The sequence below is a fragment of the Lucilia cuprina genome, chromosome 2, assembly GCF_022045245.1.
Source record: "Lucilia cuprina isolate Lc7/37 chromosome 2, ASM2204524v1, whole genome shotgun sequence".
Taxonomy (NCBI): domain Eukaryota; kingdom Metazoa; phylum Arthropoda; class Insecta; order Diptera; family Calliphoridae; genus Lucilia; species Lucilia cuprina.
The window spans coordinates 52834959-52979137 of NC_060950.1; the positions used below are offsets into that span (position 1 = coordinate 52834959).

At 31.8% G+C, this 144179-nt stretch overlaps 11 protein-coding genes across 17 annotated transcripts in view; 8 read left to right on the forward strand and 3 right to left on the reverse strand.

Annotated features, from left to right (window-relative positions):
- The first annotated feature begins 1783 nt into the window (after positions 1–1783).
- On the forward strand, positions 1784–2714 carry LOC111682265. The gene has a single exon (XM_023444171.2). The coding sequence runs from the start codon at positions 2131–2133 to the stop codon at positions 2545–2547; it is 417 nt and encodes a 138-aa protein (XP_023299939.2). The 5' UTR covers positions 1784–2130; the 3' UTR covers positions 2548–2714.
- Positions 2715–14071: 11357 nt separating this feature from the next.
- LOC111682263 (mitochondrial basic amino acids transporter) lies at positions 14072–25374 on the forward strand. Of its 2 annotated transcripts, none has more exons than XM_046956475.1 (4): positions 14072–14207; positions 23899–24010; positions 24085–24546; positions 24603–25374. In XM_046956475.1, the coding sequence occupies exons 1-4, from the start codon at positions 14163–14165 to the stop codon at positions 25229–25231; spliced, it is 1248 nt and encodes a 415-aa protein (XP_046812431.1). In that variant the 5' UTR covers positions 14072–14162; the 3' UTR covers positions 25232–25374. The 2 variants fall into 2 exon arrangements, with proteins under 2 accessions (XP_046812431.1, XP_023299936.2); XM_023444168.2 differs by lacking the exon at positions 14072–14207 and adding an exon at positions 19080–19513.
- Positions 25375–28319: 2945 nt separating this feature from the next.
- On the forward strand, positions 28320–34281 carry LOC111682258 (coiled-coil domain-containing protein 40). Its single transcript, XM_023444162.2, has 6 exons — positions 28320–29328; positions 32081–32223; positions 32314–32873; positions 32933–33077; positions 33142–33350; positions 33416–34281. The coding sequence occupies exons 1-6, from the start codon at positions 28433–28435 to the stop codon at positions 34220–34222; spliced, it is 2760 nt and encodes a 919-aa protein (XP_023299930.2). The 5' UTR covers positions 28320–28432; the 3' UTR covers positions 34223–34281.
- Positions 34282–40361: 6080 nt separating this feature from the next.
- LOC111680906 (protein daughterless) lies at positions 40362–47620 on the reverse strand. Its single transcript, XM_023444163.2, has 2 exons — positions 46644–47620; positions 40362–44003 (listed from the first exon to the last, which is right to left on the reverse strand). Exon 2 carries the CDS (start codon positions 43880–43882, stop codon positions 41696–41698), a length of 2187 nt encoding a protein of 728 aa, XP_023299931.2. The 5' UTR covers positions 43883–44003; positions 46644–47620; the 3' UTR covers positions 40362–41695.
- Positions 47621–48024: 404 nt separating this feature from the next.
- On the forward strand, positions 48025–48716 carry LOC111682264 (active regulator of SIRT1-like). Its single transcript, XM_023444170.2, has 3 exons — positions 48025–48184; positions 48243–48445; positions 48507–48716. Exons 1-3 carry the CDS (start codon positions 48112–48114, stop codon positions 48624–48626), a joined length of 396 nt encoding a protein of 131 aa, XP_023299938.2. The 5' UTR covers positions 48025–48111; the 3' UTR covers positions 48627–48716.
- A 3279-nt stretch (positions 48717–51995) lies between these two features.
- On the forward strand, positions 51996–79260 carry LOC111680903 (schwannomin-interacting protein 1 homolog). 6 transcript variants are annotated; one of them, XM_046952751.1, is made up of 11 exons: positions 51996–52172; positions 59771–59836; positions 63626–64171; positions 64254–64587; positions 65451–66331; positions 66398–67034; positions 67110–67198; positions 76974–77112; positions 77183–77568; positions 77640–77914; positions 79047–79260. In XM_046952751.1, the coding sequence occupies exons 3-11, from the start codon at positions 63638–63640 to the stop codon at positions 79111–79113; spliced, it is 3342 nt and encodes a 1113-aa protein (XP_046808707.1). In that variant the 5' UTR covers positions 51996–52172; positions 59771–59836; positions 63626–63637; the 3' UTR covers positions 79114–79260. The 6 variants fall into 6 exon arrangements, with proteins under 6 accessions (XP_046808707.1, XP_046808722.1, XP_023298380.2 ...); XM_046952766.1 differs by lacking the exon at positions 59771–59836 and having other exon boundaries at positions 65451–65525; positions 65580–66331; XM_023442612.2 differs by lacking the exon at positions 59771–59836.
- A 9073-nt stretch (positions 79261–88333) lies between these two features.
- LOC111680911 (tetraspanin-6-like) lies at positions 88334–93058 on the forward strand. Its single transcript, XM_023442621.2, has 5 exons — positions 88334–88563; positions 88624–88812; positions 89051–89227; positions 92680–92805; positions 92877–93058. The coding sequence occupies exons 1-5, from the start codon at positions 88483–88485 to the stop codon at positions 93030–93032; spliced, it is 729 nt and encodes a 242-aa protein (XP_023298389.2). The 5' UTR covers positions 88334–88482; the 3' UTR covers positions 93033–93058.
- A 1515-nt stretch (positions 93059–94573) lies between these two features.
- Positions 94574–118934, reverse strand: LOC111680912 (G-protein coupled receptor Mth2). Its single transcript, XM_046956626.1, has 9 exons — positions 118858–118934; positions 118236–118386; positions 114398–115364; positions 105605–105789; positions 105265–105520; positions 105124–105202; positions 96733–96911; positions 96284–96670; positions 94574–96217 (listed from the first exon to the last, which is right to left on the reverse strand). The coding sequence occupies exons 3-9, from the start codon at positions 115347–115349 to the stop codon at positions 96057–96059; spliced, it is 2199 nt and encodes a 732-aa protein (XP_046812582.1). The 5' UTR covers positions 115350–115364; positions 118236–118386; positions 118858–118934; the 3' UTR covers positions 94574–96056.
- A 2551-nt stretch (positions 118935–121485) lies between these two features.
- Positions 121486–124612, forward strand: LOC111680905 (ATP-dependent RNA helicase DHX33). The gene is made up of 4 exons (XM_023442613.2): positions 121486–122499; positions 122566–122641; positions 122966–123751; positions 123813–124612. The coding sequence occupies exons 1-4, from the start codon at positions 121601–121603 to the stop codon at positions 124209–124211; spliced, it is 2160 nt and encodes a 719-aa protein (XP_023298381.2). The 5' UTR covers positions 121486–121600; the 3' UTR covers positions 124212–124612.
- Positions 124613–131420: 6808 nt separating this feature from the next.
- On the reverse strand, positions 131421–132644 carry LOC111680914. Its single transcript, XM_023442624.2, has 4 exons — positions 132491–132644; positions 132311–132436; positions 132116–132244; positions 131421–132054 (listed from the first exon to the last, which is right to left on the reverse strand). The coding sequence occupies exons 1-4, from the start codon at positions 132583–132585 to the stop codon at positions 131496–131498; spliced, it is 909 nt and encodes a 302-aa protein (XP_023298392.2). The 5' UTR covers positions 132586–132644; the 3' UTR covers positions 131421–131495.
- A 10316-nt stretch (positions 132645–142960) lies between these two features.
- Positions 142961–144179, forward strand: part of LOC111680909 — a 2417-nt gene continuing 1198 nt past the window's right edge. The window contains exons 1-2 of the mRNA XM_023442620.2: positions 142961–142980; positions 143046–144179. The exon at positions 143046–144179 is cut by the window's right edge and continues 104 nt beyond it. Coding sequence (XP_023298388.2) covers positions 143792–144179 — 388 coding nt within the window. The 5' untranslated portion in view covers positions 142961–142980; positions 143046–143791. The remainder of the gene's footprint in view (positions 142981–143045) is intronic.

Genomic DNA, 144179 nt, shown 5'->3' on the forward strand with positions numbered 1-144179 from the left:
CTACTGTTTATAGAACCACAAACTCTTGCAGTCTTAAAAAATTGTTTTAATTCTTAGTTCCTTTTGACACTTAGTTAAAAAATGGGATCAAAAAGGCGCATCGATGGTACTAGGATATATCGGCTTTACACTGTTATTAGACCAAGTCTTGTTTATTCTTTAATGGTCGGGTGATCGGCAGGATGTATACAAGGAGTTCTTTATTAATACTGCTAGGGTATAGATGGTGCTATGAGCATTTAGTCAACCAAGGCTGTATGAAAACATACCTGCTAAACCGATTTTAACTTTAAACAAACTGACCAAAGGAAACGTATGTACGTATCACTGATTTCATATAGAATGTCGTGGTCATTGGATTGGATTTACACGCTGACTCTCCCTGAGGTGAGCTTTGCATCATATGAGTATCAGGCCATTAAGGAGTAGTTGACAACGAAAGAACTAATATTCTTGCTTTAAAGGAAAGGTAGCTCGAGGTAGCATAAAACCGTACGACGTGACTTCGGCTAAATTAAAAACAAGGACATGAGAATCTCGAAGTAAAATGGAAGGTTATTATGACGCACAAATGTACAAAATTGGACTCGCGGCTTCAGACAAATGTGTAGCATGTGGAAAGGAGTGTGAAACTATGGAGCACTTTCTTTGTCATTGTCAAGTTTTCGTCGAAATAAGATCCAAATGCATTCATTGGAAACGATAGTACCCTTACGAAAATTCTCAAAAAACTGAGTTATTACCGCGGCGCTTAACATACTCGATAGTGTTCTAAGTGTACTTCCACGTCTTTCTTTCAACATAATTTAATTGTATGTGACTAGTTCTTACTTCCAGACTCATTATCACCAGAAAAAGTAAAATTATACTTGAAAAATACTAAAAGTAAGTATTCAGACGTACACTTCAGTCCTGTTGCTCCCTTTGTGATACCTACAACGACATGAAAACAAAGAAAGAAAGGGGTATATATTTAGGGTTACGTCGGAAAAGTGAATAGTAAAATCTAGAGTGATCTATGATCCTTTAGATTGTTCGTCACATATAGCAGTTTTGGAGAACTTAAAAATAAATCATTTGCCAAAAAAATAAGCAATGCGCCTAAATCTATACACTCCTTATAAAGGAGTACATGATAATTTCGCACAATTAACAGTTAATCCATTTAACAGGTCTAATCCTAGCTTAGTTCTTTACAAATATTTTACTACCAGATATGATGTACTAATTCGAATAGGTCTTGATCTTAAAGAAACTAATAGATTGCAAGCTTCAATACTCTGCGACATGTGGATTTGAAAATGAGTCATTTGTTTTATTACCGTTTTCTTAAAAGAGTTATTATGAATCAGTTTTGGAAACTTTTGTAATAATAGTTTGCTTAATTTTTATTGAAAATTAAGAGTTGACATATTGACATATTTAATGTCACCAAAATATATTGAAAACAATAAACAAACCTACTAAAGTGGCGGTTTAACTTAAAAAAAAACTTTTATTATGCAAAATAAAATTCCTTGTATGCACACAACTATTAATATCAACAAAACTATGCTAGGTACTTTAGTTTGAGTAAAGAAAGTACATTTTTTATTTTTTTGTTTACTAAAAAAGTACTCAAAACAAAATACATATATCTTATGAAAACGCACGCACTCACGTACAACAAGTAGTGTGAACTGATCGCAGAGAGAAGAAGCCACAGTTGCGTTAAACAGCAAATGCCGTTACGAGTATAGACCGACCGCAACCAACAGCATGATCACCACCATGCCATGCACTGCAAATGTAGCGGCATTGGTCAGTTGAGTTGGAAACATAGTTGAGAGAGCATTAAAGAAATTCAAGTTAAGTTTAAGCGCAAAAGATTCCAAAATTAAGAAAAAAAAAATAATAAACTAAAAACAAAACTTTAAATAAAAACAATTAAGAAAGTGTTTTGCATTTACTGCTCATACGTTCGTGTGTTCATTAGTTTAATAGATCGGGATTATTCATACATTTGTTCATTGATCAATCAAACTGTCGATCAATCAACTATAATTACAACATACATACAGATATAATTATCAAATACATAATTAAAGATTTGTGTGCAAAAAAAAATAAACAAAAGATAAACTCAAAATAATGTTGCACAGCATAACGGTGATCACCAAATCATTCATCTGCAGCATGTTGTTGCTCGTGTTGCTAATGACCTCTATGACTTTGGTAGAAAGCAAAGCTTTGATGAAGACCAACAGTTTGCAAACACAAAACACAAACGATCAAAATATCGATAACATTAGCAGACAATTTCTGTTCTTAAAAGGTGTTGGACGTGAAACAAGTACCCCCGATTTTATACGACTGGTAGTGATGCGTTTCATTTATGGTTTGGCCTCCACCATGGGTGTGGAAGAACGTTTAGAGGGTATATTCAATGGCGCCTTTGTGCCACCCAATGCAGATGGTGATATATTTGGTTTCGGTGGAGATGGTGGCGATGGTGAAGACTTTGATGAAGCTGCCCTAGAAAGTATATTCGCTGATGATGCATTCTAATTGTAAAAAGCAGAGTTTGTTATTATGTACATATAAAAAAATCTTTAGTTTATTTAGTTAATTATTTATTTATTTAATAGTTTTAATATTTATTTAAATAAAAAAAACAACAACGATCTAATGTTAAGTAATGTTTTGAAAAATGAAATTTTTAAAATGTGTTTTGTTTATTATTTAAATTATGTTTTGTTTTCATAGTTTTGTTATGAAATTTCTTTCCTCTGAAGCTTAAGTGATTCGCAGACACTATTAACGTACTTAAGTAGGTTGAGACGTCACACAATTTCTATTTAAAACCAATACGGAAATCTCATAGGTTGGGTGTATTATCATCAGTCATATTGTTATTAACTAAAACTCATACTAACTAACGACTAAAGTAATTTACTACGAATTATTTTTTTAGGTCTTGCTATTAAAAAAAGACAACACTCATTCACACTAGCCTTTATCATAATCCATTGTGCACAAATATTTAATTTGTTTGTTATTTTATTTTTTTTATTTCTTCAGTTCAATGTGTCGAATGAATGTTCAACTGAATATATATTTCGTCAGAGCACTTTCTTTTTTTTCACAGGTCTAAATGTTTAAATAAATAAATTTGTATTCGTAATTAGTATTCATAACTGCATTATTTCTTTGATAATAATTAAAATTAACGAAAAAATAAAACTAGCCGATCGACAAAATGTGGGCATATTTGTTTATGTGCCATAATATTTTTATTACGTATTTTTGATCAGTTACCAGTTTTGCTTGCAATAAATAATACTCGTAACAATATATTTTTTATTGTTGGTTTGCGGGCCAAAACACATTTCCCCTTTGTAGGTCACGAGTCGCACTTAATAGGGTTTGGTTAATTTGAATTGAACACTTTATCGCACAGTGGGATGAAATGGATATTTGAATGGGCGTATAATTTCACTTTTAACTCTTATAAAGAACGGCTTTACACGATCACACAAGTAATATGATCTGCAATATGTAATGAAACCAGCACACATTGAGAGAGAATACAAATGGAAAATTTGACAGTCGTATGGCTCTCTTCATTTTCTGAAATGATTCAAAATTCAGTGGATTTCGAGAAAAACCCATTTTTATGTAATATTTTGCAAAATTAGCAAAATTGCAAGAAACTTTTGATTGTTATTTAGAAATATGTTGACTAATAAATTTTTCAAAAGGTTCCATTTAAAATACACAACAATATAATAAAAAGGCTAGTTTTGTAAAATATTAAATATAAATGGGGTTTTCTCGAAATCCGCTGAATTCAAATTGAAGGTACAGGCAAACTATAAGAGGTATTGACCTAATTTTTTTACTATTTTATTCCCTAATCCATTGTCCATAAATCCCTATGAGTTCTCCCAAAAATATTAAAATTTGTTTAACAAAGTATCAAAAAAACTAAAATTTGAATTTTGAAACGACCGTTAAAAATATCAAAATTTTTCGACCATAGCTGAGAACAGGTTTACGTTATTCTATATGGACAAAAACTCATATTCAAGTTACTACAGATGTATTTTAAGTAATACAATTGTTTTATTAGAATATTTTCAAAATTCGAAACTTAGTTTTTTTGGAGCACTCTAATGTACACATATAAAAAAGTAAACAGCTGTTTCCATATGATTTTTTTTTATTGTTTTATACCAATCGTGTAAACTAATTTTATTCTCTTTTTTGTTATACGGATGAAATTTCAATTTACTTATTCATTTGACTTGTCGTACGTAAAGTGTGATCGTCTGAAGGTCCCTTAACTGAGGTAAGACTTCATAGAATGGCTTTAAAAATGCTCCCAAGTTAATATTGAAATATATTAACCAGGTGTTAGTTAGTTTGAAAGGAGGATGTACATATCAAATCCGAAGAAATACGTTTAGGCCTATTTCGGACCTGTTGTGCACTCCTTAACCACTACCTTCGGTGAGAAACGAACCCACCACTTCCGGTCTGCCAGACTAGAACACTAAGCACTACTCTACCGGAGGCCACAAACAGACAAAACAAACAAAACAAATAAAACATATAAACGAACAAACAAACAAGTATGAATGTATTGTCGGGCATAGCCGACCATATGATACCCTACACCAGTCAGTATATTAAATTAATTATTAAAAAAAAAAGCATTTGATTTGTTTTTTTTTAACTTTATTTCGGAATACTTTTACTTTTTTTTGGCAAAAAAATATACTTTTTACAAGAGGGCTCAAAAGAGAGTATGGGAAAATATGGGCCTATCCTTATTAATGTTGGTAGCGGAATTCACATCTACTTCAAAGTTATTTATGTAAAATTTAAATGTTACAAAAATCAGTAATGTCATTAAAAGTTCTATAAAACTAAGTTTTGCCGACTTTTGTTGACATAATAGAACATTTAACTTAATTATGAACACAAAGGCCCTATTCGGGGGGTAATGTTGTATGGGGGCTAGGCAAAATAATAGACCAATTTTATCCATTTTCAGTAGGCTATGTCCTTGGGCCAAAAAAAATGTGTGCCAAATTTCATCAAATTATCTTGAAAATAACGATCTGTACTTTGCGCACAAGGTTTACATGGACAGCCAGTCAGACGGACATAGCTTAATCGACTTAGGTTGAGTTTTTCTGATAAAGATAATCTTCATTCTTTGGTTAAACCTGTTTTAATACTTATATGTTTCGTGTTGTTCAGTTATTAGTAAAGTTACTTATTATCTTAGTTTAACTGAGTGTAATTGGCCAATTAAACTCAAGTTATAAGTGAGAAAACACAATTAACAAAAACAATAAAACAATGATTTCGGAAGAACAAAAACTTAATATTTTAAGTAAATTGCAATTTTTGAATTGCTTTGTTTTATTTATTATTGTTTAAAATGTTTATTTAACATTTTTCCAAAATTTTACAAAAAACAGCTGTTCATTGTTTATGTTTTTGAGTAAAAGGTTGGCAATACTAACAAAGTTAACTGAGCTTAAATCTAAAACTGAAAAACACAATCATCGGTTAAAGTCCGCCTAAATTTATTCCGAGTTTAATCTATCAGCAAGCTAAGCCTAATTTAACTGAGGACTAAGAAACCCGCCCATAGAAAACGATTTTAAGCCGATTGGTATACTTTAAAGTCGGTATTGGGTAAATATTTTTGTATGTTACAAACATCAGCACCCAATATACTCTCCCCACTAAAATGATGTAGGGTATAACAAACTAAATAACAAATTAACTAACTAACTAAATAACTTTCTAACTAACTATCTATCTAACTAATTAACTACTGACTAGTTCAGGCAAATGGGAAGATTTACATATAATGCATGAAATCCGAAAAGTACAACCTTACCGGACCTGTTGTGCTCTCCGTTTCCAGAAAAATTTTTGTTGGTTAAAACAAAAACCTTATATGGTATTATCTGTATATATTACCTTCCGTTGTTCAAAAACTTAGTTTCCTGTAGGTAATTTTTTAAGAAATTGTCTATCAATGATCGTGAGGGATGTTATATTCGGATATATATCTCAAGATATTTAGACCTAATTTCTACAAAAGACTGGCAATTGCAATGAAAGTAACTCAGAGTAACACTGTTCTCTCTAAATAATCTACATTTATCAGTATAGGGCATATACTATAGGCACATTTAATTGTGTATAGCTATACCCTTAATCTTGTATATCCACTTAAAATATCTACCATAATACTAACCTCAGACTTGCTCATTTTGAGGAGGCTTTTTGTGTTGCTCTTTTTAGGGTCACCCTATAGAATCTTTGCTGTTTTACTCACTGTTTCATTATTCCCAAAAGGCCTTTTGAGATTCTCTCAGCCATGTTTTTAATTCAACCCTCGTTTCGTCGATTGGTTTTGCGTTCGTCATGTTAACTACTTCCAGTAACCCTTCCTTTAAAGCTAGTACATACGCTCTTTCGTTGCTGACTATTCCCGAGTGGTAGTATTTGGTTAAAGCTTTTGGTCTCAAGATTTAAAATTATTATCTGATATCGCCCTAATTGCCTTCTGACTGTCGGTAAATATGTACATAAACCCTGTTGGCGCCATATTCATTCTTATTCCGCTATTGCTCCAATTTAGATTCCTACGTTTATTTGTTCTAATGTATCGCTTGGGCATGATATTACATCTGGAATCTCTGTGTTTCAAAGTTACCGGGATCTCTGTGTTCCAGTATAACATCGGCCAAGTTCGATGCTTGTATATAGTACCGCTTTTTAGTTAGTTCACCTAAGGTTATCAGTCGTTCGACTGTAAGTGCCGTCTAATATCTTATATGTATATGTGTCAGCGGGTAGAATATCTAGCAACGGTTCCATGGCACCAATTATATCCAAGAACGCTAAACTCCCTGTAGTAGTTTGATATTACACTTTTTGTTAGAATAAGTCCACCAGATATCACACTTTTTTTTAGTAAACATTAGTAGTAAATTTTTCGCACCTAAAAACTGCGTTAAACATTTGCACTAAACTTTTGTTGGTTTATCAATTAATAACTGTAAATGTGTAACTTTTTGCAAATCCATTAACTGAAAACAGTATTGTATTAGTATATGGGGAATTTCATGTCAAGTGACCCAAGTAAAAAAATTGAATTTAACAAAATTTACACAAACTTTAGTACTATGGAATGTAAGGTCAGGCACAAATTTTTAGCTCTATCGGTCAAGAACTGCATACAGTGTTTTATTCAAAGAAGTGTAACTTTGAACCTGTTGGTCCTAGAAAAAACTGTCCGAACGAGTTCAGATAGCTATTTCTTTATTCTTTCCAATTTTTGTTTTTTTTTTTTTGCAAAATGGACCGTTTTTTTCCTTAAAGAAAGTTTATACAATTTCCTTGAAGGGCTTTATAGTCCCATATCGATCAGTACAACTCACTGATTCATAAATGGATGACCTGTTAGAATAACATAAGGAGGCTTAGTAAGGGAACTATGTATTTCCAATTTTAAACCAATAATCTTATAATTATTTATGTTACTTCAAAATACGTCCTAACTTTAAATTCTTAAAATTATCTTCATGAGATTCGACATTGAAATACGATTTTTGAATTAATTAATATTTACAAGGAAAATTAAATTTCTAATTTAATTATTTTTTTAATTAAGTTAATTATGTATATTCTACACGAGCATACTATATTTAGATTCATAACTTTCGCAAACTTTTTAGGTTGACATTTGTTAATACATGAAGATTTTAAAATATGATAATATATAAACAAATAAGATGATGTAATAATAGCATTACATTACATTTATAAATATTAAGTATTTTTTTAAGTCTTAAAATATTCGAATTCTCAAAATTTAAGTCAAATTTAATAATGTTAAAAGTTTAAATATGCATTTATAAAGGGTAAGTGGATTTTAAAATCTTGCAAAAATAAGTTATTAAATTTTGAACATTAATTTGCATCAAACACCCTTTACATTGCATCTTAATGGGGTGCGATATGTCCATCATGCTCTTATAAGCAGTTCGGATATAAATAAGGGAATTGACGATTAGGATCCAAATTCAATAGTGTCCTTAAAGACATACTATCTCACACATTGAACTAGAACTAGACTAGTGGGAACTGACAATATCAAATTCACTACACTATCTCTTATCTGTGATTAGTTAGCTCCATTACGTACTCTAAGAGAAGCTGTCAATGTGTTGTGTAGAACCATAGAGTATATAGAGCGGAAACTCCGCTGTCAAGGACCTAAGTCTGTTGTCAAAAACCTTGAATGTAGTAGTAGAAAAACTTATGATAGTATTAGTGTATTCCCCATATTTTAAATAACCCAACAAGCACATAATCAAACGTTTTAAAAATGTTATTAATTTTATTTAATATTAAACATTAACTGTTCTTTAAAAGAGAAACTGATTTAACATTTACATTCGATTTAGAGTTTTAAAATTTAAAAAAAGTTTGATTTACAACCTTTCTATACTTTACATGAACACTCTGTGTTTGCTGGGTAACGACATTTTAATTTATTATTCTGACATTTTCACCACAAAAATTTTTTATTTATTTTTTAAATTTTACATAACTTCGGCAAAATAAACAGATGTAGGTGACCCAAATTCAAGAGAAAACACTCGTCATTCTTACGAGTATTTGGGTGTAGCGAGGTCCATATACCCTTGATTCATTCAGTAACCTATTCCTTTGACACCAACTCTTCCCTGTTTGTCAGGATAATTTGATGCCACGGGGCTAAGTTTCCATCTTTGTCTTGTCCGGTTATTGAAGTATTCCATTTGGTATGTACGTGGTGGCTGCGGTTTAAAGCCGGGAAGAGAATATTGGTTAAAAGACTGGTGCACGGTAAAGTCTATAATTCGGGATAAGTTCGGTGCTATAGCTGAGATAACAGCATTGGAAATGAGTTGGTGTCAAATGTATATCATACGGGATGGACGTAGGGTTATACGGAGTGATGTTTTTGCATCTCGGTAGTTAAGCAATGGTCAGAGATTAGGTAGCTCGAGTACATTAATAAAGTTTAAGGAGCAAATTTTGAGTCGTCTCAAAAGCTTACCCAGTGGTCTTATAAGGCCAATACGACAGGTGTTCACGTAAAGCATATTCACTTATGTATCTGTTTTTTTCGGCAACAGCACCGAACTTATACAGAATAGATATAACCCGTAATTTTGTGTTTAAACCACAGCTATCCTGAAGGGACCACTGCAATAACCGGGACAAGACAAAAAATGAAAATCCAGACGAATACGGAAACATACGTTCATAATTTTGATATTTTATACAAAACTAAAAATATTTAATTTATTTACATTTAATTTGACAAATGACTGTGGGGAAATCGAACAGGTGGTATGTTGAATACACAGTACCCAGCCTACTTTATGTTTTCAAAACAATTTTGACAGGTTTCCCCTCTATGTTTCTCTATGTGTAGAACTCTGTAGCGCTTCTGAATTTTAAAATTAACTTAGAACTTTTAACTTGTTTGTTTTCAACACTTAATATTTTAGAAAAAAAGTTGAAAATTTTATTATATTTGTTCAATTCCCAATCGGTGTCGTAATTTTTTATTACTGTTTTGTTGTTCAACAATTTTTATGACATACAACGATACGACATCGATTGTGAATTGGAAATTATATTTGTATTTATTAAGTTTCCGTTTGTACAAAAATGTCAGAGTTATTTCCGAAAAAATTGATTCTGCCAAAATTAAATTACAGGGAAGAATCGCATTATTCTCTTTGGCACCATGGGAATAACAAGATCGCCAAAAATGGAATCATTTTCCCAGGAAAATAAAACGAAGTACATACTTCAAAAAGAATTGCATTTATTACCTCTTCAAAAGTAGCATTAGTTATTGAATCTAATATAATTGAATTTCTTAAAGTTGCAAGAAAATTATTATAATTAATAAAATTAACCCACGACTACAAACAGATTTCTACAGAGATACAAATTAAAATCCTACTGCCCATGGGTCCATTATTGACTGTAGCTTCCCGACCGAAAATTCTCTTCCGGAAAAGCTTTTAATATTCATTATTAACTTATAAAAATCTAGTTAAAAATCGACCAAATTCAACATAAATTCCTTCATGAAAATGAAGGTATATATAGATCCGTAAATTACCCAATCCTCATACAAATACCCTTTCAGAAAATAAAATTGTATTATTTTTTGTTGCGCATGAGTTTTGGAATATTCAAAAGATTTATCCAACCCGCGTTGAAAAACATGTATTACTTCGCTGACCGGTTTGCCTGTTATCGGGTTTTCATCAATTTATCTATATTATGACCTGCACACCGATTTGAGTGTCCTTTTGGTGTCTTTCTGATTCACGTACTAGTATATGTACTATAGAGAGAAAAGTTTTAAAAGCATTCCAAATTTCTTCGGATTTTAAAATAATATTTGTGATCTTGTCTACCTTCACATCTTCGCCAATGTGAATAAACAGCCTTGATCTGTGTATGTCAAATCGTGGACATTTGAATGTTACGTGTTTTGCGGTTTCATCTTCTTCAGGACATTGTGGAAACCTTGAAGAGTTGTCGTGTCGGAATCTATGATATATTTTTAATCTATGATAATTTAATTTACCATGTCTTCGATGTACTCATGCTTCTGTGCGTGGTAATAATCTGTATGTCCATCTGCCTTTTGGAGAATTTTCATATCTTCTTTGCCAACATGCCATAGTGTGCTTCTTTTCGATTTACCGAGTATGGTTCCTGGGTATTTGGAAGTTATTTGCAAGTTGCTTGTAAACGTTTGCAAGTTCTTTAGCTGATCTTGCAAACTATTTATCTAAAGATCTATCTATATCTCTTTTTTTTCTCTCTCTCTCTCTCTCTCTCTCTCTATCTATCTATCTATCTATCTATCTATCTATCTATCTATCTATCTATCTATCTATCTATCTATCTATCTATCTATCTATCTATCTATCTATCTATCTATCTATCTATCTATCTATTTATCTATCTATCTATCTATCTATCTATCTATCTATCTATCTATCTATTTTTTTTTTTTTTTTTTGTATAGTGGAGGTGGAAACCTTACATAAGTCCCAAACTGGGTATGTCGGATTACTACCGACTAAAACCACCTCCATCGTCAACACCACACTCCGCGGAACTGCCACCAGGTACTACTTCGCGGGGTGGTCAGCCTTTTAGCTGATATTCTTTAATTCACTGCATTTGTTATTGTATGAGATTCATCCTGCAATTTTCGAGTTATTTCTGCATCTCGCAATGCATTATTTATGGCTGTTAAATATGCGTTTACCATGAACCAATTGTGTTCTGACGCCATCATGATTCCGATTATGTTTCCTGTGTTTAGTTCTTCTCTTATGCATGACTCTAACCATGTTCGCAATTCTGAGAATTGGGGGCAAATTAAAACTACATGCTCCGCAGTTTCATCTTCCTCTGGGCATTTTGGGCACCTTGGTGAGTTATCATGCCCAAAGCGGTGCAGATAGCTCCTGTAGATTCCATGTCCTGTAAGGAATTGCGTTTTGGGATAAGTTTGAAGGTCCAACGTCCCTTAGTTGAGCTTTCCCATCTCCTTTGCCATTCTGTCATGGTTTTTTCTCTTTCTATGTTGCTTATTTCTTTCTTTGTCAAATCTGGATTTCGAAGTCTTTCTTCGTAAATTGCCGATAGTTCTCTGGCTGCTAGGTCTATATGTATTATACCTGCTACTACGTTTGCTGCTTCTGCAGAGATTGTACGAAAGACACTACACACTCTCAGACAGCTACTCCTATGTATGGAGATCATATCCTTCGATATTGTTTTAGTTAGTGCACTTTCCTATATTGGTGCACCATAAAGAAGAACTGAATTCGTTACTCTAGAAATCAGAATTTTTCTGCTCTGTCGGGGTCCGCCAATGTTTGGCATCATTCTTGTTAGGGCGTTTGCTACTGCTGTTGCTTTCTTGCAAGCGTAGTTAACGTGTTTTTTGAAGTTGAGCCTATCATCAACCATTATGCCTAAATATTTAAGAGATTCGGCTGATTTAATTACGGATGTTCCTACTGTAAATGAGAGAGTCTCTCTTTTTCTCTTTCCGCTTATGAGCACGGCCTCTGTCTTGTGGTCTGCCAGGTGTAGATTCATAACTTTCATCCAGTTTCTTATAGTTTCGACGGATTCGTCTGCATATAGTCGAACCTCGTCCAATTGTCGTGCTCTGATAAGAATTGCAATGTCGTCCGCAAATCCTACCATGGTCGCTTCTTCTGGGATTTTTAGGTTGAATATACCGTTGTACATAATATTCTATAGGAGCGGACCTAGAACCGATCCCTGGGGAACTCCTGATGAGATATTGTACGATTCCGTACCTTCGTCTGATTCAAACCACAATGTTCTGTTAGAGAAGTAGTCTTTAATTATATTTATTAAATACTCCGGGACATTAATTGATCGTAAAGATGATATAATATGTTTCCAACCAGCAGAGTTGAAAGCATTTTTTACGTCCAGTGTGATGATAGCACAGTATTTCCTGTTCTTGCCTTTTGCTGTAATTGCTTCCCTTGCAGAGTCAATTACAAAGTTCACTGCGTCGATTGTTGACTTTGCCTTTCTAAAGCCATACTGTCTCATAGAAAGACCTTCACTTTGTTCGACGGCCTCGCCTCATCCTTGGGCGAAGGATAAGTTATCTATCTATCTATCTATCTATCTATCTATCTATCTATCTATCTATCTATTTATCTATCTATCTATCTATCTATCTATCTATCTATCTATCTATCTATCTATCTATCTATCTATCTATCTATCTATCTATCTATCTATCTATCTATCTATCTATCTATCTATCTATCTATCTATCTATCTATCTATCTATCTATCTATCTATCTATCTATCTATCTATCTATCTATCTATCTATCTATCTATTTATCTATATATCTATATATCTATCTATCTATCTATCTATCTATCTATCTATCTATCTATCTATCTATCTATCTATCTATCTATCTATCTATCTATCTATCTATCTATCTATCTATCTATCTATCTATCTATCTATCCACATACTTATCAAGGGGCCCGGTACCAAATAACTATAAACGTTTTAAAAATAATACGAAATTATTTTAAACTATTAAATAATTTCTTCTGGGCGGAAATTCCAAGGATCCTGGGAGATTTTAAAGTGAATTCCATTATCTCGGGAAAAGTAAAACACTATTTAGTATTATACTCCTCTTTCCAGTTCAATTGATGATTTGTTTTTGAATTGGAATAAAAATTAAAATATTAGGTTTGACGCCCTAGTTGTTATTCATTTAATTTATTATGTTTACCAATATTTTTATTAAAAAAATGAATGTGACAAACTTTGCCCCATTTAATTTAGAATTAAGATTAGAAATTTATTATAATTGCAAAATTTGTTGACATGACAATTGACAGATATCTCCGTAAATATGTAGAACATACCTGTATGTGTCAAGTACAATTGTTTGTTCAAGATGAACATTTTTGAATACATTTTTTTTGCAGCAGTCTATTCAAATATCACAATTTTTAAAATATACATATGTATTTTCTAAGATAACATCACATACTTATTTACAAATAATAAATAATTTGGTCCAATACAGATTATCAAATTGACCTTTTAATTGGATGTGGTTATGATAAGTATACGTATGTTTATAGAATTTAATTCATACCCAAAATTGAACATTTTATTAGAAACGTAATTAAATTCCAAAACTGACTTAAGACGTTATTAACAAATATTTTTATATAGATGAATAAACCTATAAAATGTTAGGTACATTTATTGCGTCAATAAAGTATATTTCTATATAAAACAAAATCGGTTATCGAAGTAAAAATTCTGTTAAAAAATAAATGAGAAAAAACTTCCCCTTAAAATACATATAAAAAGGAAATAGAAACACTCTGCGTGGGGTAATATTTTAATAAATATTGTCAAAATAAACAATAAATTTTTTCATATAAAATATTTAAAAGCAAAACAAAATAAAGTTTTTAATTTTTATTTTAAGGGAAAAACAAAAAAGATAGAGGAAATTAAAAAAAATGGCTTCAAATCCGTCATTGTGTTTAATCTACGACATTAAACGGGTATGTATGACTTAAAGAACAACTATTATGTATTTAACAGCAACAACAAACCGTAAAATATGGAAAATATTTCATGCGACAAATTTCTGAAATACTTTACAAAATTCATATGAAATCAAAATAAATCCATTAATTATTTTGCACTGCAAATTAATGAATGAAGGTTATCAGGGAAATTTTGACACGCAAAAATATTAAAAAACAAATGAATTAATTTAAATTAAATGAAATGAAGTAAATAATATTTAGTCATCCGTTATATAGAAATTATTTCATCGATTTGTTTTTCAACAAATACATACTAATGCCTAAATTTAATTATTTGTTTGTAGATTAAACGATTTGCAGAGGACTCAAAGAATGTACCTAAAAAATGTTATATAAATAGATCTCAACGTGTTTTTAGGGGTTTCACTTTAACAAAAAAAAAATTCCAGAAAATTTAGGAAAATAACCGAAACATTAACCTATTAAGGTCCAACAATGTTTCGTTCAGCCATCTTTAGCAACATGAAGTTTATTCGAAATTGTCACTTTTTGAACTGGTTGTGTGGAATCTTTATATAGTTTAGGTTGATAATAGGATGTTATCAAATCCGATGAAACACACTTAGGCTACTAGTGGGCCTGTTGTTATTTTTCAATGTTCAGAAACATAATTTCCTGAAAAAAATTTTCAATCAGTGTTAAAGAGAAATGTTATTTCCAGAATAACTTCACTTTCAAGATACTTGGATCTAAAATCGACGAATGCCTGTGACGAAGAAAGTGCTGCAGAGTTTCACTGTCCTCTCCGCGTGCTCTACATTCGTCTGAATCCACACGTAAAATTTTGTATAGATATACTAATCCACTCAGAATACATACCATCATATTAACCGCAGACATGACCATTTTGAAAAGATTTCTCGTCTTGCTCACATCAGAGCCATCGCATAGGATCTTTATGGTTCTGTCCACCGTTTCATTATTCCAAGGGGTCTTATGGGATTCAGCTTTAGCTGCGTCGAATGATTTTGCGTTAATCAGGACAAATATACTTTTGTTGTCGACTACTACCTAATGTCCTGGTATCCATATGATGTAAACCTTAATACATCTGGGATAATATTTAGATATCCTGATATCGCCCTAATTGCCTTCTGTACGCACAATATTTATTCTAATCCAAATTACACATTCTGTTATTGTGCGTACTGCTGCCGGGAAGCTTGTATTACGACGTTGGTATATTTCTGCTTCTGGTTCTACAATATAGAACCCTAGGCCCACTTTTCCCCCAATCGGATTCCTGCTGGTATTTGTTCTAATGTTCCGTTTAACCAAAATATTCTATATGGGATCAGCGTTTCAAAGTTTCCCACATATTTTGTGTCTGGTATGCGTTCAGCCACGTCTGATGCTTGTATATAACCTTCCGACATGTTTACTGAACATTTTATAACTACTTACTGTAGGAGTTATCAAAATGGGGATGAAGAAGAAACTATGCCTCATCTTCTCAGCGACTGTCCTGCCTTGGCAGATACTCGAATTTGGACTCTTGAATTAGCCTATTTTGGCGATCTATCCGATTTGTTCTATATATATTAAATTATAACGTTTTTTGGCGTTCATTAATTTGTTAGAATGGGTGTGAACTTTGTTACGCACACTAATCAGGACGTAAAGTCTTTTTTTAACTATGGTAATTAGGCCTGGTCTTTCTCCTCAGCAGTTTCTTCACATCTTCTCTCTTCCTTATCTATCTCTCTTCTCTTCTAAAATGTATTTTTACACAGGGACCCAAGTAGAGCTGAAAATGGCTACCGATGTGTTCAGTATACATTGATGATCTGTCCTATAACCACTTTTGGTCAATTCGCCTTAAGTAAGATATAAGCCGGCTGTAAGTGCCGTCTCATATCTTAAATATTTTTTAATGGGTGGAATATCTAACAGCGTTTCCAGATTCTTGGTTCACGGCATCACTTATACCTAAGCAGTATGAACTACAACAATGAATTCATTATTGTAGTTGATATTACACTTTTTGTCCAAAGAAGTCCATCAGTTTATTGATGCATAAGCTAGAATTAAACATTTTAAAGCCAATTTTCCAAAGTAGGACTAAGACCTATAACCTCGCTACATATCGCCCAGCACCGATAAGTCTTTTTGAACCTATCCTCCATGTGATGTCCCCAGCTTTAAGTAATGGACATCATTTTTAAAAATCAGTTCTGGTTGCAGTTCTTTTATAGGTGTTTTTTGTTCAAAATGTCTTCAGATTATTTCACTTTTTAAGACTTTTTGATATAGAAATATAACCATGTAATGGGTAAAATTTAGTGCAGGTGTTAGTTTTGACCTTAGGACTATTGATTATCGGTCTCATACAACTAACTCGATCCGCATTTACTCTATCAAACTCTTTAAAGTTAGTTCCACAATTGACTGAAGACCCATTAAAGGGTTTCTTATTAAAATCAGTGTAACAAACATATACGTATATCAAATTAATATAAGTATTTAAATAGAATTCAAACAGAACATATTTGTAATAAATGTCAAAATCGTTATTCATACTAATATCCTTGTAGATCGGTTCATAATTGTCATAACTTCTTATTAGCAGATATAACGTATCATATAGTTGTCCACGCCGACAACAATTTCTCACTTCTATAATTTTATTATTATTTAACTAAACTAAAATTAACAGGCAAATATTAAGCATTTGAAACTTTGTATAAAAATAATACATAATTTTATAAGTTTTCCTTAATTACGAATTGTGTTTAAATAGTGTCACAAGGTTGAGAATCTGCTACAAAATCTAATCATTTGGTGATAATGAAATAATCTGAAATTAAATAAGTTTATTTTAGAACTATATTTTTTGTAATCAACAACAAGCTTTAAAGAAATTCCGAGCTAAAGTTCGAATCAAAATGTTCGAAGAAATATTATAAAAAATACTCCTGATCAAAAGGAAGCTTAAAGTTATTAATACTTTGATTATTTGGATTCGATTTTTAAAGTCTAAAATAAGATAATATAATACTGAATAGTTTAGGGGGTTATTATGTAAATTCCATCCCCTCATTTCACTACATTTGGATTTAAATCAGACCCATTCCGAATAGATCTTACCAATTACCAGAAGAGAAGAGTTGTACGGTGATAAGACTGCTAGTTAAAGTTTATTAAAGTGCCGGCACTTACATATATCTATGGACTAGTATTATGACTGTTCTACCGGATCTATGGGCTAATCCATCAGTCTAATGATTGTGAAAGGACTCAGTTTTAAAAGGACCATTCAACTCATCAGATACTGTATAATATTAAATTCAGCCTGTAGCTGCGAGAAATTTCCAGATTTTTTAGTTTTGCCTCAGATGTCTCACCAAAGTTTGATATATTGTGATTGCAATGAAAACTATTTCTATTAACGGCTAGATCAGGGCATTAACTGGTCTTTAAAACTGCGACAGTGTTGATTGAAGGAGATCCCAAGCCGACTTGCAGGTCTGCCTTGCACTTAGTATTGTACTTTTATTGCTGCTATTAACCTTGTACATATGCCATGAAAAATAAAAAGACTACTCCATCTATTTTTATATTTTTGAAGAGTGGATATGGGGATACTGCCTATGGAGATATCAAGATCAGATCGCTTTTAAGCAAGTTCATACTAATGTCAGAAAGGTACCCCAATCTTGGCATATCTTTCTTACATTGACTATTGACAAAAATGCCTAAGTTGCCACAAATGACAAGATCTATATAAACTTACAGGTTGATATTATCGCAAATATTTACGCCTGAAACACTTTAGAGTTGCCATATTCTTCGCAAAAGAAGTTTAGAATTATCTGTAATGATTCTGATGGTATAATTGCTCCGTAGGTTACCCCTACACACCACTCGATCCTAAAAGAAACTGTGACTTTAAAAATTCTATCAAAGTCCGTGAGTGTGGGGTTGTTTATATAGTCGAATAGGATTAAAATCTTAGAGTGTGCATATGTTCTTGATATCTTACTCCCTAATGAGTTAAGTCTCTCTATGCTGCAAGCTCATATAACATTTATATATAGATCTATAGATAAGATGTGTGTAAAGGATTAGTTCTTAGAGATCTCTGGTATGGTAAACTTCTTAGTTGAAACTTGGTAAACTTCTTAGTTGAAGTTTACCATACCAGAGATCCGTATACAAATAAGGAGAGAACATATAGCATACATCCATTTAACTATCATGGGGCAATGTTCCAATTTCATGCCAAATATTTTACGACACGAGTTGACTTTTTGACTCTGTGGGGTAGTTTTTTACTAGTATTTTTCGAGAAATTTGTTGCAGAAAATATCTGTCTTAAGTAAAACCCTACAAAAAAAGAAACTTTCGTAAAGATAATATACAGGGTATTAAAAATACATCAATAGATAATTGTTAAAGTGGGCTTGAAAGAAACGTCTAAACACTTTTTGCACAGTGTATCAAATGTTGATAACCTCAGGCAAAAGAACATCGGTTTATGAGAAACTCAATAAGAAGAAAAATTTATTTGAATCCGACTATATACATATATATATTGACTAGTGCAGTAGTATGTATATACAAACGTCACTACATACAAATGAAATATATTTATGTATACGTTTGTTAATGTTTAATCATGTATTGTATACATAGTAAGTAATAATTTTTCTATAATACAGAATCTTCCTTATCTCTCCGATTTCATTTAGAATCACACATTTTTTTATATACTATTTTACGTACAAATCGTACATACGTAAAAGTAGTTTGCATTTTGCAAAATAGAAGTGATTAAAACATACAGAGATCGGTTATTTAATTCAATTTCCAAAAATATAAAACAAATTATTTAATACTTCCCTTAAGTCTAGAATTTCAGTCTTATTTTGACCATAGAAGTGAAAGAAAGTGTCCAGTGTTTTTTGAAAAGAAAAAATATTCAAATACTTTCTAATTAGTGTGTGATAATACAAAATTAGAATTTTAAAACAAATAAATAAAATACTTTCTAGTAAAATACTGAAAGTTTATTAAAGTGTGTCTTGGAATATTTTCTTTTTTAAAAAAACAGTTTAATTTGTAAAAGGGCGTTTTTAGAACATTATGCATATTTTATATTCGGTTGAATTTCCTATAGTTTTCAGTGGTATTGGTACAACCGGGTAAAATTATTTTCAATTATTTTAAATCAACTCCCTAACCCTCCCACAAAAAAAAAATAGTTGAATTTTGAGCCCACAAATAACAAAACACCAAAGCGAAAACAAAACGAAAGTGTAAGTTGAAAATTTTATATTAAAATAAAATATTAAAAATAAAATAAAATAAAAATTACTAACATAAATCACTTTTAACGACGCGACGTAATAAATAATTGAATCCGATTATTACAAGTTCTCTATCCATTGATTCCCCCATTTGTCGTAACATTATGAACGATCCCAGGTCATATTTTCATAAATATAATTGCGATTAAAATAATTTTCTGTTTTTATGGAATTTTTTATTAACAACCATTAAATAATATTATTTTGTATTTGTTTTGATTAAATTTCTTATTTATTTGTTTGTTTGTTGTCATAAATTGACGTGTATATATAATAATCTGATATTTTTTCTAAGATGTTTTGCATATTATTGCATATATGCTGTTTATGTTTTTAAATTGTTTTTAAGTTTGGAAAAAATCGAAACCTATTTGATTGTTAATCATCAAAAAATATTTAAAATTTTTAAAAAATTTCGTACATATTAATTAAATCTCTAAATTATCAAGATATTTATAAACACAAAAATATGCAGCATATTTTAGGGAGTTTTCATATGGTCACAGCCATTTAATGTTTAAATTAGAAACAGGTATAGAAATTTTGCAATTTTATAATACTGCAACAACAAAAATTCTTTTAAAATTAAGAGTAATAAATGACTTGTCGTTGGGAGGACATTAAGCATATCAGTTATGTTTGAATAATATTCCTATTAAAATCGGCCTTCAGAGCCCAAAGAACAGAACTATTAAAAATGGTTATGGTGATAGGAAGAGGAAATACCTCTAGGCCACCATGAGGCCTGTTGTGTGCTTCTTTGATAAAAAAAAACCTTATATGTAGTAATCACTGAATGTATAATCGTTTGATGTTCAGAAACTCAATTTCTTAAGAATTCTATAATTAATGTTTGTGAAAATGATAATCGTATAATTATTTCATTAAGCCTCCTTAGTATTGGATCCAGACTACTGAATAAATCACAACTTTGTTAAATATAGTTTTATATACGCCTTAATGATATCGCCACTTTTTGTACTATTTTTTATGGCCTCATTAAATCCGAACTTTTCAACAAAACCCCTAAACTACATCAGAAGATCGACCTATATTTCATGAAATCGGTTTTGTATAAATAAATTATAACACATATTCTCATATATATGTGTAGAGTATTAAGTCATGTCCAACTATACTTTCCCAGCAAAAATAAAATTAATTACTTTCAAAAGAATAACATTTATCACTAATTCAAAAGTAGCACTAAGTGAATTTTTTTTTACCTTCTATGGAAGTGATGTTTATTGTCTTCCAAAGAAGCGAAAAGGATCCAATTTTGTTTAAAATTTATTTATTTATGTTAATATTATTTAAGTCAAATTAGTTGTATTCTATTATACTACAATTTCATTTTCTAATAACTTTCAAAAAAAAGAACATAAAAATTACTTCATAAGAATGACTCCAAATGTAGTGAATTTGGAATCATATAAGAAGAACATCCCTTCAATGACAAACCTTTGTTAAAATCATCACTTCTTCAGGTCTTTTTCAGTACTTCCATGGAGTAAATTCTAGTTCTTTTTCGCTTCTTTGGAAGTTCTTTTTTTCTGGGTTATTACTTGTTTTATCTATTGACTGGAATAGGGACTAAACTTTTACAAATAAATAGTCTATCGACTAGCATATGAACTGGGCTAATTTCCATTCTATGAACCAGTCAATTCTCTAGTCATTCTCACTAGTCTAACGGTCTATGTTATGGAATAGTCAACTAGAGTGGGCTAGACTAAAGAATACACCAGCTAAAAAGTTTTTAAAAAGGATAGTGCATAATTTTCCATCCCTGTTTTATAAACAAAATTCCATAAAACCATTTTTTTAATCATTTTCTTTCAGAGATTCTTATTAGAGACGACTTTAAAGAATATCGCTTGTGATTACAGTGACTTTTTTAGTAGAGCTTATTAAAACCTTTAATTTACAATATAAAACTATTCCTATAGGAAAATTTTAAGAATTTATTCTAAGTTTATTAGCTTTAAAATGGATGAAAATGAATGCACTTTAGATTCTTTAACAGGTCTAAGTGATTCTGTTCCAGTTATGTCTTTACTACTTTAAGAACCATTTCTTTTGTGGAATATTGTTATAAAGTTATTCTTAAAAGAAAAGAACTAGTTCTAGAGTTATGACCACAGGAACTTTCCCGATTCACTAGCATCACATGCGTTGGCTGGTACTATAGCAGGATTTTCGCAAAGTATTGTGTGCGCTCTCTCATTGAATGAAGGCTCGAAAGGGTCGAAGTTTAAAAGTCCGCTGAATTGCTTAAAGCACATTGTAAACCATAAGGGCCTGCGATGTACCATGAGAGGTTTGGCATTAACCAGGTCTAGCTCATGATATACCAGTTCCAAAGTTACTGAAATGATGCTGTTCTAGTTATGTCGTCATTACTTCAAGAACCAATTTTTTTGAATATTCATATGATTTCAAAGTATTTTTAAAGAGAAAAGAACTAGTTCTAGAAATAGCTCTAAAAGGAAGTTTATTTTCATTAAAAATCTTAAAAACTTGAGTATCGATACTCGTTATATTGATCGATACTGAAGATCAATATACAGACTATCGATCAATATAATGAATATTCCACAGAATCGGTTCCAAAAGTGAAAATTTCGTACATTAAATTCTATATTCAAAAACATATAGAAAAACATTTCAATTATAGACTATCAAAAACTATTTTTAAAATCGTCGATAAGGAACTGAAAAAAACTGAAAATTACATGGCACGTTTTCAGAGTTCAGCGAGTCACATATGTAAAACAAAATTTGTGTATATATATATATATATATATATATATATATATATAATATATATATATATAATATATATATATATATATATATAATATATATATATATATATAATATATATATATATATATATATATATATATATATATATATATTTCGTCACACGTCAAAGAAATCTGATATTTACTTTTAATTGAATTTATGAATTTTCATTCACTAAAACTTGATCTCATACAAAACATGACAATCTCGTGATTATTTGATTTTCAGAAAAAAGAACAATTTAAAATTTAATCTTATTTAGTTGTTTGAAATATACTTCCATCATTGAATTGTCACGTGATGAAATTTAAAATCGTGCAACGCCCTCAATTACTAGCAATATGCAGGCTTACAGATTCAAAATTTTCTCTCACTCTCTTTCTATGAAATTTATAGCTTCTTAAATTTCTAATAAAAGCCAAAAAGGTCACTTTTAGAAGATTAGCCAAATGTTTAGATTTTTTTTTGAGAAATAATCAAATTTTATTTTAATTATTAACACAAGACATTAGGTTCATATATGTATATATGTTTTTATAGTGTCGCCTCTTTTTTTTATACAATTATATTAAAATAAATTCGGTTTTTAGCTTAATTTTTCTTAATTATTCTTTGTTCTTAACTTAAACCCGACTTTATCAGTTACAAAAATGTATTGAATTATTTTTATAAAAATTAATTTAAAATTATTTTTTGCATATTGTTGCCAAGTAAATTTTAATATTAGAATCCAATTAAAACTAGTTTTTTTTTCAATCGAAAACTGTACTTTATATTTGCCTAATAGTTGTCTTCATATCCAGCTTGAACCAAAATTAACTGAATCGATCACGTTTACGACTTAGAACACTTTCACTGTGACCCTTTGCTTCAGTTGCATTCTAACATATCTAATAATCTAATATATTTATTTTACTATATCATATGAACGTCTTTTTTCTGAAATCGTATATTTTTTAAATTTTTAAATGATCGATTCGCATTCCGGATTAAGAGAAATTGATCTTATTTTTTTGTTTATGCTTTTTTCTTCGATTTCTCTTCTAAATTATCTTACCGCAATAATATGTTGTTTGTTGTTGTTTTGAATGAGTAATTGGATTATCCACTGGATGGGTTCCATGATAATGTTTTCCTAAAATATTACTGTACTCTTAATAAGCCCTTAAACCCATTTGATTAATTGTGTTATAAATTCGGACGATGAAGAAATGAAAAGGTTTTTTGGACATCATTCAGAAGTATTGGACCCAACAAACATATTATGTAATTTTAAATAGTTGTTTTTTAATTATGATTACTTGCAAATTTTTTTATAAACATTATGCTTACTTGCAAATCTAATAAAAAGGGACCAAGAATCTTTTTGCTGTTTATTGATAAGTGTTTGTACTTTGATACCGGAATATACATATTTTTATAAAATTACACTGCAGATAGCTTTAGTTTTCCTAAATGATACGTTGACCCTTTTCCTAATCTATAAATTATAAATTTCTTTAATATTCCATTCTTATACATTCCAGTTGAAAACCGAACAAATCGATAACACCAAAGAAGATAAAGTCAATTTAACAACAACCGATCACTTTTGGAGTCCTAAAATGGCGCTTGATTTTTTAGCTGGTTGTATTGGAGGTATAATAAACGTTAGGAAAAAGAAAATCTTCTCATAGATTTAAAAAAAATATATGTTTTTATTTGCCAAATAGGTTGTGCTGGTGTCTTGGTCGGCCATCCTTTAGATACCGTTAAAGTTCATTTACAAACTCAAGATCCGAAAAATCCTAAATATCGTGGTACTTGGCACTGTATGACATCTATTGCTAAGCAGGAGAAATTTAGAGGTCTATATCGTGGTATTACAAGTCCCATTGGCGGCATTGGATTTGTAAATGCCATTGTGTTTGGCGTGTATGGAAATGTTCAGAGAAATACCAAAAATCCCGATTCTCTGGCATCACATGCGTTGGCTGGTAGTATAGCAGGATTTTCGCAGAGTATTGTGTGTGCTCCCATGGAATTGGCAAAAACCCGTTTGCAACTGCAACATGAAGGCTCGAAAGGGCCGAAGTTTAAAGGACCCTTGGATTGCTTAAAGCACATTATAAAACATGAGGGCCTACGTGGTACCATGAGAGGTCTAGCATTTACCGCTGCTCGTGATATACCAGGTGAGTTAATTCTAAATATTTAGCTGAAAGAAATACTAATTTTCTATCTATTTTAGGTTTTGCTACTTATTTTGTCAGTTATGAATACATGATGCGTCAACCTAGCAAGAATAATATTCTATATGGTCTCTGTGCCGGTGGTCTTGCTGGTATGTGCTCTTGGGTGGCCTGCTATCCTATAGATGTAATTAAAACTTGCATACAGGCCGATGATCCGGTAAATCCCAAATACCGAGGTTATATGGATTGTATAAGACAGGGTTATAGATCGAACGGTTTAAGTTTTTTCTTTCGTGGTCTTAATTCAACTATGATACGATCATTTCCCATGAATGCTGCCTGTTTCTTTGTCGTCTCTTGGATTATGCAATGGGCCAATAAAGGGGGCGTTGATGTTGTTGTCCATACCGGCGATCCAATGGCTCTTGTTAGCTTAGCTACAAATCTACCACTCTGTCATGTCCTGCACATCGATCATGCCGAAGAGAAAATGAAACATCAACGTACCGTCCTTACGCAGAGTTTGCGTACACTTGGAACATTTAATGAAGCAGTATGCCATACCGAAGCCGCCGAATTGGCCAGTCAATTTTATCCCGATAAAGTTAATGATAAATACTATGTATTTGAAGATGAACGGCTGATGAGAGAGAATGCACTCCAAGAAAACTCACATAATTGTTAAGTAGTCATTAAATTTCCTCTATATCTCTCTTCATACTATTAGTTAATATATAGTAATTTATGATTTATTTCCTATATATTTGTATATATTGTTTTATCCAAATGTACAAATTTTTAACATTATTAAAGATTTCCATGAAATTATGAATGAATGTTTTCATAAAACTAAAAATTGAAAATAAGATGTATTTATTGATTTATTGTGAACGGATAGAATTGATGTTAATATTTACAACATTTTTCGATTACATATTTATCGCGTTTCTTACAATTGAAAAAGAAAACGCAGATAAAAGTGAGAACAAAGCTGTAGAAAAGTCACTACAAATAACATACTTGAAGTACATCAAAGTTTGGTGAAAAACCATGAAATTTACATAAGCATGACATTGAATGAATGAAGTTTATTTTTGACATCAAAAGATCGAATTTTTGTGCTTCTAAAACTATGATTATATGTAGTTCAAAGTTGTCAAAATGAACAACATCCCTCCAATGACACGCTAAAGTTAAATTCATTGTTTTTTCACCAAAATTGAAAGTACTTCAAGTATGTTAGTATGAAAAAAGAAAGTATGTAAAGAGGAAGGATAAAAGGAAACATGCTTATTCTCAAGGGGTTTCGACCCTTTAAGATTTTGCCTGCTCATGGCCTTCTACTAGACAATGCAACCATAAGTTAGAATTAGGGTTCTATAGTTGGAACGAAAAGTCGACTTTTTGCATTTTATGCAAATTCGATTTTTCGACTTTCATTTAGTTAAAAGTCGACTTTTAGTATTTTATAAATAGTCGAGTTTTCCCGACTTTTCAATTTATTCGACTTTTTTACTATTTTTGACTTTTTTCCAATTTTTCGACTTTTTATGACTTTTTGACTATTTTCTACTATTTTTTTCTAGTTTTTCCGACTGTTTTAGAGTTTTAACTTATTTTCTAAAGTATTCAATTATTCGGGTTTTTGTCTTTTAACAATAATTTTCTTCATATACACCCTGTAACAATTTTGAAAAAAGCATTCACATATGGAAAAGTTGATAAGCATGTGAAAATAGATTTCACTTAAAGAATTGCGTTCTCCGATTTTGATGTCCTTATAAAAGGATTTCAAAGTTTAAAGGACTACAAACGAATATTTAAAATATTTATATGTATTTTATAATGCTAATATTGGTATCAAATTAAAGCTGGGAATTTGTACATTCTATCTATATTATTTACCTGTCTCTCATTTTTACTTAAAAAGGTTTCATTTTCACTTCAATTCTTTGTTTAGTTTTTTATCAAATACTAGAAATTATGCTTTTCTATATAAAGACATTACTGTTTTTAAGATTTTCAACGAGTTCTAGAATTCATACGTTCCATTGAACACTAGTTCAATTATAACTGTTGCTGAATACTTATTAGAAATACTTAAGAACACAACAATGTTCCCAAAAAAACTGGTTGTACAAATAAAAATAATTATTTCCATGATTTTTTTTAAAAAATCATCAAATAAATTTTCTTTATTATAGAAAATTGATTAACAAATTAAGAAGAAAATTTATTATAAAAATATTATTATATTTTTCTTAATCGGTTAATTGATAGAAATTATTCGGTTTATTCGTTATTTCAAATTTGACAATTTTCATTTATTCGAACGATTATGGCGCCCACAGCGCTTAATATATTTACCGACAGTCAGTAGGCAATTAGGGCGATATCACGAGATAGAACTAAATCTAAGACCGTATTGGATTGGATTCTCGCATAGGTAAGGTTCACTTCATATGGGTACCAGCCCACTCGGGACTAGTCGGTAACGAAAAAGCGAATGGAGCTCGAGGCAGTTAACCTGACAAACGCAAAACCATTCGAAAGCTGAAATAAAAATGTGGGTGAGAGAATCCTATAAGACATCTTGGAATAATGAACCAGTGGGTAGAACCACGAAAATCCTATGGGGTGACCCTGAAGATAACAAGTCGAAAAATCTCCTAAAAATGAGCAAGTCTAAAGTTAGTATGATAGTACGTATTCTGAGTGGAGACACAGGATACGAGCACATTTATGCAAAATTCTACGTGCGGATTCAGACATTTGGAAATGACAGTGAAACTCTGGAGCACTTTTTTTGCCACTGTCAGGCATTCGTCGAAGTTAGATCCAAATATCTTGGAAGTGATGTTATTCCGGTAATAACATTCCTGACTAACACTGATTGGAAGATTCTAAGGAATTACGTTCAGGAAACTGAGTTGCTGAACACTGAAAAATAATTCATTCAGTTCCTTTTTTTCTTATGATAAGGAGCGCACAACAGGCCCGTTTGTGGCCTTTGTGTATTTCTTCGGATTTGATGTACCAACCTAACCTTGTAAGATCTAACAACTATCAATATTGCCAATGCACCAATGTTGAATGGTAGGCTCGATACAAATTGTGAATAAGTGAAAAGTAGCTGCCATTTGAAAAAACCCTGTATGAACAAAATGTCCAACTTTGACCCCCTATAAGTTCGGCAGTTTTAAACCGATAAAGTTAGTACTATCCAATAGTACTAACTTGGGTGTAAATTTTATCACAATCGATTTTTTGTGTTGAGTCACTCGAAACGAAATTGCCCATTTGCAAAAATCAACACAGTTATCGTGTCATATTGCAAAAACCTTGGTTTTGATCATCGGTGCGAATAAATCCTTAATTTACAAAACTTGTAATCTGAAAGTCTAATATATCGACTCTAAAATTAAAGTCTAACCTCTATTATATCATCGGCCAGATTCACATCTATATTTAAATGATTTAAACAAATTTGAGTTATTCCTGTCTTGTAGTAAACTAACGACATGTTAAATGCAAATTTATTCGAAATGCTACTACATGTCTTAACATTTGTTAAGGGTTGGTTGATTAATATTTATTTACTCCCAAATTTATACAACATAGTAGCGGTAACTAAAGAACAAATTATGTTGGCAAATTATAAATAAAGTACTATATGGCTGTTACTAAGAACAACCTTTTAAATTATAAGTAATATTATGCCCAGTAGAAGTTATTCAATCATTTAAACACCTGCTTCAAAAGTTTTAAGGAAAATTTAAATCAAATAGAAACAACCATTGGATAAGAATTGTTTGACTTTGTTAATGAAAAATAATTTTATATTTTATACAAAAATAAAAAGGAAATTTATCAATATAATTAAAAAATGGCTGATTATAAATCTTTCAATTTAGAAAGTGAAAAAAATGATGAGGAGAAACAACTTGCGGAGGATAATTCCAATATTGAAACAGAAAAGGCATCAAGTGATCAGTGTAATTATGAAAATATGCCTGATGAACCATTATCAAATGATCAGGGTGATGTGCCTTTGGCACTTTTACCCCCTGATCATCCGTTGTTGGCTAAGTTTCAACAATCATTAAAAGAATTTCTCATACGCACCCGAGATCAATTGATTAATGAAATTGAGGAAATTAAATATTCAGTTAAGCAAAAGGAACAACAGCGTGAGGATCAGGGTGCTATACTATATGACCGGCAACAAGAAATCCAAAGACAAAACGAACAGCTCGAAGAGTTTGCACAACAAATACAAGAAAATCTTCAACAACGCCACCACGAAGAAGAGGCTGTCAGTCAACTTAAAGCCGAGTATGAGGAAAAGGCACAATTAACGAAGGAACAGAAGAGTCTGTATAACAAACGAATGGCTGAGTTGGAACACATGCAAGAACTCGAGAATAATATAAAAAAATGGACCGATGACGTTGAAAACGAAGTAAAAAATGCTAAACGTGTTGTAAGTCGTGATGCACAATTGCAGCAACAATTATCAGAGGAAAAGAAAAGATCGGATTTGTTATTCTATCACTTGGATGTGGAAGTAAAGAAAAGTGAAACGGAATTGGAAATGGTTCAGAATGAAATCAAAGATATGGAAGAAGTTTTGGAAGTATTAAATATGAGTGTTTCGAATGCAAATGCTGATTTGGAAGCATTGGAAAATGAACACAAACGTTTAACACAGTCTTGGTCTGAGGTAATAGTAGCGATATCGTTGCGTGATCGTATATTGTATCAAGTTAAAGTGGAAACAGAGTAAGTTATTTTCATTATTTTGTGAAAGTAGTTAAGGGTAATTGTTGTTATCGCTTACGAGAATTTATTATATTTGGAAATTTGCTTTATTAATTAATTAAAAGAGTATCTAGTCCGGTTTATATTGAATTGTAAGAATTCGTTTCCGGTAGATTAGTAGTTAGTGATCTTGTCTGTTAGACCTGGAATTGGGGATTAGATTTCCGTCACAAACAATAGTACGTAGCACACACCAGGCTCGAAGATTTTAGAGATTTATTTCTGAGGATTTGATGTAACACACATACTCTTTTGAAACAAACTAAATTCTACGAATCTCCATCCGATGCTTTTATCGAAACACACATGTATATTTTTAGAGTTTTGAAATATCAAATGATTATACAGAACGACAAATTTTGAACCCATAGACCAAAGTAAACTTTTCTAAAGGAATGAGGTGCGCTAAATTTAAGAATTTATCTATCGTGTTATAAATTTTGAAAAACGTAATTCGTGGCCATTTTTGAGACATTTTAACAGCGCCAAAACAAATTATATTAAAATGTTTTTTTTCGAGATATCGCCACCTTATTCAATTTTTTTTAATTTTTTTTCTGCTGTGATCATCCGTTGAAGTTAATGGTCGGACAGGCATCGTTGAAATGAATGAGAACTTGATTTTGAGTCGACTGGCAAATCTTCAAGTATTTGTATATGGATCCAATCTTATTGTTTGATATGAACAATATTTCTAGAGCAACTTCTGCACTATAGTAATATAGGGTACTAATACCATGTATGTATATTGAAAGCCATGAGTTTTGAAGATTTGAGTTAATATATCTCGATGTAGAAGAAGATTTATCAGATGTTAAGCCTTTAGTTGTCAAAATGAGTACAGTTGCGTACAACATTTTATAAATCTAAATTCCCAGATTTAATGAAGAAAATATAAAGCCACATTGGGAGCAGTAATACTTGGTCTCAAGATTGCGACTGTTTTTAAAATCCATTTGGTATTCCATTTGCCTTTGTAAAGTCTTCTATTCCTAGTCCTAGATTTCTTACAATCCATCTAACGGTTACGGAATCAGTTGATCATGACCACATAATACCCTACACCTGTATACGAATAAAATAGGATTCGCGATCGCATAAACCGAAAATGCATTCTGGATATGGGCATTTCCACCAAAAAGTATATTCTTTGTCACATCATCTGAAGCACATTAATTGACAATATCTTGGGGCCATACTTTTTGATTGATGCCCTAAATAAAAATACAAAATATACGGGCGAGGCCGACCACATAATACGGTACACCTGTATACGAATAAAATATAATTCAGTTTTCATAATAAAGCATTTAAATTGCATTGTGCCATATCTCATATAAACTTAATCCATTTATTGTTTAATAAAACTGTGGATATTTAAGTAAAATTTTGATGGGGCTTTTTATAGGGGTTAGGTTCAAATGAGGCCCTATAATTATAATGTTGATGAGGGTCATCAAGACTAGTATAGAACTTGGTTTTGCAGCTTTTTGTCAAGATACGAGTATATTAAACATAATTATGAATTTAAAAGCCCTATTTGGCGGGTCCAGTTGTATGAGGCCGAGTTGAAAAAATGAACCCATGTTAACTATTTTCAATAGTCTTCGTCTATGGTACCATAAAATATCATATGCAAATTTCATTGAATTATCTCCAAAATTCGACTCAGAAAATGATTCTAAGCCGATTGGTATACTTTAAGGTGGGTATAGAACCAATATTATTGTGCGTTACAAACATCAGTACAAACCCAATGTACCCTCCCCACTAAAGTGGTGTAGGGTATAAATACGTATATTGTTTCTCTGGATATAAACATTTAATGGTGCGTGACGTGATGTGACAAAAGTAGACTTTTCGGTGGAAATGCCCATATTATTTGACCATGCAGACCATGACCACCATGTACAACTTTTCCACATTGAATTAACTAACGAAGACTTAACTAGTTTAGCTGTCACTCTCTAAATAGACGCCTAATGGGGACAGTAAAACATCAAAGCTTACATCGATTCTACAAATATTCCTTAGTAAAGTTTGACCCTACCCTCATATATAGCTCCCTTAAAAATACGACTACAGAGTTGAAATTTGATATAAGTAAAGATCTATCCACCGAATTCTATTAGGATCGGGTATAATTAACCATACACTCATATAAGATCCCCCAAAGAAAATAACTTTATCACTCACTACTGGCTTTAAAATATGAGCACACAGCTGTCTATCGAATTTTATGAGAATCGGTCCATTTTATGAGAAAGGCCCCCCCTACTCTGAAGTAAGTTCTCATAACATTAACCTAATGTTTATAGGAGAGCATTCCATTTACAGCATACGGTTTCATAGTGGGTATATGAGTTTCGGGATAGTCGAATATAAAACTTGTTATTTGTGGCCTCCGGAAGTTTAGTGCTTAGTGTTCTAGTCTGGTAGACCGGAGGGGGTGGGTTCGATTCCCATCCGTGGCACTGGATAAGGAGCGCACAACAGGCCCGATAGAGGCCTAAGTGTATTTCATCGGATTTAGTGTTAGTGTTCAAACTAACTAACTAACTAACTACTTGTTATTTATTGAAAACTTTCTTAATACATTTTATTTAATATTGATTACCAAGTATAGCTTATTGTTACGGGTTATTATGTCTTGATTTAAAATACCAGGATTAATGACCAAAATTATATATACTTAAACATGATTCTTTTATAGCAAAGGAAAGGAATCGATTAAGTTGAATACTGCTGGCATAGAGGCTACTCAGAAGCAGATTAAAAAAGAACTACAAGTGAATGAAAAATTAGAAACTTTCAAAAAACGTCTAGCTGAAGATTTTACAACATTGAAAAAGGACTGTAAGTATATAATTCAAATATAGAGTTCAATAAGGAAATTTTTTCTTTAAGAACTTAAATCATCTCTAACAATAAAATTTTAAATCCAAGGCAAACAACAATCTGATATTTTGGCTGGGTTAGAAAAGAAACTCTCTGATATACCACTACTACTGGAGCAAACTGAAAAAGATCTCAAAGAGGCCAAAAAGGAGGGAACACAATTAGAAACGGAAATCAAAAGACTCCAATGGAAAGTCGACAAACAAAACGCTAAGAAATATGAATGTGAAGAGAATATATTAAAATTGGCTCAGGATCATTTGATCACTGATAAAGCAAGTGAATATCGTTTAAAATTACTGCATACTGCGCAAGAGCAAAGAAGAGGCATGGAATTGAATCTAGCACAGGCACAAAATCAATTGGCCAGCACTTTATTAGATATGGAACGCTTAAAAGGGAACAATTTTAGAATGAGTCAGGAAAATGATAAGCTAAGCGGACAACTTGATGATTTAGAAAAGAAGTCAGACTATTTTAATGCGGAATTAAAGTATTTGGAAACACAAATTGATATAAAAATGAAGCGTATGGATAAATTAATGAATCAATTGGATGAGTTAGTACGAAGCAGTGAGGGAAGTGAAATAAGTCCAACTGAAGTGAAGGTAATTCGGTGATTTAGGCTTCAATTTACTTTTATAATATAATCTTTATTAATTTTCAGATTAAACAATTAGAAAAATCTATACAAACCACCGAACAACAGATACTAGAATATCAGCAATTTTGGATAATGCTGCAAAATCATTTTGTCAATCTTACACAAAAGAGATCAGCACAAATGAATCAAATTCAAATTACTCAAAAACGTAAAAAAAAACATTAATTAAAATATAAATGATGTATGAACTAATTTTGAAAACTTCTTTCCAGAATTGTCTATTATAAAGCAGAAATCTCTAAAAGTTGACCAAGAACTTGAACAGTCGGAAAGCAGTACAAGAGAATTAAATCGCGATATTCAAATATATCAATCAAAGCTGGAGCTCTTAAATGCCAAAATGGCCAAAAAACGTCAACAACACGAATCTGAAGAGAGTGAATGTGAACAGGAACATGCAGAGTTACTGCAAAGGCTAAAGGTAATGAAAGTGAATAACAATTTTGAATTTAAATCAATAATAATAACAAAATTTTTAATAATAAGGATAATGAAATGCATGTCTTGAGATTGGAAGAAGATATTAACGAATTGCAAACTGAAACTGAACAATATAAAGACATTGTACTGGACAAGCATCGAGAATCCTTGTCGTGGGAGACCAAATACAAACTTATAGAGGAAACTTTACGTTGGCGTAAAGAAGAAAGTGCCTTGGACAGTGAACTGGGTACAATGCGCACCGAAATACATCGCATGCAAATACGACACCAACAATTAAAACGTGCTCAAGAGAAACTAATCGGAGATCTCGATCACTGTGTTATGCATCGTGAACAGATATTTGTATCAGCTGCAATAAAACAAAATATTGAATCAAAGCCCACAAGAGTTAAACAGTCGAGTAACACTACACAATATAAAATCAATGATTTGCGCAATAAACTGAAGCAGATACAAAACGACATAACCACACTCTCTGATCAGCAAATTGTTCAGGCCAAAAGAGAATACCAACAGATTCAAGACGAAATAAAAGATCTACGTTATGAAGTCGATCAAGAAGAGTCTCAGGATAGTTTGATACGTACCGAAATCGAACAGGCTCTTTTATTAAAATATCAAAATCTCGAAAATATTATTCGTAAACAGAATCGTGCAAAGTCCTATCGACGTCTTAATGCTACAACTCAACCTTTGAAATTACCACGCAACGAAGCGACAGTACAAGCACAGATGCAAAAACAAACTGAAATGAATGATCAGTTGATGGATATTGTTCAGACACTATCTACTGAACATCCTGAGAAGCAAGCATTCTTCGCAAGACTTTTGCAAGTTTTGAAAGACTAAATAAAATTAATATGTATGTGTGTGTATTTCCTAAATATTTTTACAAATAAATTTATAATTTAAAATAATCGGACAGTACGTTTTTTTCATATTGGACCACTTTGGCTCTCTTTAGATCGTGAGGCAAATATCAGATTGCTTAAGAAAAATAATGCTAACCAGAAGTACACGACAAGCGGTTAAGAACTAAGTAAGAAGACTCAATTAGTCCTTGAAAACTCAAATAGTCTTGGAAAACTCAGAAAGGGTCTAGGAAGACTGAAATAAGTAGTTTTATATGGGTTAAATAATTATTTTTAGTAAAAGAAATGCGAGGACAAAACAATATTCTCAAGGGAATTTTCCAGGTCTAGACACATTCAAATGAATTTTTAAAAAGGGACGCTAGACTTAGATACCATAATATGGACCATGTGTTTATATTGTTAAGAATCTCATATACGAATATAGTAAACTCTAAACTACAAATTCCAAATTTTACCCAATACCTTTACTTAGTTGTAGTTTTCGATTCCACATGGAATCTGGTGGCACAGGGCCCGAGCTCATCTGGTTGATAGCAACAATAAACTGTCCTATAGACTTTCGCATAGAGCATGCTGCAGACATTGCAGTAAAACTATAGACTTAGGGTCTTATTTATAACAATTTATTTCAGGTTTATAAAACAATTTTTTATACAAAATTTGTTCAATAAACCTTTGAAAAATTGTTATGAATAAGTCAGTAAACCTTCTACTAAAGACTAAACACCAAAAGAATTGCAGGGTTTCTAAGGTACTAAGGCGGAAGTAAAATGAAAAAGCAACCAAAGTACTATTTGGATTGAACATGTTAAGTGATGTAATGTTTTATTGGTGGAGACCATAGAAATATACCCTAGTGGTGACTGGTGTGATGGTCACTGTTTATACCCTGGTGAAGACCATTAAAACTCTCCACTATACTGGTGGAGTACCATTAGATTAGGTATGACAGGAGTCTGCATCGAATATCCAAAGTTACAGCTATGAATGAATGGGAAAAGGAAATATTTAAACTATATTTTTGTCTCAAACACATCAATGATGACGCTTCCACCAACTCCTTTCAATATCTAGCTGTCTGTACATATACGGAAGCAGTTTGTAGACTGAAGGACGGATTCTTGAGACACCGTGGAGATTTTACAACGGAATTTCTTCCTCCAAAGAGACGGTTCCGGAATACAGTAATCAACGGCATGAAGGTATTGCTGTATAAGATTAATTATCTTCGCATGACCCCCTGAACAAGTGTTGCATATGCCAGTCAGGCTTAATCTTACTGCAGTCCACATTGCCAATTGTTTGTTTAGAATGTCCACAAGAGTCCAGTTAATCATAGCAAACAACGCCTCTGTAAGAGTTATTCTCATAGCACCAGATGGCAGACGATCTCATAATATTTTCAAAATGATTTCTGTATTATCATGACTATTAAGTCGCATACAAATATAGAACTTTTTCATACAGCATTGACTTTAATACAGCCTCAAAGAGTCAAATAACATTTTTGGAATTAATTTTAAAGAGCCGCTATTTGATGTTCTGGGAAATTACTCCGTATTTCGATTCGAAAGAAAAAGCTTTCAATATACAATGTATTTAACATAAAAATTCAAAAATTTTTCCTTTCGAATCGAACTTCAAACTCCAAGATAACTTTTTATGTATGATAGCGAGTAGGTATTTAGCGATATCCGTTAGGATCTCGCCATTGAGGAAAAGTAAAGGAGAAAACCTTATCTTTTGCAGAGAATAATACAAGTTTTGCTTCTAAGCTTTTGCTTATTATTTTAGTGAAATTAGTTGTATTCTATAATAATACAATTTCACTTTCTAATAACTTTTAAAAAAGAAAAACATAAAAATAACTTCCTAAGAATGACTTTAGATGTAGTGCATTTGGAATCAAATAAAAAAGTCCTCCTTCCTATGACAAGCCTGTGTTGAAATCATCTTTTTTAATACTTCAAGGGAGTAAATTCTACTTTTAATAACGTCAGATCCTCACCTATCTGTCAATTCGTCTCTCAGATGGTTGTTGATCAACTCACTGTAAGTTTTGTGAAAAACTTCCTATCACAACGAATTATTGTATCCTCACTGGGTGACACAACAATCTGCAAAAGAGCCATACGGGGCACTCCTATAAACGGACTGTTAGTTAGACTTGATTTACTAGGATTTAAAACGGTTGCATATGCTGACGATGTTTCAGTAGCGGTAACTAGTACGCATCTTGAGACTATGTCCCATAGATTAGAAGAAGTGTTGAAGATAAGAAGCTCATAGAGCGTAAACTATGGTCTCAGCGTTAACCCAGGAAAAACTTGTATTGTTTTCGTGCAAACACAAAGTTCCTCAATTCCCTCTTCCGCGTATAAACGGCGAGGTTCTGATCCAGAGGTCATGCAAAAATTGTAGAACTTCTCCCAAATCTACAACATGTTTCTGACTACTGCACATCGGGACCGAGTATTACGTGAAACTTCCGGTACAGTATAAACACTGAGTAAAAACTTCACCTGTAAGTGTTGATGGACTATATGTATATATAGATGATTTTAACACAACTAAAGGTGTGGAATCTTCATTAAAGAATTTGGAATGAAAATCTCTTTACTGCTCAATAATGAATACACAATCTTATAAGCGGAAACTTTTCGATAAAAAGGGCATCTAGTTGGGTCAGGTAATATCGGAAACTCAAACTGTATATCAGAGTGCTTGCTGACAGCCAAGCCACAAATCTCTGATAGGTGTATATACTGCATCCGAACCAGGAATGCTGATCGTCTCTCAATGAGATGGCGATACATTCAAGAATCACCCTCATTAGGGTTAAAGGACATGGGAATATAATTGACTATAGTACAGCTGATAAATTGGCGAAAGCTGGTACGAGGAAATGGTTTTCTGCGGTGTCCCCCTAGCAGCCATTAAGAAACAAACACACAGCATTTGTTTTAGTTCAGTTCAAGACCGATGGTCTCAAGAGCACAATTGCTTGTTTGCTAAGATGTTATGACCTTATATGGATCCTCATAAAACATTCTATATATTGGGACTAAGTAGAATACATCTGAGCACTCTGCTATCAGTTCTTATTGGTCATTCTAAGTTCGGAAACCATTGGTCTTCCATGCAATGACTTTTGTAGAAGCTATCTGAGGAACAGGAGGAAACAATAACTCTTCTCTGTATGTACTTAGCCCTTGCATTGATTCATCATAATGCAATAGGGTCGGCATACTTTTCTGATCTATCAGATCTGTCTACTACTCAACCTAAACGTATTCTCGCATTACAAAAATTGTCGAAATGAGTGTGTAATTAATCACATGCTATGTTCTTCACTTCTCTTTTATCATCTTTATTGTATGTACATTATTCTTCACTCTTTTAATACTATCTTTACTGTCTCTATCGCTATTTTTCTCCCTTCAAATCTTGTTTCTTTTCAGATATAACAAATGGACCAATAGGACCCAAGTAAAGCCATACTCGTGGTAGTATACAGTCTGCAAAACCTAACCTAAATTCTACTTAAATTTCGCTTCTTTGGATGTTATGTTTAATTGCAGGGTTTAAACAATGTAAAAATTATAAGAATTTCTCATAATGAATTTTCATCTCTTCAATTGTTTAGCAAATAAGTCTTTTAATTGGAAAATCAGCTGGACTTCTAAATTTTGAAAAGAAAACAATTAAATTTTAAGTACATATAATATACATGTGTATATAATATATTTTTATAGTTTTAATAGCATTTAATAATACATGGTTTTGTTTTTTTTTTTATTATTTTATAAATTTTATTTATTTCGTTTTTATTTTTTTGTTTGCTTTTCTTTTATTATATAACATAATTTTGCATTTTGTTGTTGTTTGTTTTTTGTTTTAATTTACTCAAAAGAATTTTGCATAAAATTGTGGTATTTTTGTTTTGTAGACCACAAAATAAAATAAACAAAATAATATTTATATGTGTGGGGATTTTGTTTGTTTAAAAAAATGTATATATATAATATAAAAAAAACTAAAAAGAAAATAATTAAAATAAAATTAAGTATAAAATTTGTGATTTATTTTCATACTTGTTGAGCAATGTGACGACGACGACAATATTTTAAAATTAAAATTACATTTAAACAATAATTACAATTAAAATAATATTATGTATAAAAAAATATTAATACATTTATAAAAAAATGATGGATTTTGTAAAATTTTTTTATTAACCAATACTTAAGGTAAAGTTACAAAAAGAAAATATTATAAAAAAAATTTTATAGAAATTTAAAACAAAATTCATGCTAAAAACGAAGTAGATGATGATTGATTTCTAATGAAAATAAAACAAACGAACGATTGAATTTGTTTAAAATTATCAAGTTGCCTTTTTTTAACAAAGAAATAATGTAAAATTAAATTAAATAAAATAAAAAATAAAATAATTATTTATTTATGTATAATGCCACATTGAATTTGAAATTTTGCTATAATACAAGTTTTTGTTTTGGTATTTTTTTCAAATGATTATTAAAAACAATTTAAATAAATAAAACCATTAATTATTGATTTTATGTATTTAAATTTTGTTTTAGATTTTATTGTTTAAAAAATTTTTGGTCTAAACTACATACAAATTTAAATGAAAATTCCAGGTAAAGCGTTGTTGGTTTTTTATTTATAAATTTTTGTATTTTATACATTACAATAGAGTGTAAAGATTTTTTAGCATTTTGTCTTTTTTTAGAGAGAAATTAAATTAATTTTTTTTTTGCAAAACAAATAACAACAAAATTTGTAATAAAATCCCTTAATAAGTTATGTAATTGTTTAATAAAAAAGAAAGACAATAAAAAGCTTTTTTTAACTAAAAAAGCTTATTATGGCACTTTTCTTTTGGTGTGAAAAAAGAGATTTTATTACAAGTTCTGTTAAAATTTTGTTAAAAAAAACTTTTTAATTATAGAAGTGATCTTTTGTTAAATTTTATAATAAATTTTAACCAAAAAGCTCTTCAATTTTATTTGAAATCGAGAGAACTGTTAGGATATATTTTTGAGCATTTTTCTTATATTATTTTGTTTTTTTTTTTGTTTTTTTTTCATGGCAATACTTGGAATTTTCTAATATACAATCAAATCCCCGTAGAAGCAGGGAGTGATTGTTGTGGCTTTAAAGGGCTTAAAAACTAATATCTCGTCTTAAATAACTATCTCTTTTTTTGGGGTTTTGTTTTTATTTGTTGTTTTTTTTTTGTTTGTTTTGTTTTTATTATTATTTTAATTAAATATACATTATAATGTACTATATATGTATTTCTTTTGTATGTATATATAAACTATATTTTAAATATTTATTTATTTATTATTTATATTGTATGTATAATATTTAACTTATTTTCATTATTTTTGTGTTTTTCTCATTTGTGTATATATTTTATGATATAATTTTTTATATTATATTATATTTGTGTGTGTGTTGGGGTTTTTTCTTTTCATTTATAGTTTGTTTTTTTGCAAGGACCTTAAATTTATAAATATAACAAACAATTCCTTTTTTAAAATTAATACATATATATATGGCCCTTTTTCTTTATTTAATTTTTTGAGAAAAATGTTACAATTTAATCTCATTTTTATTACTAAACTGGCATTGACGTTATTATAAAGAGTATAAACAAGTAACGTCTTTAAATTGTCTACATTACGATTGGCTTTTTTTTAATATGACGAGTTTATTTATTTTATTTGTAATTATTGTAAAGAACTGTAAAACAAAAAGAAACTAAAGAAATATCTAAATAAAAAGCATAAAGTAAAAGTTAATTAAGTGCTTAAAGTTTTAAGTTTGACAACTGTTCAATGCTCTGACAGTTGAGCTTTAAAGTACATAATCAGAATATGTTCCAAACAGAACTGTTAATTAAATCTACTACAAATAGTTTTCTTGTCAATTGTTTGTTAAAAATTTTAAGCACTTAAATAAAATTCACTTTAAAATAGTTTATAATTTTATTACCAATTAGAAAAGAAAACAATTTACAAAACTAATTAATAATTTTGTAAAAATTTATAAATTTTCCCTGGCAAAAAAACACAAACAAACCAAATGAAATGTTACTTTACTGTCTCTCTCTCTTTGTATTAAACTATTTTATATTGAGCCTAAAAGTATACTGTATATATTTTAAAATGAAATCCATGAAAATTGAAATGGAAAAAAAAATTACAAAAACAAATAAGACTAAATAATGATGGTGGTAATACACAGGTAAATATTATTGTAAAAACAATATGAAAACCAAGCTATAAAATAAAATATGCACAGATATGTTTGTTATTGTTTGTAAGGATAAAAAGAAAAAACATAAAATAATATAAAAGGTCCTAAAATAACAAATTTCAAACTGAGAAATAAGTTTACCTAATCTTAACAGAGAAATTACCTATACACATACATACAAATATAAATTTTGTTTCTTTAAGAAATTTTTAAGTAAATAATTGAATAATTTAAGAAATATTGAAAAAAGATAAAGAAAAGAATATATGGCTGTTGTATGATCAGCATTTACAAATTACAACTACTAAAAATAAAAATTAGCAAATCAGATTACAAAAGAGAGCATACAATAATATGAAACTATAAAAAACTAAAACTTTTAACATACGAGTATGTATTTCTAAAATGTTTATGAAAAAATCCTACATTTATAATACAATTAAAAATAATAAAATGAAACTAAAATATTGTTTAAAAAAATGGAATAAAAAAACCAAAATATAAAAAAATAAACACCTATATGGTGGATGAACCTTGTCTATTGGTAAAATAAGTAGAAAATAAAATAAAAATTGAAAATTGTTTGTGTTATCAAAATGAGAGCAGGACAAAAAAAAAAAATAAAAAAAAAAAATAAAAAAAAAAACAAAATAAAAACTAATACAAAAAAAATAATAAAAAATTACAATTAAAATCTTACTCCAAATCACTTGATATTTAATATTTACAATTTACTGTTGTATGACAACAAACAGACACCATTCATTCATCTTCATCATCATTATCGGATAAGATACAAGTAAAAGAAGACATCCAACGGGACGACAGCAGCAACAATATTCAACTATACTGGAGGAGAAATAGGAAGGAGGAAAACACTTGGTTTGTATGCCTACAACTGGTGCTGATGATGTATATGATGTGGATGAGGAGGGAGCTGTTGGGGCAGCGTAGTCGACATGGATCCAGACTGCGCACTAGGATGACGACGCCGAAACAGGCTCAGATTATTTAACAGTTGCTGTTCCAAATCAGATCCGGAGCTCTGAAGTTGTGGTGGTTGTTGCAGGTGCTGCTGGCTGGCCAGATGAGCGACGGCGGTGATATCTGTTGGCAGATGGGAAGTGGGCGGATCATTGTGGCTGCTTGGCGCCTGCTATTGTGCATGTGGTGCCTGATTTTGGGGCTGTAGGTGTGGCGGCAGTTGTACACCTTGTTGTTGGGCTTGCAGTGGTGGTTGTCCTCCAGGTGGCGCGCCACTTTGAGCTGTCGGTGGTAGATGTGGAGGTTGGCCATACATTCCCGGCGGAGGTTGCGGCAGCATGTGATGTTGTGCTGCAAGTTTGGGTCCATCCTCCGCCTTTTCTTCTTCTCTCCTCTTAAGGCAAGCTGCCTTTGGATTTAAATTTCGTTCTCTCACCTGCTGCTCTAACGTCATTATCACTTCTACTGCCATGTTCAGTATTCCCAATTTTGTTTGTGGTTTATCCGATTTTAGGTGTGTCATGCACATCCGTCCCAGTTCTTTTAGAGCTTCATTTATATCGCGAATACGTATGCGTTCACGTGCATTATTGGCCTGACGTCTTTCTTTTTCACGAATTGCCTTAACAGCGGGTTCGGCATCATCGTCATCATCCGCTGAAGAACAATAACGACGTGGTCGCTTCGCCCCCTTTCCAGATGGCGGACCTTGTCCAAGTTGTGAACTTTCCATTGAACTACTGGGTTTTGTGTCGGTGGCATCGATCATGCTGTTTAATGAGGATGTTGAAGGACCGTTACCGGCGCTACCTACACCAATGCCAACAGCGCTACTGATTGCAGTCGCTGCTGCATTTGCGTTGGGATCTTTTCGTTTCTTTCCCTTCGTGGGACCAGTTGTTGTAGTCGATGTTGTACCAGATACCGCCGTTGAAGTTCGTTCCATTTTTATTTGCGGCGCAAGGCCACCCACCACGCCTCCCACACCTTGCACGGACGACGGACCCGCCGACATTACGTCGTGTGTTGTGTTTAGCACTGATGGGCCGGCACCACTCGCCACCATACCGTGTCCTGACGGGGAGGTTGGCACGAATGAGGACAGTCCATCGATGTTGTCCATGGCAGAGAGTGCTGCACCTACGCCGCCCAGCAGCTCGGGTTCACAATGATTGCGCAGCACATTGAGTGCATCGTCGAGACGCTCTTCCATGCGAGCACCTTGAAACACCGCCGCCATTGAATGAAGACCGGATGGCACCATTTCGGGTGCATAACTACCGCTAGCACCGCCTGCTACAGAACTACTGCTGCTACTAGGTCCAGCACCGTTTAGAACCGTATGACCCCAACCAGAACCAGATGGACCGGGACCGCCTTTGTCTACCAACATAGAAGGTCCCACAAGACCGCTTTGCGTGAGTGGGGGTGGAGAATTCACAGGAGTCGAGGGATTTGAACTAAAACTGCTGATGGACTGGTCGGCGGTAGATGATGCCATGTACATATGCTGACGCAAAGCACTGTTTGGTCCACTTGGTCCAGGAACTCCAACAGCAGCTGAATTGTTTGTTGCTTTCGGACCTATATTAACACCCACCCCACCAGGAACACCCACGCCGCCTACGCCGAATGCCTCATTTTGTATAGCAGGACTATGCTGAGACGCATGGTGGCTGGCCAATGGATGATGACCGGGATGACCAGGTCCTGAATTGGTCATTGGACCATGTGTTGCATTATGCGGTTGTGGTGAGTTGTATAGAGCGGGAGAATGAGCAGCTGGATTTCCGCCAATCTGTTGAATGCTGTTTGTGGGATTGCCACGAAATGAACTCATTGGAGGGAGTGAAGTTGTTGCTGGACTGTGCATATTGACATGACCTGGATCCATTTGCAAGCCCATACTCGGATTTGGACCCATATGATGACCGTCTGGATCATGATGCTGTGGTGGTCCTCCTAAATGATGAGAACTCATAGGAGCATTATTTTGATAAGCCGCCTGCCCACCATAACCTCCGCCTCCCGGCACTGGTGAGCCATACCAACCGCCACTACTACTGGGACCACCTCCATTGCCAATGCCCGTATCAAAATATTGATCGACAGGAGCACCGCCTGAAAAACGTACCCCACCAGCCGACGCTCCATCATGCATTGGATTAAAATCATCACCACCGTACATGCCATTTTCCATGCCACCGAGTCCACCATAAGGGGACTGATAGCCACCATTGCGATCTGCAGGACCTCCAGCATTAGCACCACCTCCTGTTGGTTGTTTATTGGCTATTTTATTGAAACAATTTTGAAATACTTCATACAAATGCATAGGCTCATCATCGCTAGTTGCCATATTGCTTTCAAATGTTGTTACTGATATTCGTTATTTATTTATAAAAATGCGCCTCTCAATTCACACACACCAATGTCCGCTGCAGCAGTTATATGGGGCGCTACTTTTATTTTTAAATCGTCTGTAAATGAAAAGAAATTAAATTAATAAAATATCCAATAAAAACTAATTATAATGAATTATACTTATATGTATTAAGGATGCACAAATATTAAAAAAAATAAGAATATGTTAATAAAAAACTGTTTATACTATTTCTTTATAAGAAATTTCTAATTTTTATTTTAAAAATACTAAATTTGAAAGAAAAGAAATGGAAATAGTACTCTAATGTGAACGGTCTAATGATTTTAAATAAAATTTATAACAGAATTAGTGAATTCAGCTTTCAACTGAGATTTCAAGTTTTTCCGTTTGAAACATGCTGCACTCAACAATTTCATGTCTCTGTTCTTTAATGAGAATCTACATCAGAAATTAGAGTGATACTCTTTTTCAATGAAATAAATGAAAGATCTTTAGAACGAAGTTTCAATTGTATATATCATTCTTCCTGACACATTCTTCAGGACACCTTTAGCAAAACCTTAAGGCCTTTTATTAATACTTTCAATTGGATGCGTCCGTAAACTGAAGTAGAATTGGTAGATCAGTTGCGCAAGTGGCGGACAGCATATTCTATTCGTAACCAGTAGGCATTAAGCCTATTGCTTCATAATGATCTTAGTTGTACCAGAACAATTCATGTTTCGACCTCGAGTACGATGTTCAATCGGTATGCCGCGATTGCCGAATTTATGGCTCCCCTATGAATGTCGTTTAAAGCTACCGTATACGAAGATTAGTGTAATAAAAAAGTTCCTTGCTGCCATGCCTCGGGTGAGTATCCAACTGTGTGATGTTAAAATTAGGATTACTGCTCCGACATACCATCAGGAACTGTTTGGTCAACATAACATTGTGTTTCTTGACTGGAAGGTCCTTTGTAGGCGATGTTTCGAGGTAATTTCTAAGCAGTCCATTTCAATAATTAGGGCGGAATATTTGCAGCATTATATCCACTGGTTATCATTATGCGAAGGATACCACATTGAATCAACATAATTAACTAGTGAGCGACCAATTGTTTTATATGTAGTTAACAAATTTTCTTTATCCACACCCCAAATGCTGCCAGCTTTAAGGACCTTGAATCTACTTAGCAATTTGTGAGTGATCGCATTGTTGTAATCTGAGGGATGTATATAATCTTAAGGATGGCTTTAAATTTTGACCCCAAGAAGTTTAAAAGCAGACCGTGCACCAATTTTAAATGTTGTGGGTCACATTTGATAGCCCATGTAACTTCGTGGACATAAGGTTATTTGCTACATTTAAAAAGATTAGTTAGTAAGTGGTTAATTATACTGCTCCAATCAAGAAACATTTAAATGATGCCCTTAGATCTGAATAGGCTGCTTACACACCATCTACTTAAGGAAACGAATGTCCTCCCATTCAAGGAACACAATATCATGAGGGCTAAACATTTTCTTAAGGAATATAGGTATTATCACAATTTTAACATCACACAGTTGGATGCTGCCATGGGCAAGTCAGGAAGGACCATCGGATATACGAGGATAACAGTGGCAGTTATTTGCAAGATCCAATAGATTGAATACGACAGTTTCGAATAACATTAAATGCAAATCCTTGGTTACAGGGGACTGTTTGAATTTCGTAAATAGAGGTCCGCCATAGCAGACTCAGAATAAAACCTACCGCTGAAAACAAGAAAAGCCCTTATACAACTAAGATCAGAAAGGAGCAACATGTTCAAAGCCTACTTTTCCACTGCTTAGCCAGTACTATCAAGACTTAAATATGTTTGTCCCTTCTCCCAATATGACCTATGATGCTTAAATAATTCCCTTTCTTAGTGGCACAAAACCCACAAATCATTTGGCTGCTGTAAGTTTGCCACTCATATAAGTGAATTGTATTAAATCAATGAATTTTAAATAGAAAATAATTTTATGTATTGGCTATATACTTTCATTTGCAAAAGTAAATTTTAGAAATATAATGTCTGGTTGTCAATGCATAGTGATTGACAGTAAAAGGGTCAAAATGTTAAAAATAATTAAACAATTGGCGAATGATTTTCATTTCAATTCTTTTCATACTTTTGATTATTCATAAGCAACAACAATAATAGCATCATTTGATACCCCAATAAATAGTTTTAAGGCCAACAAAGGATGCAATTAACAACAACATTACATTTGATTTTTACATATTTTCATAACAATGTATACAATAAAAATCTAATAATCTAATAATGTAGGAAAAATATTGTAGCAAAATGAAAATGTTGTTAACAAAAGAAAAACCAGTAGAACCAGAAATGGGAGACAGGTAAAAAAAAAAGCTGCTACAACAACAAAAACTTGTTGCTAACAAAAAATGAACAAATTACAAACTAATAAAAAATGCACACGCAAGAAAAGTGAAAAGAAAACAAAATTATGAAAGGTAAAACAAGAAAAGTATTTAAAGCGATTAATTACAAAAAAATAAACTTAAAAATATTCTGATTTTTATGCAGATTAAAAAATTAACAACAATAAAAGTAACAACATATACATACATACACATGCTGCATACATACTCAATCGCAAAGGCACAATAAAACAAACAAACCAACAACAACAGCAAGCAATAAAATAAGCAAGGAATTAAGAAAAAGAAGTGAAAAAAAGTAAAACAAAAAACTTACATTGAAAAGGGAAAGAGGTGCAGCAGCGCCCTCGTTTATTCAACTGCTCGTGTATGAAGTGCACTTCGCCTCCCTCACCCAAAACACTTGAGGTTTTGAGGGCGAAGTTCAGTAGAAGAACAAAAAAGAAGGAGGAAGCCTGCCTTTTACTATTATTATTAAAATGTATTATTTCTTCCTTAATCAAGCCGTAAAAACGACACAGCCAACGTCAAAGTTTTAAATTTTTCTTATATTTTCTTAAAATCTACTAAACTACACGTAGTTTTTCCTTGTTACACACCACTTTTAAACACAATTGTATTTCTTCTTCATAGATTTTTTTCTTTCTTTACTTTTTTGTTTTTTTCTTTTTGTCGTTCGAAACGATGACGATCACGCACGACCAAGTAGTTGTTTTTCACTGTCTTATTTATTTTCGTTTTTTTTTCTTGTAATATTTGTTGCTTGAAGAGACTTTTTGTCGTCTCCCTATTATGGTACAATTTTGGCCAACAAGCTAAGCTTGTATTTTTCTTGGCTGACCACTATTAATATTTGAAAATTGTCAGCTTCTTCTGCTGGTTTTTCACTTTTTTTTATTTTCAATCTTGAATATTTTTCTTGAGGTGGTTTGGCCAGCCAGTCAGCCCAGCACTGCTGCTTCTTGCTTTACACTCACTACTCACTCAACAAAATACACCATAAAAAATAAAATACAACCAACCAACGAACCCAAATCGCTCACTACTACACACTACAATTCTGTTTTGGGCAAAGATTTTTTCTTCTTTTTTCTTTTGATTTTAAAACACTTTTAATTGCATTATTACGTAATGCATTTTATACACAGACATTTTCCATAAGTTTTTCTTAATTTTTTTCTCAATTTTATGCAAAAATATTATAAATATCGTATAGATTTTAACAAAATTGTTGCAACGAAAAATTCTCTTGTTTCGTGATATTGTAAACTATTGACATAAAATGCACAAGAGAAAATGGCGGCGTACATGTTTTCGTTCAGTTTATTTTCGAGTTCATTGTGTAAAATTCTTCGTTCTATTTCGAGTTGTTTTCGTTAAGATGAGTTGCCAATGTCATATATTTTGATAAATGTGGCAACATTAACAAATACAACACTGCGCTCATGAAATAGTTGGCAATACAAATAATAATGATTTTTATCGATTTCGTTGGATAAATTAATTTTTGTTTTTAACTACTTTAGGAAAAAATACGTTTTTTTAACAAATATAAACAAAATATTAAATAAATTAAAAAGCTCATACATTTTATTGTTTAATTTTGCTATGGTAAATACATACAAACTGTTTATATCTAGCATATTACAAAATCGCTTATTTGCACCACTTATAAAAAAACGCTATTATTTAAACATTATCAACACGTATTTTTGACACACGTTTCTATTTATTTTTAATTCTTTTTTTAAGAATCTTTAAACAAATATTTAAACAAATTTAAAATGTCTTTAAAATTATTAAAACAAAGTGTCGATATAATTGAAGAAGATCTTAAACACACAAAGACTAAAAAAGGTATAATTAAATTTAAACACGTAATTTGCATATTTCATAAACCAAATCATTTTCAAAGGTAAACAAACATCGAATACTAACAACAAAAAGCAAAAAACCTTAAACAATGCCATTTCGGAGGAACATTTCACGAAGAAGCATAAAAAGAACATACAAGATGTTAAACAAGAACTAAAGTCTTCCAATAAAAAAGCAGAGGAAAATATGAAAAGACTTTTGGCGTTGTCTATGAATACGGTTAAAATTAAAGATGCTGAAAAGGTAATAATTAGTCGAATAACTTTTTGATGACAGATTATTAATATTTATATTTGTTTGTCAGATTGTGCAGCGAGCTCATAAAGGACGTTATATAGAAAAAATTATACCTGAAGTTGAGCAGGAGTCTATATTCACCGAAGAAGACTTTCGTAAATTCGAAGAAGAATATTTTAATTCATAGTTTTTTATTAATTAATTTATTAGATTTCGTTAGTGTTATGTTCATGTGTTTCTATTGTACAAATATATTTTTCTATTAGAAAGTTAAAAAGATAATTTATAAACATTTGGTCATACTTAGTTTGAAGGAGTATGCATATTTCGGGAGATCAAATTAGAATATTTGTTCTACATCCGATGTATCAGATGTTCAGGTTCTTTCCTTATAATCAAGTGAGTTCGAAACTTAACTTAACTCACTGTGCGCTCAATATAACTTCCGTTTAAATCAGAAGGTTTAACATTGAATTATAAAAGTATAAAAGAGCGATGCATTACCAAACGCCATCTAAAGTTTGATGAGATATAAATTAACGAATCGTAATGGTGGTGTTGTATCTGGGCCCTTTAATCCATAAATATCAAGAAATATTTAAAAAATCAACCAAATGGTTACACATATTTACATGACGATCACAGCAAAAACTCGGTAATGGGTTGTACTTCCATAACCACTTACTTTTTAATGACTATTAACTTGCCGTCTGCATTACTTTCAAGTACTCGAGTAATGACTTTCTTTTAATCTGAAATAGAAGTACTTTATTTTCGACTTTGTCATTTTGTTTGCACATTTTATTTAATTGTGTGTTAAGTATTTTGTTTTATAAAAAGGAAAACATTTACTTCGTATCTGAAATCAATTTTTTGACGCGCAATAAAATAGCTAAGCAGTGGTGTAGTGAGTAGAACATTTAACTAAGAAATCAAACTCCCTGGTTCATATTCTCACTGGCTCCTTTTGATTATATAAAACAAAACAACTTACTCAACAACTTCTTTGTAAGTAAAATGTACTTCAAAATATATTTGCTTCCAATGACAACACCGTCTTAAAATAATAAGAAAAATGCTGATTGGTTTGGTATTTAAAATGGACAACATCGGTACAAAAGCGTCCTTCCGAAATACAATTAAAACCAGGGACCGAAAATAATTGTTATTTTTTTTCTTTAAAAAGAAAAGGTTTACATGGACAGCCAGCTAAACGGACGAACGTACGTAGCTTAAACGACTAATAAAACGATTCTAAGCCGATTGGTATACTTTAATTATATACTTTACAAGCAAAAACATATTCTTCTCTCGTTACCATTCAATTAGGGAGCTCTTTAATATCTTGTAGTTCAGTGAAATTCAAAAATATTCATTTGAACGCGTTTTCTATTTCGATAAAAATAAGTTTGTACATTTTTAATTTTTGACATTTTTTTCAATCGATTCAAAGAAGTTGTTTCGGAACTAGTATGCTATCCATTGAACTAGTGCAGTAGCAATGTACAACTAGTTTCAAAGAACTAGTTCCTTGAAAAGTATTTAGAAGTATTTAAGAACCACATCAATATTTTAAATAACGGGTTCTAGAAGTAAGGGCGACATTACTAGTTCCAAGGCTGTTGTTTAAGAATCTGAAGTGGTTCTGTTTTCACTCGTTCAAGAACTAGTTCTTTTTAGCACAAGTTCAAAAATGTTTCCTGGGAATCTATTATATTAAAAGTTGTTAAAAAATACAAGAGATTTTTTTTATAAATTCTTGTTATTTCAGTATACTTTTAATTATCCGCTGACCCATATACCATAAAATATGACAAATACTGACGTAAAGAATATTGAACGTGTAGCATACCCGAGTTATTCATTAATCCATTAAAAAGAGTCGTGATCCAAATTGATCAATATATATTAAATGTTTCCCATTCCCTTATCAGCACAAACCTCCCGATTAAATGGTGGAGGGTATAAATAGTGTGAAACTTGTGTTGAAAGAGATAGAAATCATTTTTTGCTCGTGGCTTCTCTGCATACCCTGTAATGTCGATGTAGTAAACCCATAATTAACCCAACCACTATTTCGTAAATCAACCTAATGGTCATAATTAGTTTAGTATATAAAGGATCATCTTCCGATATTCACTTTATAATCGAACAAGAATATTATATTTTATTGTTATATCGAAAATTCCTTAACAATAAATAATATTGTAGGTAGTTACTCTTCCAATTTTTTAATAATTCAAATACATTTTGATGATTTGGCCGAATTTTCAGGGATTTCATGCCAAGTGGATTGCATACATACTTCAATGCAATATCTGTCAAACCGTAGTATGTCACTAGGATCTACGAACCATTTTTGGCGTTTTTTTTCTTATGGTCAATCTTAGGGATTAAAATAAAATTAATCGCAGAAAGTTGTTTTCGAGTACTCAACAAGTTAATTTAGTTTGCTAGTTTAAGCGCCCAATAGAGGTGGTTTAATTTTTTTGGGTTTTAATTAGGATGGCGGTGCATTAAGCACTCATATTGCCAGGCTATCACACGTTTGTCCAAAGAAAAAACTCCACCAAACGACCTATACCTTCATATAGGAAGTTGGAGCATCCGGACTTAATTTCATCACAAATATTAATGGTCTCCACTAGAAAAAAGTTTTAGAGTTTTAATGGTCTCCACCAGGTTATATCAGTTGGAATCATAACCTCACGCGTTTAATGAAGACAACCCATAACTTAGAACAGTTATACGAAGTAGTGCATTAAATTAGTGCGGGGTGAGGAGTAATTCTGTCGAAAGCCCAGCAACAAGCACAAGCCTGACCGTCCTTAAGAAATAAAAACAATGACGCAAGAGTTGTTCCCCAACTCAGACCTGAATTGCAACTGTGGTTTAAACTTGAGCATGAAATGAAAAAGTGTAAACAGCTGATGCAAAAAATAATAATACAATTTTTACTAAAATAAACATTTAAATTATTAAATTATCGATTAAAATAAATTATAGGGACTTCTTCAATATATTTTTTCGTTTTAAATTTTAGTTTTCATTGATTTTCATATTACATTTACAATTGTCTTCTTCTTTTTATAAAACATGATTACAAACAGTGATGTTTTGTTGTTGTTTTGTATAACTGCGAAGTTTAATCTTGTAGGTACTTAAAACCATCAGAATTAATTTATTTTTAGATTAACAAATCTGATTATTAATTGGCATTTGATTGCCAACTCAAAAACCTGCTCTTACAGTGCTAAAGTCTTTAAAAAACTGTCACACTTTAACATAAGGCAACACTGCCATACATTCTGTGTTGATGAGAGAAACCGTTAAGTGTAGAAATTCTCTGTTTACATAAAAAAATAAATATAAACAAAACTTAACCGGCTAATTGCATGATACTCTTTCAATAGTGACCAACGTATTCACGTGGTCTCCAAAACATTTATAAAAGGACTTGCGCACCCTGTAATGTGCCACAAACAACAACCACCACCTTAAAACACACAAAAATTAGAACTCTGACTTTTTAAATAGATTCCAAGGGTCAGTCAGTCAGTCTTTATAACAAAGTCGGTAATAGTTGAAATTGCGGTCGATGGCGAATTACAACGGAAGTGTATAAAAAAACAAGAACAAAAATTTTCCACTTTTTCTTTTTGTCAACAAATACAATTTTTCAAATTGTTTGCAACAAAATTAATATAAATATTAAAAATTAGGAAAAATTTAGGTAATTAGAGAAACAAAATATATAAATAGAATTTCTATAAATAAATAAGAAAAAAAAACTTAATAGAAAAATTCTAATTGTGTGTAAATGAAAAGAGGGTGGTTGGTATGGGTGGGCGAAGACATTTATAATGTGTAATATTAAAGTAAAATGTTATCGATTTTTTTCAATACATTAGTTGCAAATACATATTTGCTATGCCATTTTTTTTTGCTTTTAACAAATAGCAATTAATTGTTATTGAAAGTGAAATTGAAATAATTAAAAAAATGCAGAATTTTACTCAGACATACATACATATGTATATTAAAATCGAAAAAATTGATTTGATACAAAACAATTGTTGAAGTAAAACTTGTTTCATAATTTTTACAAAATATGCGTGTTATAACAAAGTTAACTGACGATGATGGCTTGTAAACAATTTAAATTTAGCTTTTACTTTATATAGCGCAATAATACTAAATTATTTAAATTTCCTTAATTGGTTCAAATAAAGTAAATACGTGTATTTATTTATTTAGTTTTATTTTAATGGTAATGCGCATGTGTATAATACCAAAAATTTGTTAATAAATCTTCGTTGATTTGTAAGTCAAGAAAAAAAAAAATCAATTTACGAATCCTTGCAAATTTGTAACATCGTTCAAGGATAATAGAACTATTATAATATTTGATTACAAAAAAAAAAAAACTAATAATAAAACAAAATATATTAAAAGAAAATCTAAACAATATACAAAAAGTACAACATCTTCAAAGGTCCTAAGACAATGAAAAATTTTGATTAAAATCCAAGAGTTCTTAAATGAATTAAAAGAAATTTTTTTTCGATGTCACCACAAGATATGTAAATTTTAATGAATATTCAAAAATCTCTATAATTAATGACATCATATAATACTCATACTAAAAAATTAAAAAAAATATATATTTTTCATTTGTGTTATAAAGCCCATTTGTTAACTGTTGCCTTTGAAAATTGTGAAATTTTTTAAAAATGGTTCCACCTAAATGTTGTAATATACATTTTTTATATAAAATTTAAATATACTTTTAAATTGTAAGTTATTGTTTTTAACTATACGTTAATAAAATTATTTAAATTATATTAATATATCCTTTAAATGTATTGGTGATTACCAATAACGTTTTCAAAACATCAACATTTTTAAAATTTAAACAATATTACACAGGCCAACAAGATTAAAAAAAATCAAAACCGAGAGACTAAAGTATTCATTTTACATGATTGAGCTAAGCTGAATCTAAAATAAGGATCTACCCCGTATTCATAATGATATAAATCGCTAAATGTTCCGGAATATTTTTACTTATTTTTGACAAAAAAAAGAGATTTTTTTACAAGAGAGCTCAAAGGGGAGTAGGGGAAAACATGAGCCTATCCTTATAAATGTTGGTAGAGGAATCCACGTCTACTTCAAAGTTACTTATGTAGAACTTAAAAGTGTTATTAGTGTTTATAGGTGAATTTTTGACCTTTTAATCATTTTCTGAGGGGAATTTGTATGGGGGCTAGGGTCAAATGAGGCCCGATCATTACAAAAATTACCGATTTTTTTAAAGTTCTATTAAGTTTTGCAGACTTTTGTTGACATAAAATAACATTTAACTTAATTATGACCCCAAAGGTCCTATTCGGGGGGCACAGTTGTATGGGGGCTAGGCGAAATAATGAACCGATTTTATTCATTTTTGATAGACTTCGTCCTTGGGTCAAAAAAAGAGTGTGTTGGCACTCTTCATCCAATTATCTTGAAAATTGCGACCAGTACCTTGCGCACACGTTTTACATGTAAACCTTGTGCGCCAGCCAGACGGAGTGTGTTGGCACACACTCTTCATCCAATTATCTTGAAAATTGCGACCAGTACCTTGCGCACACATTTTACATGTAAACCTTGTGCGCCAGCCAGACGGACATAGCTTAATCGATTCAGAAAAGGATTCTAAGCCGATTGGTATACTTTAAGGTGGAAATAGGACGAATATTTTAGTATATTACAAACATCAGCACAAATCCAATATACCCCACCCACTAAAGTGGTGTAGGGTATAAAGAGTCTATGTTCTGACGTCAGATTTGGTTACAGCTCTGCTTAAACTTTTACAAAACTATATTTGTTTTAGAACGGGTTTTTGAGATGGCAATCAAATGCCAATTAATCTAAAAATAAATTGATTCTGATGTTAATCCCCTTTCTGCCGGTCCACACTAGGAAACTTTTTTTGGGAAACTTTTAATTTCGCGTGAGAGAGAAAGAGAAAGAAAAGCATTCATCTCTCTCGCGGTACGGAGTTTCCCGTTCTCGGAAACTTGTTTTGTTTTGGGCGCTTAAACTAGCAAATAAAATTAGCTGATTGAGTATTCAAAAACAACTTTCGAAGATTAATTTTAATTTAATTCATAATCCTTCAGCTAAAGATTTTTTTTTTTGGGTTTTGATTAGGATGGCGGTGCATCAAGCACTCATATTGCCAGGTTATCACACGTTTGTCCAGAGAAAACCCCACCAACCGACCTATACCTTCATATAGGAAGTTGGAGCATCCGGACTTGATTTCATCAAAAGTATTAATGGTCTCCACCAGTATATATTTGAGTTTAAATGGTCTCCACCAGGTTATATCGTGAGTATTTTATGGTCTCCACCAGGTTATATCGTGAGTATTTTATGGTCTCCACCAGTTAAAAACGTTTGAGTATTCTATGGTCTCCACCAATAAAACATAACCTCACTTGAGGTAATACGAAAGCACGAGGTTAATGTAGACAACATATAACTTTGAACAGTTATATGAAGTAATACATTACACCAGTGCGAGCGAGACGCAAAACTGTCGAAAGCCAGGCAACAAACACAAGCCTGAACGCGTTTAAGAAATAATCGCGATGACGCGAGAGTTGTTCCCCAACTCAGACCTGAATTACGACTGCAGCTAAAGATTAGCCCTTAATGTTTATAATAAATATCAGCCTAAAAGTATACAATGTTTTTTATTACTATTCGAATATAAACAATAAATTAATCAAATGTATTATTTGATCTCCACCAATTTAATCAAACATAACATCAAACGAGTTAAAACAAAAGCACGAAATTAATGCATAACTTGGAAAAAGTTCCAAGTCCTTATAAAATATTGGCGATACGCGAGTGTTGAATTGCGACTGATAACTACAAAGGTTCAGTTTATATTTTTTTCTTGGAAGAAATAAATCATTTAGTACCGTCGTGGCATTTAATCGTAACAATTAACTGGGTGGTGTCATTTCGGTAATTGCTTGGTGTCATTTCACTGTCTTATTAAAGATTCACAAGTATAGTTTTCCCAAAGCGTGAAATTTGGGACGTTATCGTGTACCGGTTATTGAAGAAGTCACTTATAATGTTGTTAAAAACAGTGATTCATGGTGAAATCAATGTTTCGGAACTGATGCTTAGACAACAGCAATAAGGGGTTTTTCGACCTCGACACCACCGGTTCTCGTGGTACCGGTTATGCAGATGAATGAAGAGAATGTTGGTTTAAAGACTGATTCTTAGTGAAGTCAATATTTCGACGGTGTTATCCACAAAAAAAGTGATTGTGAAATAAAATACTAGGAATGATTAGACCTGGTCCACACTAGGAAACTTTTGTTGAGAAACTTTTTCTTAATTCTCTTTTGAAGTTTCCTTATGTTCACACATAGAAACTTTTGTTTCCGAAACTACGTGTTAGAACTGGTTCACACTAGGAAACTTTTGTTGAGAAACTTTTGATTTTGTGTGTGAGAGAAAGAAATGGTTGATATTTCTTTCTCTTTCTTCCACACACAAAAATCAAAAATTTCCCAAAAAAGTTTGCCTAAAGAATAACAAACAAACATATACATATGTAATTATGTATTTGTCATGCTTTGAGAGAGAAAGAGAAGAAATATAATTCATCTCTCTCACGGTACAGAGTTTCCCGTACTCGGAAACTTGTTTTGTTACTGCCGGTCCACACTAGGAAACTTTTTTTGGGAAACTTTTGATTTTTCGTGAGAGAGAAAGAGAATGAATATCATTCATGCCTCTCGCGGTACGGAGGTTTTCGTACTCGAAAAGTGCCGGTCCACACTAGGAAACTTTCGCTGAGAAACTTTTTCTTAATTCTCTTTTGAAGTTTCCTAAATGTCCCCACATAGAAATTTTTATTTGAGAAACTACGTATTAATTGCATTGATTTGTTATTGTACGAATGAGAAGAATAACAAAACAAAACAGAAAAATAGTCAGTTTTATTGAATTTGTGATTCCAATTGTAACAGTGCACGTACAATTCCTTGGCATTTAGAGAAATATGTATATTAAACACGTGATTTTTGTTCATAGTAAGTATGAATAGTAGAGCAACTCTAAATGTGTAAGACCTGGTTCACACTAGGAAACTTTTTTTGGGAAACTTTGGACTTTTCTGTGTGAGAGAAAGAGAAAGAAATATCATCTTTTTCTCTCACGCACAAAATCAAAAGTTTCTCAACTAAAGTTTCCCAATGTGAACTAGGTCCTAGGAAACTTTTGATTTTTGAGTGTGAGAGAAAGAGAAAGAAATATCAACCATCTCTTTCTCTCACACACAAAATCAAAAGTTTTTTAACAAAAATTTCCAGGTGTAAGAGAAAAAAACTCGAAAACAAATTATAATAAATTTTAAATACCGGGTATCAAATACCGCTTACCTTTATAGCGGTATCATACTGGTACAATCTTACAATTGAGACTACTCTGTACACGCGTGCAAAGAGAACTAAAAGTCTATGACTGGTTCAAAACTAATCCATAATTAACATTGTAGTGTTTTAGGTGAGGACTACGAAATCCATCCATGCGTTATATCGGAGTAATTTAAAAACTACTCCCTTGTTGTATGGGATAACATGATCTATGCCTGCAATAGGACTACAAAAGGGATCATGTACTCTAATAATGTTTACAGAGAAGTAGTTTTTGGATTACTTAAATGGATTATGTATGTGCATCAATACCGGTGTCATACGAGTCTTACCTTAAGTGATAATAGAGTTTATTATCATTAAAATTATCAAACATTATAATGTTTGAAATAATTTTGGTAGCTTGACGCTCTACTTCTGTGTTGTTGTTGACTTAAACGACTTTTGAATATAAATTGGAAATTTGATCGTAACACCGAAATTTTAACTTAAACATTTCACGAACTTTATTAAAGCAGAATTTTTAGAATTAAAAAAAAAACAGTTATTCAGGGTGGTATTATAATTGCCCCTACTCGCTGTAATTTAATAAAAACACCCTAATGATTATGTATGTATGTACTCTTATGAATCATCCAAGAATGTAATAAAATCTTGATGTAATGAGAAATAAGTTATTTGACTATAAGATTCTATATACATAAGAATTTATATACATATGTATGTACCTTCTATTAAAACCTTGTCATATATGATTAGGAATATGAATGTGCATCACCTTTTATGAGCATTTGAGTCCATTAATACTGAAGTTGTATTCCATTTTCGGTCGGATGTAATTGGTGTAAATAGTAAGAAGATCAGATGGAGTGAAGTATGTCTTACACCGTTTCAAAAAACCGAGACACTTAAATGCTTCTTTCGACAGCTAGAAAATGTGTTTAGTCCATCGGACATCGCACTGTATTTTCATGACCAGAACATCAAGAGTTTCTGATTCCTTTATACCACCCATAAGTAAAGATGGACTAACATTATCTGCCATTATATATGTTAAAAAACAACATTGAGTCTTTACTCTGTTTATACGACCCCATTCAGAGATTTCTATCAAGTCGTGATTAAGCGATTCATTCATATTGCTCCTCATTGCCCTAATCTATAGAGAGCTTGGTCTATATTTGAATGAATAGGAATGTCATCAGCAAAAGAGTGGATAGAGTCATCAGCAAAAGAGTGGATAGAAGGTCATTTATGAACCATTTAAACTCAAATAAATAGAGTTTAAATGGTCTCTACCGGGTTTTGTTTTGAGTATTTTATAATCTCCACTAGTTACAAAAATAATTTTACTCTGAGGTAAAACGACGCGTTTAATGAAGACAAAACATAACGAAGAGTTATACTAAGTAATGCATTAAATAAGTGCATGGGTTAGAAGTAACTCTGTCGAAAGCTCGATAAAAAGCAAAACAATGACGCAAGAGTTGTTCCATAACTTATAACTGAATTAGAACTGAATAAATATATTGGTTGAATTTTGAAACGATTTCTTGACAAAAACAATTTTTTTTTTTCATAGGGAGTGATGTATTCTTCTAAATTATGGACCAATACCTTTAAAGTTTCTATAGAACGGGTTTAGTTCATAAAAATTATGTTTCCACTCTAGTTATCCAGTAATGAACGTTAAAGTCATATTCTTGGACTAAGACAATGTGGGAAATTTCAATATCTTTAGTTTAGTCTCTATTTCAACAGATAAAGTGAAGAACATGACTGGTTTCCCAGTAAAATATTTTCAAATTTTGGTAATGAGTAATGTAGGAAATGTAGTTATTTCATACATTACTTGGTAACGTGTTGTCGTTATCAATAACATAAATTATTTTGTTTTTTTCAATGTAGCCAATTGCCTATTGCGTTTGTCTAATAAGGAATTAGTTAGTGTTTCTAACCCTAATCGATTTTGGAAGTTTTTGTTCAAGAAATTTTGACTTTTTTCAAGAAATTTTAACTTTTTAATGGGACATTGAGTGAGAAAATAGACTAGCAAATATAAAAAATAACTGTAAAATCAGTTTAAAATCCGTAAAAGTAGGGTAAGCAGATTTGTTTTTTGTTTGATTTACTCCATGGAAGTACTGAAAAAGACCTGAAGTTATGATTTTAACACGGGCTTGTCAAAGGAGGGATGTTTTTTTATTTGATTCCAAATTCACTACATCTAAGGTAATTCTTCGAAAGTAATTTTGATGTTCTTCTTTTGGAAGTTATTAGGAAGTTAAATTGTTGTATTAGAGAATGCAACTAAATTTATATAAATAATTATTTATTATTAAAATAATAATATAAATAAAAAATGGCATGCATTTATCAAAAAATTTTAATTTCAATTTTAAACAAAATTCGATTCATTTTGCTTCTTTGGAAGTCAATAAACACCACTTCCACAGAAGGTAAACAAATTCACTTAGTGCTACTTTTGAAGTGGTGAAAAATGTTATTCTCTTGGAAGTACTTCGTTTTATTTTTTCTGGGTAGTTATTCACCCAAAAAGTAACTACTTACACTTTTTAAAAACATTTTCGATACTTTTTTAAGAACTCGATTTTTTGGAGAATGAAAAAAAATGTATAATAGTTTCTTTTATATTACACTTTTTATTCATATGTGGACCAAATAAGTTTAAATATAGTTATTCTAGACTAATATTAAATTTCTATAAAATTTAGGACATTTATATTAATAAAAGTGTTTAAAGTTAAGATGTTATAATATATGTTTACATAAATAAATAACTCGTTTACATGAATGACATTTTATTTTGAAATAAACCAATAATGATGAACCAATCTTCGTTATTTTCAAGAAATGTTCATTCAATAGAATATAATGATATGCGTTTTTGTAAAATAATGTGTATTCAGATTCGAAGGTGAGTAACACAGGTCACCTTTCATGGTATCTGTTTTCAGGGAATATGTGCATCATATTATTGTATCATTTTACAGAAATACAATCAGACAATTTTAAAAACACACCCTTAATATATGTACGTTTAAAGAAATATGCAAAATATACTTTTATAAATATTGTTTAACAAGTATATAAGTATTTTTTTTTTAATTTTATATAAATAAATATATTCGTGTCCTAACAGAAGTAGATATGTAAAATACTTTACACACTCAACTACTAACATTGCATATTTATATTTCGCGAAAAAAAAATTGTATGACTTGCGAATATTACAATTCTATATGATGGCACCACAGCTCAAACCCACCGAACACTTGGGAATTTTATGTACTCGTTTTGTTATTCCCCTTTACAAACCCTCCCCCCCCCTGAGAAATAAAATTGACTCATTTTATGAAAAAAAAATACTGAAAAAGAAGAAGGCAACACCAAACAAAAGTACACGAGTATAAAATGGCAAAGTGAAAGAATTTCATTTGTTTGCAATTTTACCAGCTCGCCAATGCTTAAAAGTTGTTTATTAGCTACTGACATGGCACAAATAAATATACAAACGAAATTGTTTGTTAAAAAATGAAACACATTATGAGTTTGTTCTAAAAAGGATCACAGACTCGTACTCCTTAAATTGCAGTTCAACTGCTAAAGGTAAAAAACTCATGAAAATATATATAACAATAATTTCCTTATTTATGTATGTGGGGAATGACAGAGTATTAAAAGAATTTTGTATTTGTTTGTCTTTTGATATAAATATTTACTGAAATCAACTTAAAAACCTGCAACAAATACTTATCGTCAGCTATTTTGTAGAACTCTAGTAATGAATTTGTTTTTGTCTGAATATAGAAGTACTTTACCGAAGCAACTGTTTCGTATTCTAACTGTCACAGAACTTACTTAACAACTTCTTTGTAAGCGATATTGCTTATTTGCCTTCAATGCCAACACCTCGTTAAAATAATGAGTTTAAATGCTAATGAAGAAGTAGTTTCAATGTATGTTTTTCCTGGGATAAATATGAACTTTTCAATAGACCCCTGATTTCCTAACATAGATCAAACCTAGAGAGATCATTCCAACTCTGTTTGACCAACAAAGATATTATGTGATAAGATTATAATTAAAAAAGCACTGCCTGACTTTTCCCATATAGTCATGAATATTGAGTTCATGTTTAACCCCATTCATACGGAAGACGATTCTTAGTTTTTAGCAGTTTATATTTTCATAAATTCTGGTGTTATGTATTTTCCATTGTTTGTTGTCTATTGTTGAATAGAAGTTTCTGATAATTGATTTAAGCCGGGAGGGCATGTGCTATAGACCACAATTGGAAATAGTGAGCTTACCACGTTTGTTGCAATGTTCACAACGTTGCGTTGGTACCAATCGTGTATATTTATTTTCCCTCTATGTAGATCACTTCCTATAGTCCAGTTGTTGAGTTACACCAGAAAATTAGACAGGAATCACTAATCACATGCAAAAACATCCATGTAGAATATTTCGATGTATTTCCCTCAGTGCACAAACATTATTGGAGTGGGATCATATTGTGGATCATGTTCATACTTCCATAATTTTAACAAGAGAGTGATGTCATGTTCATGTGAAGAAGCATATTTGGTGGCATGTCATAATGTCTAGGGACGTTATGCCACTGGACATTATGACACAGCCACATATTTGTTTTGTATATTTAGTTTTCTAAGTGTAACTCTTACCACCTCCTGTATGTGAGTTTTTTAAAGACGAAAAGAAGAATGAATGTTGAAGTACTTTACGTGAATACCTGGTGTGTTGCCCTATCTCACGGTGGTACTTTTTCAACCACTGGGTGAGTAAAAAGTAATCAACCCACCACTGCCCCTTTGTGTATCTTACACGCAGGTTGCAATTTTTGTACATGGATTGAGCCGGTCCATGTACAAGTACTTTGCTCGAGCACTTGAGCTATCTAATCTCTGACCATTGCTGCCCCGTTGCTTAACTTCCCAAATGTAAAACATCACTTCCGTTTACAACCACGCAGATTTGGCTACAGCACCTAGAGAGGTTAAGCCTAGACTTTGTTCTTACTTACAGGGACACATTGTGGTAATTCTGATATGAACAAAGTATACTCTGAACATATCGGGACAAGGAAGAAAAATTAAATGGTATCATTTGTATATGATACCTTTCATCCATCATCAGACAACCCAGTACACAACTCACTCATCCAACACATTCATAAGAGAAAAACATACGACACATTGATTATAGGTAGACGGGTGGGGTGAGGCCCGCCGTACCCCACATTCATATCGTACCATATACAATTAATACCAACTCATTTCCGACGCTTAGTCCCACAGTCATTCCTCTGTGGGGTATCTGTTGTTTCGGCAACAGTACCGAACTTATCCTGAAATATTGAATTTACCTTACATCAGTTTTTTAATTGCAACTCACTCTTTCCGCGAATTTGGGTTTTAACCACAGCCACTACGTGGATCCCGAAGGAACCTCAACCAACTGACCAGCCAGGGCATAGTCCTGCGGGCAACTGGCCACCCGTAGTACCAGATTATGTTGTCCTCTGGTTCGACCTCTTTTCAATCTATGCAAGGACTAAGCCTGGCGGTATACTGTAAATACCGATTTATAGTCCCGGCCGACTAGTGGTGTTGGTAACACCTCTGTTCCCTGGCAATAACACCAAGGTTTCACCAAGGTAACATGACCCCGGGGGTCTAAAAGAAGAATGTTTGATTTGACAGCAATATTTTGCAATCATATGATTTCTATTGCCGACATCAGGAATGTTAAAACTACCTTAATGTTTCTCCTTGCCATTCCTACCTTGATATTTCTCATGAAATGATATATATTTTTCCATTTTGTAATATCTATTAAAAACAATTCAGTTATTTAATGTACTGACATAAAAAATTAAAAATGAAGTACAAAATACCTGCAGCAATATGCTTGCTATGGAAAAAAGTCTTACACTGCAATAACAGAATTAGACTGAAATTATTTTAAGACTTAAAAACCACAAGAATATAATTACAAAATGAAATTCGCTGTTAAGCAAAACTGAAAGCCGCAAAACCTTTTTAAAATAATACTTTTAACCAGAACATGCGGCATAATCGAATATTAAACATACTTCATACTTCAAAAAAATGACATTAAAACTAAAGCTTATATGTTCCGACTTCAATGGACTCCAATATTTTATAAAGTGTGAACATACTGTTCAATTATTGTTTTGAAACGTTGTCAGAAAAAGCATTTCTGACAATGTTACAAAAAAAATTTAAGTTGACAAGGTTATTAGACATTTTCTGACAACATTGTAAGATCTAACAACCATGTTTACAAGGTTTAGTTTTTTTTTGGATTCTAAATAATAATGGCATAATATAAAGAGTAGTAAGGTGTAAACTTAATGACCGACTTATGAATGTACCTATGTTGCCATTAACTACAATGTAGTGTGCATATCGAGCCTACAGACGGATGTAAATTAGCTTTGATGTACTTTCAACAGAAATAAATGAAAGAATTTTGAGTGCAATCTAGTGCTGGATTGAAATTTAATCATGTTTTTTTGTGTTAATAGAGATGAATAACAACAAAATGGAGGAAAATGCAATATTTTCCCCAGGCTCTTAGTTAGGCAATGATACAATTTTATTAATATTAATTAAGGACTTCAATTTAAATTATACTTTAATTAATTTGTGTTTTACAGATTTTGACCGTTATGCGAGTTCCCGATATTTCTGCCACAGCTGGTTACGCTGCAACTGTATTCAATCCACTTAATAACCAACGAGAAAATCACAGCACAAATTCCCTAATTTTAACAGCACTTGGATCAGGGCACAATAAATTCGACAATACACCGATAACGGGAACAACCAATAATTATTTTAGGGAGACAACGTCAACCACTCCAACTGCTAATACAGTAGTTGCCTCAGCAGCAAACGCAACGACTGCAGCAACGACAACGACGATAACAAATTATGCCTCTTCGGCAGATGAATTTATACAGAAGGCATTGAATTCCACACCGACAGAATATTCTCCACCAATATTGAATCATTTAAATGATAATAACATTGTACCGCATTACTGTTGTGGAGCACTACCCAAAACACTTGTAAATCCATTCGAAGATTGTTACGACAAAGACGCCAACAATACCGGAAACACTTATAAAAGTTTCAAGGAAATATTTAACACGAATAAAAGCTTTTACGAGGATTGTGTAAGAGATTTTGAAAATATTAATGTTAGTTCCAACGAATTCCTTAACAAATAAATAAAACATTTAGAGCTTTTCATTATATTTTTTCTTTTATTCTCTTTCATAGTTATTGAAAAACGGTTCAGATGATCATGTGACTGATACCGATTTGGATCCCATTGAATTGATTAATTCGCGCGAAACTCCTAATAGCAATACCGATTGTGGTGGAAAACACGTTTGTACGAATCCATTTGATGTGGCTTTTAGTCAATATAATGCTGCACATTGTAAAAAGATTGAAGGGGAGAAATTAGAACAAATCGATGATAAATCCGAGGATCTTTTAGAAACGGAAAAAGTTGAGAGTGGTTTCGAACCAGACGATAATGATTATGATGATCATTCTATGATTGATTTGTGCAGTGATACTAAATCGATTTATGATAGTGATGAAAAAGGTGGGTATTTCTGAGAAATCATTTATTAATTTAATTTATTTGTGAGCTTGTTAGAAATAATGTTTGCTCTAAGCTAAAATGTCATCTTCTACATTACTACAGTCAGAACAAACGAATTGAAATCTAAACTTAAGACAAACCGCCGCTATTTTAAATTCTTCTTTCAAATTGAAAATAGTTGCCACACAATATTTACATATTGAAAACTACTATAAATGTTAATTTTTCTGCAGAAAAAACTTATATAGAGACAGGTTTCTATATAACAGACTATTATACAGATATAGTCTGGACTATTCTATAGTCCATATAGACTATTCTATAGTCCAGACTATAGACTATTCTATAGCCCAGACTGTAGACTATTCTATAGCCCAGACTATAGACTATTCTATAGTCCGGACTATAGACTATTCTATAGTCCAGACTATAGACTATTCCATAGTCCACACTATAGAGCATTCTATAGTCCAGACTATAGACTATTCTATAGTCCAGACTATAGACTATTCTATAGTCCAGACTATAGACTATTCTATAGTCCAGACTATAGACTATTCTATAGTCCAGACTATAGACTATTCTAAAGTCCAGACTGTAGACTATTCTATAGTCCAGACTATAGTCTATTCTCTAGTCCAGACTATTCTACAGTCCAGAATATACTATAGTCCAGACCATAGACTATTCTATAGTCCAGACTATAGACTATTCTATAGTCCAGATAGTAACCATTTAGCACTTCTATAAATTCTATTCAGATCTATCAGTGATATGTTTAGTACAACAGAAGTTTCCTTAATTAGAGTTCAAGAGAATTCGACATTCAATAAAGAGAGACTCACTAAAAAACTTAATTTCAGAGGATGACTTTTTGACATCAGCTTCATCATCTAGCGGCTCCTTACACACACCAAAGCACTCATTCTTTCCCAGAGGTATAATTAATCCTAACTATCCGGGTTTTCAACATTTAGCTCACACCCTCTCAGAACATTTTATTACTAGTTCACCCTCCGATTCCTACGAGAGCGACATGTCCGAGTATGAAATGGAACTAAGCGCCGACAGTTTTGAAAGTCTCAACGAGGAAAAATCTCAAATACAATTGAATACCTACAACAATAACACGCCCGAAAAGATAATGAATCCTAGTGAACAGCATAATAATTTGGAGTTCATAGAAAATGCCGAGGCAGAAGATGATATTTATCTAATGGAATGCAGTAAGGGACATAGACCCTCTCTCGATGAAGACACCAATCGCAATAGTAACACTAACCAACAGCAATTTAATATTGCCGATTTGCAAGATCATTTGAAAAATACGCTCACTCTGTTGGAGAAGCAAGAGTGTGCCTTGCAAAATCACAATAATATGCAACCAGTTTCTATTACACCAGATATTTTAATTAAGAATTATAATCTGCACGTGCAACCTTTGAATAAAAAAGAAAATCGACCTGATCTACTAAGAGGTGTAAGTCCTCATCTTGTTCCCGAAAGAAAGTATCATGAAGCTAAGAATGCAAATTTAAAATTAGAAAAACCACACGGTGCAAATTGTTATGGTATGCGTAGTACTGAAATTAAAGATGAAATGTCTTTCGGTTTAACACCCGTCGATATAATTGGTGATTTTGGTCAAGAAGTGGAAAGAGAATTTGGTTTATTGGTTAGTGGCTATAGACGTTTAGTTGATACTCAAGATATGATGCCGTTACCCATGGATGAAGGAGAAAAGGTAAAGAAGATTAAGATAATTAAATTAAAAAAATGTACTGTTTTATACTTTCCTTTCTGTCCTAAGATTTCCGATGCAGTTTTATCGGTAGCCAAAGATCAAATCGATACTAATAAATATTTGGAGGCCTTGAATAAACAACAAACCGATAATGAAGATGCCGATAAAATATCCCCTGAGTTAGCTGATGATAATGCTGTTGATTTACCATTGTCCACACATAATTCCCCTCAAAACAATCTTACCAAAGTTCATATGCAAACCAATTCAAGTCCTCAACCATCACCCAAGTCCGATACACGCTCGAAACCCAAATATCAAAAATCTTCCTATGACGACCGTCAACTACCCCCCGTAGCAATTGAGTACAAACGTTGCCAACAGACATCTCGTTCTAATAAGAAATCCCAACCAAATCACATTGAGAAATCGGCTAAAGTAGTTAAAAATACCCATTCGAAACCGAGTATTGCAAGTCGTTTGTTTCACCCCAAACGTAATAGTAATAAATCCGATGGTATTTCAAGTCGCAAGCGTGAGGAAGCTGAATTAAATCAATATCAACAGTTGATTAGTGACAAAGAACAAATCCTAAGCAATAGTAAATATGCAAAATTATCATCATGGGCTCAGTATCTTAAGAATTCGGTTAATGAACGTGGTTCACGCGGTAGTACAGATTTAATATCACCAAGTGCATTGGGTAAGTACGAAATGAAATTAAGTTGACTGCTTAATATTATAGCTAAACAATTTGTGTGTGTTTGTAACCGTATAGAACTATTTGACGCTTATAAAATTGGCACAGAAGTTGACATGGAGCAATTGCAGCAACATTTGAAAATGGCCAAGGAAATAGAAAAGAAGGTAAGAAATACTGAATGATTAATATTGCAGAACAATAGAGAGAGATAGAGAACTCATCCTTTTTCGAAAGACCTTCAATAGATTCGAAAACTTTCGTCATGCAAAATGATTATTAATGAGCGTTAATCTTCTTATTTCCTTAGTCTTCCAGATTGAAATGTGGCAAATTTAGAAATATAGCGTATTTCTAATAATTCTTTCTTATGTGAAGACATGTTACCATCTGTCAAATGAAATGTGACAACATTTCTCTTTTGAATTGGTGTGAGAGTTTTTTTTCTCATTTACGAAAAAATGGTCATGTTATTATTAAATCTATACCATCATGTATATCCGAAATAAGTATTAAAGACTGGAAGAATTTCGTCTATTCGAAAGTACTCAACATAAACCGATCTCAATAGATCTGACCAAATCAGAATTCACTTATAAGGTCCGTTAGATTAACAATTGAAGGCAAATGTCAATCTTCTTCGTTACGGTTTCCCAGTTTTATCCTTTTGTTCTGGTTATTTCATCTTCTTTACTTGACAGCAGGAAAACGAATACACAATTTCGTTATTATTATTGTTGTTGTTCCAGCTTAAACTGTGCAATTTTAAATCGAGGGTTTGTCGTTGTGATCTATATTTAGAAATATAGCTACTTCTACTGGTAGGATAGACTGGATAGTTAAATTTGTGGTGAGTATTATGGAGATCTTAATCACAAGCTGGACATATGTTTATAAGGGTCGAAACGGTCTCCTTTCCTGCTATAGTGCGCGAGCGATGATCCAAGGAATCCTGTGTATAACTTCCGTATGCTTTCTTTATATACACGGTGGTATTTCCTGAGATGACTCGGTAAAGCATCCAACTGTGTGGTGTTAAAGTAAGGATGATTTCCCCAGTAACATCCCAAAAAAAAATCTTTAATCAGCTTGGTATTATGTTCCTTGATTAGAAGGACCTTCGTTCGTTGTGTAGGTGGTACTCTGAGGTTATTTGCATACAATCCGATATACTCCATAGGACAGTGCTTTAGCAGCATTGAATATTACCCCACCAAATATTGAAATCACACTGGAGCTACATAATTGACCACTTGCCGACATTTGTTTTTAAGTAGCCAATAACGTTTCATTATCAACTAGAGTACATAAAGGGAGCTCCGCTTTCCAAATTTCCAATTTTAATATTTTTTAAAATTATAGTTGGCATTACAGGATTCCTTAAGCTTATAAAGATATTTTAAAATACTCTCCTCTCTTCATTCTAGAAGATGTGTTGTTTACTTTTTATGTTTTGCTTTGTTTGTTATGTAGTTCAAGCATACGTACGTCTCTTTTGTTTCTATGTGTTAGTAACAACTTTAAAAGCTCATACTTCCCAAAACCCAGAAACGATCTTTTTAATATATAAATTCTGCGCAGCTGAGAAGATATACCTTTAAACTGATATATCTTTGGCCAAAATCGGATGTATACTGTAAGAGTAAAAATGTGGTATATCTATGTATATAATTAATAGGCTTTGCCTATTAATTATATACATAGATATACCAAGCTAAAGCTTGAAGACCTAATACAATGACATGAGTTGAGCAGGTAAACCGATAGTTAAAGCAGATCCCTACAGTCGGTATTTGTTTTACATTGACTACGGCACCTAAATTTAAATTTGCTGCAGACCTTGCTGCGATAATCTCAGGTTATTTCTCAGTGAAATAATTGGTGATTTCTTCGAGATAATCGTTTACTAGATCGTATAGTTCATCAACAGTTCATCATACAGTCGTCCGAAATATACATAACTTGGTAGGAATTTAGAGACGTAGAAGTTTAACAGTAGGGTGATATTACACTACCCTGTGGTATAATTACTCTACGGTTATTTTAAAGCTTGTCTCTAAACCCCAACGAACGGATGACAACCATTTAGATAATTCACAAACTTTCTCTTAAAAATATTGGTCATGCTGGAATTTAGGAAGAGTGTGGAGTGGCTAAGTGTGATAAAGTTCTTTGACAAGTTCAGGGCCACTAGGAGTGTTCTTTCGCATGCTTTTGCTGATTAAAGCCCAGGATAGTTCTGGTAGATTTAAGTAGTTGGAGGGTAATGCTGTGGTAGTATTGTGTTTTTTACATGGGGAAAAAGAGTTGCTACCAATACCTGTAGTCTGCTCTGACTATAAACTAGTGTCAAATGTTTCTTCGGCTCTTGCTTAGAATGATTTAAACTGGCATCGAACCAGAGGCCTTATTATGTGGTTTCACGTCAACCGGTAGACAAAAGGGTCGAGGTTTGGAATTTGCCTTGTTCCGGTTATTGGAAAAGTCTCTTCGCGAGAAGATATTGTGGGTTAAAAGACTGATAAACGAGTATAATATAATAATTCCGCAACCTAAATCCTATACAAGAGATACTAAGTGCAGTTGCTAAATCAACGGACGACATCTTAACTGCGTGGTTATAAAAAGAAGTAATATTTTTGACCAACACTGTGGTGGGGAAGGGAATACAAAAGTTCAACATAATGGTAATAAATTGGCAATATTGGTTAAATTGAAAAGTACAATTCGGAAATATATTTGTTTTCATTTATAAAAGTTTTCCCAACATCATTGTTTTAGCAAAAGCACGACAACACTTCTCAGAATCAACCATGCAGATCGTACATCACTCACTTCACACCGGAGTTTATTAAAGCTTTCTGTTTAAGTAGTAATTTCATTTATTTTTCCATTATTATTTATTTTTTCGAAAATAATAAAATACAAAAATATAGTTTTGCTGCAATCTCTTTGCACGTACCAAGTCAAAACTAAACATTCAGCCAGGGAGGCAGCCAACCAACCAACCTAACAGCCAGTATGTCTGTTAGTCAACTAGATGCTAGTTGTTTAGTTGTAATTTTAAGTTCAGGCCATAAACTACAGAGTGACTAACGGCTGTTTTAAACTTAACTTATTGAAGAAGAGGCAAAGTTAACAAAAAAATACTCTAATTCTCTTACAGTTTACGTTTAAACCTTTGCTTTCAAACAAATGATCATAAACTGAATCATAGCATACGAAGAGTAAATTTCAATTCGTTACACAATTACCTAAATCGAAATAATTAAAAAAAACGTCATTATTTTGTTAACAACAAAAATAAAAAAGCAAAACAAATCTACAAGATACAAAATATGAAAAAGCATGTCGTGTTATTGTCCATCCTCTAATACTCTGAGATACACAAATAACGTATGAAATTGAAAAAAAAACAAAAACTTTAAACCATCTAAATAATTTTCGTATTAAATCCATTCGTTTGTTCGTGTTAAAGTGTGTTGTTTTTTTTCGTATCTTGTGGCTGAATATTTATAATTAAAAAAGTTTAGTTTTTTTTTTTAATAAATGGTCGTAAAAATAAGCTTATATGCCAAATAGACCGACCAAACTAAATAGTATTTCTGCAATCACAATTGGCCATGGCCACTGAAGATACATTCGATGCGTTTGACGAATCTTTAAAATCTCATGCGCGAACGCGTCGTCATTATAAGAAGGATTCTAGATTTGTATTCGATTTATATACACTGTGCTACGATGAAAACGAAAGTGTTGATACAGTGGAACTATTTACATCGATTGTCAACAATACGGCGGGCAATTGGAAGGAAGAGGTATCTAAATGCATACGTAATCATGTTTTCATTACTAAAACAAAGTACCTATTTACTAACAAATTAAACATTATAAACTGGTATAATCGAAATAAACTTTTTTAAACAGTACGCTTGCAGTTAAGTTCAAACAATCTTAATCCGTTTAGGTTTCGAAGATTAAGAGCGGGTTGCCTACTACTCAGTTAAACTAGGATTAACTTGCTGTTAGATTTAATAAAATGAAAATTTTAGAAAAATGTTAAATAAACATTTAAAACAATAATAAATAACACAAGTATGAATGTATAAAGCGTAGCCGACCATATGATACCCTACACCAGTCAGTATGTATGTTAAAAATGGGGATTATTTAAAAAAATAAAGCATTATTTATGTAGAATTTAAAAGTGTTATTAGTGTTTGTAAGTGAATTTTGACCTTTAAGTCATTTTCTGAAGGCGAGTTTGTATGGGGAATAGGGTCAAATGAAGCCCGATCATTACAAAAATCGGTAGTGTCATTTAAAGTTCTATAAAACTAAGTTTTGTCGACTTTTGTTAACATAATAGATCATTTAAATTAATTATAAGCCAAAAGGCCCTATTTGGGGGGTACGGTTGCATGGAGGCTAGTCGAAATAATGGACCGATTTTAAACATTTTCAATATGCTTCGTCCTTGGGCCAAAAGTGTGTGCCAAATTTCATCCAATTATTTTGAAAATTGCGGCCTGTACCTTGCGCACAAGGTTTACATGGACAGCCAGCCAGACGGACGAACGGACATAGCTTAATCGACTCAGAAAATGATTCTAAACCGATTGGTATACTTTAAGGTGGGTATAGGACGAATATTTTTGTATGTTACAAACATCAATATACCCTCCCCACTAAAGTGGTGTAGAGTATAACAAAACAAAACAAAATTTACTTAAAATATTAAGTTTTTGTTCTTCCGAAATCATAGTTTTATTTTTTTTTGTTAATTGTGTTTTCTCACTTATAAATAAAGTTTAATTGGTCAATACTACTCAGTTAAACTAAGATAAAAAGCAACGTTACTGTTTACTAAAAAACACAAAACATATTTTAAACTAGGTTTAAACAAAGAATGTAGATTATCTTTATTTGAAAAACCCGCCCTAAGGCAGTTTTATATTATAAAAAACAAAAACAAAACTGAAAGTAAATTAACTAAATTAAAACAAAAACTTGTTTTTATGTATAAAAACAAAAATAATTTATATGAATGAAGTATTTTAAATTTATACACACAACTCATATTAACCTTTATTTTGCATTAAAAGCCATATTATCACGACTACGTCACTACGACCTTGATGCAAAATGTACATTTTTCAAAAGGGTTAATGTTCTGTTTATATTTTCATGTCAAAAACATTACCGAAATGCTCTAGAGAGCATTCAGGGTTTCCCAATTATATATTTTAAAATTGTTTTAGTTTTTCCAAGTTTATTTGTATTATGAGTCATAGAAGACTTGTGCAAAACGTGTATTTGTTTACTTTAGAACTCAGTGATTCTCAAACATTTTATTTATAATCTATATTAAGTAGAGGCATCCAAAAAATACCGCTTTTGCTTGAATGTTAATTAAGCCGACTTTACACGATCACGGTACGGATGGGATCATCTAAACGCAATATGTAATGAAACCATCACACATTGAGAGAGAATACAGATGGAAAATTTGAATGGCTCTCTTCATTTTTTGAAATGATTCAAAAAACAAGCCGGTTTCATTAGATCAGGGATGTATTTTTATGTAAACACGTATAAAAAAAGTGAAACAGCTGTTTCCATCTGACTTTTTAATTGTTTTATACCAATCGTGTAAACACAAAAAAATATAAATCATACGACTTTTATTCTCTTTTTTGTTATACGGATGGAATTTCATTTTACTTTTTCATTAGACTTGTCGTACGTAAAGTGTGATCGTCTGAAAGGCCCTTTAGTGTTTATGGTGCTAAGTTTTAATACATTTAGGCAACGGCAACCTTTGCCACGTAATATACAAAGACGTCAGAAGCCCTTTTAGCTGTATTTTCTATATGTAATATCCCGTTCACATGATGCAAATATTCGTCATTCACGCTCTAATTCATCGTTCAACCCCCCAATTACATAATGAATGACATGAATGACCCTACAAAATTTCAGCTGCAAATTACACAAGCTATACGTAATTCAGTTTGAATTAAGTACGAATTACAAATAAATGAGTGTCATCTCTAATTTTATCGAGTATTTATCATAATCAGCTGTTTGTTTTCTTTGATTGGAAATAATATTACAAAAAATCCAAATAAGTAGAAAATATTTATCTTAATTTGTTGAAATAATTGTGCATTCACAATCGGTTTTGTACGTAATAATCATACGACATCGATTGTAAATTAGAAAAATGAAAAAAATCGACGCATTTATTGGTATCTCTCTTACTAACTTTAAGCTAATGGTTTATACCGAACTATTTGATGCTTACGGGTAAAGATTACTATTAGCGTTCTCAGGGAGCAGATAAGAATAACGGCACACTGAAATATTAGCAATCACGCCAGAAGAATCGATCTAAAATATAACGACTACTGTAGGAGAGTAATGAGGAGAAAGAAGAAACCATAGCTCACCTTCTCTGCTGTTGCCTATTATTCAATGAAAGCAGAGAACAATATTTCGGCCTTGCTGCACCACGACCACTAGGGTAACACAACGAGACCGAAACTAGATGGATCCATGAATTACGAATGTGTCCTAGAAACGGGTTAATTGGCTTTTGTCATTCAGAGGCCGAATTAAGTAATTCAATTGCTCGTGTGAACATAGTATAACTCTTCTCACAAATATTTACAGAAGCAGATTTAGACTTTTGTAAAAGTTCAAAGTGACACCTATATATACTTGTGTCTGGGTAAATAAGATGACTTTTTTGGACTTCTTGAAATATTATTCCATAAAAATTATCTTATATTAACATATCGACCATATCTAATCTTATAGAAAAGTTTGTCTCTATATAAAGGAGAACCAAAAATATGCAGTAAAAAACTTAAAATATATTATTAAAGGAAGGTTCCAAAGATAATACTAGCATTTCAGGTTAATAAACAGGGTCATGAAATCGGTCCTGCGACAGTACTTAACACTCTTGGAAAATACTCTGGCACCATTCCGAAATCATTCTTCGATATAAATTCTTCCATATCCACCTTTTATGATTAAAATTAAACTGAATCACTTCTCCATGGGCAACAGGGCAACAGTCGAACTTCTAGATAGCATACCCAGTAGCAGATGAAAGGTCCAAAAGAAACCAATCTCAGACTTAGTCAGATGAAACGTCTAAGAGAAAGAAGGTTTCAGATAGCAAAACTATTCCAGGTTAACAACAAAGACGGAATCATCAAACCAGTAGTAATATTTTTAAATAAAATTTCACACACACTTCCCTGATCACATGTGTAGATACATGTACTTGCAATGATTCAAATAATTCAAACCATTTGTTATCGCTGATGATCATTATTATCGATATGTACCTATTTCATTTATTTTTGAAAAAAAAGAAACAGGAACAAGTACTTAGAAATTAATACAATATTTGCCGATTTTACCTAGATATTCAATAACATCTTTTGTTAAACGAAATAAAAAAAATCCCAACCCTAAAATAATAAATACAGTTTAACACATGACAATATACGCACACACATACATATGCAGTAACAAATCATTCACGGAGGACTTGCCCACATTCTATAGATACCAGTGTATGTATTCATATTAAAAAATAAACGTCTTATAATATGTTTAAATTGCGGGAGGTAGAACAAAAAGTTGTAACTTCTTATATACACACACACACTCAGACAGTTGGTTTCTATACTCGACTTCTTAAGAAATATTTATTATTAAGAATCAAATAGAGTAAGAAAAGGGAAAAACTAAAAACATCTGTTCGATACTGGTATTTTTAATCTTATAAATAAATAGTGATGTGTAAGGGTAAATTGTGTCAACAGATTTGAGTAAAAGTACTTTTTTCATAAATTGTACCAATTAATAAATCCTAGATGCGGTGGACTGCCCTAGATGTAGTCTAGATTATAAAGAGAGGCTCCGCTAAAGGTGTATAAATTAGACCTCCTGACAGACAGACGTAATGGAACAATATTAATTTAGGGGGAAATGTAATCTAATTCTGCTAGACTACTTCAAATAGTATTGTGCCGCCAACCAGTAGTTCGGGAAACTAGCTATTTAATATACTCCTTTCAGTTGGCCATATCCACCTGGTAACTAATTTAGCTATTTGCTTGTTATAGGAGAAGTCAATCATCACTCCATAGATTACAAAGGGTCAGTCAGAAAGCTAGTTCAAAGGAGTCAAAACATAAGTAGTAAAAAACCTCTACGCTTGTTTACTATCTATTTTACTTGGGGACTGTAAAGAGTCGTCTTTTCTCTCCGCTTTTACTGAAAAAAGGGGCAGAAAGTAGCGACTGTTTTCTAGAGACAAACACAACTATCAAAATCACAAATCAATATTTTTAAATCATTCTCGCCAATGCTGAACTAAAGTTGTTATGATATTCATATCGATTGCAGACTGAGGGAAAAGTAAAACGTATTGCAGGGGAATCATTATTACTTACGCTCTTCCTTTGAAGATAAACTCTTTGTACTTTCTCCAAGGAGAGTTAATCAAAGCGATCAAATATCTTAACTCCATAGTAAGACTAAATATAACGGGCCCATGGATTAGAGCACAGATCGATCATGGGAATTTTCTATTACTCTTGGAAAGTTTCCTGACAACATTGATTGTTGCATTTCGAAATCATTCTTCGATATGAACTCCTCCATATCTATCTTATACATATGATTAAAATTAGATAAAATTATTTCTTCATGGTGACTTATTGGGAGCGTTACAGCCGAACATCTAGATCAGTGTATCGATTTACAGTCTGAATTATAAGTAAATTACCATTATCAAATATACGTTTTTTATACGATATCAAATTTGAACTTTGATTGTCATATCATTGAACTCTCTAACAGCTGAAGAGACTTAAAGACAAGTTAAAGGTATAGTAGGAGTTGTACAACTCCTGCTCTCAGCGTAGAATCAAAGTTAACAAGATCGTTCAGATTGGGAAGACCTTGTATAAGTGTTTTCGCTAAATATTTAGTAACAAAGAGATTTGTTAGAAAAATGTTGATCATGGTACGTGTGACTTAGCTCATACACATAAGTATTTAAAAAACAGGCAGAGGACTGTTGCTGTTACTCTTTGTCAATACCTGATCTAATCTCAAAGTACTTTTTATTTTTGAAAAATGTACCAAAATACATTTGTAGCACTATTTTCATCCCTGTATAGGAATGTACACACACAAACACAAACTTGAAACCCCCTGAAACTAATCAGGGTTGAATAGAGAAGTTCTTAATTGTTGTTGTTGTTTTTAAATGCATATAAACCGTTGTAAATGTATACAACAACAAAACATACATATGTACTATGAATTGTTGTTGCTATCAATGATCTACGCAATGGAAGGATGAATTTGTTCAAATGTTTGTGATGCCTTTATATTTTTCATGAAATGAAATCAGTATTAAACAGTTAGTAGGATCTTCAACAACTCAGTTGCACTAGGTTTTTTTTTTTTAGGTTAAAGTTTGTTAGTTTTTATTTTTCGCAAATAAAATTAAGGAAACAAAATGTTTGAAAAAATTGTATTTGAAGTCAGAACCAAGTTCTTGGCAAAATTTAATCGTAAATCATACAAATACAGATCGTGTGCTCTAAATGATCTAGATTTTGTTGATGGCATGTTTCCGCGTGTGTACAGTCAGAATAAATTCTCGAACATTGAATTGACTTTGTTTACTAAGGATGTATCGTGTATTGAACCGGAATTTCTAATTAATATTGTTGATAAGTTTCTTAGGGTAACCGATCCCAGTGTTGAGGATAATAAAAGATATAGTGTAAGAAATATTGAAGAATAATAACTAACTAATAATAACTAACTAACAAACATTTATAATATTTAAGAAACAAACGTTCAATTGTACGTTTTCTAATTGCATTTTTTGTAATATTATAGAGACGCAGTGATCGTGAGGAAATTCGCAGACGTTTGGCCATGGGTGCTGAGGAGAATTGCAATGAATTACAACAACAACAACAGACACAACCAGAACGTAACTTATGGAAACCCAGTATACAATCACGCCTACAAAGTGGTAAATTAATATAACAACAATCCGTATATCAGACAAAACATTTCAAAATGTTTTTCTTATTAATTTTTAGATTTTACTCGCATTACGGAAATATCATCCGATACCGAAAGTCATAGTTCCGATTCGGAAACTTGTCCGAAACTATCCAAATCTAAATCTCAAGTTGGCGTATTTCCATTTAATGGCAGCCAAATATCAATAACCGATAATCAACAATTACATCCATATCATGGACGACCCCTTTCAGTCAGCTGTTCGAATGCCTCAAATTTGAACAATAACAATACAACAACAAAAACATTAACCACACAACAGCAACAATTGCAACAACAACTAAGCGAAACATTTAGCAATGAAGATAGAGAATGTGATTTCTTTACGAAACAAGCTAAACTGCAGATTGAAGCCCGTATGGCTTTGTCACAGGCCAAAGAAATGGCCCATATGCAAATGGAGGTAAGAGATGATATAGTAAATTAACATTTAATAGAAGTATTTAATCAATTTCTTTTTATTTCTATTAATAGATTGAACGTCAAAATCAACGAGTATCTCCTATAACAGCCATAATACGTGATTCATTAGATAAAGTTGGTGTACAAATAAAACCAGACAAACGTCGTTTATCGCGACAATTATTAACCGATATGAATATAGCACAATTACAGATTTTAGTCAATAATCTTCATACACGCATTGAAGAGTTAAACGAATCACTTGTTAATTATCTAATGGAACGTGATGATTTACATGACAGTCAAGATACCATGCTCGTAGATATTGAGGAACTCACTCGTTATATGTAAGTAGTGTTTGTGACATTTTTTATTTAAAAGATTAGAAACTAAGTCTTATCTTTATCCTATTAGTAATATATTCTTATCGAGAAGTACAGTCTTCAAAATCTTAGTTTAACTATTCACTAATCTGATAGCAGTATCTGTTTGTCTGCTCTTTCTAAAAAATATATTAAAATATACTATTATTTAATGGAACTGTTCAAAATATTGCTATACGCACAATTGGGACGAACGACGAATTTTTCGGAAGGATTTTTCGTCATCAAATATAGAACACACTAAAGTATATGAAAATACGCACAATCAGTTCGTATGACGAAATTCGTCGTACGTACGAATTTTCTGAATTTTGGCGGTCGTGAGTACAGCTAATGACAATACAATATTATATTAGAGTATTCGAAATTATATTCGAATGACAATACAATATTATGTTCGAATATTCGAAATTATATTCGAAAATTCGAAGTTATGCTCGAAAAAATTTTATGGTCTTAAAATAATCTCTGCGTCATAAATACTAAAAATTTTTGAAAATTCGAACTTAAGTTCGAAAAATTTTTAAAGCCATTAAAAACAGTTCTGGTGGCCCGAATTGTCTGAAATTTTATTAAATTGGAGTACACTTGATGACACTACAATGCTATGTATGTAATATTTAAAATTAACTTCGAAAATTCGAAGTAATGTTCGAAAAATTTTTGAAGCTGTTAAAATAATCTCAAAATTTGGCGATATTTACAAAAATATAATTTTAGTTCTATTCGAGGTCAATTTCTTACATTTTCTACTTTCGAAATAATGTTCGAATAATTTTTAAAGCTTTTAAAATTATCTCAAAATCGTGGAGATTCACAAAAATATAATTTTTGTTCCTTTTGCTTACTTTTTCCAATTTCGAACAAACAAATTTTGAAATGAATTCGCAGTACGAATAATTTGATTGTGTTCCATTCGACGAATTTACACAACAAATTTTTTTTTCGACTAGTTCGTCGTGCTTTACGAAATTCGTCGTTCGTACCAATTGTGCGTATACCATATAACATCTTTATGTAGTTTCCCCTTTATATTAATAAATAATATTTATTTATATTTTATAATATTTTGTATCTTTTTCTTAATCAATTTCAGAGGAGCAAAAGAACATATCGCCCAGCAAGAGCGGATATCATCATCTGTAAACAAATGTTCAAAGTAGATTATTATACGATTCACACACAAATATCCTTGGAAAACAAAAAAACCAAAAGAAAAAACAACAAAATGGCAATGTTTATTAATTTATAATTTATTTACAATATTATTAATTAATATTAACTACTTATGAGTATTTACATACATACAACAACAACAAAATAATAAAAATAAATCTTAAAAAAAATTTAAACTATTTGAAAAATTTAACACTTGCATAAAACATAAAAAAAACAAAATAATAAAACAAATTTAAAAAAATTACATACATATACGAGTACTATTACTATTACATATATACATACCATTACACAGTTATAAACACTTACATTACATAAATACATACAAATATATTATATAATACATAACATAAATACTTATATTAAAAAACAAATATATATATATTTATGATAATTATGAATTATACCCCCACTACTATTTCAAAAATAATAACAATTAATAGAGTGTTCTAAACTGCATCTCTCTTAAATAAAATTTAAAACGAGTTAAATTTCAAATTAACATAATCCATGGATTGTTTGTTATTTTATTTCATTAATAAGTGGTAAGTAAGATACCTAACGCTCTGATCCTAATAATGATATGACTTTGAAGCCAGCTGTATTATGGCTAGTAGTATTTTGCTGGGGATCTTGAACTCATCAAGGGGTGTGATGTGGATTTTCCGAGCCCTAAAGGACTTATATTAGCTTGTGTATCTCACACTCTAAAACCTTAATACTATATCACATATATTGATCCCAAGAGTCCATAGGATATTTAAGCTTATGAAATATTATTGAAAACTTTTCACCAGATCCTTAAAATACAATAACTTATATAGCTGGAACAACAATAATTTCAGGTTGATTTATAGGGATCAGAAATATGTCCCTAATGCGAACAGCAAAGGACAGCCTGCTAACATAACCTAGGACATTACGAAAAATTTAAGAGTTCTAAGCGAAAGTATCACGTTTGAAGAGCCCTCAGCACACAAGCATTCGAGATGAAACCAAATGATAACTTTACTAAAAATTTTACAGAGATTAGTGAGATTATATATTGTTATGGCATACTTTACATAGTTAGAAAATACATATCACCATTTATATTTAAGGCTCTGGAGAGACTTACAAGTTAGATGGAAAGTGTGCTTAAAAGCAGTCCCATTAATTCTAATTTGCAGAGAGTTGAACAAAGAGGCACACATAAGTCCTATCTACTCCCTTATGAACTCATACTTATAGACCTTAACTCCTATTTATGAAAGGACAACGATATGTGTTTCCATGCAGATATACTCTTATTTTGTGCCAGAAAGATCAGTCTAAAAGTTAATTTTTATTTAAGAAAATGCTCGCTGGACTCAGCTCAACGAATTCTATAAAAAATTCAATTGGAAACTTTGTTTCCTAGGCAATAACGTTAATGCCATGGCAAAAATATAATAATTCTGGGAATGAAAACAGTCATTGCACCAAAAAAGTCGTCGATTAGACCTAGGCAAAAGTCTTGGTTTAATCAGAAGTGAAAAAATGCAATCAGATCCAGAGATAAAACTTTCAGAATTTGGGGTAATAACAAAAACGTTCAAAGATATAATCTGCGCAAAACGGCGAGGTCTTAGTAAGGCAGAGTGCTAAGACGCCAAAAAGTTCTACACGAGCAGCGCCTTCGCGCTAAGGACGTTCGTTAAAAGTGTAAAGGATAATGCTAGTTCTTCAATTCCGAAGCCTTTCAAGGAAGACCAAACATTCACTGACCCTGTTGATAAAGCTAACCTTTTAGCTGAGTTATTCGCAAACAATTCATGCTTGCGGATTAGCGGTCAACCACTGGCCGAGTTCGAAAGGGCATCAGTAACAATGTCAAATATATTCATCGAGCGCGTGCCGTTAAAAAGATTTTAACATATCTTAACATAAAGAAGTTTCCTGGACCAGATGGCATATGGACACTGGTCTTGAAGCAGTGTTTTTTCAAATCTAGCTCGTCCATTAGCTAATCTTTTCAGCATTCTATACCATGCCGGCAAATTTCCTGTATGCTGGAAAATTGCAAATAAAATGCCAATTCCTAAAAAGGGAGAGGCTAATAATCTTGAAAATTGTCGTCCAATAGCAATTTGTTCAGCACTTTCTAAAGTTATGGAAAGTATGGTCAGTTCCCATCTTGTCAAGTATTTAAAGACCAACAATTTACTTAACGATCGCCAGTACGGCTTTCGTAGAGATCGCTCCACGGGAAATTGACTAGCCTTCCTTTCGGAAAAATGGTGTCATTCCATTCACCATTTTGGCGAAAGAAAAGTGGTGGCTGTAGAAATTTCAAAGCAACGCTTGCAACACTTTAGCATGGTGCACTTGTATCAAAACTAATGGCATTTGGTGTCGGCAATAACTTCTCTCGATTTATTTCGAGCTTTCTCAGAGATCACACTATACGAGCTGTTATAGATGGGATCTCATCAAACGAGTTTAAGATTTATTTAGGGGTACCGCAAGGCTCCGTTCTTTCACCTACCCTATAACCTATAAATGATCTTCTAAGAATAGCAGTATCTGCTGTTCTTATATAGGCAAAGCCTTTTAGAGATTGGGGCAATGAGGCGCAATATAAATGAATCCCTTAATTACGACTTGCTTGAAATCTGTGAATGAGGTCATGTTAACAGAGCTTCAATGTTGTTTTTTTTAACACATAAACGCTTGACAGATATTGTTGTTCCATCTATATATATGGGTGATGTAAATATTAAGGAATAAAAAACTCTTATTTTTCTGGTCATGAAAATTCAGTGCGAAGTCCGCAGGACTAAACACATTTTTCAAGTGTGGAAAGAAGCATTCAAGTGTCTTGGTTTTTTGAAATGGCGTAAGACATATTTCACTCCATCTGATCTTCTTACTATTTACACCACTTATATCCGGCAGAAAATAGAATACAACTCTCATGTATGGGCCAGAGCTTCGAAGTCTATTTTGGAGCTACTCGACCGCGTAGAGTAGAGGGTGAAGGTACTTATCGGTGACAATAGGTTATCCAACTCTATCGATTCACTGGAGATTTGTGGTAGATTGGACAGTGGACGGCACAACACACTACAGGGAAAATTTATTTTTCAGCCGCACTGTTAGTATGCGGAATAAACTTCCTGCAGAGGTATTCCCCGCCACTTTCGATATAAGAAGATTTAAATCAAATGTCCACAAACACTACTCCCTCTTTATTTCTTTATGATACTTTTAGAGTTAAATACATCTAGCTTTCGGAAATTATATCAGTTTCAATTTTCCCATTTTAATGTTCTCTCTGTCCTGCAGAGGTATTCCTCGTCACCTTCGATATAAGAAGATTTAAATCAAATGTCCACAAACACTACTTCCTCTTTATTTCTTTATGACACTTTTAGAGTTAAATATATCTAGCTTTCGGAAATTATATCAGTTTCAATTTTCCCATTTTAATGTTCTCTAATGTTCTGCTTGACCAAGCTTTATTAAAAGGTTCATATTTCAGTTTTCGCTATACGATCGGTACGTCCTATGTTTGAGTATAACCGTCGAATATGTCAGTGAAAGTAAATGATGTATACTGTAACCATATTTTGTCAATTTGTCTACAGATAAGAAAATATGAACTCTGATCTTTTTGTATCGGTATTATATTACACTTTTTGTCAGATTATATAAAACAAAATAATCGATATTTTAAAACAAATTTTAAACCTAACCGAGAGACTAAAACACTTCATAATTATGTAATATTTTCTAAAACTTCAAAACTTCTTATACTGCCAACCGTAGAAGTTTGGCGTCTTTATTTAAACTTCCTCCTTCACAAATAACGTTAATTTCTATACAATAATTATAACAATTTATTTTGCAATCTAGTTTCCAGTAGAAAATTCTTGTTTATTGTAGAATAATGTTGGTAAATATTTGTACAGTAAAACAAAAAAAAAAAATAAAACGAATTCCAAATTAAACACTGATGTTAAATTGTTGACTACTTTTAAATAATCTTAAGTAGACAACAAACATATAAATATTTAATTTAGTGAATTGCTACAATTCACAAATTTTGTGTACTGAATCTTTCCTTAAAATAAATATAAATTATTGTTTTAAAATTTAAATGTTTTAAAACTTAAATGTTAATAAGTTAAATGTTACATTTGTTGTAAACACTTCAATACGTCACGAATGTAGTCTTTGTTAACAAGAGTAAAGACAGTCGTGTTTTTATTATGTCTTTTGTAAACTATAGCGAAAACAGTTGTCACTTTACCGTCTCCAAGTAATCTTGAGAATAGACACTCAAAAAAACTTAAGCGGAAATGCTTATTGCTATGTATTGACTGCTAAGGATAAGCCTTCTAACTGTCTCTCTGTAAACTATGGAGTGACGATTGACTTTGGCCCTGTTCAAAACTAAATGACTAAATAGGTAGTTCAAAACACTCTCCTAAACTGATTCTTATGTATGTATTTCTGGTAATTAGACAATACGATCGATGTGTCAATGTGTTACAAACGGTTTAACAACACTAAAGTACCGTATACATTATTTTTTTAGTACGTGTCATTGTATGTATTTGTTTTGACACCCATGGAAGTCTTTGTGTGATAGGAGTGCGATTGTTTAATGACAGTCTTGAAAAGTCAATGAAATAATTATCATTCATCCACTTGTTGATGCATTTAGAAGAAATGGCGTTTATAGAACACACTTATAAATAATTGTCTGTAGTATATATTTTAATTTTTATAAATGCTACAGCAACCAACACCATCCCTTTTTGAAAAAGAAGAACAATACTGTTTGTTTGTAAAATTTATGATTAAATACCTTGCAGTTCGTAGTGATTGTATCGAAGTAATAATAACAGATATGTGTTATGGTTTCATTACATATTGCGTTTAGACGTTTACATTCGTACTTTTCTACACACAATTTTAACAGATCATATTACTTGTGAGCTCGTGTAAAGTGGTCTTTAGAGAGATAACTATGTGTCTATAGTTTTTACGTCTTTTTAAGCTTTTAGAAAACTAATTTCACACTTATTTTGGGTATAGATAGGTTTTTCTCTATAGAGTCTACTTAATTCGATAACTAATTATTCAAAAACTATACAAATTCGGAAAACTTAGACTCCCTATGAAAGTGCTGGGCATTTCTTAATGGTGTTTGCATTTACACATTGCTAGGTACAAATACATTTATTTATATTATGTGTATTTATTTTAAATCTGCAATAACAACAATTTAATTTTGTTTACTGTACATTTAAAAAGTCGCACTTTTTATACATATTTATTGTTTGTTTTTATTCAGCCCCATGGCAGTACTGGAGAGGTGACTGCATTACAACAACAATATAAAAACAACATGTATTTTGCTTTTGTATAAGAATTAGCTTTCTGTCAAATATGACATATTAAATGTAAACAAATAACATTCATGATTTGTAAACAATAAAAACTTTTGACAGAAAGAGTATTCTACACAAATACAAACACATTATCAGCTGCTTTATAACAGTCACCTTTTTTACTACGCCATGTTTAGCACTATTGTTCTATTCCATCTAATCCGAAGAAATACACCTATGCCACAATCGGGCCTGTTGTGCGCTTCTTATCAGGAGAAAAAAACATGAACTATTTTTCAGTGTTCAGAAACTATGTTTTCTGAACGTAATTCCTAAGAATCTTCCAATCAGTGTTAGTCAGAAGAAGAGTCAAAACATTATAGCGAAAGAATTGTAGAAATAGTGCTGGAAATTAACGCTTTAAAATCAATAACAGTACCATTTACTAGACGAAGATCTCTGAGATAAGTCCGAAGAAAACTATCAGAAATTGTCAGACTAAAAACTGGTGATGGAAGGAAAGTGGTGATGAAGTTTGGTTTAGTAATGAATTTAAACAAATAGACCATATAACTGGAGCGGGTATTTTCAACAATAACTTCCATATGGCAGTTTTCATGATAAAACATATTACAATATTTCACACTAAAATTCACTTAATATTCACCTGTGCTAGGGTAGTCAATCAAAGGTTAAATCATTTACATAATGTCGGATAATTAAGCAGTGTTTAAGTCCTTATTCTCGTTTAGATATGTACCTAAAGCTGCGCTCATTGTCCATTTATCTATTCTGAACTTTTATGTTATGTTGAAGCTTAGATAGAGAAAATTTTTTATAATGTTATCAAAGAGAAAAACCTAACAGCTGTTACCGCTTAATAAAAGTGATCTTAGAATACTAATACGATTACTCACGTTCTCCGATATTATCAATTTATCTTAGGAAATGCTATATCGAATCTATGTAGATTTTGTAGTTGTTCGAAAGAGACTCATCACCAAGGTTTCGCAGAGAAAGAATTTTGGGTGCACCTGTTATGGTCAACCAATAGGTTTTATTTTATTTAAAAGTAAACAAGTATGAAATTACAGTCAGGCGAGGCCGTCCATATAATACCCTAACCCTGATACAAAAAGTAAAATGTGATTAGGTTTTCAAATTAAAAAAATTAAGTTGACCTGCACCTTGCCGTAGATATACATACTTAAGCCGTTTATTGTTGAATAAAACTGTGGACATGTCAAATTTTGATGGGGGTTTTTATAGGGACTAGAGTCAAATGAGACCCTATAGTTATAGAGTTCATAAGGGTCATCAAGGCTAGTATAGAACTTGGTTTTGCAGCTTTTTTCGACATCAGAGTATATAAAACATAATAATGAACATAAAAGCCCTATTCGGAGGATTCAGTTGTATGGGGGCTAGTTGAAATAATGAAACGATGTCAATCATTTTCAATAGGCTTCACTACGGTACCATAGAAGATCATATGTCAAATTTCATTGAATTATCTTCAAAATTGTAACCTGTAGTTTGATTACACGATTTACAAGCCCTTTTTGGGGTATTGGTCCTAACTATTTTCAATACGCTTCGTACCTGGTACAATAGAAAATCGTGTACCAAATTTCATTGAATTATCTTCAAAATTGCAACCTGTAGTTTGAGACAAGGTTTACATGGACGGACAGACGGACATAGCGAAATAGACTCTGTAAATGATTCTGAGCCGATTGCTATACTTTAATTTGGGTATACGGCCAATATTATTGTGAAATATAGTGGCGTTGGGAAAAAACAAAAATGATTTTATTAGCCATTTAGTAACAAAATGGAATAATGGAAGTTTTGGAACACTTAGTCATAGAAAATAATAGTATGTGATTTTGATATGGTAGCGAGCAGATGACCCTTTAACATGGTGGAAAAAGATGGTGTAATTAGCATTGTATTAACAATGGAACCCAGCAGTTCGACGGGACAGTCGGACAGCCTTAGCCACCTGACTACCCAGGTGATCAACCATTTTAACATGGGCTTGTCCTACGAGGGAGTCAATCGTCACTCTACACCCTACAAAGAGACAGTCAAGAGACGGTCAAAAATAGTCAAAGGTTGGTAATCTCCAAATGGATTCTTGGAAGTCAGTCACACTTCTAGCTACTTAACTGGCGGTACTTTTCTTGCTATAAAACTAGGACATAGACGTGTTCTAGGATAGTGACGATTTACTTTTATTCTTGATGAATGGCCCAAAACATGCTAATTGGAGCCAATAGGTGGTAAGATATTAATGGAAATAAGGGTTAAAAATTTCAATTGTGACGATTGACCCGAAATATATAAATTTGAGTCAACCAGATTGTGGTACTTATATTAATAGAAAGTAGCAATCATTTTTCCAAAAGATGGGTAAAATAACTACTTTCGGAAGTTCGATAAAACATCTTTTAAGAGTCTAATCTCTAGATTAATTGGAGACAGTAAAGAGACGATAGCCTCCACTCTCGCTTACAAAAGGGGACACAAAAGTGACGACTGTCTTCATTCTCGATTACAAAGAGTTTATTTGTGACAAAAGACCAAAAACATACAAATTGAAGTCAGCCAGGTGGTAGGATACTAATGTCACTAAAATTTAAAAATTTCAAGTGGCTACACTCTAGAATACTATGAGACAATAATGTGACGATTGACCCGAAAAATATAAATTTGAGTCAACCAGATTGTGATATAATAGTAGAAAGTAATAATCATTTATCCAAAAGATGGATAAAATAACTACTTTCGGAAGTACAACAAAAAAACAACTTTTAAGAGTATATTCTCTAGGTTACTTAAGAACAGTAAAGAGACGACTGTCTCCGCTCCCGCTTACAAAGAGGACACTAAAGTGACTACTGTCATCATTCTCGATTACAAAGGGTACATTCGTGACGGTGGATAACTATTAGTGGAAATTACTGTCTGACTGACTCTTGCCGAACTGCTGGAAAGTTATAAAAGACTTGCTCACAAATATAAAACCAGCATGTCATCAGTTTTGGCTCTGGGGAGACAGATGATTATCATCTGTGCTAACAAGTCCTTCGAGAACTTACTTATTATGTATACTTTCAAAATACATTAATGTAGGAAAATAATATGCAACAGAACTAAATTAATTCCTTATCCTGCAAAAAAATTTTGATATCTTTGCCCTCCTATATTTAGCTTAGCGCACTAAGTCTCAATGACAATTTTAATTTTGCTGTATATTGATGATATTTTCAATAGATTTTTACACCTGCCCTCATATAGTTTGTTGTGGTTACTCTAACAAAAAAAAAACAAACTATCGGTTCTTAGATGTTATCAACATAAGAGAAAAATTTTCATACTTACATACTTTTTACCTTAAAATCTTGCCATTTTTTTTCTTTTTAACCATATTTTAACAGTTTTCATAATAGAATTGTATTTTATGATTAAGAAAGAAATTAGGTCTATTGTTAACAAGTTTATTGCTTGTTACCATTTTGAAAACATACAAATATCGTTTTTTCTTGTGTTGAAATGAGGCAGAATTTATATTTATTGTTATTGTTTTCCTAGCTTTACTACGGGTGTACGTGCATGTGCGATTTTAAATAAATATATGAGTGTAAATACATATTAATCTACATGTGTACATACATATGTAGAGTATGTGTTTGTTTACTCTTATCATGAATGTTCTTGAATAGATCATTGAGCAGCTCAACAAAAAAAAAAACACACGAAAACAACAACAAAAATGTATTGAATGCAAGCAAATCAGTGGCAGAAGCATCATTGAGTAGTATATTTTTAAATATGCAGATTTTTTAAAGTAGTCTTTAAGTGAAACGAGTCTGGAACAGAAGAGATTCGTTAAGAGTGCAGTATTGTTTTGTGTTAATAAATAAAAAGAATTTAAATTTTGTATTTGTTTTACGTTAAAATTTTATTAAATAAAAAAAGAAAAAAATTATGAATTATTACAATAACGATCGTTATGTTTCGTACCCCTGTGTAAGAGCTTTACTTATGCTCTTTAATATAGCTTTTTGGGTAATGAGAGCTTTTAGTGAATAAATATCCAAAACTATTAATGTGTTTGTTTGTTCTCAGATATCTGGTTTATCGTTAATATGGATTGGTATATGGATGCAAACAGATTTTCAAAATTATCTACAAATCAATTCAGCCTATTCGGATCAAGCCCCCTATGTTTTGCTGATAATCGGTGCTGTAATAGTGTTTGTAAGCTCCTTAGCTTGCTCTTGTATTGTCAAAGTACAATCATCAATGTTAGTTATTGTAAGTAATTAAAATAGCAACTGCTATTAAATACTTGTAAATATATAATTGTAATCAATACCTCCTGGGTAATACTTTCAGATATAAATACTTACTTACGTTCAACAAAAGTTTGACTTAGTAACATTTAAAAAGATTTTAATTTAAAAATACTTATGTACGTCTTTAATTGTTTGAATTTATTTTTAATTAATTGTTTTTTCTATTTTTATTGTATATTTTTAATTTCAACTATTAGTACGGTGGTTTTTTGATAACAATGCTATTTTCGCTAATTTCGTTATCTGTCTATGTCTACACTTATAAAGATGAATTATTGGACGGCGTCTCGAGTGGTATAAGTAATCAGATTGAAAATTACGATCATCAACATCCAGGGAGTTCTGCCAACATAATGGATTTCATTCAAAGAAATGTAAGTTTAATTTAGAAATGTTAAATCAATTGATAAAATACAAATAGTTTTTTTAATTAAAGTAAAAGCTCTGAATTGCTGTGTTTAAAGCAAATGAAAAAAATTATATGCAAACGATAAAATCTCAAGAATTACCTTTAAATTACCTTTAAAAACAGGAAAATAAAGTTTACTTTTGTCATGCAGTAAAACTGGTTTTAAGTTCAATATTACAAACGAATGTTTAACAGCGAATTTAAATATTTTTCTAAAATGTATTTCCAAAATTATAATTTTACCATTAAAGACAGTGATCTCTGAGAAATCAGTGGGGTGTTTAGAAAAAAGTTAATTATTGTTCCAGATTACCAGGGAAACCAAAATATGCAAATACAAGTTTTTTGTGGAGCGTCGTATGGACTCATGGACAATATACTTATATGTTTCAGACTATTTTAAGAATTTTGGCATCGATTTGTTGTTTTACCAATAAGAGCATAATCTAGCATGATTTGACTTTTGTAGCATATTTAAGGCATATTTTACTCTTTGAATGCATATTTTGGCGTTTTTCGCCCTATTTTTTCTTATTTGTATATTTAAAAAACTTTTTTTAATTTAATCTTAAGTTTTTTAACTAAAAAATGTTATTTTATTTAAAGAAAAATTTTAGAACTAGTTCTAAAAACAACTAGTTCTAGAACAAATGCAAAAAGAACTACTTCAGATTCTTAAGCAACAACCTTGGCACTCATTATGTCGCTATTACTTCTAGGAACCGTTCTTCAGAACATTGTTATGGTTCTTAAATATTTCTAAAAGCTTTTAAAGAACTAGTTCTTTGCCAGTAATCATACATTAATACTACACTAGTTCGGTTGAATGGTGATTACTAATAAGAGGTAAAGGGGAAAAAACATGTAAAAGTGTTATATTAACCTATAAAGAATCGTAAAGCCAGTCCAAACAGTAAAAAATATATGGCCCTAGGTCTTAGTATATTCTTGAGAACATAGGGATAAAAAATACTAGCATTGATACAATTTTCTAAGGGGTTCCTAAGTGCCTCAAAGGGTTAATTAACTTTTTTTACTATATTTTAAATATCGGACTATAAACAATAAATTCCAGTAATTTTTGGTAAATATGACAGACAAATAAATATTATTTCGATATGTTAAACTAAAAATTCCCAAAATTTGCAAAATTTGACCTTTAAACTGTACAGTTTATGTGTTTAGAATGTTCGCTTTAAATGAAACTTCGTATATATATTTTATATTATGTGAACTATTATACTCGGAAAATACTTTGTTTAAAATGTACAACAGTAAGAAAATATAAAATATGTATTGCAAAAAATACGATTTTTTTTGAAATCCACCGAGTTCAGGTACAGCTAATTTTTAAGAAATATTGATTTCATTTTGTTGCCGTTTTATAGCCTTATCTATAATCCATAAATGAGATCTTCTAAAAATTTTGAAATTGAACTGAAATTGAAGACTTGAAACGGCCTTTAAAAAACTCAAACTTTCTTGACCATAGCTGAGAACAAGATTGCGTTATCTTATAACGGCTAAAACTAATATTCGAGTAATTATAGATATATTTTATGCAACAAAATGGTTCTTTTAGAATGTATCCAAAAAAAGTAACAATTTCGAATTCGTGTGTTGTGAGACACGTTAATGGTTTGGGGAATTTGCAGTAACTTTTAAGGCAATTTTTGTGTTTAATAACTTCCCGAAATGCTTATTCTATGCACATTACGATACCTTTGCAAAAAGGTGCTAAATTTATTACTCAATGCCACAATTTGAGCAAAAACTAAAATAAATCAGTATTTTCTTATTGTGAATGCACTTGGAACCTTACAGCCTTTTCGGCATCTGTTACACTTATCGTATCGGGCTAATTTTTTGCATAGATTTACCACCCAAAGAACAACTCTAAGACGGGGGAGGGGAAAAATTCCCAACTTCGTGTTATTGGAGCACTCTTATTTACATATATACATTTCAATAGCATAGTAGTCGATAGATTAGTCAGAGTAGTCAAGAGACTAGTTAACCCTTTCACGCACAAAAATAAAGTTATTTTTATGGATATAATGAAAAATGGAAAAGTGTTTTCGAGGGATATCGCAGGATATAATTCGTTTTAGCGTGTAGTAATATCAGATTCTAAAAAATAAAGTATTTTTATTTGGAAATAATCATTTACTGTAGCTGTGAACGAAAAATAACGCTTTACATCGAGAAAAATTATAAAAAATCTTGATACACTGGTGACCTGTAGACGTGAGAGAGTTAATAGACTTGTCCACAGAGTAATCTTAAAATACTCTACAATGTAGTTAATCCATAGTCTAGTTAGCAAGACTAGTCAACAGACTTGTCCATTGCCTTTTCAAGAGACTGGTCTATAGTCTAGTCCATGGATTTCTTTGTGGTTTAATCGCTAAACTAGTCAATAAATAGTTTATATACTAGTCAATAGCTTATACAATACTGTATGGACTAGTGACTAGTATAAAAAATATAATTCAACAAACTAGTCCAAAGTGTAGTCAGCAAGTCAAAAGATTGGTTCATATTGTCAATAGACTAGTATATAGGCAGATAAATATTTTATTTCTAGAAATTAAACACAATTCGAAATCTATTATAAATAGTCGTTACCACCTTTATTATTAGAACGTCAGAAATGTTATTATTAATACTACAAGTATCCTACATAATAGGACATATGTATCTCAAAGTTTATGGATTGTCTGAATTGTCTAAATCATTTTATGAGTCGATTATATATCAAACATATAATTTTATTCATATCGAAACTTCTAAGAACATTTTGATTCCTTAATAGTTTAATGCGGGGTATATTGTAAAAAAAAATCGGGACTTGATTTATGTTAGTTCTATTATCTATAGGAAACATTCAAAACTTAACTAAACTGGTTTCAGCATTATTTATAAAACAAAACCGACTTAATTTCATGTCAGTCCCATTGAGGTACTTAAATTCGCAAAACGAAAATCTTTTTCTTTAATCGTAAAATAAAATTTATTATATGCAGATATATATGCATGCCAATCTAAGTCTGAACTTTTGTTTTAACAAATACCAACGACATAATGGTTCATTTAAAATAAATAAACATTTAATTCTATGGGAGAGTTCAATGACTAACTGATATAAGAATAAGATAGGCAGGGAGCAGTTTTAATAACAATTAATTTTAATTAAATGTTATAAACAATGTGTTTTTTTTTAATTCCAAATTTTATATTAAAAAAATGCGAAAAACACTTCAATTAAATAGATTACAAAGAATATAAATTAAAAAGCAATTTTTAAATAAATCCTAAAGATATTTCTTAAATTTCGAGAATTTTCAATATAAAATTTTTCAAATCAAAGATCGAATTTATAGAGCAACTTATTAAACCGTTTAATTGTTATTTCAGCTACAATGTTGCGGCAATGAAAGTTTTCTTGACTGGCCACAGAATTCCATACCCTCATCATGTTTCCGATCCCAGCGAATGAGTGTTCACAAAACAACTACAGATGCCAATAATGTTTATGAAATTGTAAGTAATTTTTATCTGTTATCTTTTTAATTTTAACAATAATTTAAATTTTTTTTTTTTGGTCATTACAGGGTTGTCAGTATAAATTGCAAAGTTTAATCAATAACAATTTAACAACGGTGGGCGTTGCCACATCGGCGATTGCATTGTTTCCTTTATTCGGATCAATATTATCGCTCGGTCTGTCGATGATGTACAATAAAGGAGGATATGAAATTATTATATAATAAATATAGATTTACTAAAACACAAATGATCATTGTTTGTTTTTTTTTCTTTTTTCTTTATTATTAGCATTTATTTCGATTTTGTTTTAGGCTTATTCTTAGGCATAGATGAAGGTGATTGCGGGGCATGAAATTGTGTGTAAAATGTTTAAGACAACATGTATCTAGATAAAATATACATACTAAAGTGAGCTTAACGAAATCTGAATTAACATTTATGTTGAATGCTCAAATCGGAGTTATCAGATTCCGTTCGATTTACTCTTACAGCTTTTTAATTATTCAAATTAAAGATAAACTCAAGTGATGTAAAGTTAGCTTATATATGGCGTTTAAGTTTCAATTATTAAAATTTTTAATTAAAGTCTCGGAGTTTTCTTTATATACTATTAGCTTTTTAAAATTGGACTTAATCGATCTTAAATAAATATTTGTAAAAATAAATAAGTATTTCATATAATACTGTTAAGAGCTTGCTTTATCATTAAGCGATATTGAAAGATAAATATTTTACTTTTAAAGTTAAAAAGATTTAAAAGGGATTTAAGGGTATTATTAACTTAAAATGATAAATGAAAGCCTCACATTATCAATTATAAATCAAAATTTATAAAATCTACAATACAAAGGACGAACTAAAAATATGGGCGAATCGGATAGGGAAACTGCTAAAACCCTAGTAGTATGATGCTTTCTATTCTAAGTGAACACACAAATTTAAGGGTACAACTGTACAACTGGCCCTAACCTGGAGCTTCTACGTAGGTATGTGCTTCCTATCTTATCTGCCGGTCCGCAGTGGGAAACTATTGATTTTACGTGAGAGAGAAAGAATATCATTCATCTCTCTCTCCCGGTACGGAGTTTCCCGTACTTGTTTTGTTAGACCAGGTTCACACTGGGAAACTTTTGATTTTTGTGTGTGAGAAAAAGAGAAAGAAGTATCAACCACCTCTTTCTCTCACACACAAAATCAAAAGTTTCTTAACAAAAGTTTCCCAGTGTGAACCAGGTCTTATTCTTCTCATTCGTACAACAACAAATCAATGCAATTTTACGTATTTTCTGAAACAAAAGTTTCTATGTATGGACATTAAAGAAACGTCAAAAGAGAATTATGAAAAAGTTTCTCAACAAAAGTTTCGTAGTGTGGACCAGGTCTAATCTTCACATAGATTTAAGGGTGCAACTATACAAAATTGAACGATAGTACGAAGAGTACAGTAACCCTAACGCGAAGCTTTGACGTAGGTATGATGCTTCTTATGCTAAGTGGACACACGGAGGTTTAGATGGAAAGCCAGCCAGACTGACGGACATAGCTTAATCGATTCAGGGCGAGTTTTTCTGATAAAGATAATCTTCATTCTTTGGTTAAACTTTGTTTAATATATGTTTCGTGTTTTTCAGTTATCTTACTTATTATCTTAGTTTAACTGAGTGTAATTGGCCAATTAAACTAAAGTTATACGTGAGAAAACACAATTAACAAAAACAATAAAACAATGATTTCGGAAGAACAAAAACATAATATTTTAAGTAAATTGCAATTTTCTGATTCTGTTCATTGTGTATGTTTTTGAGTGAAAACTTGGCAATATTAACAAAGTTAACTGAGCTTAAGTCTAAAACTGAAAAACACAATCATCGGTTATAGCCCGGCTAAATTTGTTTAAGCAACCTCAGAAACCGGACCTCAGAAAAATATTCTAAGCCGATTGGTAGGGTAGAACTATAGAAAATTGAAAGTATTCAGAAGAGTATAGAGAAACGCTATTTCTTTGTCATTACCAGGCTTTCGATTAGGTCTAGATATCTTGGTAGTGATATTATTTTGGATTTTACACCCGTCTCTAAAACAGATTGAAAAAGGCTTTGCATGATGGACCAAAAACTCCCTGAAATTGTATTACTTTAACCTAATAAGAAAGTTCAATTGAAAAGGTAAATATGCACAGATCTTAAACCTCTATCGAATCTATGTTTTTCTAGCGATTTCCTTTGAGGATTGCAATAGGCGTTTTGATTATACTACATACAGCATTTGTGATATATGTGTGATTGACTTTCACATTTGTACAGCTATATATATCGCATGTGTTCCCAATTCCTGCTTCACTAGGTAGGTATTCGGTGGTTATAGTCAGATACGTTGATAAACGATTATTTCCAATTAGGAAGTTTTACCTGTGATAAAGTGTTCTGAGGAAGTCATCTGAAATTTCTTTAAAAACATCTGAAATAAGGAATTTTTATGAGTGTCATTGCATCTTGAAAGCAATAAACGGCATGGAGCATTAAGAAATACAACTAACATTACCTTAAACGACCGTCATAGCCTCGTCCTCGCCCTCTTACATAAGGAACTATTAAATTTTGCGAAAAATCACATTTCTTAGCATGAGAATGAAAGAATACTCGGAGGGATAAATTGAAGTAAGAATTTTAAGTTTTGTTTGCAACAACAAAACTCAGCTACAAAATGTATACAGATATTTTAAAAAATGTTCCGCTAAGCAAACTTGATTATTCTATAAAAAGTTAAGAATCTGCGTGCCACTATTGTAAGAAACGCTTGGACATGGTTACAGCACTTATTTGAGTTTCATTTACTTAAGCTGTGGTCACCGTAAACGTATTTTTCGTTGCAACAATTGAACATACGATTGCGATAACTAGATATATGATTATAACTACCATAATATAGAATAAGTGCTGTAATGTCCAATCATATTTAAACCCAGAAAATTTAAAAGATGTTTGTATGTATAATTAAAAAATAGTCAATGTAGACTTTAAATATTTAAAGAAAAAGTTTAACTTAACCTATAAACTTCGTCAATAAAATTTCATTGTTCTCGAAATGATGAAGTGAGGAAAATATGAAACAAAAATAAATAAAAAATGATTTAAACATACATAAATGCAAGCATTTTAAAACTAAAAACAATTAAAATGAACAAAATATACAATAATAATAAGTATTTACAAAAGCATATGTAGAATCTTAGATCATCATCAAGTCTACAAAGTCGGCATACGGCGTGCTGCATTTGGGCTTAATAGTGTAGTTTTTCCTTCAATAGCATTAAGACGTGTCATCGATATATTATTTTGAGTATAAGTGGAATGAGTAGCACCAGTTCCGATTGGACCATTCTTCATAGATTCACTCGTTCGTAATCCTAAATAATTGTAAATGCAATTAAAACCATTGTTGCCAATTGAATGCAATTTTAAATGTTTCTTACCAACTTTCTCCAAAACCGAATACCAAACTCGTTTCTTAAATACAAATATAAAGAATACAAACACACCGAGCAGGACATTAAACGAATCACTAATTGCCCAAAAGAAAATCTTTTTATGATCGTAAAATAAAATACTCAAAAGCTCTAGAAACCATGTAATACCCATTACCACGAAAAGTTTCGTATTCATGGCAAATCTCGCCTTATCCACAAAGAAACGTCTTTTCAGCACAGGTTTCTCATTATTTGAACTTTGCATGCGAAATATTTCACGTTTAACACGATTACAATAGCGTAACGTTAATGTAAAGAGAATAAAATTGATGAGAAATAACACGCCAATGGGACCGGAGAAAAATAGTAGATTTGCTGAACCCGGAGAATCATCTGGAATAAAGTGAAATGTGAATTAATGTAAATGCTAGTGTAATAGGTATAAAGCCACTTACATGTAAACCAACATCTACCATGTCCAAAATTTGGTCGTATATTTTCACTTAAAACTTCGGTCTTTGTTAATGTTACCGTTATGACTGTTATCAGCGTTGGCAGACCCCATCCGTATAAAGAGTACAATAAAAATCTTTTAGTTTGATTCTTTTTAAATCCATGTTTCTTTTTAGCTGATCTATAAAATAAGATCACATTAATGATACAACATATAAATGTTATAATATATATTATAGATTATTAGAAAATAGTCTTAACTGCTAAACATTATTACAGCACATTTTATAAGGGCGGGTTTTTAAGTTTGCAATCAAATGCCAATTAGTAATCAGATTAGTTAATCTAAAAATAAATTGATTCTAATATTAATCCCCTTTGATGTTTTTGCGTACAAGATAAAACTTCGCAGAGTTGCCATACAAAACAAAAGAAAACGTCACTGTTTGTTATCAAAACAACGCATGTTTTATGAAAAAGAAGAAGATAAATGTAAATGTAATATGGAAATTAATGAAAACTTAAATATAAAACAAAAACTATATCTTTAAGTCCCCATAATTTATATTAATCGATAAATCAAACATTTTAATGTTTAGTTTAGTAAAAATTGTATTAATTTGTTTGCATCAGCTGTTTACACTTTTGCATTTTTTGCTCAAGTTTAAACCACCTTTATTGGGCGCTTGAACTAGCAAACAAAATAAGCTGATTGAGTATTCAAAAAACAACTTTCGAGGATTAATTTTAATTTAATCCCTAATCCTCCACCTAAAGATTAGCCCTGAATGTCTGATTACTGATTACGTACTCCTGAATAAATGTCTATCCCTACACACCCTTTCATTTAGGAATTTCTACTTGTATTTATTAAAATATTTGCTGTTAATGATTATTGACACTTGTTGAAGTATTTATCAAATAGTAATATATTACAAAGAATTTGTTTATATGTATGTACATGAACTATATATTCGTAAATTATGTACATTAGGGTGAGATGAAATCATCACATGATTATATCATTTTAGCCTACACCACATTTTTACATCGAAAGAGCAGGGATATACCACTATAAACGGACTTCTGAAGAATAAATTTTCCCATTTAGAGATTGTTACTAAGTCGTGGTTGAGTGATGAAGTCATTTTATGTCTCACTTCCCTAATCTCCAAAGGGCTTGACCTATAATTGAAATAATAAGAATGCTATATAAAAAGAACAAATATTGTTTTAAGTTTGATAAAGTCTTTTATGAAAATAAGACATAGAGTTCGAGATAGGATGAAGCCATGCGATAACCTTTGAATTTATCTTAAAATCGTTTGATTAAATGCCATCTTTAAAAACTGGATAAATCGTAGTGCTTTCAGTGAACTTCTGGTAATACTTTAACAGCCGCTTATTAGACTCACTACCGCAATTTTTTGGTTCTCTGTACATGGTTCTCCCTCTGTCTGTAAGTTCTATGTTGTTGCCCCGTTGCTTAACTTCCGATATGCAAAACGTCATTTCCGTTTACCACCACGCAGATGTAATGGTCTCTGTTGTTTGGGTAACTGCACGAAGAGACGTAATCGGTAAACTGAAATACGAATCCATTAAATGAGGCTAAGACACGTTCTTACTCTGTATAAATAGAGTAAACCCTTAATATACCACTTGTATAAGATACCTTACGGCTCCTGCAGTACTAGATTCGACCCCAGGTCTACTTATTCCATGGTATATATTTGACACCAATATATTATAGTCCCGGAAATCCAGAGGCAATACGTTTACTAAAATGGTATATTCAGTGGCTCAAATTCAAGACCTCCCTCTACGAAAGCCGTACAGCTAACTGCTACGTATATTGTTGGACTATAAATATTTTACAAGATGGGAATTTACCATACTTTGCAAGACTTTAAAAAGTTCAGAACTAATTTCAATTGGGAGAAAATTATCAGGGTTGTTAACCTCCCACATTTTTATATATAAGCGTGCTATAGAATGTTGAAAATATTGGGTAATAGATGATCTAGCTTTATATAGTAATACTCAACAGTGCCGATATATGAATTGGTCTAAGAGTTGGTCAAAGACCTTTATTCTCTTTTAACTTTTGGCTGTTTTCATATTTATACTGATAGTTCAAAGACAATTAGAAAAGTGGACGACGGTAACATCATTGAGAATTTTGAAACCAAAATTTCCTTATGACTTTTAGATTGTATTGATCTTCAAGCTAAATATACAGTTTTCGGATAACTATAAGGATATAAGAATCTATACTGATAGTCAAGTTGCTGATCGCCATATCAAAACAGGTCTAAAAATTCCGGGTTTGCCTAAACGAGATGGCGTTTAGTAATCATTATTATGTATGCTTATAAAACATCCGATCTACTTAGTAAATTGCAGTTAGCTTTATATCAGTTTGTCTGGTCACTGCAAATTTGCAGCACAAGGTTAGATAAAGAGAAAACCGCAACCCATCTTCTGTGTTATTGACATTCCCTTTAAACCACTTATTAACAAGAGTAGACTGAACCAAGCTGTCAAACGTGCAAATACAATAAATAACTTTGTGTGGATCTCGAAATGTATTATTTAATGTCACTGCACAGCGGAGTCGATTAAGCCACAGCGGAGTCGATTAAGCCATACAGTCTGTCTGTATGTTTGAATGTCGAAGTGCTTTACGTGAGTACTTGGCATGATGCCCTTACCTGTGATAATTACTTTGAACATATCTGGACAAGGAAGGAAAATTCAATGGTATTTGTATATGATACCTTTCATCCATCATCATACAACCCAGCATACATCTCATTTATACGACACATTTATGAGAGAAAAACATACGACACATTTATTATAGGATGAGGTGAGGTCCGCCGTACCATATACAATTAATACTAACTCATTTCCATTAGTCCCACAGTCACTCCTCTGTGGGATATTTGTTGTTTCGGCAATAGCACCGAACTTATCACGAAATATTGACTGTACCTCACATCAGTCTTTTAACCGCGGCTTACTCTCCCAGCGAATTTGGGTTTAAACCACAGCCACTACGTGGATCCCGAAGGAACTTCAACCAATTGACCAGCCAGGACATAGTCCTGCAGACAACTGGCCACCCGTACTACCAATCAATGCAAGGACTAAGCCAGGCAGTAGACTGTACCAATTTTTAGTCCCGGCCAGACTGAGGTATTGGAAACACTTCTATTCCCCGGGATCGCAATAACACCAAGGTGGAGGCTTCACCAAGGTAACATGCCCCCGGGGTGATGTCTGTATGTTTGTTGAAATCGGTTTTAGAGTACCCTAGATATCCACGAGATCCGAATCTTCAAAGTTAGACATACTTTTAGAAAGATCGCTATTTAAAATCAGCAAAATCGGTCTATAAATAACGGAGATATGAGCAAAAATGCGAGATAACCTCTAAAATCTCAAAATTTGAGATTATTTTATTCATGCTCAGACAGAAATTACAAAACAAAATGCATAATAATACGGTAAATTTTGTTATTGTACGCTTGTTTACAAGTCAGAGCAAGAGTAGCAGAGCGAGAGCAGCACTATTGTGTTGTTATTGGCGAGAAACATTAAATTAAGTATGTAAGCCTGGCTTAAATTAAAAGCCATAAAAGGGAACTTTTTGGTACTTTTTCTTTTTTCAAAAGGTACTTTTTAAATTTTCTAGATTATTAAACCTAGAAACATGAAATTAAGGATGTAAAGTCGGATTTAGGTAAGAACTCAAAAAAGTAAAATTTTTGAAACTTTTTTTTTTGTTTTTCAAAAGGTACTTTTTGAATTTTCCATAATATTGAACCTAGAAATATTAAATTAAATATGTAGAGTCTAAATTAGGTGAGAATCTATAAAAGGAAACTTTTGGGTACTTTTTCGTTTTTCAAAATGTACTTTTTTGTAATTTCCTATAATATTGAATCTAGAAACATGAAATTAAGCATGTTGAGCCCGAAGTAAGTGATGTATAAGAGGACTTTTTGGTACTGACTGTTTTTTTTAACACTCCATAGAGAACGGTATACAAAATTCGGCACAGCCGAATATAGAACTCTTACATGTTTTTTTCTACTTTTCAATTATCTATGTTTCCCTTCCATAATTCTCTTCGGGCAATATAAAGACACGGTTTACACACAAAAACTTGTTGATGTTGAATGAATAGGAATAAATAAGAATGACAATTCTACCTTCTTCTCTCCTCCCACAGATTCAAAAGTGGCTGTGTGTGAATCGTGTTAAAGGAATCTTCTATTTTGCCAAATTTAATATTATTTTTACTTTTACTATAATTACATTAAATGTATTTACATTTAACATTTTTATCCGATCTCACTCCACACAATTCCTAAGGAAAAATGCTCTAATAAGCAACTTGTTGCTTGTCACTCCTACAATTAACTAAAAATGAAAATTATATATAAAAATGTATATTTATTGTTAAAATTTTATAGTGGGTGCCACCTTAATGTATACGAAGAATTACATACATATTTAGATGTAGAATAAAAATGTAATAGATATTTATGTATTTAATGTACAAATAATAAAAATAACACGCTATTAAATATCGACTTTCATCATTAAGTGGCAATTATTGAACCCACAAAAAAATGTCATTAATTTGCGCTAAGTGAACATTTATTCCTGGAGAAAATACATATAAATTAGTTAATTTTATGACATCCATCATCATTGGCAAGGCAAACAATAGGAGTCGTAAAGAAATAATTCACAAATATGACAGCAGTTGATAAGAATTACACATTAATATTTACTTAAATTAAATTGTTCTGTTGTTCTTAATATTAAAATTAAATACTTTCTACGTCATAATGCATTTAACGATTTTTTTATGTTGCTGACCATTAAAAAAACTACTAATTTGCCCATTGGGGGTTTTCTTTTTAAATGTGCAGAAATTTTGTAATTATTAAATGAATAAAATAAAAAAAACATAAAGTTTCACCATGAAAAAGTAACAAAAAATAGGTGTTAATATTTATGTATTTTTGTGTCTGGGCAATTGTTCATACACAGACCACAGGGAGTGACTTACTGACTTCATTTGTTCTTTTGTTTTTTTTTACACAAAATTAATTAAATGACATATTAAATTAGATAAATAAACCGAGCTAAAAAAACAAGTAAGAGTGCCGAATCTTATATACCCTTCACCATAGTGTATTTTAAACGTATTAGTTTTATAAATTTTTCCCGACTACATTACTATTACACCAAAAGCAAAACAAAATGAAAAACAACGCTAAACGAAATAAAAACAAAATACGCAAGGCATCAAAACCAACAGACATCTTACTAAACCAGCGTTGCGCGTTCATATCGTTCTTATTACGAAGATTTTCGGCGATTCAATAAAACCATATACATACATCTACACACTCGTGTACATCGTTTTCTAATATACAGTGTTGTTGTTTTGCTTATTTAACAAAACATGAAAAAAATATGACATTTTTTTATAAAATTTTCAGAGGTTGTCTCGGATTTTTGCTCATATCTCCGTTATTTACCGACCGATTTTGCTGATTTTAAATAGCGATCTTCTCGAAAGCATGTCTAACAGAATTATTGAAGATTCGGATCTCGCCGATATCTAGGGTCCTCTAAAAACTGATTTCAACAGACGGACATGGCTTAATCGACTCCGCTATCTATAAGGATCCAGAATATATATACTTTATAGGGTTGGAAAATTATATTATAGAAATTACAAACGGAATGACAAACTTATATATACCTTTCTCACGAAGGTGAAGGGTATAAAAATAAACCATTTGATAGAGTGCAAAGCAGCTGTGGTATTAATTCGATTCATTTATGTATGTTTTTGCGGCGACTAATCAAAGACCATTGGTGGTTATTGTGTGTGTGTTTTTTTATTTTTTTTTTTATAAAAAAAATAATTTAATTAACCTTTATCAACAATGACAATGTATAAGGAACATTTCACAACTTTAATAATTATTAAATATTCATAAAAGTTAATTATTTTTTAAAGCACAACAAATCAGAAAGAGAACGCTTTCAATGAGAGTAAAGTATCTCGAATATGTGTTGTTTCTAGTAAAAAATATCGTCCAACGTTTAAATCTAATTTTTTTGGATATTAGTTAACAGTTAAGGTACAATCTTTAAAATTAATCTTCGAAAGTTGTTTTTGAATACTCAATCAGCTAATTTTGTTTGCTAGTTTAAGCGCCTAATGGAGGTTTAAACTTGAACAAGAAATGCAAAATGGTAAACAGCTGATGCTTTATTAAAATAAACATTAATGTGTTGTTTCTGGATAACGTGTGAGCAGTTAGAGTTAAAATTTTACTTGTATTTTGTTATTGTAACAACTTGTGCTCTAACTACTCGCTCGGTATCTGGAAACAGCACATAATATGTTTGATTTATCGATTAGTATAAATTATAGGGACTTTACAATATATTTTTTTGTTTTAAATTTAAGTTTTCATTAATTTTCATATTACATTTGCAATTGTCTTTATCTTTTTTATAAAACATGCATTATTAGATTAATATTTAGTTTAACTAATCTGATTATTAATCGGCATTTGATTGCCAACTCAAAAACCTGCTCTAAGTTTACCTGCGGATCTTCAGAGGAACAAAGATCTTGTCATTCAATCTACAAAGCATACCTTAGCATGTTATACGTCCCTCATTTGTTGATGAGAAGTAATGTGGTATTTAATTTTAAAGTGAGGAATACATCTCATACCAAACCAAAGGACTATAGACCAATCAGTCTTGTGTCTTTTCATCTCAAGTCTCTTGAAAGAGTCATTGATGTTAACTATCCGCACGGAATTGATATCTTAATCATAACATGCCAAGACAAAAGGCAACTCTGTGGAAACGGCTCTATACTAGCTAGTAGGACACGTAGAATGTTCACTAACGACAAAGAATATTCTTATGTTGCCTTTCTAGACATCGAAGGTGCCTTTAATAATGTCAAACCCAATGCTATTGTAGTTGCACTCGATGGATTAGGGGTTGAACTCAGCAGCTTATTAAAAGACTTCTGAGTAATAAGGTAATTAGTGCAATGATGGGAGGAGTCATAGACTCAAGACTTGCCAGTCGTGGCACACCACAGAGGAGAGTCCTATCCCCCTAACTCTGGAATGTGACTATGAACTTTTTATTAAATGAACCAAATAAAAGGAGAATTAAGACTGTCGCTTATACTAACAGGCAAGTGGTAGTGGTAACAGGCAATTTCCTAGATACCATAACTATCCGTGAATATGAACATTCAAAATAGGATAAGACTAATATAGCTATAGTTGGTTTAAACTGGGGCGTCGACCCTAAAAAAAGCTTTACATTGAAATATTGGCAACCAAATCCTCTTTTAGTCTGCCTAATTATTGTGGCATTATACAGACAGAGATATATGCTATTAAACGAGTCGCCAACTGGCTAAGTTTATATAAAATATCGGGTGATATACATATGTATATATATGGACAGCAAAGCTGCTGTCTTTACGACTTCTAGATTAACCGAAGAATGCAGATAACACTAATATGGATCCCTGGACATAGTAATTATCTGGGAAACTGTATTGCTGACAAACTTGCCAGGAATTGTGCGATGTGAGCTAAAGATGGTATCTCTGTTACTAACTGTAAGTTATTGGCTTAGACAGAACTATATGAAATGGCTTAAATCAGATGGTTAAATTTGGTCTCTATACAATGCTCCCATGCCATGCTTACTATTAAGCTTACGCAAAAAACAGATAAGAATGCTGGTATCAGTCATAACGGGATACTGTACTATTGGTAATCACGCTAGAAGAATGGGTCTCGATTGTAACGACTTCTATAGGAGTTGTAATAATGAAGAGAATGAAGAACAACTTCTCTGCTATTGGCTTTCATTCAATGAAAGCTTGGGCTTTATTTTTGTTGTTTGCCCATAAAAAAGTGGTCCTTTTATTGTCTGGTTCTGGAGCACTTTATTTTCCAATGTCTGGCATTCGTTGAAGTTGAATCCAAGTAACTTGGGTGTGATGGTGATGTTATTCCGGAAATAACATTCCTGAATAAAACTGATTGGAAGATTCTTAGGAATTACGAGCAGGAAACTAAGATTCTAAACTTTCTGATAAAGTGATGTACGGTATTACAATTTTTAAATTAATAGTGTTGTAGTGGTTTATTATCCAAATCTCTTATTAACAGTACTATTCAGACCCTATCATAATGACGTGTTCCAAGCTAATACTTGATAAAAGAAATACAATTCTAAAGTTTCGAGTTTTTGCAACAATACTTAACGGTATTTACAAAAAAACGGCAAAAGACTAATATTTAACATACCCAAATGTCTGCCAGATATCGAAACACATGACATTCATCCAAGAAAATGCAGCCATTAAACAAAAATATATAAAGAAACCTAGAAAACAGAAAATTTCATTCATAATATATATTTACTGAAATATATATTTAAACACTCACCTGATGCAAAACAAACAGTATCATTTGGCGTTGGCATCAGTTGACCCAGGGCAATGCCCAAATATGCTGTAAACAAACTGCTCACCAAACAGATCAATATTTTTCCAGGTAAATTACGCAATTTTGCTATAGACAAATAGACCAATAGCGTTATGGCATAAAATGAACATGAAATCAGTAAACCAATGGTGTAGACCTTAAAACGTATACGATCGTTTCCAACCACTTTTGAATCGAAGCAAAGAAATGTGTACAACTAATTTAAAAGTTTTATCGTAAAACATTGAATATTTTTTTGTAAAGAAATCACAATATCAAAAGGTCATACTGGTTAAATTACCTTTTGATCGGCCCAAGAGGAGTTGCGTATTTTCTCGACACAATATTGTCCATTTGTATAGTGTTTTTTGGTCGCCATCACATAAAGGGATCCATCACGTTCACTGATCGTGTGGGCCTCATCGGAATAAGCATCCGGATCTAAACGATATTTGAGACAATCCAAGCTGCGTAAAATTCCAAAAACTGTAAAAAAAAATTAACAATGACATGAAATTGTTTAGAAATTTGTTTCACACTATGGCGTGAAATGTTTTTAAATATGAACATTTTGTTAGTAAACTAAAGACCTGTCATTATTTCAAATATATAAGTACATATACGATTTTGTAAATTTCATGTTCTTATTTATTATAAATGTTAATAACATTCAAGGGATATTGAAATGAATTATATTGTTTTTTATTAATTCTCAAGAAATGCAAAAATAAATACAATATATATGTATTTTAATTTCTCAGAATCAGCTCCTATCTAATTAATTTATAGTTGATATCGTATGTTGATCCCCAAATACGTAAACAGTTTAATATTTCTTTGTAACAATTTTGAAATAGAAATTTTCGCGAATAAATGTTAAATACCACAAATACTATAAACTGTATTTAATTTGTCTGTGCAAATAATAATCGTTAACAATTAAATATTAAATGAATGAATGATTTTTATATCCTCCATTGTACATATATTTGAATATCATTATGATATTAATGCAAACCATTAGCAGTAGAGTATTATGGAATAATTCATTTATTTATTTATGATTATTTCTGTGTGAAATGGTAATAAAAGTTTTATTAAATTAATAATAATATTAATTTAACAACATTTATGTGAAATAATATACGGATATAATGATATTGAAATTATATATAAACAAGATGTAACTGTCAGTATTGTTGGTCATTTAAATTTGATTAACATGAATAAAAAAATATGGCTATTTGTACAGTCTTTTGAATGATTTGCGAAATGCTAAATATTTAGGAATCATTCTAGACTCCAAATTATCATGGAAACTCAACATCCAGCACAAAGTCGCTAAATGTTTGGAATAAAATTAGGACTCAGTCCCAACATTACATCCTATTCGTATTGCAAAAATGTTGTAGATCAGCTATAAAATATTCAGAGATCAGCATACATTCGGATAACAAGTGTTATAAGAACTAATAGTTCAGAAGCTTCGAACACTATATTGCACATCCTACCTACAGATCTACATGCAATGGCCATATTTGCCTACAGCGCAGTGAAGCTTAACTCATACGTAAATTTTTAAACCTACTACATCCAATCTTGAACCAACCAACCTACGGAGGGTTTTCAAAGTCAGAGTTCCTTCCTAACGAGATAATATACCACCAGAATCTTTACAGATGGTTCTAAAATGAATAAGTGTCTTCTGTGAAGAAGCTAGTATAAGTATATCTTACCGTTTTCCCAACAATTATAGTGTCTTTCGCGCTGAAAGAATTGCGAAGATTGACCTCGAAGATTCGCGGCAACATAGGAATCTTTGTCGATAGTCAAGCGGTACTTCTCTCACTAAACTCTTATTAGTAAGATAGTTCAAGAAGGATCTATCAATGCTGGGTCGCCTGTCTGACATTACCCTTGTTTGGGTCCCTGCGCATAAAAACTACTTTGGTAATGATCAGGCAGTAGCAACTCCGTTAGGTTTAATCAAAAGCAGTATCCTCAGATTCTTTCTTTAAAGGGCTGAAAATATGTGGATTAACATATACACATGTAAAGGGGCTAAGCTATTTTGGCCCTCCTTCAATTAGAAATGCACAAGACACCTTATAAGTAGGCGGGACATATCGAGGCTGATATCAGTAATAACATGACACTGGGCTGTATGCAGATATGCAAGTGGGCTTGGTCCCTTCAAAGCTCACTTTAGCAGTTGCAAATACAGGGAAAAGGAAGAAACGGTCTTCCACTTTTTCTGTGAATGCCTTGCACTGGCCGTAAAGAAAAACCGCTTTCTTGGCAGTTACTTCTAACCTTTGTGATATATCTGGGTTTAGTCTTAATGATATTCTCAGATTCCACACGGCTACAGCCTGGATCTAATACTGTAAATACTACATTTTACGAGTGGTCCGGTCAAAACGGAGTATCTTCGACTCTATTTGACAGTTTCGTGTAGTGAAAGATGAAGGGCCGATAAACGCTGCTTGCGGACGTATGTGGCATTAATTTTATTAAATCTGGTAATACTGTACTATTATGGATGATATGACAATATGTCTTATCCCAGCTCTTATTTCACATCAGTTAATAGTCGACAGATTGTCCTGTGTGGCCATAAAATTTAGAAAGAGAAGGATTTAATTGGAGATAGCTATAAGATACGTCAGTTTTTAAATATGGGTATCCTTATATGATTATTCAGTACCAGCAACCAAAATATGGCATATAGTGGACGGAGTTACAAAATCATACAACACGTTAAAGGATATAACGAATTCTCCCTAAATATCTGAAGCAAATAGAATCATATTTCCTGAAGCAGAGAAAAAACCTAAAAGGAAAAAGAATTCCCTTTTTTCGAACGAAGCTATACCCCACTAAAACGATTTTCAATTCAGAATCCTGCGTGTAAGGGTAATAAAACCAAGATGAGCGTCTGCGAAATTAGCCTCGAAAAAAGAGAAAGAGGAAGCTATACAATAAACGGGGAAGGACGCCGATTTGATCTCTGCTATGCAATATTCAATTCCAGTAATCCAGCAGGGAAAATCCTACTGCATGGTTATACTGTAAATGCTTTAAAAATATAATAATCCTAATTTAGACAACTCTCTGGGTATACATCATGCGAACATTACTAATGCGTTCTTAATTTTATTATTTTATCATAAAAACAAAATAAATTTTAGATGTAATCAGTCCTCAGTATCATAATTATCAGTAGTGCTTCAAATTATCGATGCATTTTATAAAAAAATCAATAAATAATCTCATAAAATTAAATATATTAAGAGAGAAAATAGTGACAATGAAGTGCCCCAATCGTAATGTCTGGTTGTTTGTGAATTATTCGCGTCTTTTTAAAATTACAACAACAAAATGATGATAGATGCTTCGGATAGAAGCAAATTCTTAACGATGCTTATTGTGATCCTTTTCGTTTTGAAGGTTAATAGTGGCAGAGTTTGGAGGAAAGAAAACTAAAAATTACATTTTGAATATTGACTTATTCCTGACATCGTTCAATGATTTCTGTTTATTGTTCTTAGCTTTTAGAAGCTGTAGATTGTGGAATAAAATATTGTAATTGAGATGATAATACAATGATTGGGTTAAGGATATTGTTGGACTAATAAGGATCTACGAAAAAGGTGGCTGATGATATGCTGTTGATGTGCTGGAAATGTTATATGTAGGGAGTTGAAAATTGGATGTATAGTTAAAGGAACTCCAATAATTATTTAAAAACTGATTTTCCTTCATGGTTGTGTATGTTAGAGTTTACTCTAGTCATGAAAAGGGTCATTAGATGATGGGGATTTGTTTCATCTGAAGTTGTGGTCACCCCTTCTATTGACTTTTGACTAGTGATTATTTTTTCTTTGTCGGTGTATGCATATGGATTAATCTCATTTCACAACGGGACTACAATGTCAAGAGATCTTGCAAAAAATGCCAGTGAAGGCCAGTGGAGAGGTTCCTTCGGGCTGCACATGGAAGGGCTTGATTAAAACCTAAAATTTTGGTTTAAAGACTGTTATGCCAATTCAAAAGATGTGACTGGGTGACATGAGAAAACAACAACGTGTCTTTGAACAAACTAAAACCTTTGGATATATTTTACCCTTCATTTAGTAGGGTCTCAGACTATGTTGGGTAATTGTCAGTTTGGCACTTGTTAGGATGGATGGTACTGATTTAGTGTGCCTTTTTACTTCAGAGATAATTTCGGTACTATTGTCATCTCAAAAGGAATCATATTGCTGACAAACTATGTATCAGTGGGGCAGTAGTGGCTTACCTCATGAAATTATTGAGTTCGTTTGACTTAAGAAACTCTTATAACATTGACATAAAATACGAATTCTGATTTATGGGTCTTGTACTACAGTCTAAAAAATATGTCTATAGTTGTTAATGTCGAATCAACAGAGCATTAAGGTGTGGTTGTGGACTTTAAGAGGTGTAAAATGTACTTCAATAAATCTTTAAAGGATACAAGTGCATCGCAATGACAACGTTGGTCTGTCTCGGGTATCATATCCGAAACATTGTATGTATTAATGGGTTTTATGGAAAACCCTGTCTTTTTGTTGGATTTCAGTTCTACCTTGTCTGGAAATGCATTAGGATTGGTCTCATATTGTTTGCCATTTACTTGGCAAGAGATTAGATATCTTTAGTACTCCAGCTGAGCTGTTACCTGGGTGATCTTTATTCAATTCTAACGTTCACCCAGTGGATGCAAAAGGTCATCGAGATATTAAGCTATCACATTAGGCACATTGACATTCTTATCAATGGCCCTTGAAAGAGTCAAGGGCCAAATTACTCCACATGAGATCGAGTAAAAAAGGCTGTAATTTTTTGTATTGAAATATTGCAAAAATTCTGTTAAAAATTTTGTTAATCAATTCCTTGAAATGAATTGACTGATTAAAACTCTAGCCATGAATATATCTAATTTATTATCAAAAATAATAAATACCTATTTTTTAATATTTTATTACCAATAACGCGTTTTTGAATTAGATGAACATATTTAAATTTAAATTCTAAATGTAGATGTATTAATAATGAATTAAGAATAATTTTCAAATTAAAATAAGCTTTCCGCATAAAAATCATCTTAAAATTTATGGGGGCTTTCCCTTACAAATCATATTTAATGTGATGTGATGACCACGAGACAAAAACATTTTAATTTTATATGTTTTTATATTAGCATTTAATTTTATTTTAACTTTTCAACATAATCAAATAAATAAACAGTCATAAATTATATTAAATACAACGTGAAAGCTATCAAATTATTTGAAATGATTTTAAAAAACAAACGAAGAAAATTTAGCCGGTTGGTTTGATGACGTTTCTAAAGTAAATAAATGATGAATTTAACAATTAGTAGCAAACACATGTGAAATATGTATAAATGTATGTTTGTATGTGAAAAAATACAAACATAGGTACATATGTATAATCAAACATTTATACATACAGTAGTAATTCTTATAAAGTTTAAAAATACATATTGAAAAATATTTGAATCAATACTAATGGTACGTTCTTAACTAATAGATAAACTTGTTTATATTTATTTTATTGTTATATATGTTTTTGTTTATATACAATACATTTTTCTGTATTCTTTTTTATGTGAATTTAACAAAATTTCTAATAAAATACAGGGTGGTATATAATGTTATTACGAAAAGTTACTACTAATATTCCATGAACGATTTCGATAATTATGGTCGTTATATTGTTCGAATTATTTAAATGCTATTGTGGGGAGCAATAAACTTCACCTGGTCCATATATTTATTGTTTGTAAATAAATAAATAAATAAATAAATAAATAAATAAATAAATAAATAAATCACAATTAAATTCGTCTGAATGTTTTTGCGTACATCAGGTAAACTACATCCAGTTCTCTTCTCTTTTAAGCTAATACATTATATCTTTCATTGCAAACTACTTTTAAGTAGCTCGGTACCTATATGGCGTTATCCTTAACTTTGGGAGAATTTTCCGTTAAAGCTACGCCCTAAAGCCGGCTTTACACGAGCACACAAGTAATATGATGTGTCAAAATATTGTGTAGAAGAGTGAGAGAATCGTCTTAATGCAATATGTAATAAAATCATTTCACATAGAAAAAGAATATGGATGGAAAATTTGACAGTCGTATGATATCGCCCAAAAGCCGGCTTCACACGAGTAGATCGTCTAAACGCAATATGTAATGAAACCATCACAAATTTAGAGAAATAATGGATGGAAAATTTGAGTCGTATGGTTTTTGAAATTTTTCAAAAATCAAACATTTGCCGGTCCACTCTCTTCGATCATGGAGTTTCTCGTACTCGGAAACTAGTTTTGGTTTGTTATTCTTCTCATTCGTACAACAAGAAATCAATGCAATTAAGACCTGGTCCACACTAGGAAACTTTTGTTGAGAAACTTTTTCTTAATTCTCTTTTTAAGTTTCCTTAATGTCCACATATAGAAATTTTTGTTTCAGAAACTACGTGTTAATTGCATTTGTTGTTGTACGCATAAGAAGAATAACAACACAAAACAAGTTTCCGAATACGAGAAAGTCGGTACCGCGAGAGAGATAAATTATATTCTTTCTCTTTCTCTCTTACGCAAAATCAAAAGTTTCCCAAAAAAAAGTTTTCTAGTGTGGACCGGCATTAATACGTAGTTTCTGAAACAAAAGTTTCTATGTGTGGCCATTAAGACCTGGTTCACACTGGGAAACTTTTGATATTGTGTGTGAGAGAAAGAGATGGTTGATATTTCTTTCTTTTTCTCTCACACACAAAAATCAAAAGTTTCCCAAAAATCATGTGACTTTTATTCTCTTGTTTTGTTCTACGGATGGAATTTCATTTTTCTTTTTCAATAGACTTTACGTATGCAAAGTGTGATCGTGTGAAGTGCCCTAAATTATTATCGGGCTATTGGTAAATATATGCAGTGGTCGCCATATTTATTCTGATCCAACCTACGTAATCAGTTATTGCTCGAACTTTTGCCTTGAAGCTAGTAATGTGATTAGATAAACGGTAGTATGTTTCCGATTCTGAGAATCTCTACCGGTTTTTGTCCGCCAATTAAGAACAATCTGGGAATTTGCTATAATGTTCCGCTTGACCATGACATTCTATATATGTTCAGTGTTCCAAAGTTCCTGTCATCTTCTGTGTCTGGTATTTGATACTTGTGCATATCTTTTGGGTCGAATATATAGCAACGTTTTCTAAGTCTTTATTGACGTAGTGCTCATGGCACCATTTATACCCAAATAACATGTTTGCTGAACTTCCTGTAGTCCACCATATTATAAAAGTATAATTTTGAATTGATTTATTACAAAATCAATGTTTCATAGTAAGACTAAGGTATCATTTCATACTTATGGCTCAATTTCATAGCACCCAGCACCGATGTTTTTTGTAGATATCTGGTGTATGTGGTGTTTTATTTATTTTTCTTTCGAGGATTATACCTAAGTACTTAAATCTGTCGGTCACTGGGTTAAATGTAAATTTGTGTCTTTTCTGTGAAAAGACAGATTTCCATCTTCGCCGGGTTAACATTGAGCCATCTCGGTTGCGACCAGCTTATTGCCGTAGTTAAAACCTCTTTAGCCTTTCTATACAAGTATTTTAAATCCTTTTCTATACGAAGTATTACGACAGGTCCAAGTCTTTTCTTAGTTAAGGGGTTTAGAAGGTTATTAATCGTGATAGCCTCCTGTATGATGAAATACCCTTTTTCTGATAGTTATATTCTACATTCCGGATGTAACATCCCTGACTAACACTAATTGGAAGATTTTTAAGGAATTACGTGCAGAAAACTGAGTTTCTGAACATTCATTTATTTCCCTTTTTTCATGATAAGGAGCGTACAACAGTCCCGTTGGTGACCTATGTGTATCGGATTTGATGTAGTATATATGCTTCTATCAACCTACTTCTCGCAGCTTATCCGTTTGTGCCTCACCCTGTAGTTGACCTAGTTACGAATCACACACCTTACCATATATGGTAATAAAGTATGTCGCTTATGCTGTTTGCTTAGTGTATACTCCCTAGAATACTTGGGAATAGTAAAGTGACGACTGTCTCCGCTAATAAAATAAAAGAAACACAAAAGTAGAGACTCGCTTAAGCTGTTTGCTAAGTGTATACTCTCTTGAATACTTGGGGACAGTAAAGTGACGACTATCTCCGCTAATAAAATAAAAGGAAGACTAAAGTGGAAACTCGTTTACACAAACTACACTGGAGACGAATTACAAGTAAGCTGTTGGTTAGACGGATTGGAAAATAATATTTTAAAAGTTTTTATATAAAATGTAGCTCTTTTATTTGATATCGTTAATTTTATAATGCACAGCTCAACTTGGACCACCCTTTAAAAACTTGCTACATTTCTAAATTAATTATGTGCTCTTTCTAAAATAATATTATTAAAAATGTGTTAACTAATAGTGATTCCCAATCAGATAGTTTTATGGCCCTATTAGCTATCTAATGGTTAAGGGAGTAATTTCCCTAATCAACTTAAACTTTGGATAAGTTTAAGTTCCAATTCTTGAATGCGTATCGTATGAGATATGTGAATGGAATGGACCCTTTTTGATTTCTATTCCTCCTATTCTAAATTATTTTATTTAATTCATTCTTCATTGTTATTTACTATCGAAAGATGACAACATTATATTGGTGACTAAAGCGTTAAACTTTAGATATTAATATTCTAATAAATGTATAACATTTTTTTTTACAACATTTTGAGAACCACTTTCTAAACAAATTCTTGTTCGTATGTGTATATCTAAATATGTATTTGTTTTTAGTGAGTAGTTGTGGTGTGAAAAGGTAAACAATTTTATGTGTATTTAAAGATAAATATGTTTTCTCTATACACAAATTTATATAGATTTTAAATCATTTCAATAACAATACTAACTCGGATGAATCAATAACATTAATAGAAATAAAATATAAGAATACAATTAAAAATTAATATCAATAAAAACTGAGAGTTACAACTCTTAATATTTACCTACCTGAAGGTTTTGAAAAATTGCCACTAATCTCTAGACTTTCAAAACTATGAAAATATGTATCGGATTCGTCACGTCTGCAGTAGGATGTGGCATTTCCCTTCGTAAACATTTCACCATCATTGCAGCATCTTCTAATGCATGGCATGCGACGACATACTGGCAAAATATCATCGCATGTTCGTATTAGATACTGTTGTTCTTGTCTTAATATTGGATTGTTTGATTGATTATCACCAGCGGCATTTGGTGTAACCGCTTCAATGCAATATTCCGAAAAATCGAATTTTTTATTTAATGTTCTTAAAAATAATTGACCATTGTCGATGGAAAATTTAAAATCATTTAATTGATATTCCACCAAAACTTTATTGCGTGGGCAAGCAAGATAATTTGCATTAAAAATGGCAGCATTTTTAAATAATTTTCTATATAAATGAAAATTTGCAGAAGCCTCCACACATTTTCGTTGGCTGCTATCGTAGACATAGTTGTTGGGACAGCATTTGTGTATGTAACTGAATGCCTGTAATTCCTTACTGTAATCCGTTAAACAGGATATAGCTGCCACACGATCCTCCGCAATTCCCATTAAACAAGATAATGAAGGAATTTCAAAATCCTTATCTAATGTATGTTCGACAAAATTTTTACCATCACACTTTGGTATAGTGGAATTAAGCTCGTGATCTTTTGGTGCCACAATGCCATATCCATAAACGGGAGAACTCTTTTCAAATGGTACAATTGCTGCTTCCAGAGTTTGTGTTATGCTATCCTCCTTTGGTGGAATGCACGTATAGTCGTCGTAACGAAATAAACCTCTTGATATTCTCGCCAATTTCCAATTGGTGGCGGGGCAACATAGTGGCACTGATAAACTTTCAGGTGCTCCAGCTGTTATACTTTGTATGCCACCGTTTATAAACAACAGACAAAATACGGTGAATAGCATTGATTATGGAACTGTCTACACACGCAAATGATATAAACAAATTGATGTTTTTGAGAAATTAATTACTAAAAGAGGTCTTAATAAATTGAATTTTAGTTATCGATCAGGTTTTTAAGCGCCACTACTTAAAGATTCAATTGCCTTTCTTGGAAAGATAAATGAAAATGTAAGAAAACTTGAAAGTTAAGTTTCAAATCACTAAAACAAAGATAAGGTTTCCTCCCTTATGGAACTATTAAATATTAGCTAAAATAATAAATCGATAACCATGCCATGACAAATTAAAAGCATATTAGAAAGCTATAGTAGTCGCAGGATATTCTAATCTATTGATTCACTGGCCCGCCTTCGCAACGTGGGGTGTATTTCGCTGTTCTATCGAAACGTAAATGGAATGTGTTCCTCTGCAATTAGGAACTCGTTGCCTATACACGTTTTTGGCCGGTCGTCTAGTGGATCCTACTTGCAAAAACTAGTGGAGTATATGATTCATTTATGTAATTCAAAACCTACTCTCCTGTTAACATTATTGGAGTATATGGTCCGTTAAGTAGTCCTATGTAATGCAAACAGGGATCATGTTAATTTTTTTTGAAAACAACATGGGAGTAAACCCAAAGCTACTTGTTTAAACTTGATCCGTAATATGATCGTGTAATCACATAGTATAACCATTTTAAGTGGAGTAAGTTTTTCCATATTTTTGGATTAGTTTTGGACCAGTTTTTTTAGAACGCGTGTGTAGAGTAGTCTAAATTTTTACAGGGTTTTTTCCTAGTTCCAGCACAATGTATTGTATGGGGTAGTTAGGAGTCATTCCCTGGGCACTGGTCCAAAAACAAGGACAACTTTTAGTCAGAACCCTTAGGAAGTAATGTTTCCAACAGAACTATATCAGAAACAAAACCAATATCGTTTCCTGGGTATAATATAGCATTTTCTTATTTAATTCAATAAGACCTGATGGCATTTTTCCAGGATTCATAAAATATTCACGAACTTAAGCACGTGATAGTCGATAGTTGTCACAAGTCACGAATATTAGAAATACTTCTTACTTAAAGTAAATCTACAAAGACATCCCAACATGGGGTAGTCCGAGTTATAGAAAGATCCCAAGAATTTAAAATTTATACTCGGGGCCTCTCATAAAGGCCCCGATCTTACTAATCTGAATGTTGAAGAGTATTTCAGCCACAGCCAAGGGCCTTAAGGAAATTCAAGCAAGATGGAACTGTTATCTAACATCAAACACAGAGTCAGGAAGGTAACGGTCGCCTACTCAAAAAAGTCGTAAGATATTCGAAATGAAATGGCCACTAAGTACCAATATAGTTAAATGGATGTACGTATACAGCAATAGTAATTCCTTTTCTTATTCGAATAGTTGAAATTCCTCCTAGGAATGATTAGGATAATTTGCCTATATACCACTAGGATTTACACAGATGATTCTAAAATGTACTTCGCTTGTGGTTCCGATGTCTTCTGTGAAGAACTAGGGATAAGTATTTCTCACAGTCTTCCCAATAAATATAGTGTTTACCAGCCTGTAATATTTGCTATTATACCAGCCTGTAGGGCACTAAATAATCTCAATATCCACATGCAATATAGGCATATTTTCATTTAACTCTTACACTTTCACTTCCCAATGAGTAAGATTTGTTATGCTTAGATCGCAGACTGACATTACAATAAAGATTCAATGAATACTGAAGATTCAATGAAAAGTGACAATGACAGAGAAATGGAAAAGTGGCAATGACTTATCTGCGAATGCCCCGCTCAAGACCCAAAAAAAAAACAACAGATTCCTTGACAATTTTGTCATATTTTAACTTGATGATGTGGGTCTATTCCCTATTCTTAAGATAATGCAACCAAGATTTCTTAAGTTTGGATCGCCTGACTGCGCCTGACTAATGATTCAATGAATATTGATGCAGTGGCAATTACAGAGAAAAGGAAAAGAAGGTCTTTCCACTTATCTGCGAATGCCCTGCACAAGACACAAACAGATTTCTTGACAATTTCGTCATATTTAAACTAGGGTTCTATAGTTGAAACGAAAAGTCGACTTTTTTCATTTAGTTAAAAGTTGACTTTTTGCATTTTATAAAAAGTCAATTTTTCGACTTTTCGATTTTTTCATTTAATTAAAAGTCGTCTTTATCCGACTTTTCGATTTTTTCGACTTTTTGCGACTATTTTTGGACTTTTTTCAAGTTTTTCCGACTATTTTAGAGTTTTTGACTTTTTTCCACTTTTTTAAAATTTTTGACTATTTTTGACTTGTTTTTAAAAATTTCGAGTTTTCGACTTTTTACGACTTTTCGACTTTTTCCGACTTTTTGCGACTTTCTCCGACATTTTTCCGACTATTTTTTGACTTTTTTCGAGTTTTTCCAACTATTTTAGAGTTTTTGACGTCTTTTCCATTTTTTAAAATTTTCGACTATTTTTGACTTATTTCTACAATTTTCGACTTATCGACTTTTCGACTTTTATTAACAAAGTCGACTTTTCGACTTTTTTCATAGACGATAGTCGAGTTTTTGGAACAAAATATTCGACTTTTTTCGACAAAAATTCGATTGTTCGATTATTCGAAAGTCGATTTATAGAACCCTAATTTAAACTTGATAATATGGGTCTAACTTAATGAACTTCTAAAAGGTAGATATTATACTATACAATACTACATCTGAAGAGTGAAGTGATCCTGTCAAAACGGAGTCTTTTCTACTCTGCGAATGTTTGCGCGCATTCGGTTAACCAAAAAACCCAAAATCTAATCTAATTTTTGCTCCTGGCAAAATTCGCCTTTTTCATACATTTCGCAAATCAGTGAAATCATTTTATAGCAAACTTTATTATTAGTACCTCTTATAGTATTTTTTTATTGCAGCTTGATTAATTTCTTTTGATTATTTTTTTGCTTTTTATTATTTGTATTTGATCGTTATATTTTAGCACAGCACACTTCATACTCAAGTAAACAATTTTCGATCAATTCGATTTATGACGTTTTATTCTGTAACAACAAATAAAGTAAATATTGTTGTCTTAAGATAACGATATCAGCTGCATAACTGCCATTAATATTTTCTTTTCAAATGATTCAAACAAAATGACGAAATTACCCACGATTTCTTTAAATCACTTTTATAATTTAAAAAATCTTTATCAAATTTTAGCTATAATATTTATTTTAAAATTTGAATAACCTGAAGACCGAGTGTATTTAAATCTTATCACTTAAGGAACTGATTTTCAATACGAATACTAGTTTCGATTGTTTTGTGATCGTGAAATTTCTTCGTATTTTCTTTTTACATTAAAAACATTCATATTCACAATTATTTCATTAAAACTAGATAAATAAACAAATTTTATTGTTGTTGATGGCGGTTGATGGTGATGAGTCCAACAAGACCAAACAATTTCTTACTCAAGAAATAAAAACAAACAATCACATGTACACACAAACACCAGATACACATACACATAAAATAAAAACGTTTTTTTTTATATTCGTTAAAAAGAATTCGATTTAATAATATTCTTCCATACAATTTTTTATCGTCCGCACTGTCCGAGTTCTCATTATTAACTGATTGTTTGAGAGTTTTGCAGAAGTGTTAAACTGCTAAAAATTTTATTTTTATTTAAGTTTTCGTACTCATTTTGGAATTTTGTAGCAGGTCTGCACATTTGTTTATGTTTATGAATGAATTTTGTTGTAAACGGAAATAATTGTAGGAACTATGAAAACAACAACAACAATGTTTTAGTCTGTTCTTATAAAAACTTTAAGAAAAGTTCCCCCCAAACGAAAACACTCATATGCACTCATGTGATCTCTCTTCGGAATAACGTTAATCCCCATAATTTTGCTAGTGATAAATTTAACGTTTAAAGATAGTTGCGCAAACGCTAATTCTGTTAAAGTGCATTTCAACATTAAATTGAACTATTGTACTTATTTAAATGTCATATAGTTTAATGAAATTAACATTTTTCAGGTAAAATTCACTTTTTTAATTAAATAAAATAGTTTCTATTTGTTGGAATTAATTGCTTTGTTTGAAATTCTTATTTAAGAATAGGGGTTTTAATGCAGTCTAATAGAAAGAATGGGGGAAACACAAGCGATGTAAACGCAGACACTAAGTGTAGGTTTTTGAGTTGTCAATCCAATGCCAATTAATAATCTGATAAGTTAATCTAAAAATAAATTGATTCTGTGTTAATCCCCTTTGATGTTTTTAAGTAGGTACAAGAATAAACTTCGCAGTTTTGCCAAGCAAAAGAACAGAACCCGTCATCGTTTGTTATCAAAACAACGTATGTTTTATAAAAAAGAAGAAGACAATTGTAAATCTATTTATCTATCTATCTATCTATCTATCTATCTATCTATCTATCTATCTGTATAAAAATTAATGTGTGTTTGTATGTTTGGACTTTATAGATAGCTAAACGGCTGAACCGATTTTTGAGAAATTTTCAATGCCTTCCTGTTTGTCTGGAAGGAACTATTGACTACTTTTTACTTCAAAATTCCAAGTGGGCGACGTGCCACGCCCACATTCAAAATAAGTGTTAAAAGTCGCATATCTCACAAACTGCAAGTGTATGGACAACTTTGTCATCCATACAAATATTTTTGTATTTTTGGCGTGGCACCCTCCGTATGAAAACAAGTATGATGTATAGTCGGGCATAGCCGACCATATGATACCCTACACCAGTCAGTATGTTAAAAATGGAAATTATTTAAAAAAGTAACGCATTTGATTTGTTTTTTAACGTTATTCGGGAATATTTTTACTTATTTTTGGCAAAAAAAGAGATTTTTACAAAAGGGCTCAAAAGGGAGTAGGGCAAAATATGGGCCTATCCTTATAAATGTTGGTAGATGAATTCACTTCTATTTCAAAGTTATTTATGTAAAATTTAAAAGTTTTATTAATGTTTATATGTCAACTTTGACATTCACGTCATTTCATCTGAAAGGAGCTTGTATGGGGGATAGGGCTAAATGACTAAGTTCTATAATACTAAGTTTTGCCGACATTTGTTGACATAATAGAACATAATAATATGATTATTTAAGGAAAAAGGGCGACTTTCTATCAGCAGAGGGCGTGGCACCCCAAAATCAAACATTTTAATGTTTATTTTTAAAAAAAATTGTAATATTTTTTTTTTTTTTTGCATTAGCTGTTTAATTGCTTGCAATTCTTGCTCAAGTTTTAACCACCCACAAGAATCTTTATAAATGGACAAACCGCTTAAAAGTAACAGAATTATTTTATTTTATCTCTAAATGGCGATTAAGCTGACTTTTTTGCATATCGATTGCAGCAATTTAATGCATTACTTAGTACAACTGAACAACACAAAACCAACCCAGCAAAAACATGATAATGTACTCCCTCAACAATTTACTTTTCAATGCATTACTTTAAAGTAATCTATTAGTTACTTACAAAAAATTTATTATGAAAGTACTTGCTTTTTAGCTTTTAAAAAATTTCAAAATTTTTTTTTAAAAGAAGAGTACAAAATATTTTTTCAAAATTTATAGACGATAATTTTACTTCTAAAAACCATAAAACACTACACACGCTTTTTTTAAGATATTTTGCATTTTTGGCACACACTCTACTCTTGATTCATTAACGAACACTTGACTCCACGGACTAAACAATAATATCACAAAGAAATTCTTCACTAATAACTCAAATACATATAAATCTAAAACCCTTCCCAATATAAACGTCTTTCAACAAATCACCTTTTTAACATACTCACTAGTCGGCCATGCTCAACTGTAAATTCTTACTTTTTTGTTCATAAAACAATAACAACATGCAGACATTATGGCATATTAACATTCTTTCATTATGTGACATTATGTTTTTTCGGACTTCAAACTATTAATATATGTATTTAGCAGTTACAATTTTGATTTAAATTTAAAAATATCAATTTCTAAAGTCCAAATTATCGTTGCACTACCATCACTAACGCTGAATTTGATTAAATATGTGTCACCCTGTGCTGTAGTTTCACCCAGCTGATATTTTGACATACAAACATTCTCTCACATATACTCAAGTGAAACGTCAATATATTTTATTTAAATTTTCTTTGGCTTGTTCACGTGTTTGTTTATGTCTCTCAATTAAAGTAAATTTTCCACAAATAAAACTAAATTAGGAAACTCCAGCCTTATAGAAATGGAGTCCAAATATACATTACCGAGTAAATCGCCCTTAAAAACATTCGGTTCTAATGTGCGCAGTGGTATAATACCGTTGAAAAGAAAACTTCAAAGTCCAGGTGCTGAAAATGGTACTGGGAAAATTTTCAAGTCTGCCAATACAAATGGTCAGACAGCGACCAATAATAAGACTACTGGTGCGGCACAACAAACACAGCAAACATCGGCAAAATTAACACCAACAAAATTACAATTGGAGCAACAGCGTCAAGCATTACCAGTGACAAATTGCCGTAAACGTTTGGTACAAGAAATGCATAAATCTGATATACTGCTGATAATGGGTGAGACAGGTTCTGGCAAAACAACACAATTACCACAGTTTTTACTGGGCGCTGGCTTTGGTAATAAAGGTATGATTGCGGTAACACAGCCACGTCGTGTGGCAGCCATAACAGTGGCTAAACGTGTAGCTCAAGAGCAGCACTGTCAGTTGGGAGAATTGGTTGGCTATACGGTGCGTTTTGAAGATTGTACAACACCAAAGACACGTATACGTTTCATGACTGATGGTTTTCTAATGCGTGAAGCTTTAGCAGATCGTTTACTACGCAACTATACGGTCATAATGTTAGATGAGGCTCACGAACGTACTGTTAGTACTGATGTCCTCTTCGGTGTTGTTAAGGAAGCTCAAAGACAACGTAGATTGCGCAGTTTGACACCCCTAAAGGTAATAGTCACTTCGGCCACCATGGATATTGATCACTTTGGTCGTTATTTTGGTGTTAAGGGTATGTACTTGGAAGGTCGTACACATCCTGTTAAGGTTATGCATGCCAAAGAATCACAGTCAGACTATTTGCATGCTACACTTGTAACACTATTCGATATTCATCGTAATACACCAGCTAAGTAAGTGGAATTTCTATTATTTGCTGAAATTGTTTTATTAAATTATTTAATTTCTTTTTTTAATAGTCATGATGTATTGATTTTCCTAACTGGTCAAGAAGAAATCGAAGCAATGGCTCAACAAATACGTCAAATTGCAAAGGTATGTTTTGAAGTAATAACTTAATCATTATTTGTTCGAAATTAAATTACAGTGACACTCTGTCGTTGTTTCGGATTATGAACTTGTTAGGAACTAAAATTTACACTGTTCAATGTTCCACAGAATGATTTTGAAAATTTATCATATCGGGTCTATTGTAGGCTTCATTATTAAAGCCTTATGTGGGAATAAAACCCACGACTTCCACGTTAGTGTAGCACACTAACAAGTTCTAAAATTTAATGTTTTTTTTTTAATAATTTTGTTTTTTGTAATTCAATTATTGATTATAACTAATCTATTTAAATTATCCTTTTTTTCTAGACCAATCTCAGCAATATTGCCGGCGTAAGAGTATTTCCACTCTATTCTCAATTGCCACAAAATAAACAGCTTGAATGTTTTTTGCCAGCTCCAGCTAATGCTCGTAAAATTGTTTTAGCTACAAATATCGCTGAGACATCTGTCACCATACCCGGTATACGTTGTGTCATCGATGCAGGTTTTGTAAAACGTCGCATTTATACTCCCAGTACGGGTCTAGATGTTCTAAGAGTAGTTCGCATATCCCAAGCACAAGCATGGCAACGTTGTGGTCGTGCTGGTCGCGATGCACCCGGTACATGTTATCGTACCTATACACAAAACGAAATGAATGGATTTGAAAAAATGCCAAAACCCGAAATATTGCGTAGCAATATTTGTTCTACTGTTTTAAATCTATTGGCATTAGGTATCGATTGCAAAAGTTTTGATTTCCTAGATAGACCTTCACCCGAAGCCATGGATACTGCTTATCGAAAGCTTGAGTCTTTGGGTGCTGTACGTAATGCTGCCACTGTGCCAGAGCTAACGCCATTGGGTCGGCAAATGGCTCAATTTCCTTTGGATCCTCAGTACAGTAAATTATTATTGGCAGCTCCACAATTTGGTTGTATGGAAGAGATGTTAAGCTTGGTGGCGGTACTTTCCGGTGAAAATGTATTCATTTCGAGTGCAGAAAAACGTGAACAAGCCGCATTGGCTCATGCCAAATTTCAATCCAAACATGGTGATCACCTAACGCTGCTGAATGTTTTTAGTGCATTTCAAAAGACTGAAAAAATTAAAGTATAACAAATATTTATACATCTTTAAAAGTACTTTACTTAAATCTTTTTTAATTTTACAGTTATGGTGTCATGACAATTTCCTAAATACCCGTAATCTTATGTACGCCCGTGAAGTACGCAGCCAACTTTTGGAAATTGTTGAACGTTTGGCTCTGCAAGTCAATAGCTGTGGCAATAATTTCGATCAAGTACGCAAATGTTTACTAGTTGGCCTATTCGATAATATTGCCGAATTACAGCGTGACAATTTCTATTTGACCATAACCGGTCGTCAACGTGCCAAAATTCATCCTTCTAGTGTATTTCATGGTAAATATCGTCCGGAATATATAATTTTCTCTGAAATCGTGCTCACCGAACGTAATTTCTTGCGTCAAATAACAGAGATTTCACCGGAATGGGTAGCCGAGGTTGTACCTCACTTTACCCATCTTAGTCGCATTAAAGTGTCATCGTAATTATTGTTACAATTCAAATTTTATTTATCTTTCACTTTTATACATATTTTATTAATTTTATTAAATTAATTCTAAATTCTTAATTATCTTTTTGAAACAAAATCATACTTTTAAGTTAAATAATTGTAATTGTTTTCCGTTATGGCAAAATTTTGTATAATTAAACATGTTTTTGTGTTCAATTATACTTTTGAATTTACCATACTTGAAGTGCTTTAAATACCTTATGTCCTTCCTATATCACAAATTATTATTTTCTTGCAATCCTTTTTATAGTGAAACAATTATATTAGGTTAATTTTTATAGTCCTTTGATTTTTTTTCAGGTTTAAAACATATAATTATTTTTTTATATTATATTTAAGATATCTTACTTATTAATAGAAAATAAAAGTTGAATTTTAAATATAAAATTTAAATCAAGAAAAAATTATAATTTTATAACATTTAGATATTGTACAATGAGCACCATAATTCACAAATTAATTTATGTGTTATGCTTTCCTACTATAGAGAGGGGTTACTCCGTATTTCGATTCGAATGAAAAAGTTTTCGAAACACAATATATTTAAAATACAAATTCGAAAAGTTTTTCTATCGAATCGTATTTAAGAGTAACCCCCTTAGGAAGTATCCAATTATGTGATTGCTGCAAAAGACGCACGCTTGGATGCTGTTGGTCCCTTTGTGATACCTGTAAAGAAATGAAAAGCAAAGAGAGATAGAAAGGGGAAATACGCTTTAGGGTTAAGTGAGAAAAGAGATGAGGAGTAAAGTTTAGAAACTAAGAGAAAGAGTTATTATGAGAGTGAGCAGAGATAGAAGTATAGTAAATTAAAAAGATTTCCATCCTTATGGACTATTATAAATGCTACAAGTTTGCTTATTCAGGTGGTATTTAGAAAAAGTTGTTGTTGTAGCAGCAACACGTGTAAAGTTAGTGTGGCTAGGTTGACAATCCTTGATCGTTGTTCGTTGAACTCCGAGTCGTTCTGGTGCGAAGAACCGATTGTCGTGGGAGCGTTTAGAACCACTTGTTGTGCCTGATGAATGCGTTTATATTTTACCATCTTAGATTGGCTGATTTCGACAAGTCATCTAATATTCGTTTTCTTAAAAATTCGAAACGATAGTATGCTAACGCAGAGCATTGGCAGAGAAGATATTCAACAGATTCTTCCTCGTCCTGACAGCTTCTACAGAAGTCGTTGTGTGGTATACAAAGTCTTTTTGCATGGTTTCAAATAAACCGTGTTCTGTGGTAGCAGCAAAAAGATTGCTGAGATTGGGACGATACAAATTTGACCATATCTTCCTGGTGATGATACAAGTTGGCTCATTTCGTCATCTCGTCTGGGAGAGTTCATAGAACTATTTTTCTATTAATTCCTTAGTCATTTAGCGGTATGCCGCAGAAATTGTCTATGTCACTATTGGATAATAAGGCTCCTTTTTTGAAATTTATCAGACACACAGTTGCCAATCAAATCCCCGTGTATCCGCACCCATTTGAGTACGATTGTTTAATGCCTCGCCATTCTGTTTAAGGATATCCGGCATCAGTACAAATTTTAATATCTTTATTAAATATTCAGTAGTACCAAAGCCATTTTGATGCTGTAGGTCAGCCTGTAATGGGCTACATTCTTTTTGTATCCTAAAATTTATTTTAGTACCAAATTTATGGGTCAAAATGCCCACACTCGCTCCCCTTTCTTGGAACTGTTCGTGTACACCGAGAGGGTTTTAGGGGAGCTGTCTTTCTCTAAAGCTGAGTTTTTGGAGATAATGTATCCGAAGTTCCTTTGGAAGAAGGGTTTTGGAGTGCAGTAATCTATATTATTCGGGAGAATAGATATCATGACCGATTGGCTTGTGAGTTCATGTACATTTTTTGGCCAACAGATCAGTTGGAATCCAGTTCAGTAGTTCGAATAGAGATTTAGTCGATGTTATTCTCAGTGATCCTGTTATGAGATGAAGCTATCTCTATTAGTTTCCCAGATAAACAATGATTTTTGGTTTTTTATTCATATAGGAGGTGCAACGGCCCGTATTGTTTACAAGGATGTTAAAGTTCTTCATACATTCCGCCCATTTGAGAACTTTAACTCTTGCAGTTTCTAAGGTATGCGACTTTTAACACTTATTTTGAATGTGGGCCTGGTACTCTGAAATTTTGCAATTGTTTTGAAACCGACGCATTTCATATTTTTGTTTTTAATACAGAAATCATCTTGTCACTAAGTTGTGACCATCTTTAATAAAGCGATTTATCAATCTGATTTTAATAAAAATCAATGTCGATCTGCAAATAATTATATGAATATATCTCCACCTGAAACGCAAACGTACCTAGGTTAGGTTAAGAACCATAAAGAACGGTGCATATCCACTCGGAGACCTCAAGGGACATTGTAATTACCTTCAAAGAGTGAGGATACAAACACAGAGAAAACAAAAGTAAAACACTACAAGTAAAAACAGAAGAAAGCTGATAAAAAGATGGATATAATTAACTAGTCAATGAAGAGATAAAGAGATAAGAGAGATGATATTTGTCCCCATATAAAGCCCAGTAGAACAGCGAGGGCCAAGACCCGTAATTTTAACCTGATACTCCGTATCCTTAGACATTTGCAAATTATGTACATGCTCGATCGACTGCACTTCCTCCTCATCTTCACATTACCTACAATAGTCCCACTTACTGACAAAGGCCCTAACTGAACAGTTCGCATCCCTATCAGAATTCTTAGACTGCGTTTATCTAGTCCTATAAGTCCAAGTCCGTTTGCAACCTCATTACCATACACAATCTAATGACAAATATAATCATAAAGTTTCTACAATCTACAACCAGGCACAAGTGAACCGTGTGAAAAGCTAATGCTCTGAGAGCAGCTTGTCAGTCACTACTACGCTTTCCTGATCGCTAGGATATCTGCTTGGAAGACACTACATTCGTCAGGGAGTCTGGAGGACCGTTTTATGTTGATATCATATAATATAAACACTGGCATCGATATAAACACTGGCACGGGTGCTGCTAAGCAAGCGAACTATCCACAAGGAAGTCCTGAACTCCAAGCTCTATAAACGAATCCCTAATCGCCACAATCTTTATGTTATTCAAAGCTTCAAAAAACGGGGCAAGAGTATAGTCCCTATTCTCATGTAGTGCACTCTCAACTGATTTACCCTTAAGGTAGGCATGCTGAGCGACACTTATGAGGTGAAATTGTTCCAATAGAAAAGAAGATAGTCTGATGGGTCTAAAATTCTTTGGCTTTAAGTGGCTTGCCTTACCGGCTTGGGTATGAAAATAACCATAACCTCCCTCCACGTCTTGAGTTTTAGCAGAAGAGATAGAGCTGGAAATATGCCATCCGGCATATTGTCAATGATTACACAATACTGAGTCCATGAATTCCTTTTGCTCTTTTAAATTACCTTTGTACTTATTAAAACACATTTTATAGTTGACCTAGTCAATTTCTTGACCATGGACCTATTAAACAGTCTTCCAACAGTAGTCGTCCTTTGAATTCTAAGTTCCTTGGTCCACCACTTAGGTTGCTCTTTCTTGCCGGGATGTCTATGAACATTGAAACATTAAGGATAAAAAGTAAAATTTTATTTGTTTAAAGAAATAACATCAAATTCGTAATGTAATGTATACTTACTAACTGAAAACCCGCCTGATGTTTTAATATATTCAGGCCATCATAGATTAAATAATTTTGCAATGCTATGTTTGTTTGAATAAAATGATTCACATTTTCTCCAATATAAATCAAATTCGTATGGTCTAATGAAGCCATTTTCAGTTTCGTCCTTCTTAAAAATATTTTTTGCAAGTCTTTTTACATAGGCATGCTTATTATATATTTTTCCTCGTTTTCTACTTATATAAAATTTCTATAGCAGTTAATATAAATAAATGTAAATATATTATAAACGAAATTTTATATACAGTGAATCAGCTAAGTTTTTTACCTACCTTTTTTTTAAGAGAATTTAGATTTTTGTTCATAAATAACATTGGAAAAAACATGTAAAAAGTAAATTTATGTTTTCCAATTAAAAATAGAGATTGTGTAAAATGGGAAAACCAAGAAAAAAATATTAAAATACAAATTTTGGTGCATTTGTTGTTGTATTTTATTATTCTTAATCAGAATTTCCATGTCAATAAAGTATTTTGCATATTGAGAATTTCAATTAATATTGTTGGGTTTTTTTCAAATTATGTTTTAATTCCTTTTTGGAATTTATTGTTGAAAGGACGAGTGTTAAGTATTTTTCAATTGTAATTCGCAAAAATCATATCCTCATTGTGTAAAAATGCCTTAAAAATGTTTAAAGGATAATAATGAGGCAATTTCGATATAAAAAATTAGTTTAGATTTCTAGAACAAGTGTAAATCAATGAAATATAATTATGAGATGCTTAATCAATAACATTGAAAAATATTTAATAGAGTAATTGATGAAATGATCCCAAGAATTATTAGAAAAAACACACTGAGTGGTGCTTCAAAATCTTTAACTGCCAAAGGGAGGGCCTTGTATCCATGGAAAACCATTGGACTCCTGATTTATCTTCTCCAAAATCTATATACGAACTAGGAGGAACACTATGTTCTAATTTAAACCTCTAAACAGACCTAAGAATGCTTGGAACCAATGTAAAGTAAACTGTCGTGTAGTACAGGTAAAATACCTAATTTAGATATTTTAAAATAGAGATGGTTATCATACCCTAAGGTCAACAAAAGCAAAAATTTTCAGCTAATACATACACTTATAAATATTTAGAACCCAAACCAAGAATAATTATCCAGTTCCTAATATGTCTACTGTATCTTATTCATAAAATAAAGCATTTAAAATATGAGGATTTTAGCATGTAATAGTTCTATAGTGATACATAATGATGTCCCCATACTTAGAGTGGCTAGGATGATACTTAGTGTTAGATTTATTGAATAAGAATCAATATTCTACAATTCTAAATAAAATTTACACAGTACTCCCCAAATAGATGGGGTTTCCGTAATGTAGTTTTTGTTTATCAATACAAAATTACCAAAAACCAAGATTATTTTTGTTATATTATATATATTTATACCTCAATAAATTTTTTTTCTTGGTCCAAATCCATTGATTATCTAATATATCATGTATCCAATTCAAGATTATTTATTATTTTCGAAATTTAATCAAAGAAACGATAGATTTAATGTTCGGTTAATAAATGTCAAAATTTAGTCGTTCCGCCACTTAAATATCTAAAAAATGTTATTCTAATATATACTTAGGAGTAATAAAAATATTAAATTTTATAAAATAATGCAGCAATATTAAAAAATAACAAAAAACCTAAAAAACTAAAGACCTAGAAAATTAACAGTACGTTCACATTTTATCAAAAATCTCGTTAATTAATATCACAATTTTACTTTTTATGGTAGAAAATTAATATATAAAATATTCTTTAAAAAATACAACAAACAAATTGCTTTATTTTGCTATAAATAACTGTTCAGATAAAGTTTTTTCTTAAAATTTATAAAATTTTACATATGCAAATTACTTAATTGATTCACTGTATATTTCAACATTTTTAACTAATGAAAAATTTAAATTTTATTAAAATCTTACTTTAAGATAGTCTTTTGCTAAAACCTTAAGTTTTCATTAGTAAAAAGAAAATTTATTTAAAAAATGTTTGACCAATTCTCGATCTGGTATATTTTTGAAATTGTGAATATTTGTTATCGATTTTTTAGCTTTTATTTACAACACAAATTGCCAACACACAAAATACATGTCTTTTTGCTGGTTTTTCGCTTTAAATTCGTTCTTACCTCTTTTGGTATGATCTAATGCAACGTGCTTTTTTTTTGAATCATTTAAAAAAAATATAGAAAGCTATACGACTGCTTAAGCAGTAGACCTTTCTTAGGGTCTGAATTTTCTGCACATACTATATTATCTATCATATTTGGTGTTATTTTATCTTCTAATCATAAGTGTATATGTATGCGTGGTAATCCTCTTTATTATCAGTCTAAAGAATGCATATATTAAATATCATTTAAAAATTTGTTTTTTTAATGTGTTATTTTCATTGGTAGCCCTTGAGCTATCAATCGGGATTGTGATCATCTTCTTTCTACATAATCTAATTGGAGACGATGTTATCGAAAGTTTTTCAATCCAATTATTCGTGATTCACAACAAAATAATAAACTATCAAAACGAATTACGAATGAGTTGCCGAAACGAGTTAATTGGCTATTGTAACTCATTAATTTATTCTGAAACCATTGCTTTATATATTTTTTCCTTCAAAACGTTTTTCCATTACAGGCATTTCTTTGGCCAAGATTGGAAAAAAATATTTATCAGTTTTAAATATCTCTTTAAATAAGTGACAGGGAAACTTTTGATTTTATGTCTGCCGGTCCACACTAGGAAACTTTTTTTTGGGAAACTTTTGATTTTACGTTAGAGAGAAAAAAAAGAATATCATTCATCTCTCTCGCGGTACGGAGTTTCCCGTTCTCGAAAACTTTGCTTTGTTTTGTTATTCTTTTCATTCGTACAACAAATCAATGCAATAAACACGTAGTTTCTGAAACAAAATTTTCTAAGTGTGAGAGAAAAATATTGTTGATATCTCCTTCTCTAACACACACAAATCAAAAGTTTCCGTGTGTGAACCGTCCTTAACAAGATCCGGTTACTTCTTCTGAAAGACGGTACACGAAAGTCTTTTTCGACTAAAGTGGTCGAAATATGCGTTAGATACAAAATTTCGATGTTTTATTGGAATTGGGTGAAAAGTGCCGGTCCACACAAGGAAAGAGAAAGAATATCATTGAGAAACTTTTGATTTTGTATGTGAGAGAAAGAGGTTCCTAGTGTGAACCAGGTGATAAAAACTTTTGTTTCAAATACTACGTACTTATTAATAAGAACCAGGTCTATGTGTTGACATTAAGAGAAATTGAAAAGAGAACCTGGTGTTGGACCAGGTTAAAGTACTCTTTTAAATAATTTTCAGTTCAACAGTAGATGTGCTTACTGTCGGAACTGTCATTCGCTGATATTGGTTTTGTTGCTGTTAAGACACTTGTGTGTGGCCTGAAGTGTTATCATTGAAATTAAAAGGAGACCGAACATATTTATAATTTTTTAATAAAACATACTTTACTTTTGTTTTAAAAAGAATTTTAATAATACCACCAAATACATAGATTTCTTACAAAGTTTTATAAACCTAAAAAGTAACTTTTCAGGGAGCGTGAAATACTTTCAGCCGTATACAATTTCAAACAAATCTGCCACGACTGTTGGTTTACAGCATTTTCAATTATCTTATCCTTGTTATCATTCAAAACTGAACTAAAATCGAAAAAGCTTTCGGAATTTGATGGGGTCTCTGTGGAGGTAGAGGCTAATTGACGAGAAGTTTTTAAACCATAAGAAGATGTTTTATAATCATCTATATCAGAATGAGATATTTCATTTTGTTCCATATTTAAATCACCATCAAATGTGGGCAATTCAGTTGTGGATTCCGTATTATTGGTTGGGGTTGTTGTTGTCATAACATTTGTATACATTTCCGATAGAATTATGAAAGGATATTCATAATAGGAACGATCAGGATATTGTGTAATTAAATAATTTCCTATACATTTACCAAAGAGTACTTCTGGTATATAGCGGTTATAGAGATTTACCAAATGCACTACCAGAGCCCTTATTTGACTGAACCACATTTTCATGGCGCTGACCATTTCGTTAACAAAATTGGTAGCATTTTTTCTGAAAATAAATAAATTATGAAAACTTGAATTTGAATTGCATTTAAAAATTTTTAACTTACAATTGATGCAGCTGCTTGATATGATCTGTCTTGAAGCTTTGTTCAAATGTCATAGATATTTCTCGAATACCCACCAGTAAATGTCGTAGACCCAATAAAAATGTTACTCGAGTGTTTTCAGAAAATGTTCTGTAAATAAAACAAAAGAATAAATTTATATATTGAAGTTAATTTTTGATTTTTCTTATATTTTACCTTGTTTTTACATCGTTTGCTGTAATATTTGGCAGCATTTGTTCCACTGTACCGGCTATATTACTCACACCACGAAAAAACCATTTAACATCATCTGTCAATACTGTATAATTATCTGCTAAAGATCTAAAATGAAAAATATTATATAATATTCGTATTTATGATAACTAGATGTTTTACCTTTCTTGATTTTTACTTGGAGCACAAAAGCTAATTTGTAAACTATTAAATATAATTAATGAAACTGAAAATATTTTAAATATTGAGAGTTCCATTGTCGTCTTAATCACAGTAAGCTTGAGAATAAACTAAATTATTTTCGCACATTGTCACCTTTAAATATCTTCCAGTAGTCTATACCTGAAAATTCTTGCCACATATTTTACAAGGCTTAATCACCTTTTTACCTGTTTTAATATCCATTAAATATTAATTAACTCTGATTTGCCACAATACTTGGAAATTTTTAAAAATATCCTTTGAAAGCAGGTGTGACAGTTAGTAAACAGCTAATCTGTTATTATTTAATATTTATGACCGCGAAATACTTTCTACTTAAGATATTGAGAAAATGATTTGAAAAGTTCTTAGAGCGAATCTATAATTTTCGCGCAGACTGTATGTATTTAGTTAAAAATACTAAATAACAAAATACATACTTAAAGGATCTACAAAGCGATAAATATATGGATGACCGTAATTAGATTTAAATTTTGCTTTCCGTGGAATTTGCATATAAATAAAAGTTATTTATGCAGAATTTTATTATCTGAAGGGGAATGTGTATAGGGATCAAATAAGCTACGGCTATTGCGAAAATCGTCAGTATCTTTTTTTTTGGGTTTTGATTAGGATGGCGGTGCATCAAGCACTCATATTGCCAGGTTATCACACGTTTGTCCAGAGAAAACCCCACCAACCGACCTATACCTTCATATAGGAAGTTGGAGCATCCGGACTTGATTTCATCAAAAGTATTAATGGTCTCCACCAGTATATATTTGAGTTTAAATGGTCTCCACCAGGTTATATCGTGAGTATTTTATGGTCTCCACCAGTTAAAAACGTTTGAGTATTCTATGGTCTCCACCAATAAAACATAACCTCACTTGAGGTAATACGAAAGCACGAGGTTAATGTAGACAACATATAACTTTGAACAGTTATATGAAGTAATACATTACACCAGTGCGAGCGAGACGCAAAACTGTCGAAAGCCAGGCAACAAACACAAGCCTGAACGCGTTTAAGAAATAATCGCGATGACGCGAGAGTTGTTCCCCAACTCAGACCTGAATTACGACTGGTCAGTATCTTTAATAAAACCTTTTCTTGACGATTTTTATACCCAGTAACCCTAAGACCTGGTTCTTACGGGGAATCTTTTGTTGAGAAACTTTTGATTTTTGTGTGAGAGAAAGAGATGATTGATATTTCCTTCTCTTTCTCTCACACACAAAAATCAAAAGTTTCCCAAAAAAGTTTCCTAGTGTGAACCAGGTCTAACTAATTTGGTGGAGTTTTAATTTGTTTGAGAAGACCTGGTCCGCACTAGGAAACTTTTGTTGAGAAACTTTTTCTTAATTCTCTTTTGAAGTTTACTTAATGTCCACACATAGAAACTTTTGTTTCAGAAACTACGTATTAATTGCATTGATTTGTTGTTGTACGAATGAGAAGAATAACAAAACAAAACAAGTTCCCGATTACGAGAAACTCCGTACCGCGAGAGAGATGAATGATATTCTTTCTCTCTCACGCAAAATCAAAAGTTTCCTAGTGTGGACCGGCAGGAAACTGTTCCTTAATTCTCTTTTGAAGTTTCCTTAATGTCCACACATAGAAACATTTGTTGCAGAAAGTACGTGTTAATTGCATTGATTTGTTGTTGCTCGAATGAGAAGAATAAGTCCTGGTTCACACTAGGAAACTTTTTTTGGGAAACTTTTGATTTTTGTGTGTGAGAGAAATAAATATCAACCATCTCTTTCTCTCACACACAAAATCAAAAGTTTATCAGCTAAAGTTTCCCAGTACTAACCAGGTCTAAGACCTGGTTCACACCTTGTTGAACAGTCGCACTTGGAAAGTCTTTCCATATTGACTCAAAATATGAGATTATTAAAGTAGTTTGTAGTTGGATATTAGTATTGATGGATTGCCACTTTTTAAAAGTTTGTTTACAATTGAATACAATGGGATTGTATTCAATTGTAAACAAACCGAAGCTTTAGTGGATGAACATGGTTTGATGAAAGAATATTATTTGAGTATTAATCTTTGTAGCGGATTTCGTGGAAACAAGTTTGGATTACTACACCATACACACAGCATGACATCTTGAAGAAAACGATCTGAAGCTTAGAATGTCTTAATTACAAAGAAGAACGTGCAGGCTGAAGGTGCTGGTGTTCTTCACACACGAAACACTATTATGAGCCAAAAATTTAAAGATTTTCTTCAGGTTTCATAATTGTAAAACTTCTGCAAAAAAATCTACAGAAAATCCAATTAGTTTCATATAAGGAAGGTGCTATGTTGTCTCCCATGCTTAATTTATATTCTTCTTTTAGGTTTCAATATGATAAAGAACTCAGAAGTAAAAGAACAAGCTAAGCCTAAATTTATTATTTACAGCAGATATGTATAGATATAGATTTAAAATATATAATGAACGAAAAGCATGTTATTTTGTTGTTGTAACATCTAAAACTATACAATAATCTTAGCTGGAGGAGTGGGGTTTCCACATCAATGTCTAGGCTAAAAATTTGACTATCTCAACTGGTGGCATCCATGAAACCACTGAACAAAGTAAAGTAGGATTGACTAAGCAGTTGAATATGTAACGGATGCCATGAGGGGACCTTGATCACATACAGGACATTCGTTAGAGATGGCACAGTCTATACGTGACCAGTAGGCAATAGGCCTGTTGCTCCATTCCGATCTTGTTCCAGAATTACTCTTGTTTTTTTCACGGCAGTGTTTCTTCTGTATCTGCTATGAATATTTCAGATTCTTCTGTAAGTTGCGTGGGATACCTAAAATCAAAAGGGTCTAACAAGGCTTTAGTATTTATGGCTAATATCGGTTTATAATTACATCAAAACTTCTCGAAAGTCCAGAAAATATTTGATTGCTAGAAAGTACGTTTACTATGAAACGATCGTGAACAAATTCAACATAAGCCTCCTATATTGGTCAAGAATCATTCTGTAAAGTATCATTAAGATTAGTTCAAATTTGACTCTAGTTCCTCAGCCCATATCACCTTAAACATTTATAATAAAGTGGAACTAAGACATTAAGATTAGTTCAAATTTGACTCTAGTTCCCTGTCAGAAATTGAATCAATTCTTTATTAAATTTAATATGAATATGACCATTTGACCTCAGCCCATATCACCCTTAACATTTATAATTGACTTACAAAAAATTTGAATCGTGATAAAATGGAACTAAGACATGTTTTATGTGAGCTATATCTTTCGAATTGTATGAACACCAGGTCCACAATTAACTCTACTATACGGTATTAAAAACTAGTTTAATTTTAAAAAATTGTTTGAATAAAATTAAATTAAAATAAAATTTATTTTAAGAAATTAATACATCTCTCAAATCCTGTTTAGTTTAGTCTGTAATTGAACACATGCGTCAAGGTAGCACCTCTTTTAAAAATCAGTCAGATGTGGAAAAATCTCGTATTAATATCGAGATTATGATAAAGTTCGATGTAATAAGTATTATCAAGTTCTTTCAGAATGGATCCATTATTGAACTTATGCCATATATTAGACTTTATGTTGAACACTAGTTTCATATATTAATATAAAATATAGATATAAACTTTAAAATTTGAAAACAGTAAGATATTGAGTATAATTAATTTCTATAAAATCGGTCCAAATAATATGGAAGTGCCTTTCCAGAATATATTATTTTAATTATTATATTATATTAAAACACAAAAAAAATATTTTAATTCGAAAATTCTGCCCAAAATTGTCTATAACGCCTTTTTTAATTTCTTTAATAAAGTCTGAGTTTTTGAAAATAGAGTTCTGAAAATTTCTGACAATATATGTATATTTTAGAGCTGTGCATCATATTCAATCAAAATTTCAATCTTAAAATTTTTGGTTGTTATGCTAAGTATGTATACACCGTTGTACGATCTTACAACGTTGGCAGTAAAATGTGCAGAAATTGTCTAATAATACTGTCAACTTACAAAATTTGTCTTGCAATTTTTTTGGTAATGCTTTTTCTGACAACGTTGCAAAAGAATAGTTGTAAGTTCAGACCAATATTAGACATTTTCTGATCATTTTACTTACAACGTTGTAATATCTGACAACCGTGTATCACGACTTTTACACATTTTTTGCATTTTAGGTGACAATATATAAAGTTTGTCTTTTCTTTTGTAATTTACATAATATAATTTTACAACCCTTTATGATAAACTGTAGTAAAATATTTATTTAATTGGTGAATAAAGACTATGGCGAATCAGGGCTATAAGATGTCATTGGGCTTCTTAAGAAATATATCATATATTAAGAGGGAATGAATAAGATTCAAATGTATTAAGTTCTTCGTAAATTCATTTATGTGTTGCATTTTTTAATATACTGTGCATCAGATGCAGTAATGCCCTTTCATGCTAATGCTTGATTGATGAACAGATTTCCAAAAATGTTTGGTTATAAAACCAGTTAGGTTTTTGGGTGTATAATATCAAACTATGTACTTATGTCGGTATAAACCCCTATTTCACGTCACAATATCACCGCTATTTATAAAGAATTACGCGTTAAACTAACAAATAAAGCATAAATAAAATGTACGTTATTATTTTCATTTATTGTGCAAAATGTTTGTAAATAAGATTAAATTAAGAATATTTGCTAGAATTTCTTTTTTGATTTACACAATTTTTAGATCAAAGATAACGAAACTTTTTGTAAATACATTGCGAAAACGAAACAAGAAGGAGCTTTGTATTTGGCTGTGCCGAATTTCATATACCCACCATCAAACCGTATGCCGTAAAAGGAATGCTCCATTATAAACATCAGGGTGATATTTGGAATATGTCTTAAGTCAGTTATGGACCGAGCTCTTTTGAACAACAAAATATACATTTTTAAAAACCAATTATTTTAGTTCAATTTTTAGACCGTGAGAGTATGAATAATTTTCTGAAGATTAGCGCTGTACTAGTAATGATCGTTTAAGTAATTTTCTGAAGGTGACCTTATATGGGGGGTAAGGTCAATTATAAATCGATCCACATACAATTTGGTAGAGAGATTTTGGCTCGCTATACTCGCATTTTTTAACCAATAATGAGCGTTAAAGTAATATTCTGAAGGAAACCTTGTACTAGCGGTAGGACTAATTATGGACCGATCCTTCCTAAATTTGTTGGAGAGATATTGGATAGCATTAAACTAATGTGTGTCAAATTTCGTCAGTACATTCATATTTTTAAGCCAGTAATGAGCATTATAGTCATTTGCAGAGGGCGGCCTTATATGGGTCGATCCAAAAAAAATGATACAGAGGTTTTGGCTCGTATCAAAAGCTACGTGTGTAGCTTAAGACATTAATGAGCATTAAAGCCATTTCCTAAAGTGCACCCAATAGGGAAATGTTGGTAAAGAGATTTTATCTTGCTAGGAACTTAATTGTATTAAATTGTATTGCTATATTCGTATATTTTAGCCAGTAAAGTCATTTTTAGAATGGGTCATTAAAGGGTCGATCCTTAAAAAAAATGGTTAAATGGTTAAAATTGGTTTAAAGGTTTTGGTTCGTAAGAAACTTACATATACCGAATTTCATTGCTATACACTCATTTTTGGGCTAGTTATGACTGTTAAAGAAATTTTTTTGAAGGGGACCTTATATGGGGGGTAGGGTCATTTATGGACCGATCCTTAAACAATTCATCCCCATTTTTGGGCCAGTAATGAGTGTTAGTCATTTTTTGAAGTAGGGTCTTTTATGGGCAGATCCTAACAAAAATTGGTTAAAAGGTTTTGGTTTGTAAGAAACTTACTTGTACCGAATTCCATTGCTATACTTGCATTTTTGGGCCAGTAATGAGTGTTAAAGTAATTTTTTGAAGGGGACATTATATGGGGGGTAGGGTCAATTATGGACTGATCCTCAAAAAATTATGTCGAATTTCATCAATATACTCGTACTTCTAAAGCAGTTATGCCCGTTAAAGCAGTTTTCAGAAGGTCCACTTGTATGGGGGCTATCCTAAAAAGTGGACCCATTTTCAATACCAAACAAACCTTAGCAATAGAGAATATTTATGCAAAATTTCAACTGTCTAGCGTTTCTTGTGTGGTCCCTATCGTGATTTCATCAGACAGACGGACGGACATGGCTAGATTGTCTTAGAATTTAATAAGGACCAGGAATATATATACTTTTATGGATCTTTGACCAATATTTCGATGTGTTACAAACGGAATGACAAAATCAATATACCCCTCATCATTTTTAATGGTGGGTATAAAAAAATGTGGATGAAATTGGTATGATAGGTAGGTGGGTACTTTTTATATAAAAACATATTTTACAGTTATTTGAATAGTGGCGTTATCATTAAATATGTATAGTGCATAGAGAATTATTAACAGTTTCACTTGTTAATAAATAAATATTTTCAAATTAATGCACAAGTTGTTTATTTTCTTAATATTTACATGATTTTACAAATAACGGAAATACATAAATCATAAATCGATTTACCCGATTTTAAAGCTTATTTGTCAAATTGCTCAGGACAAACCAAAATATTTCGCACTAAATTTATGTTTAACTTCAGAAAAAAATGTTTCATGGTTAGATAATTCTATGAATCTTAGAAATAATTTCTTTATTTGTTGATCTTTTAAGAGTTAAATAGCATCAATAAATTTCATTTGTTTAGAGAAATATTTATTTATTTACAACAAAAGTATACCAATATTTATTATTAACAGTGATTTAATTTGAAATTTATGTACATGTGTAAGAAATTTCTACTAATTTGTATTACAAAATCCTGTACTACAGTGAGGAACAAAAAACAAAAAATAGCGTCATTATAATTTGTTTTAAACTTGTAATAACCAAAAATGTGGGACATATTAAACTAACATTATAAGATAAATACTTTTCGGATCTAATATCCCAGCTAGCATTTTTGATCACATTCGAGTCATTTATGACTCCTCTGCACGATTAAAATGATCATATATGCGCTTCTTTTTTGATTATAAATGATACATTCGTCGGGCGAAAATGGTACCCTACCCGTGACTCTTCTAAATGAGACATTTATGAACCCCAGACCTTATAGTATACCAATCGGCTCAGAATCATTTTCTGAGTCGATTTAGCTATGTCCGTCCGTCTGTCCGTCCATGTAAACCTTGTAATCAAACTACAGGCCGCAATTTTGAAGATAATAATAAGAATGAAATTTGGTACATGATCTTCTATTGTTCCAGGGACGAACCCTATTAAAAATGGTTAAGATCGGTCCATTATTTCACCTGGCCCCCATACAACTGTACCCCGGTCTTGTAAACATTGTTATCAAACTACAGGTCGCAATTTTTGAGATAATTCAATGAAATTTGGCACATGATCTTCTATTATACATTAGACGAAATCTATTGAAAATTATTAACATTGGTCCATTATTTCACCTAGCCCCCTAACTGTAGAACTTGTAAAACTTATAATCAACTACACGTCGCAATTTTAAGGGATAATTCAATGAAATTTAGCACATGATCTTTTATGGTACTGTAGACGAAGCCTATTGAAAATAGTTAACATCGGTCCATCATTTCATGATCTTTTATGGTACTGTAGACGAAGCCTATTGAAAATAGTTAACATCGGTCCATTATTTCATAGAACTGAACCCGCCAAATAGGGGTTTTAAGTTCATAATTATGTTTAATATACTCGTCTCTCGACAAAAGACTGCAAAACAAAGTTCTATACTAGTCTTGAAGACCCTGATGAACTTTATAATTATAGGGCCTCATTTGACCCTAGCCCCTCTAAAAAGCCCCCATCAAAATTTCACTTAAATATCCACAGTTTTATTAAACAGTAACAGGTGTAGGGTATTATTTGGTCGGCATCACCCGACTATAACTTCTTACTTGTTTTTTAATCTTTTTTGAGTCATTAATGAGCCAAATAACTAGTCGTTTTTGAGTTATTTCCGAATAATACTATAGTCATTTTTGAGTATTTTCTGAGTAATTTTTATGTTTGTTACAGACAAATAAAAAATTTATATAAAATTTGAAATTAAAGTTAAGCTTGTTAAAAAAATAAAAATAAATTCTAAAATGAAGTTCTATGGATTTTGTTTAAAAAAGTTTGAAAATCATGTACATTTATATGAAAATTTCTGGAAACTTAAACAAATTATATGAATCCATTAAAAGTTTCACGGAACCATTAAAAAGAATAAAATGTTGTTTTTGTTTACATAACTCCAGCCAATTGCTTTAAAAAAAAACATCTCAGACCTGGTCCACACTAGGAAACTTTTTCTTAATTCTCTTTTGAAGTTTCCTTAGAGCAGGTTTTTGAGTTGACAATCAAATGCAGATTAGTTAATCTAAAACTAAATTAATTCTGATGTTAATTCGCTTTGATGTTTTTGAGTAAAAGATTAAACTTTGCAGTGTTGCCATACAAAACAACAGAAAACCTCACTGTTTGTTATCAAAACATGTTTTATTAAAAAGGAGAAGACAATTGTAAATGTAATATGAAAATTAATAAAAAAATTAAATTTAAAACAAGAAAATATATTGATTGTGATGTCTCTATAATTGATGATAATCGATAAATCAAACATTTTAATGTTTATTTTAATAAAAATTGTATTTATTTTTTTTTCAGCAGCTGTTTACACTTTTGCATTTCTTGCGCTTGAACAACTTTCTAAGACTAATTTTAATTTAATCCTTAATACTTCACCTAAATATTGGTCCTTAATGTCTATACCTAGAAATATTTGATTCAGAAACTATGGGTTTTCATTTTGATAGATTCTAAGATACAGTTGCTTTCGATGAACGACCCATAATACTTTAGGCCAGACTTTAAAAACTCGCAAAATATAAAGTACGCAATAGACTTAACAGAAACTAAGCGAATTATTAAGTTCCGATTACTGCCGAAACTGAAAATTATTTGAAATAGTACTTTCCATCCAATTCCACTAAAATATGCCGATATTTTGTATACGGAAACTTTTTTTGGGAAACTTTTGATTTTTGTGTGTGAGAGAAAGAAATATCAACCTCTCTTTCTCTCACACACAAATTCAAAAGTTTCTCAACAAAAGTTTCCCAGTGTGAACCAGGTCTTACCAGTAGTCAATGTAACTGATATAAAACTTGGTATGACCTGGTTCACACTAGGAAACTTTTGATTTTTCTGTGTAAGAGAAAGAAATATCAACCATCTCTTTCTCTCACACACAAAAATCAAATGTTTCCCAAACAAAGTTTCCTAGTGTGTACCAGGTCTATTATGAACGGCAAATTTCGTTAGACCTGGTTCACACTGGGAAACTTTTGTTGATAAACTTTTGATTTTGTGTGTGAGAGAAAGAGATGGTTGATATTTCTTTCTCTTTATCTCACACACAAAAATCAAAAGTTTCCCAAAAAAAGTTTCCTAATGAACATGACAGTAATCTTGTGTAGTGCGCTGATATACCTAAACTATATAACTAGCATAGAGTTCTGTAGTTAGTAAATTGTGGTTAATAGTTCGAGCAACCCATTGGGCAACCTGAGAGATAATAATAAACAAAATATTGTTCTTGTTGGCTTGCTTATTTTTAAACTCTGTTAATTCTCAATTAAGCTACCAAAATACTACCTTGAGGACTGTTCAAACATTCATAAAATTTAACAATAATTCGTTCCTGGAATATCGGAGAAGCTGTCAACGAGAATTTTGAGGACTTTAGTCTGCAAAATTTCTATGTACAAAATGCAAGTTAAAAAGGATCATATAAAGGCAGAATAATATTAAGTCTATAACCTTATTGCAGAACCCCTAGCCTATTCCACAACTAGCACGTAGCGTGGTCATTCATTGTTCAAGTTCCTTGAGAATAAAACAAACTAATAATAAACATTTTAATTTGCAACAAATAAAAAAATACAACAAGAACAAATATTATTAAATGATGATAGAATATTTATCAAGATTATTATGACGGCAATAACTATTTTATTTACAACAATAAGAACACAGCAACTTTATAACTAACTCATCATGATTTTGATCACATCAGTAATTCGTAATATATATGGTACTTGTTACTATCGTTAAGAAAAAAAAGAAACGTGCTTTTTTCAACACGACTGTAAAATATTATTATTATTTTATTTTCTAATTCACTTAATTTCTATTTCAAAAAAATAAAAAAAGATAATAAATAGTAGACGTTTTTGTGCCTTCATTTTGCTAAATCAATATTTGCTCAATCCGCAGTTGTGTTACTCATATCTATAGCTTTTAAGAAGAGATGCTGCTGTTACTTTATCAGATCCCTTCAAGTAGTTGTTTTTATCATAATTCATCTCTTCTTTTCCCGAAAATATTAAGTATTTTGTTATAAATTGTAGTTAAGTTTAAACAATAATAAAAAAACTTTACAAATATTTTACAGAGAACATCGACTGTTGCAGACTCTACTATCCAAAACTTCTACTGATGAATCTTAACTGTAATCTTAAACTATGAAATGATCACCGTTTCATCGTTTCCCAGTGGTGAGCAAATTCTTATTCGTCCCACGAATCTCATCCTTCTCATTCGTATTCTTGTTGAATATCAACAAGGAGCCAAAATACATTTGGGCGATGAGCTCTCATTTTATATCACAAAATTCTTATCAAGTCTTCTATATCAATACGTAAGATCCTCTACAATTTCGGGGCTTTATAGTGATAATTTAAATTAAGCTCTCACCTAGACTTTAATAACGATAACTTTAGTAGTTTCAAAGCTAATGAAGATCATTGTATACCAATTAAATGAAGTGAAAACTTGCAAATTAAAATAGCCTACGATATTTGTCTGTAACATTTATCAGATACAATACAATTGTCTTAAGATTATCAGTCTGAACTGCGATAACACAGAACTTGAAAAAAACATGGAAAAAAGTAAATACTCGTAGATTTGAATTTCAGCGAATAGACTTAAGTTCTTCTGAATGTCAGTTAAGATTAAACAAGCAACAAACAACAAAATATTTTGATCATATATTAATTCTATAATTATATAGTTTATCGCAAGTTTTCATTCAAACGCTCTGATTCAGTCAAACTAAACGGTTCTAAACTAAAAATAATAACGGAATTTTTAAAGTTTAATTATTTGTAAAGGAAAAGAAATAAAAACTATTCATAAATGGAAACGACCAATATGAGTCTAAATGTAAATATTCTGAAAATTTTGGCAATATTAATTGCCTGCTCCACTGCGCTGTGTAGTGCCAATCAACCTTCTTATCAAGTATCGCTTTATGTACATTTGCATCCACGTGGACCACCCATACATCTGTGTAATGGTATCATTGTTCAAAGTCGTCTAATTTTGACTACAGCTTCATGTGTTCATTATAAATTTTCCTCCAGCAATAGTCCCGTCATACCTATTGCTCCCAGTATGATCAGTGTTATAAGTGGCAGTACGACGACATTCAGAGAAGAATTAACTTTACAAGTTTCCGACATTTTTGTTGCGGATAATTTCAATTATACTACCGGTGAAAATGATTTAGCAGTTTTGCGCTTAA

Bases quoted from the DNA above. Each gene is read 5' to 3' on its own strand.
- LOC111680914 (XM_023442624.2), bottom strand. From the start codon at position 132,585: ATGGAACTCTCAATATTTAAAATATTTTCAGTTTCATTAATTATATTT. The intron at 132,245-132,310 runs GTAAAATATAAG...TTTTATTTACAG, and splicing joins GCAAACGATGTAAAAACAAG to AACATTTTCTGAAAACACTC. The intron at 132,055-132,115 runs GTAAGTTAAAAA...ATTTATTTTCAG, and splicing joins ATCAAGCAGCTGCATCAATT to AAAAAATGCTACCAATTTTG.
- LOC111680906 (XM_023444163.2), bottom strand. From the start codon at position 43,882: ATGGCAACTAGCGATGATGAGCCTATGCATTTGTATGAAGTATTTCAA.
- LOC111682265 (XM_023444171.2), top strand. From the start codon at position 2,131: ATGTTGCACAGCATAACGGTGATCACCAAATCATTCATCTGCAGCATG.
- LOC111682258 (XM_023444162.2), top strand. From the start codon at position 28,433: ATGGCTGATTATAAATCTTTCAATTTAGAAAGTGAAAAAAATGATGAG. The intron at 32,224-32,313 runs GTAAGTATATAA...TTTAAATCCAAG, and splicing joins TACAACATTGAAAAAGGACT to GCAAACAACAATCTGATATT. The intron at 33,351-33,415 runs GTAATGAAAGTG...TTTAATAATAAG, and splicing joins AGTTACTGCAAAGGCTAAAG to GATAATGAAATGCATGTCTT.
- LOC111682264 (XM_023444170.2), top strand. From the start codon at position 48,112: ATGTCTTTAAAATTATTAAAACAAAGTGTCGATATAATTGAAGAAGAT. The intron at 48,185-48,242 runs GTATAATTAAAT...TCATTTTCAAAG, and splicing joins ACACACAAAGACTAAAAAAG to GTAAACAAACATCGAATACT. The intron at 48,446-48,506 runs GTAATAATTAGT...TTTGTTTGTCAG, and splicing joins AAATTAAAGATGCTGAAAAG to ATTGTGCAGCGAGCTCATAA.
- LOC111682263 (XM_046956475.1), top strand. From the start codon at position 14,163: ATGGCTTCAAATCCGTCATTGTGTTTAATCTACGACATTAAACGG. The intron at 14,208-23,898 runs GTATGTATGACT...TATACATTCCAG, and splicing joins TAATCTACGACATTAAACGG to TTGAAAACCGAACAAATCGA. The intron at 24,547-24,602 runs GTGAGTTAATTC...TATCTATTTTAG, and splicing joins CGCTGCTCGTGATATACCAG to GTTTTGCTACTTATTTTGTC.
- LOC111680903 (XM_046952751.1), top strand. From the start codon at position 63,638: ATGCGAGTTCCCGATATTTCTGCCACAGCTGGTTACGCTGCAACTGTA. The intron at 64,172-64,253 runs GTTAGTTCCAAC...TCTCTTTCATAG, and splicing joins GAGATTTTGAAAATATTAAT to TTATTGAAAAACGGTTCAGA. The intron at 67,035-67,109 runs GTAAGTACGAAA...GTAACCGTATAG, and splicing joins AATATCACCAAGTGCATTGG to AACTATTTGACGCTTATAAA.
- LOC111680911 (XM_023442621.2), top strand. From the start codon at position 88,483: ATGAATTATTACAATAACGATCGTTATGTTTCGTACCCCTGTGTAAGA. The intron at 88,813-89,050 runs GTAAGTAATTAA...TTCAACTATTAG, and splicing joins AATCATCAATGTTAGTTATT to TACGGTGGTTTTTTGATAAC. The intron at 92,806-92,876 runs GTAAGTAATTTT...TGGTCATTACAG, and splicing joins CCAATAATGTTTATGAAATT to GGTTGTCAGTATAAATTGCA.
- LOC111680912 (XM_046956626.1), bottom strand. From the start codon at position 115,349: ATGCTATTCACCGTATTTTGTCTGTTGTTTATAAACGGTGGCATACAA. The intron at 105,203-105,264 runs GTGAGTGTTTAA...TCTGTTTTCTAG, and splicing joins TACTGTTTGTTTTGCATCAG to GTTTCTTTATATATTTTTGT. The intron at 96,671-96,732 runs GTAAGTGGCTTT...ACTTTATTCCAG, and splicing joins TGGTAGATGTTGGTTTACAT to ATGATTCTCCGGGTTCAGCA.
- LOC111680905 (XM_023442613.2), top strand. From the start codon at position 121,601: ATGGAGTCCAAATATACATTACCGAGTAAATCGCCCTTAAAAACATTC. The intron at 122,500-122,565 runs GTAAGTGGAATT...TTTTTTTAATAG, and splicing joins CATCGTAATACACCAGCTAA to TCATGATGTATTGATTTTCC. The intron at 122,642-122,965 runs GTATGTTTTGAA...CTTTTTTTCTAG, and splicing joins AAATACGTCAAATTGCAAAG to ACCAATCTCAGCAATATTGC.